Here is a 144,179-nt window from a genome sequence, read left to right as displayed (position 1 = left end):
CTGACCCATTCCCACTCTCTTGTCTGGGGACAGAGCTTCGTCCTCCATCATCTACCAACCAGACAGGTACTTTGATTTCTGTGTTAAACCTTCCTCCCAGAGACCCCATCTAGATGAGTTTTACTGCCCAGTAGGGACTGCAGTGGGTCTGAGAATGAAGGTCAACTGCATTTACCTGAGGTCACTTGAGGGCCAATCCAGCCTAGCCCAGAGCTGAGAGTTTGCTGTGGTTGTTTCCTGGCTTGATTAAGGAATTTATTGGTCGATTCATTTATATATTTATGATGCTAAAAATAGAAGTGCACATGGAACTCCGAAATGTAAGGTTCAGTATTAGCTAGTAAACCATAAGAAGGGAAACCCAATCTCATGAAGGGTGAGATTGTAAAAGTAGAACATGAGACCAAGGATCTTTACAATCAGCCAGAGTAGGAAAGTCAAGTATTAGCTGCTAGGATATAAAATGAAGTGAGAACACAGCTTTTCACATTTCAGATGGGACATGTTAGACTACACTTCTGTACTAAGGAGAAAATCCAGACAAAGAATTCTTGCAGGTGCATCTATGCAAGAGCCGTCCATGAATATCATATACATATCACATACCCCTTCTCTCTTCACTATTCAAATGAATTTTTTTACATGGATTATGTGAAAAAGGATATGCTAATGAGCTTCCTTTACAATTACCTCATTACCTGTGAACCCGAACATGGGCTGGCAGAGCTCGCCACCCACTTTCTCCATTGAAAATGTCTGTGAGACTCTTAGTGTTTGCATAGTGAGGTCAGAGGGGTTTTATTCCTGTTTTTTATTGCATTCTTTCAAGCAAATTATTGCTGTTTATTTCATCAGTTTACCTACTTGCCATTTTGCTTTTTTATGTATGTGTAGATGTATTTGTGCAGAATGTGTGAGAGTGTATTAATTTTGTGTGGTAAAATCTTCACATTACTCGTAATATATTCCCTCCATTGACTTTCTAAATGTTTGTTTGTTTGTTTGTTTGTTTGTTTGTTTGTTTTCCTGGTCAAATTGATCTGTCACCTTAATATTCTTCACTTGTTGAAACCTTTTTTCCAAACACTGAAAGTGAATGTCCTGCTGCACACTTATGACTCACAAATCACCCTTTATACATACATCCCAAGTATCGTTCACATCTCTGTATGCACTACTGTTCCTTTTGGCCATTTATTAATGAATCGATTTCTAAAACAAAATGCCATCACTTAAAAGGCATTCTTCTTTCTGTTTGACCAAGAATCACCTTTACTTTCCATAAGCATATTGTCCCCTTCTCTTCATGTGAGATGAAACTACAACTTTAGATACTGCTTCTCTCCACATTAAAAAAGATTTTTTCAAATTCTTTTATTCTCGAGTCCTTGGTAATCTATTTAGATTTGGACCCATGGCAATTTCATTACAATATTACTCTTTTAAGTCTTTGTACTCAGAAGTTGAATTTGGGTCTTCCTTCAATTTCATTTCAGACAGTTCTTTTTTTTTAATGATTTTTATTATATTATGTTAGTCACCATACAGTACATCCCCGGTTTCCGATGTAAGGCTCGATGATTCATTAGTTGTGTATAACACCCAGTGCACCATGCAATACGTGCCCTCCTTACTACCCATCACCGGTCCACTCTGCTTAACGTAAGAGCATTTTTACTGTTGTTCTTTCTTTCAAAAGTTTTCATTTCTTCTAATACTAATCTGTGCTGTGCACACATACACATTCACACCCTTTCAGTTCGAATATATGAAAAGACACCTACGTATATTTTAAGTACCCTTAAGTTCTGGCACAGTCTTTTTTTTTTTTCTAGCTTTTGTCCCTCATCCTTCTGACTCAGGATTAGCTTATACACAACCCTCTAGTCACCAGTGTAATCCTGAGTCATTATTTCAATGCCTGCATGACATTTCATGGTGTGGCTGTGCCACTTACACTTTGGATGATCTTTTGTCTTTTTTCCAATTAAATTATTATTTAATGAGAAATATTATTGAATATATATGCCACAAAATACTTTTTAAGTAGTGAAAACCATCTTTCTCAACCAAAGGTGATTTTGTGCCCAGGGCGCATTGAACAATATTCAAAGTCATTTTGGGCTGTCACACTGGGAAGGGGTGTTTGGTGGCCAAGGACACTTTAAACAGCCTACAGTGCACAGGATACAGCCCACCACAGAGAAGAAACTAGCCCCAAATGCATGTAGTGCACAGACTGAGAAACCCTGGGTTAGAGCATATCTGCATTTTTTAAAAATATTTAATTTTTTAAGTAATCTCTACACCCAACATGGGGCTTGAACTTACAACCCCAAGCTCAAGAGTCCCACGCTCTACTAAATGACCCAGTCAGCCACCCCAAAGAACATCTGATTTTTAATATTTGTAATGTCTTCAGAGCTTCTCCAAGACGTTGAAACACTTCACAATTGTGACAGCAAAGTTAGATAATACAAATTTGCTACTTGATTAAAAATACCAGCTCCAACCAGTGTGACAGCTCTTTGAGTGTTTTCTCAGGGTTCTGGGTGTGAAAGAGATTTCTGTTGATTTTTTTAAGCTATTAGGGAGCCCCAGCAAAGATTCATGTGCTTGATCACCATGTTCATTTATCTATTATTATTATATGTCCACATATTACATGCCTATTTATAATTATCAGTATTCCAAATAATTGCTGTAAATCACAGTTTCTCTATTGACTTTTAATTAGATATCATTGGCCATAAAATAGTTTTAAATTTTATGTACTCAAATATATTTCTCTTCTTACTTCTGAGACTTTTGCCTTAATTATGATGTTTTGCCCACCTGTGAAATTTATATGTATTTCCTCGACGTGCATCTAAAATGGAACTGTTACTGTTCCACTGAGGGTTACTCCTTCTGACCGTTGTGAGATGTCTGGGATATGGATCTACCGAGATTCCTTCTTTGTAGAAAGCAGTTTGTGCCAACTGCCGTTCAACATTCCAATCTTTTCCATCTAAATCTAAACGAGCTTTGCCATGGGTTAAATGTCCATATCTAATGAGACAAAATTCCTGATTCATTCAACGTATGCTGAAAGAACATATTCTATGTTCCAAAATGTCTAAGAACTTCATATGTAATACGCTTTTATTTCAGGGTTGTGGGGAATTTTACTATTTATCCATGTTGATTTTGTGGAATTACTGCTCCTGTAAATTCTGTTTCAGTTAGTTCTCAGAAGTCCCTTCAATGTTGCTAAATACGGTTGTACATAAATTGCCACTGGGTGTGTAGGATTTCACAGAGGCTCGGGAACACTTTGGTGTTGGACAAGCAACAGCACCTTGAGCGGTTGTGCTCATCGGATTTGTCAAGATAGTGACTAAAACCCAGAGGCTAAGAATGGCAAATAAAAACAAAACGATGTCTCATAAGAAAAGTGATGAAGGGGCTCACCTCATCCGCTATTGACCCAACAAAAACCAATGGGTCAAATAACTATGGAATAGGCAGGGGGGAAAAAAGTCTTCTGCTGTCTGCTATCTGGTAAAAAAAATGCCTGGATTTTGTGAAATGTTGATTTTTTTTTTCCTCTTGTGATGTTCAATCTGTAATGTGATTCACACCATAAAGATGTCACCACTTTGTGTTGTGATCAAATGTGATTTTGCTCTTATTATTTTTGCTGGGTATAAATAGTGTGTATCCAAGGCTAGATGCCAGTAGCACCAAGGAAGCTTTCCTTCCTCACAGTCTATCAGAAGAGCTGAGCTTGTTAGATCACTTTATTCTTTATATCCATCCCATTTCACTTTCCTTATGTCTGTCTCTCACTATCTCTCTGCTTATTGAATGCAATTTTTTGCTGCTGTTATTTTTTTTATTTCTTTATTTAAATTCAATTTAATTAACATATGGTGTATTGTAGGTTACAGAGGTAGAATTTAGTGATTCATCAGTTGCATATGACACCCAGGGCTCATTCCATCCAATGCCCTCCTTAATGACCATCACCAAATTACCCCATTCCCCCACCCACTCCCCTCCAGCAAACCTCACTTTATGTCTATAATCATGGCTCTCATGGATTCCCTCCCTCTCTATTTTTATCTTATTTATTTTTCCTTCCCTTCCCCTATGTTAATAACTTTGTCTCTTAAATTCCATTTATGAATGAAATCATACAGTATTTGTCTATCTCTAACTTATTTTGTTTAGCATGATACATATTAGCTTCCTCCAGATCTTTGCAAATGGCAAGACTTGATTCGTCTATGGCCGAGTAATATTGCACTGTGTATATATACCACATCTTCTTTATCCCCTCATCTGTGGAGGGACATCTGGGCTCTTTCCATATGTTGCCAATAGTAGACATTGCTGCTATAAACATTGAGGTGCATGTGCCCCTTCGAATCACTGTGTTGTATCCTTTGGATAAATACCAACCAGTGCAATCTCTGCGTGGTACAGTAGCTCTTTTTTTCATTTTTGTTTAACCTCCATACTGTTTTCCAGAGTGTCTGCAAGTTTACATTCCCACCAACAGTGTGAGAGGATTCCCTTTTCTCTGCTTCTGGGCCAACATCTGATGTTTCCTGAGTTGATAATTTTAGCCATTCCGACTGCTGTGAGGTGGTATCTCGTTGTGGTTTTGATTTGTTTTTGCCTGATGATGAATGATGTAACCAGGTTTAATGTGTCTCTTAGCTGATTACAATTGTGCCAAAACACATAAGGTCTCTAGGAAGAAACTTAACCAAAGAGGTAAAAGATCTGTACTCTGAAATGTGTAGAACACTTATGAAAGAAACTGAGGAAGGCACAAAGAGATGAAAAAATGTTCCATGCTCATGGATTGGAAGAACAAATATTATTAAATGTATGTATGGTGACTGTATCGTGACTAGCATAATATAATAAAAAGTATTATTATTAAAAAAATAAAAATAAAAGAACAAAATGTCTATGCTTCCCAAAGCAATCTACATATTTAAATTAGTCCTTATCAAAATACCACCAGCACTCTACACAGAGCTGGAACGAATAATCTAAAATGTGTATGGAACCAGAAAAGACCCCAAATGTTGAACACAAATTTTTATGTTTCTTTACACACAGGTCAGAAAGTGGTCATTCCAAAATGGAGCTCCGAGATGATTTGTCCCTTGGAATCTATGAATAGGAATTTCTGGGTCTTATTTCTACATTCTTTATGGGAAAGGTAATAGGATGTGCTTGCATTCATATCCTAAACACTGTGTTAGAGGGTGTGGGGGAGAGGTGAGGACATAGAGTTAACATACACCAGGAGGACTTGGCGTGCACTGTTGTGTGGATGTGACACTATGTGTGGGGCGGGGCGCATGTGTGTGGGCATCTTGATGAGTGAGAGCAGTCCTTAGATCAGGGATACACAGAGTCCTCTACTTCAAGATGACCATTATAATACACAGGCCATACTCAATCAACAGAAGACACTAAGGAGGGATGTTCAATGGACAGGACACTGATTCAACCAAATCACAATGTGCAAGAACTAGTGTAGATAAGGAACTGCCTGGGTCTTGAATTTGAAGCAGCTATGAAGCCACAAGATCCTACAGAATTCACTGCTACCACCTCTTGTCACTCTTGTACATTTCCCTCAACACACACGTTTCCTTCTAAGACTTGATTTTCTGACAGGAGCACTTCCTCAGGGTCTTTGCTCCAGCCATCCCCTCTACTGGGAAGGCCTCCTCTCTTCCACCCACTCTGCCATGAGGTCTCCTTTCAAATGTCACCTTCTCATCCAAACTTGACTGAACACCCAACATAACACCTGACACATTCTCTCTTAAGCTGCTTCTGTTATGTTCATATCATCTGTCTCCATCTCATGATTATTTAATCTTTATATATATATACACCCTATCCCCATCATTGAATTGTAGGGACATTTGCCGTTCAGCACTCTATGACCAGAGTTTCCAAAACATGTTTGAGGCTCTACATATTCCTCAAATGCATGAAATAATTTCTTACTGACACTATAAAGTACCTGACCCTTTGGTGGGACATCTGATGTTGTGATAAAAATTCCTAATCAGAGATGGACTGGGGATCCACTCGAAGAGACTGAACCCATTCACAAAATATTGCAATTAGTTTCTTGAGTGGAAAATAGAAATTCTTGCATTTTGACAATGTGAGCAATGACAATTTGTGTGAAAACTATTTGTGCTATTTTCCCCTGTGCTGCTAGTCACCTCCAGCACATGGACCCAGGGAACTATACAGGAATTTCAGAGTTCCAGCTTCTGGGATTTTCAGAGAAACCAGAAATGCAGCCCCTCCTATTTGGGCTCTTCCTCTCCATGTATGTGATCACTGTGTTTGGAAACCTGCTCATCATTCTGGCCGTCAGCTCAGACTCCCACCTCCACACCCCCATGTAATTCTTCCTGGCCAACCTGTCCTTTGTAGACATCTGTTTCACCTCCACCACCGTCCCCAAGATGCTGTGGAACATCCAGACTCAGAGCAAAGTCATAACCTTTGCAGGCTGCAACACGCAGATGTATTTTTTCATACTGTTTACAGGATTAGACATGTTCCTCCTGGCTGTGTTGGCCTATGACTGCTTTGTAGCCATCTGTCACCCCCTGCACTACAAGGTCATCATGAACCCCTCGCTTTGTGGACTGATGGTTCTGATGTCCTGGATCTTGAATGTCTTGCATTCCTTGTTACACAATTCCATGGTGTTGTGGCTGTCCTGTACAGATGTGGAAATCCCCCACTTTTTCTGTGAACTCATTCAGATGATAAAACTTTCCTGTTCTGACACGTTTCCCAATATTATGATGATGTATTTTACAGCTATGTTGGTGGCTGTTGGTCCCTTCAGTGGGATCCTTTACTCTTACTCTAAGATAGTTTCCTCCATCCTTGGGATCTCATCAGCTCAGGGCAAGTATAAAGCATTTTCCACATGTACATCTCATCTCTCGGTTGTCTCTTTATTTTATTGTATGAGCCTAGGAGTATACATTAGTTCCTCGGCTCCCCAGAGCTCCCACGCAAGTGCAGTAGCCTCAGTGATGTACACGGTGGTCACGCCCATGCTGAACCCCTTCATCTACAGTCTGAGGAACAGAGACATAAAGGAGGCTCTGAGGAGATTTTATAGGATGGCAGCTCTGAAAGGGACAATCATCCTGGGGCTGAAGAAGTGCCCATAATTCCCGGGCCCAAAGCCTGATCCAAAAGTTGAGATACTTTGATCATTGTGGAAGTGGACATACCTCTTTTATTTTTTTCCAGGAATTTCTATTTTTTTTCCTTTCAGCCTAATTTTTGTAACTCACTTTATTAAGCTTTGTGGTAACTCTGACATCCAAGAGATTTTCCCTTTGTCATTTTCCTACTCTCTCAGTGTCATTCCTAATCTCAGGTGAGAACTATTTGGACATTGTCACTTACCCAAAGGACTATATGAATCTATTAACAAAAATTTCTTCTCGAATACAATATGTCATACTGACTATTTTTTCTTTTGAATGAATGGTACTTTTATGAAAACTCTACTCTTGGCCACCACAGCTATTTATACAAGTTTATAACAGAGAACAATCTGAGACCATGTGCTTCATTTTGTAAGCATCATTCCTTTGTGTATTGCTACCTTCCCTGCTCCTGCAGAGGATGCAGACTGACGTACTGATGGTCAGAGCTAATCATGGGGAATTTTCTACATATATGATATTGTCCTGTTACACAGCTTGTGTCCACCATGCCTATCATAGTCACTGGCAAAAAAAATAATAAAAAATAAAATTATATATACATATGATAAAATGCATGTCTCCAAGTAGAATCTACACAGAAAGACAAATATGGTTAAAATAGAGTAACAATATATGGCCTTAGAATCAACCTTGGCTTTATTGTGATAAAGCAAAATATTAAAGAATACATTGATTGCTATGCAAAATATTTCTTCTCAGGCACTCATCTGTTCATTGAATTATGGCATATCAAACTTCATTTGTAAAATGTATTCATTAGATGAAAAACTTGGCATGTTTGGGCATTTTATTAAATTACTTTTTGGATTCTGGTTGAAATTTTCCTGTACTACATTAAATATGATTCCTTCAATTTCTCTAATTGAACCTCCAAAACCTCTAAAGGGGCAGCAAATGAACTTATCAGTATCACCCATTATATATGATCCTCATAACCACAGGAGACCTCACCAGAAAGCTTGGATTCCTGTCCAGGTTGTGATCCATGGTCTCAAGTTCTGTGCACACATGCATGTCCTTCCAACCTTTCCATGTTACCTCAGAGGGGTTTCAATGGAGTCATTTTTATATACAGTTACCTGAGATAAACTTGAAGAACAGAGTCATCTTGAAAGCTAATTTCAAGTGTCAGAACAAATGCCTAATAAAATGAATCAGATTATTACAATGCCATGTGTTCTGCCTGATTCGATTACTATATCACTTAGTATTGCTGCATACAAAGCATCCTAAAATAAAATGGCTTAGGATGGGGGTGCCTGGGTGATTCAGCTGGTTAAGCATCTGCCTTCGACTCACATTATGATCCAGTTGTCCTGCGATCAAGCCCCCCAACAGGCTCCCTGCTCAACAGGGACTCTGCTTCTCCCTCTCCTACTCTCCCTCCCCCACACCCGCCACTCATGCTTTCTCTCTAGTTTGTTCTCTCTCTCATTCATGTAAATAAATAAAATCTTTTAAAAAATGGCTAATATACTGTGTTTATTATCAAAGTGGATCGTAGAGTAGGCAGCTGTTTTGATCTCTGCAGGGATTCCCATGAGTCTGAAGTCAGTTGTGACTCTCTACTATGTGTTTCTAAGGCTGATCCATGAGGTGTGTGGCTGCAGTGCTCTTCTGTCTTGATCCAATTCATGTCATTTTACTCCTTTCACATATGTACGTAATCTTCTAGTTACAAAATAAGTGAGTTTATCAAATGTGAATTGTCTTAATTTAATTCCACTATTTTAACATGCACACATGAACCAATGCTTTTCCACAGTTGGACCGAGAGCGCTCCCACCACGATAGGTGTGACCTAGCTACCTGTGCTCCAGATCTGACCCTGAGTCATGCACCCCTAGAATGTTTACATTCTAATTATATAACTGGAGCATTATTGCATGCGAGAAACCGTACATATTTAAAGTGTACAACTTTTGGAATCGAAAGAGCCATCGAAAAATCTTGGGTACGTGCTGCATAATTCCATTTCCATAGAACTCAAGAAGGTGCACAGTAAGCTCTCACTACTTCACTATGCAATTGTTAGTGTGTAATCCCTCCAGCCTTCGTTATCTTCTGAAGGCAAGGTGGAATCATAATCCTAACTTCCAGGGATGTTTTAACACAAGATGAAATGTGTCAAAGTACCTTGGTGGGTCCAAAGAATGTTCAAGACTAAGTGTTGTGTGAATGTAAATGTATGTATATTCATGTACATATTTATTTCAAGAAAACAAACTCTTTACAATTTAAAGGAACTTATGGGAATTATTTGAATTTCATCCCACTGTTCCTACTTCCATAATTGACACTTGCTTTCCTTCCTTCTTAGAAGAGTGATCTTGCAAACCTTCAATGGAGAGTCAGCTACCTGTGCTCTAGATCTTACCCTTATCCATGTGCTGTAGATATTTTCCCACATAATTCAATATTGGAATATAATGACCCACAATAAACTGCATATTTAAAGGGTAGAATTTGAAGAGTTAAAGGAGCTACCCCAAAATGAAGAGCACATAGTGCAGGTTTCCATTTATGTATAATTAAGACTGTTGCATAAACTTGAACTGCTTTGTTAGGTAATTGTTTAAAATTTCAAATCCTGAGCCCCTTTTCTTATTCATGAAGGCAATGTGCAATGCTAAACATAACACCATATGAATGTTGTAAGAAAAGAATGAAATATGTGGAAATCAATTTTTTACTCCAAAGAAAACAGTCAAGTGTGGTGATTGTGGGAAGAATGAATGTTGAATCAACATGAAAGAAAAGGATGCAGAAATATACACGCAAAATTGTAAATGACAATGGATGACTTTAATTCAGACCATGAGTTTCTTTCTGATGTCGCTGTCTCAAAGGCCTCGTAATCAGACCACATGCACATTTAAACCAGGAGGTATTTATTGTACCAGCTGATGGGACAGAATATCTTCAAATAGATTTAGGTTTTTATCTACTTAATGTGGGTTCTGTATTGCAAATTGCCCTTATCCAAGGGAAGCTATGAGTGAATTGGAAGACATAAAATCAGTTTCCTCAAATAATTTTATTGACTATTTCCATATGAGATTCCTCTTGCTGCTGTAAAATACCCCACACTAATTGCTTAAAAAAATACATACTCTTACTGTTCTGGAGAAGAAGCTTGGAAGAAGTCTCATCATGCTAATAGCAAGATGTCTGCAGGGCTCAGTTCCAATTCCAGTGTCTCTTGCTGGCTGCTTGCATTCCTTGCTCATTGATTTTCCTCAAACTTCTGAGCCAGTAGGCCAGTATTTGTCTTTCTCTAACACCAACTATTTTATCCCCTTCCTGAACATTTAGAGAACTGTAGTGATTACTTTCATCGACCTGGACACTCACTCTCGTTATCGTAATGACAGTTGATTACCAACCCTGTACTATCTGCTACCTTAATTCTTCTTTGCTGTAACAAATAAGACATTAAAGGCACTGGATATTAGGACCCAGACATATTTGCAAGACCCTTATCATGCAAACTACAAAGTCTTTTTCTTATGTGCATTGTTTTAGTCAATTATAAATGCAATCAACACAGATTTTACACAGTTTGAAGAATGAGTGAATACAGGTTTCCATCATAATTTCGTGCAATGACCATGTCTGGTGCAAAAGACTTTAAACTGCCTACACCTATCTCTATCCCAGGCTCACAGCCTTGCTAATAAAGAGTGATCCACATACCAAGATCTACACATCAACATCTCCCGGAGCTTGTTGGAAATACAGACTCTCTGGTCCACTCTGGACCTATGATAAGATCCTGTATTTATAGTTGGATCCCACACAGTGGGATCTGTGTGGATATGCAGGCACACTAAAGTTGGAGAGATACTGGTCTAGATGGGTTCCCCAAGTTTTATTGTCAACATAGTTGCAAGTTTTGGTAGGATAATAATATTTTGGGGTGCTTTCCTTTGGATTGAAAATGTTCAGCAGCTTCCCTTCAGACATTGCCAGACATCCCCAGGGGCATGGTTGAGAAGCACTAGCCCAGAGCTTGAGAGCTGGAAGTGTCCTGATAGAATGACACTCAAGGCCCACAACATATGCATATATTCAATGTGGACAGATCACTACACACCACCAAGCACCATGTCTACAGCGCGAAGATTGGAGTTCATAAATGTACTTCACTTACTTGTGGACAAGATTTTTATAAAAATTAAATCAAACTATCCCTGTGAGATACAAGCTCACGTTCTAGTACATAAAATGACCTAAGCACGTCTCTTGTAATTACAACCATTTTATGACAAAGGGCTAAGTGACTGCTCTTTACTTGTATAAAGCGAGAAATTCCTAACTGTAATGGCGAATGTATCTTGAAGCCGATGTCTGTAGTGGCCAAGATTTATTATCAGAAGACCTCACTCCTCTGCCTTATTGAAAAGAAGAATAGACCCTGTCTAGGGACAGCCAGGCAGGGTCTCCACCACATGTCAATGCTTTGAAGATAAAGAGACCTAATCCAGGTAGCTACTGGGTCATTGACTAGGAGAAAATTATAACCTGGAGCTAGGTAAGATGCTAGGAGATTCACATGTCAGGAAGGGGACAAATTCAGGGAAAAGGAGATTAAAAAAAAAGAAAAAGAAAACCCAATTTCACTTGACCTCTAACCTAGTCTTTTCGTTACTAAGATTCATTAGAAAAATATCGTTTCTGTCCAGAGGACTTTCGACTTGGGAATCATGTACTTAGAGCCTGGAGTCACAGGGGGGAAATGTGCTAATGAGCAGACACAGGAAGCTCTAAATACCTCCTCATCCCCAGTCCATCAGCCTGTGCAACCTTGGACGGGAAGTGCCATGCATTTTGCCTGGTTATTCCGAGTCCTAATTCTGGCTGGAGGCCGATGCTTCACTCCATCCTGCTGTCTTGGCTGAGGTCAGAGCTTTAGTTTCTATCATCTGCTGTCCGGGGAGGAATTCAGACTTCCACAGACACCTCCCTGTCACACACCCAGCCAGGTGAGGCCAATACCCCAGTGGCCCATGGGTGACAGGGTCAGAGAGCATGGAAGCCAAGAATATTGACCCATAATCATGTGAGAGGCGATTAAACTTAGCCCAAAGCAAGTGTTCCCTCTGTTTGCTTGTTTGCTTTATTAAATAATTAATGTAATATTAGTGCTAATGTCAATTTCACTGAGTGACCACTCCTCACACTTTTGGTGGTCTTTCATTTTCTTTATTATTAAACTGTTATTATAGCGATGCTAGAAAAAGTATGTTGAGATTGTTACACTCAATGTGTGGTTCTGATTGGGTGTGATTTTGTCCCCTGGGGATCATTGATCACTGTCTGAAGCCAGCTTTGCCTGTCATATTGGAGAGGGGTGCATGGAGATAGGAATGTCTAAACATCCTACGTGCACAGGACACCCCACACCCCAGGGCAGGCTCTGGCCAGAATGTCCATGGCGCAGAGACAGAGAAGCCCTGGGGTGAAGATCATCAGTATTTGGAACACAGCTGCCTTCAGCTTCTGCCTTCACCCTTGTAACACTTACTTCCTGCAGCAAATTCACAGTAACCCTTTGGCTACCTGTTTAAAAGTTTTAACCACAGTGGTACCTGGGTGGCAAAGGTGGTTAAGGATCTGCCTTCAGCTCAGGTCATGATCTCTTGGTGCTGGGATCAAGCCCCACAGAGGGCTTTTAGCTCAGCGGGGATTCTGCGTCTCCGTTTCCCTCTGCCTCTCCGCCTGCCTGTTCTCACTCTGTCTCTCTCTCTCTCTCAAGTGAATAAATGAGATCTTGAAAATAAAATAAGTTTCAACCACAAATAATAGAACAGCTCTGTGAGCCCCCCCCCCCAGGCTGATGGTGATGGAGATGTTTCTTGTTTTCTTAAAGCGTCCTGTGGTTCAACCAACCTCATATATTTGATGGCCGTAATGATTAGCCTTTATCATTATATGACTATATGTTATTTTCTCTCTCTCTCTCTCTCTCTCTCTCTCTCTCTTGAACCATGAGAGACTATGGACTCTGGGAAACAAACTTCGGGCTTCAGAGAGGAGGGGGTGGGGGAATGGGATAGGTGGTGATGGGTAGTAAGGAGGGCACGTATTGCATGGTGCTCTGGTATTACATGCAAGTAATGAATCATGGAACTTTACATAAAAAACTAGGGATATACTGTACGGTGACTAACATAATATAATAAAAAAATTATTAAAATAATAAATAAATATAATAAAAAATAAAAAGAAAAAATAAAATAAAGCATTATCAGTATTTCAAATTATTTCCTCCGATCATTGTTTTTTAATTAACATTTGGAACATATTTAGACCATATAAACTTTATATTTTATGTAAATATATCTACCTTCTTCTGAGTTTCTTGCTTTCTTCAGTGGTTTTGCCCACCTGTAATTTTTATATGTAGTTTTATTGATGTTCTACTGTATTGTTTGGTTACTCTTACCCTGAGGTCATAAGCCCTCTGGGTTCTTTGTAAGGTCTGAGGGAGGGGACAGGTTTCATATTCTTGCAGACAGATATCCCTTTATGCCAGCATTTATTGAGAAATTCAACCTTTTCCAGAAAACTGAAATACAACCTTCCCATGTGTCCTTATACATTGAAACCTATTTTCTAACTCATTTAACAAATAAATACTGAGTATGCAAGGGACATTATATATTATATTTTTTGTGTCTAGGACTTTGACAGTTGAATTATTGATCCATGCTGATATCATTAATGATTGCTATTTTATATCTTATTTTAGTTCATTTTGGTTTTTCATGCAATTTTGCCTGTAGCAGGTGTTTTGAAACCACTCAATTTACATTCTAACCTGGTTTTGTAATCCCTTCATTCTGTTCATTCTTTTTTCTTTAACAACACTCTTTCTTGCTTGCATTATGCCAAATTATTATCACATTAATGTTTCTCATTCTGTTCATTCTATACCTACCCATATTCATAGGGATTTTTATATTAAACACATATATTCACAAAACTTGGTGGAAAAAAACAAAAAAGAACAAAGAAGGTGAAGTCCCTGCAATTTTAAATCATGAATCATAAGAGTGAGGACAGAGCACAATGAAATAAGTGTGTGTATGAAACAATATCCACAGACAGAATGATATGAAGCTAATTATTGAGTACAAAATGATAGAATTGTCATGGTGCAGGCAGGATTATAGAGCATGGTCTGTTGACCCTTTGCACACCGGGTGAAATCCAGAATGAGAATTAGAGTGTGCCCACTGGGTTTGTAAAAGAGATCAATACCCCAAGCTCAAGAATATCAATAAAAGATGCCACATGGAGAAGGGAGAAAGGGACTAACCTCATCCCCTATCAGACCACACAGAATGAATTGGCCAAAAATGATGCAGGACTTACAGGAACAATAAGTCTTCCGTGCTTGATATAAAAATGCCCAACTTTTGTTGTTTGTGGACACTTCTTTTTGTGAAGTGTTTCTTCAACCCATTGGTCAATTTTCGGGATATCTATATCTATACCTATATCTATATATATATCGTAATATTTAAATATATTATTTGTCCATGGGAGGCTTAAGAATTGCCAATTCTGCATTTTGCAAGGGAAAGCTCATATATCTGACCTACGTGGGTTGGATCCATTCCTGGCACAATCAAGATGCTGGGGAGAGAAAGACAGGGGAATAACACAACCCAGGAGAGGATGGTGTCTTGCAAGTGGGTGACTGTGGAGTGTGAGCTGTCCCCACAACAGGGTGCCAGGACTCATAAACCAAAAGGTGACACAACACAGGGGCCAGAACTCAATCAAGAGAGGCCACTAAGAAGGAGATATGGTTCGATTCATGGGATGCCTTTGCAACACAATGAACACCTAGGGAGAGGCAGTGTGGACAAGGAAGTCCCTGTGCCTTGAGGGTTCAGAGGTAGCAGAGAGGCCACTTCCCTCCTCAGCATGTCTGACACTGTCTCTCCTCAGTCTGCCTCCTGCTCATTCCCCTTGCAGCACTGACTTTGCTTCTTTGACTTGAACATTGGAAGTAAGTACCTTCCTCCGGGCCTTTGCACTCGTCATTCCCTCTACAGGGCACACATTTCCGCCATAATCCTTGATCTGTTTCCATCTCTTACTTGAGATTTGTGTTCCAATGTGACCTTGTTCACAGAATTGGCCTAAATACCCATGAAAATAGCATGCCCTATTCACTCTCTGCTTTATCCCTATTTTCCTTTTCTCATACCACCTACCACGATCTGAAATGCTATTGATTTTCTTATCTGTTAATGTATTTTTTCTCCATCATTGAATGTTAGGAACTTTTTTTCTCCAGCACCCTATACTCTCCTTGCCTAGAAGATGGCAGGACTTGGCCAGATCTTAAATTATATTCCTGGAATTTGATATAATTTTTATATAAAAGTCTAGAATACATGGTCTTTTGAAAAATAAGTGATTGGAACAAAAATTCCATAACGATGTTGGTGCAGGTGATCCCCTGAAATGGACCATATCCATGCACAAAATAGTACAATGATAGGACTACAAAATTGAAAAGGTAGCATTTTAAATCTGTGAGTAATACAAGTGCATGAAATTTAATCATGTTGTTTGCCTCTGTCCTTGAAGTCACCTCCACCACATGGAACCAGGCAATGATACACGAATTTCAGAGTTTCTTCTGGGACTATCAGAGGAACCAGAACAGCAGCTCTATTTTTCCCTGTGCTGCTAGTCACCCCCAACACATGGACCCAGGGAACTATACAGGAATTTCAGAGTTCCAGCTTCTGGGATTTTCAGAGAAACCAGAACTGCAGCCCCTCCTATTTGGGCTTTTCCTCTCCATGTACCTGATCACTGCGTTTGGAAACCTGCTCATTATCCTGGCCGTCGGCTCAGACTCCCACCTCCACACCCCCATGTACTTCTTCCTCTCCAACCTGTCCCTTGTAGACATTTGTTCCACCTCCACCACCGTCCCTAAGATGCTGATAAATATAAAGACAGAGAGCAAAGTTATAACCTATGCTGGGTGCGTTACTCAGATTAATTTTTTCATACTCTTTGCCGTGTTAGATGTCTTTCTCCTGGCTGTAATGGCCTATGACCGCCTTGTGGCCATCTGTCACCCCCTGCACTACACAGTCATCATGAACCCCCGGCTCTGTGGACTGCTGGTTCTGGTGTCCTGGGTCATCTGTACCCTGCATTCCTTATTACAAACCTTAATGGTGTTGCGGCTGTCCTTCTGTACAGAGGTGGAACTCCCCCACTTTTTCTGTGAACTCAATCAGATCATCCAACTTGCCTGTTCTGATACCTTTCTTAATGACATGATGATGAATTTTGGAATTGTACTGCTGGGTGTTGCTCCCCTGGCTGGAATCCTTTATTCCTACTCCAAGATTGTTTCCTCCATACTTAGGATCTCATCAGCTCAGGGCAAGTATAAAGCATTTTCCACCTGTGCATCTCACCTCTCCGTTGTCTCCTTATTTTATTGTACGAGCCTAGGAGTTTATTTTAGCTCTGCTGCTACCCAGAGCTCCCATGCAAGTGCAGTGGCCTCGGTGATGTACACGGTGGTCACCCCCATGCTGAACCCCTTCATCTACAGCCTGAGGAACAGAGACATAAAGAGGGCTCTAAAAGCATTCTTTGTGAAGGAGACTCTACATGGCCAATTGTCATAGGACAGAACAAGTTCAGAAGATTGCTGAATCTCAGTTTCCTGAGCAAAATTTTATTGGATCAATGTTTGTATTCAATTCCTAATGCTAATGCAGGATGACTACGTTAGTGCTTAAAACACATTCATGCTCTGACAAATCAGGGGCTCACGAGTCTGAAATCGTTCTCATTGGGCTAAAAAGACATTTGCAAGTCTTGGTTCATTCTGGAAGCTACAGGGAAGAATCTATTTACTTTTTTAATTCCAAGATTATAAAATAGTGCAAAAAATTCTAAATACATTTCTTGCAATTAACTATTGCTTCAAAATAAGGGACTAAATGATGGCTCTTAATTCACAAGTATGAAATTTCTAATCTTTTGGCAAATCTGTCATGAAGCTAAGGTATGTCTTGCTCAAGGTGTTTTGTTTGTTTGCTTATTTTCTAAGATTTCATTTATTTATTTGTCAGAGAGAAAGAGAGAGAGCACTACAAGCAGGAGGAGTGGTAGGCAGAGGGAAAAGCAGACTCCGTCCTGAGCAAGAATCCCAATATGAGACTTGATCCCAGGATCCTGGGATCATGACCAGAGTTGAAGGCAGACGATTAAGTTACTGAGCCACCCAGGGGTCCCTCCCTTGCTCACTCTTTATATATATATATATATAATAGGTATCCTTGTTGAAAAGGAAAACAGCAATGTTTTGTAGAGGGCACAGCTGTGTGTCCACTACAAGCCAACATCTTGGAGATCCAAGGGATCTAATCCAGATGGATTGCTCAGTCCTAGACTTTAGGGAAAAGTTGAAGTCAGGATTGGAGTAGGGATTGGAAGGTCCGAACTCTAGGAGCAGCAGAGCTCCTGAGGAAGGGGTAATTAACTCTGGATTCACTTGGTTATAAGCTGGCCTGTTGGGAACACACAATCGCCAGGAAAGGTTTCCTTTGTCCACACCAGTATCCCGCAGGGAAATCATGTGCTTACAGGTTGGAGAAGCAGGAGGGAAACACGCCTCATGAATAGACAGAGGAAGCTCTAAATATCCCCTGTGTGGCAGTCCCTCTGCCTGTGCCACCTTGGGCTGGGTGGGACCTGGTTGTTGCCCCTGGAGTCCTAAGTTTGGCTGGGAGACTGACAGCAGCCTCCTTCCTGCCGTCTTGTGTGGGGACAGAGTTTGGTCACCAACAGCCCCACCCAGGAGGAATTCAGACTGCCACACAGAGACCCCTCCTTCAGAGTTCCCATGAAGGTGACTCCCAGAGCCCAGCAGGTCCTGCAGGAAAGGGTCAGACACAATATAAGCCAAGGGCATTGACCTGAGGTCACCTGACAGCCAACAGCTTAGCCCAGAACCTAGAGATCTCTATGATTATTAGCTTGCCTTATGAGCTCATTAATGGAGTCATTGATGATGTTAAAGAAAGAAGTGAACTTTGAGGTCAGCAGTACATGGGTGATTGCTGACAATGAAGTGAAGGGATGGGAGGCATAAAGTACTTCCAGTAAAAGTAGAACAAACCAGTGAGTTTTGGATTTAAACAGAGTAGGAATATTTGGGCTGGGGGAATGTACAGTGAAGTCAGGGCATTTCTTTTTTGTCTTTAAAATGGGGCATATTGGACTCTGTTTCCATACTGATGAGAAAAACCTTGACTGATTTATTGCTTGGAGATAGGACCTTGCAACACTAATTCATGAGACATACATTTGCACAGGGTCCCCTGTTACTCTGGGTATTCACATGAAAACAATGATCTGACAATGAAAATTATATGAAGGAGCTTTGCTTTGCTATGATTTCATTACCGGGGGAGCTGAATGTATTTGTGGATCAGTTATTCATTGGTTTTCTGTATTGTACACTGTCTCTGCCAGGTCTTTCCATTTGTACAGTGGAGTCAGGGGGGATTTTATTCCTGTTGTGGATTGCATTCAAACAAGGAATTCGAGGAGGATTTTGTGTCTGTTTTACCAACGTTGCTGTTTGCATTGAGTTCTAGTGTGTATGTGTTGCCGTGTATGTGGGGAATTGTGCTCATTAGTAGTGTGGGCTCAAATCTGTCACTCGGTTGTTAGTATAACAATTCTACAAAAATATTCAGAGATCCACAATGAAACGTGGAACACTACATCAAAAACTAATGATGTACTGTATGGTGATAACATAACGTCACAAAAAATTCAAAAAAATATTCAGAGATCAGTATGTTAAAAATCAGGTTCTCCACTGGAGGAAATATTGTTCCCAAGTGTGGTCCTGAGGAATTTGGAGTCACATGGGATATGTCAGGAGAGGCCAGGGACACGCTAAACACCCTACAAAGCCCAGGACAGAAGACACCACAGAAAACAGTCTGGACCAGAATGGCTGTAGTGTCAATTTTGAGAATTTCTAAGCTGAAAAATAATGTGTATTTTCATATTAATATCTGTCTTTAGATTGTTTTCCCAACATTGTAACAGTTCACATTTCTGCAAGCAAAATTAGAGGAACTTCTTTTGCTACGTGTTTAAAAATTCCAACCAAATCAGTGCTGGAGAGCTTTACATTGTCTCACAGGCTGATGAGTGTGCAATAGATTTCCTATTGTTTTCTTAAACCATTACTAAATTTCAGCAAATATTTATGTACCTGACCCCCAGGTTCATTGTTAACTTCCTATTATTACTATATGTCCATACACTCTATGCCTATTCTTCAGCTAGTGCTATTTCAATGCAGTTGACAGACTATTGTTTATTGCCTTTTGGTTGGATATATTGTCCATAAAATTTTTAAATTTTATATAGGTACATATGTCTGTCCATGTGAAGCTTGCTGATTGGAATGTCAGGTAGCATTTTACATGGTTTAGGGGAATGGTCAGTGATCTGGACAGCCTGAGTTACTGCCACTCCAGGTTCATCCTTGGGCCAGGGGTGGGGAGTCATGGTAAGAATACAGCCCCGGGAGCAATGATGTGGGGTGTGTGCAAGTGTGTGTGTCTGTCTGTGTCTGTGTGTGTCTGTGTGTGTGCGTCTGTGTGTGTGTGCTTTGTGGAATGAGAACAGTCTTCAGAGCAAGGGCACATAGTGTAATATATTTCTAGGTGACTCATATAATACAGAGGCCAGAACTCCATCGCCAGACGGTACTCAGGAGGGGCTCTATTTCCATTTACAGGATACCTTCGCAAGTAGATTGTAAAATACAAGAAGTATATAGCGTGGGTGAGTGACTCCTTTCTTCTTGAAGTTGAATCAGCAGAGAGGCCACTACTTCTTTGAAATTGCCTGACACTATCTCTCATCACTCTCCTGCTTATTCCCCTTCCCACGCTTGCTTCCTTTTCTGGACTCAACAGCTCAAAGTAGTCAAATCCTCAGGGCCTCTGCAGACGCCATTCCCTCTGCCAGCACACACTTCCCCAGACATGACTGCAGATCCTTCCCTGTCTTCCCTGGGGCCTCTTTTCAGATGCCACCTTGTTTGCTGGTCTTGTCTGAAAACCAATTATAAAATAACACTCATATCCGCTCTCTCCTTGATACATACCCTTGCTCTCCGCATAGCACTTGTCAACGGCTAATTGTTTCTGTTATCTCTCCATTTTTGGATTACAGTGGTTTTCAGTTTTCAGGATCCTGTACTCATTGCCTAGACATTGCCTGGACATGTTTGACACTCAGTACATATTCCTCAAATGCACAAAAGATATTCTTAATAAAACAGTAGAATGCAGGACCTGTGTGGGGGATGGCGGGGAATGAGACCCAATGCCTAATCAGAGTTGGAGTTGGGGGGAATCTCTTCAAGGCAGACAATCCCTGCACAAAATACTGAAATTAAATGTCTTGACTGTAAAATATAGATTGCTGTATTTGAACCATGTGATCAATGCTCTGCATGAAAAATTAATGATGTCTTTTTCTCTTTGCTGATACTCGTACAACCACGTCCAATCAGGCAATGATACACGGAAGTCAGAATTCCTATTTCTTGGATTTTCAGAGGGACCAGAGGGCAGCCCCTCAGATTTGGGATTTTTCTCTCCATGTACCTGATCACTGTGTTTGGAAACCTGCTCCTCATTCTGTCCATCGGCTCAGGCTCCCACCTCCACACCCCCATGTACTTCTTCCGTACAAACTTGTCCGTTGCTGACATATTTTTCACCTCCGCCACCATCCCCAAGATGCTGTGGAACATCCAGACTCAGAGCCAAGTCATAATCTATGCAGGCTGTATCACCCAGATGTATATTTACATAATATTTTCAGGGTTGGACAACTTTCTCCTGGATGTGATGGCTTATGACAGTTTTGTGGCCATCTGTCATTCCCTGCACAACACGGTCATCATGAACCTCTGGCTCTGTGAACTGTTGGTTCTGATGCCCTGGATCATAAGACTCCTGCATTCCTTCTTATAAACCTTAATGGTGTTGTGGCTGTCCTTCTGTACAGAGGTGGAAAGCCCCCACTTTTTACGTGAACTCAATCAGAAGATCCAACTTGCCTGCTCTGATACCTTTCTTAATAACAATTACCATATGGTTTCACTCATTTATGGAACATAAGAAATAGCAGGAAGATCGGTAGGAGAAGGAAGGGAAGAATGAAGGTGGGGTAAAGAGAAGGGGGAATGAACCACAAGAGGCTATGGACTCTGGGAAACAAACTGAGGGCTTCAGAGGGGAGGGGGATGGGGGATTGGGATAGGTCGGTGATGGGTATTAAGGAGGACACATATTGCATGGAGCACTGGGTGTTATATGCAAATAATGAATCATGGAACACTACATCAAGAACTGAGGATGCACTGTATGGCGACTAACATAACATAATAAAAATTATTATTTAAAAAAGTTCAACAGAAAAAAATAAAATAAAAAATAAAAGTAGAGTGAGTGACATAATGTAAAAGAAATTTTAGGGTAAGACATCTAAATGGTGCCATCAGTCAAGCACCAGACTTCTGGTTTCTGCTCAGGTCAAGATAAGGGTCTTGGGATCTAGCCCCACAACAGTCTCCATGCTCAGAAGGAGTCTGCTTGTGTGCTCTTCTCTCTCCCTCTACCTCTCTCTCTCTCTCTCTCTCTTCTTCTATCTATCCCCCCCTCTCAAATAAATAAATAAATCTTTGAAAATAATTTAAGGGTGACTTATATTTAATCATGACTTACTTTTATCTGAATGCCTCAAAGGCCTCAAAATCAGAACCATATTTACACCTATGTAATGGGAAATTCTCTGTACCATCGAATGGGGCCAAATCTCTCCAAATTAACTCCGGTTTCTCTATTTAATGTGTGATGTCAACACAAAATGCCTTGGACCAAGGGAACGATTTGAGAGGCTCAGACTCAGTTCCTATGAACAATATCTTATTGGATAAATATGGGATAGATTCCTTCCACTGTTGTAACAAATATCCACACCAGTGTCTCAAAACAAATAATTCTCTGAAAGTTCCAGTGATCAGAAGCATGAAAGGGGTTTCATGGGCTACAATAATGATGTCTGTGGGCCTTGATCCTTCTGAATGCTCTGGGGAAAACATCCCCTTTCCTGCTCCAGTGTCCAGTGCCCCCCACATTCTTTGGCTCATGGCCTTTCCTCCACCTGTGAAACCAGCACAATAGTAGTTTCAAATGTCTCTCTGACTCCATTCTCTTCCTCACTCTTCCTAGTACTAGTCCAACATGGATAATCCAGGCTTATCTTCCTATTGTAGGATAATGACTAGTAGTTTTAGTCCATCTGCTATCTCAATTACCCTACTGAGTAAGCTAACATTTTCAAATGTTCTCCAGGATGACATCTTTTGGAGGCCCTTCTTGTGCCTACCATAAAATTTACTCAGTATATATAATTTGATATCCCCTGAGAGCCCTTCTACTTAAAAAATTGAGCACAGATTTTTTTCCCCTCCCAAAGAGTGAGTGAAAAACATTTCTTTCAAAAATATATGCAAGGAGGATTCCTGGTGGAGAAGACCTAAAACTACTTACACGTGACTCTAACATAGGACCACAGCATTGCTCTCAAACTGTCTCCAATCCAGGACCTGAAGAATCAACACCACCTGGGAGCTGATTAGAAATGCAGAGTCTCTAGTGGTACCTGGGGGGTGGTGCTCAGTCAGATAAGTGTCCCCCCCTGTGGATTTGGCTCAGGTCATGATCTTAGAATCATCAGATTGAGCCTCATGTCACACTCTATGCTCAGCTCAGAGTCTGCTTGACATTCTCTCTCTCCCTCTTCCTCTGCCCCTTCTAGATAGATAGATGATAGATAGATAGATAGATAGATAGATAGATAGATAGATAGATAGATAATAGAGATAAATAAATAAAATCTTGTTAAAAATGCAGAGTCTCTGGGCCCACTGGAGACCTGATGAGCCAGATTTCACATTTTAACTGCAAAGTTTGGTGATTTCTATGCACCTTGAAGGTAGAGAACACCTGGTCTAGAATCCTATTTCTCACAATCTCACTGTTGGCACTGGGGCTGGACAATTCCTTTTGCTGGGTGCTGGCCTGTGGGTTATAGGTGTTTGGCAGCATCCCTTTAGACACACCCAAATATCCGCAGTTCAGAACCACCATACCATTGGATGTTCTTTCCTGCTTTGTCAAAGCTTGGTTGTCCTTAGAGTTGAGGGTCCATTTTGGGGGCCTCTATTCTGTCGTATTGATCTATGTGTCTGTTTATTTGCCAGTAGCCTTGCTGTCTTGATGATCACAGTTTTGTAATATGGCTTGAACTCAGGCATTGTGATGCCCCAAACTTTGGTCTTTTTCAACATTCCCCTGGCAATTTGGGATCTTTTCCTGTTCCATACAAATTTCAGGATTGTTTCTTCCAGCTCTGTGAAAAATTTCTATGGTATTTTGATAGGGATTGTATTGCAAGTGTAAATAACTCCAGGCAGCATAGACATTTTAATGATGTTAATCTTGCAATCCATGAACATGGAATGTGTTTTCATCCTTCTGTGCCTTCCTCCATTTCATTCATAAGTGTTCTATAGTTCCTAGAATAGAGATCCTTTACCTCTTTGGTTAGCTTTATTCCTAGGTATATTATGGGTTTTAGTGCTAATGTAAATGGGATCGATTCTTTAATTTCTCTTTCTTCAGTCACATTGTTAATGTACAGAAAAGCAACTGATTTTTGTGCATTAATTTTGTATCTTGCCACGTTGCTGAACTGCTATATGAGTTCTAATAACGTGGCATTGAGTCTTTGGGGTTTTCCACATAAAGTATCATGGCATCTGCGGACAGAGAGTTTGACTTCTTTGACGGTCTGAATGCCTTTTATTTCCTTTTGTTGTCTGATTGCTGAGGCTAGGACCTCTAGTATTATGGTGAGCAATAATGGTGAGAATGTTCATCTCTGTCTTGTTTCTCACGTTACAGGAAAAGCTCTCAGTTTTTCCCCATGGAGAATGATTTTCGCTCTGGGATTTTCATATATGGTTTTTATGATATTGAGGTAGGTTCCCTCTATGCTTATACTTTGAAGTGTTTTAATCAGGGAATGATGCCGTATTTTGTCAAATGGTTTATCTGCATTGATTGAAAAAATAGTCTATTCAATAAATGGTGTAGGGAAAACTGGACAACCACATGCAGAAGAATGAAATTAGTCCATTCTCTTACACCATCCACAAAGATAAACTCAAAATGGATGAAAGGCCTCATTGTGAGACAGGAATCCATCAAAATCCTAGAGAACATAAGCAGTAACCTCTTTGACAACGGCCACAGCAGCTTCCTCCAAAACACAAGGCAAGGGGAACAAAAGCAAAAATGATCTATTGAGACTTCATCAAGATAAAAAGCTTTAGCATAGCAAAGGAAACAGTCAACATAACCAAGAGACAATCCACAGGATGTGAGAAGATATTTGCAAATGACCTTTCAGATAAAGGGCTTGTATCCAAGATCTATAAAGAAGTTACCAAACTCAATACGGAAAAAAAAAAAAAAAAAAAAAAAAAAAACCACGAAAGAATCCAGTCAAGAAATGGGCAAAAGACATGAACAGACACTTCTCCACAGAAGACATACAAATGGCTCGCAGCACATGAAAAAAAATGTACAAAGTCAATAGCCATCAGGGAAATACAAATCAAAACCACAATGAGATACCACCTTACACCAGTTAGAATGGCAAAAATTAACAAGACAGGAAACAACAGTATTGGCCAGGATGTGGAGAAAGGGGAACACTCTGACTCTGTTGGGCAGAAGGCAACTGCTACAGCCACTCTAGAAAACAGTATGGAGGTTCCTCAAGATAGAGCTACCTATAACCCAGCAATTGCACTGCTAGGTATTTACCCCAAAGATACAGATGTAGTGAAAAGAAGGGGCACATGCACTACAAAGTTCATAGCAGCAATGTCCACAATAGCCAAACTGTGGAAGGAGTCTAGATGCCCTTCAACAGATGAATGGAAAAAGAAGATGTGGTTCATATATATGATGGAATACTATTCAGCCATCAGAAAGAATGAATACCTACCATTAGCATCGACATGAATGGAACAGGAGTGGATTATGTTAAGTGAAATAAGTCAAGCAGAGAAAGACAATTATCTTATGGTTTCACTCATATGCAGAACAAAAGAAATAGAGGAGAGGACCACAAGGGAAGGGAGGGAAAACTGAAGGGGGAAATCAGAACAGGAAATGAAGCATGAGCAACTACGGTCTCTGGGAAACAAACTGAGGGTTTCAGAGGGGAGGGGGGTGGTGGGAAGGGGTCGCCGGGTGATGGGTATTAAGGCGGCCAGGGGTTGTGATGAGCACTGGGTGTTACACACAATTAATGAATCATTGAACACTACATCAAAAACTAATGATGTCCTATACAGTGGAAATTGAACATAATAAAAAATAAATACATAAATACACAAATAAGTACATAAATACAAATAAATAAACAGCTCCTTGTTTTGTTGATCTGTTCTACTGTTGTTGTTTTTTTAAGTTCTATATCATTGATTTCTGCTCTAATCTTTTTATTTCTCTTCTGGTGGATTTAGGCTTTTTTGATGTTCTTTTTCCAGCTCTTTCATGTCTAAGGTTAACTGAGGTCTTCAGAGGGGAGGGGGATGAGGGAATGGGATTGGCTGGTAATGCGTATTAAGGAGGGCACATATTGCTTGGTGCACTGGGTGTTACACGCAAGTAATGAACCATGGAACTTTACATCAAAATCTAGACTAACATAATATAATAAAAAACATATTTTTAAAAATATTGTGTCATGGATTGGAAGAACAAATAGTGTTAAAATATCTATGCTACCCAAAGCAATCTACACATTCAGTGCAATCCCTATAATGAAAGTAAGAAAGAAGAAAAAGAAAGAAAGAAAGAGAAAGAAAGAAAGAAAGAAAGAAAGAAAGAAAGAAAGAAAGAAAGAAGAAAGAGAAAGAAAGAAAGAAAGAAAGAAAGAAAGAAAGAAAGAAAGAAAGAAAGAAAGATTCATTTTAGAGAAATATTCATTTTTTTGCATTCCATTTCAACAATGGATCAGAAGCTCCAGAGAGACTTTAATACTATTATTACACTTACTATTGTATTTCAACACAAAATGCCTTAACCCACAAGTAATTAGTTAATTGAGAGGCTAAAATTCACTTCCCCCCCCAAAAAAATTTATTGGATAAATGTTTATATTATATTCCTATCTCTGCTGTAACAAATTACCAACTACAGGCATCAAAGAAACAAATTTATGCTCTTACTGTTTTCGAGGTCAGAAGCCTGAAATAAGACTCAGGGCTAAAATCAAGATGTCTGCGGAGCCTGGATCCTTCTGGATGCTCCAGGAGAGTCTCTTTTCTTTCCTATCGCAGTTTCTAATGATAAGCATACTTTGGCTCACTGCCCTTTCTCCATCTTCAAAGCCAGCAATGTGGCATCTTCACATCTCTCCCTGATCCAACTATTCTGCCCTCCTGAGCCACATTCAGAGGACAAGGGTGATTACGTTAGTTCCACGTGCATGAGCTTGGCCTGTCTTGGTTTAAGGTCAGCTGATTAGCAGCCTTATTTCATTTGCCACCTTAAACTCCCTCTTGCCATACAAAATAACATATCCCAAGTTTCCATGAACTACAACTTGGACCAGTTAAAGAGGTTCTTATTCTGCCTACTAGAAAGTCTTTTCTAAAAGTATTTTATTTGGTTCCCATCAAGGATTTGTATATAAAAGAAATAAACACAGAATTTATCACAGCCCCTAGAATGACTGGATAATTTGTTATTCAAGGTTTTATGCAAATATGATATGTGTGTGTGTGTGTGTGTGTGTGTGTGTGTGTGTGTGTGTGTGAAGAAGACCTGCCCTTTACTCTTTCCCAGGCCGACAGCCTTGCTACTCAAAGAGTGGTCCACAGACCACAAACTGCAGCATCAACATCACTCAGGATCATGTCAGAAACGCTGAACTCCGGGCCCACCAGCACCTGCTGAAGTTGGAAAAGTGCCGTTCTAGCTTGTTTCCTCGCATTCTCAATTTGACCTTTGAAGCAGGGTCATTATCTGTGTAGGGAGCTGTCCTGCTCATTGGAAGTGTTTAGAGCATCCCTCAGATATTGCCAGATATGCCCTGGGAAAAGACCACCTCTGGTTGGGACCACTGGCACAGAGGTTGAAAACTGGGACCATCCTGAGAGAATGCAATCAGCACCCATTTCTTTTTACAATGATAATGTTGAGAGCTCACTAAATACTTCAAGCCCCATTTCTCCATGGGGCAAGAAGTCCACACTAGTGTTTCCTCACAGAATGGACTTGTATAAAAATTAAATCAGGCAATTCTTATAAGGTGCTAAACTTGGATTATACTCCATAAAACATCTCAACATATATCTTACAATTAACAAGAGATTTATAATTACATTTTCATAGCTCTGAACCTGTGATAGAATTGTGAAAGTTCTAACTGTTTGGGCAAAATCGTCATGAAGCCAAAGTGTGTAGTGCCCAGGGGTTTATATGAAAAGAACAAACTTATCTTCTTTGTTGAAAAGGAGAAAAGTAACATTCTAGAGATATCAGCGGTTGTGTCTCCACTACGAGTAAGTCACTGCTTTGAAGAACCTAAGGAACTTAGTCATGATCTATTCCTTAGTATTAAACAGAAGAAAATGGTCACTCAAGAGTGGGTTAAGGTGCTGGTAATTTAAATCTCTGAAAGGCAGAAGAAGTCATAGAAATAGAGTAAAAACAAAAAGAAAGAAAGAAAAAAGAAAGAAAGAAAGAAAGAAAGAAAGAAAGAAAGAAAGAAAGAAAGAAAGAAAGAAAGAGAAAGAAGAGAAAATCAACAACAACAGAAAAAAAAAAATAACACCCTAACTACATCTGGCTTCTCACCAGTCTCCTAGGAACAGAAATTCAACAGGATAAATGTCCTTTCTGTCCACACTAGTGTCCCACGGGGAAATCATGTACCTACAGGTGGGAGGAACAGGAGGGAAATGATCCTAATGAGCAGACTGAACCAGCTGTAAATATTTCCTCTGCTGCAGTCCCTCAGCACAGGCAACCTTGGGCTGGACAAGACCTGGTCATTTCTTCTGCAGTCCTGAGTCTGGATGGGGCACTGGAGTCTGACCCATTCCTGCTCTCTTGTCTGGAGACAGAGCTCCGTCCTCCATCATCTACCAACCAGACAGGTATTTTAATGTCCATGTAGAGACCTTCCTCTCTGAGACCCCATCTAGATGAGTTTTACTGCCCAGTAGGGACTGCAGGAGAAGGTCAAGAGAATGAAAGTCAAGAGCATTTACCTGAGGTCACTGGAGGGCCAATCCAGCCTAGCCCAGAGCTGAGAGTTCGCTGTGGTTGTTTGTTAGCTTGATTAAGAGATTTATTCATTGATTCATTTATATATTTATGACACTTAAAATAGAAGTGCACATGAAACTCCGAAATGCAAGATTCAGTATTAGCTAGTAAGTCATAATCAGAGAAACCCAATCTAATGAGGGGTGGGATTCTAAAAGTGGAACATGAGACCAAGGATCTTTACAATCAGCCAGAGTAGGAAAGCCAAGTATTAGCTGCTAAGGATATAAAATGAAGTGAGGACACAACTTTTCACATTTCAGATGGGAAATGTTAGACTACACTTCTGTACTAAGGAGAAAATCCAGACAAAGAATTCTTGCAGGTGCTTCTATGCAAGAGCGGTCCATGAATCCTACATATCACATACCTCCTCTTTCTCCAGTTTTCAAATGAAATTTTTTACCTGGATTATGTGACAAAGAGTATGCTAATGAGCTTCCTTTACAATTACCTCGTTACCTTTGAACCTGAACATGGGCTGGCAGAGCTCGCCACCCACTTTCTCCACTGAAAATTGTCTGTAGGTGTCTTAGTGTTTGCATAGTGGGGTCAGAGGGGTTTTATTCCTGTTTTTTATTGCATTCTTTTGAGCAAATTATTGCTGTTTATTTCATCAATTTAGCTACTCGCCATTTTTCTTTTTTATGCATGTGTAGATGTGTTTGTGCAGCATGTGTGAAAGTGTATGAACTTTGTGTGGGAAAGTCTACATGCTGCTCATATTCCCTCAACTGATGTTCTAAATGTTTGTTTGTTTGTTTGTTTGTTTGTTTGTTTGTTTGTTTGTTTGTTTTCCTGGTCAAATTGATCTGTCACCTTAATATTCTTCACTTGTTGAAACCATTTTTCCAAACACTGAAAGTGAATGTCCTGCTGCACACTTATGACTCACAAATCACCCTTTATACATACATCCCAAGTATCGTTCACATCTCTGTATGCACTACTGTTCCTTTTGGCCATTTATTAATGAATCGATTTCTAAAACAAAATGCCATCACTTAAAAGGCATTCTTCTTTCTGTTTGACCAAGAATCACCTTTACTTTCCATAAGCATATTGTCCCCTTCTCTTCATGTGAGATGAAACTACAAATTTAGATACTGCTTCTCTCCACATTAAAAAAGATTTTTTCAAATTCTTTTATTCTCGAGTCCTTGGTAATCTATTTAGATTTGGACCCATGGCAATTTCATTATATTATTACTCTTTTAAGTCTTTGTACTCAGAAGTTGAATTTGGGTCTTCCTTCAATTTCATTTCAGACAGTTCTTTTGAGCCACACTGCTTAAAATAAGTACATTTTTACTGTTCTTTCTTTCAAAAGTTTTCATTTCTTCTAACACTAATCTGTGCTGTGCTCACATACACATTCACACCCTTTCAGTTCGAATATATGAAAAGACACTTATGTATATTTTAAGTACCCTTATGTTCTGGCACAATCTTTTTTTTTCTAGCTTTTGTCCTTCATCCTTCTGACTCAGGATTAGCTTTTACACAACCCTCTAGTCACCAGTGTAATCCTGAGTCATTATTTCAATGCCTGCATGACATTTCATGGGGTTGCTGTGCCACTTACACTTTGGATGATCTTTTATCTTTTTTCCCATTAAATTATTATTCAATGAGAAATATTATTGAATATATATGCCACAAAATACTTTTTAAGTAATGAAAACTATCTTTCTCAACCAAAGGTGATTTTGTGCCCAGGGCGCATTGAAAAATATTCAAAGTCATTTTGGGCTGCAACACTGGGAAGGGGTGTTTGGTGGCCAGGGACCCTCTAAACAGCCTACAGTGCACAGGATACAGCCCACCACAGAGAAGAAACCAGACCCAAATGCACATAGTGCACAGACTGAGAAACCCTGGGTTAAAACATATCTGTATTTCTTAAAAATATTTAATTTTTTAAGTAATCTCTACACCCAACATGGGACTTGAACTTACAACCCCAAGATCAAGAGTCCCACGCTCTACTGAATGACCCAGCCAGCCACCCCAAAGAACATCTGATTTTTAATATTTGTAATGTCTTCAGAGCTTCTCCAAGACGTTGAAACACTTCACAATTGTGACAGCAAAGTTAGATAATACGAATTTGCTACTTGATTAAAAATACCAGCTCCAACCAGTGTGACAGCTCTTTGAGTGTTTTCTCAGGGTTCTGGGTGTGAAAGAGATTTCTGTTGATTTTTTTAAGCTATTAGGGAGCCCCAGCAAAGATTCATGTGCTTGATCACCATGTTCATTTATCTATTATTATTATATGTCCACATATGATATGCCTATTTATAATTATCAGTATTCCAAATAATTGTTGTAAATCACAGTTTCTCTATTGACTTTTAATTAGATATCATTGGCCATAAAATAGTTTTAAATTTTATGTACTCAAATATATTTCTCTTCTTACTTCTGAGACTTTTGCCTTAATTATGATGTTTTGCCCACCTGTGAAATTTATATGTATTTCCTCGACGTGCATCTAAAATGGAACGGTTACTGTTCCACTGAGGGTTACTCCTCCTGATCGTTGTGAGATGTGTGGGATATGGATCTACCGAGATTCCTTCTTTGTAGGAAGCAGTTTGTGCCAACTGCCGTTCAACATTCCAATCTTTTCCATCTAAATCTAAACGAGCTTTGCCATGGGTTAAATGTCCATATCTAATGAGACCAAATTCCTGATTCATTCAATGGATGCTGAAAGAACATATGCTATGTTCCAAAATGTCTAAGAACTTTATATGTAATACACTTTTATTTCAGGGTTGTGGGGAATTTTAGTATTTTCCATGTTGATTTTGTGGAATTACTGCTCCTGTAAATTCTGTTTCAGTTAGTTCTCAGAAGTCCCTTCAATGTTGCTAAATACGGTTGTACATAAATTGCCACTGGGTGTGTAGGATTTCACAGAGGCTCGGGAACACTTTGGTGTTGGACAAGCAACAGCACCTTGAGCGGTTGTGCTCATCGAACTTGTCAAGATAGTGACTAAAACCCAGAGGCTAAGAATGGCAAATAAAAACAAAACGATGTCTCATAAGAAGAGTGATGAAGGGGCTCACCTCATCCCCTATTGACCCAACAAAAACCAAGGGTCAAATAACTATGGAATAGGCAGGGGGGGGAAAAAGTATTCTGCTGTCTGCTATCTGGTAAAAAAATGCCTGGATTTTGTGAAATGTTGATTTTTTTTTCCTCTTGTGATGTTCAATCTGTAATGTGATTCACACCATAAAATGTCACCACTTCGTGTTGTGAACAAATGTGATTTTGCTCTTATTATCTTTGCTGGGTATAAATAGTGTGTAACCAAGGCTGGATGCCTCTAGCACCGAGGAAGCTTTCCTTCCTCACAGTCTATCAGAAGAGCTGAGTTTATTAGATCGTTTTACTCTTTATGTCTATCTCGTTTCTCCTTCCCTCTGTCTCTCACTATCTCTGTTTATTGAATGCAATTTTTTGCTGCTGTTATTTTTTTATTTAAATTCAAGTTAATTAACATATAGTGTGTTGTTAGTTTCAGAGGTAGAATTTAGTGATTCATCAGTTGCATATGACACCCAGGGCTCATCCCATCAAGTGCCCTCCTTAATGACCTTCACCCAATTACCCCATTCCCCCACCCACTCCCCTCCAGCAACCCTCGCTTTATGTCTATAATCATGGCTCTTATGGATTCCCTCCCTTTCTATTTTTATCTTATTTATTTTTCCTTCCCTTCCCCTATGTTAATCAGTTTTGTTTCTTAAATTCCCATTATGAATGAAATCATATAGTATTTGTCTTTCTCTGACTTATTTTGTTTAGCGTAATACAGACTAGCTCCCTCCGAATTTTGCAAATGGCAAGATTTGATTCTTTTATGGCCAAGTAATATTGCACTCTGTATATAGACCACATCTTTATCCAGTCATCTATGGATGAACATCTGGGTTCTTTAAATATGTTGCCTATTGTGGACATTGCTGCTATAAACATTGAGGTGCATGTGCCCTTCGAATCACTGTGTTGGTATCCTTTGGATAAATACCGACCAGTGCAATCTCTGCGTGGTACAGTAGCTCTTTTTTCATTTTTTTTAACCTCCATACTGTTTTCCAGAGTGTTTGCAAGTTTACATTCCCACCAACGGTGTGAGAGGGTTCCCTTTTCTCTGCTTCTGGGCCAACATCTGATGTTTCCTGAGTTGATAATTTTAGCCATTCTGACTGCTGTGAGGTGGTATCTCTTTGTGGTTTTGATTTGTTTTTGCCTGATGATGAATGATGTAACCAGGTTTAATGTGTCTCTTAGCTGATTACAATTGTGCCAAAACACATACGGTCTCTAGGAAGAAACTTAACCAAGGAGGTAAAAGATCCGTACTCTGAAATGTGTAGAACACTTATGAAAGAAACTGAGGAAGGCGCAAAGAGATGAAAAAGCGTTCCATGTTCATGGATTGGAAGAACAAATATTATTAAATGTCTGTATGGTGACTGTATCGTGACTAGCATAATATAATAAAAAATATTATTATTAAAAAATAAAAATAAAAAGAACAAAATGTCTATGCTTCCCAAAGCAATCTACATATTCAAATTAGTCCTTATCAAAATACCACCAGCACTCTACACAGAGCTGGAACGAATAATCTAAAATGTGTATGGAACCAGAAAAGACCCCAAATATTGAACACAAATTTTTATGTTTCTTTACACACAGGTCAGAAAGTGGCCATTCCAAAATGGAGCCCTGAGATGATTTGTCCCTTGGAACCTATGACTAAGAATTTCTGGGTCTTAATTTTACATTCTTTACAGGAAAGGTAATAGTATGTGCCTGCATTCATATCCTAAACACTGTGTTAGAGGGTGTGGGGGAGAGGTGAGGACATAGAGTTAACATACACCAGGAGGACTTGGCGTGCACTGTTGTGTGGATGTGACACTATGTGGGGGGGCATGTGTGTGTGGACATCTTGATGAGTGAGAGCAGTCCTTAGGTCAGGGATACACAGAGTCCTCTACTTCAAGATGACCATTATAATGCACAGGCCATAATCAACAGAAGATACTAAGAAGGGATGTTCAATGGACAGGACACTGATTCAACCAAATCACAATGTGCAAGAAGTAGTGTAGATAAGGAACTGCCTGGGTCTTGAATTTGAAGCAGCTATGAAGCCACATGATCCTACAGAATTCACTGCTACCACCTCTCCTCACTCTTGTACATTTCCCTCAACACACACGTTTCCTTCAAAGACTTGATTTTCTGACAGGAGCACTTCCTCAGGGTCTTTGCTCCAGCCATTACCTCTACTGGGAAGGCCTCCTCTCTTCCACCCACTCTGCCATGAGGTCTCCTTTCAAATGTCACCTTCTCATTCAAACTTGACTTAACACCCAACATAACACCTGACACATTCTCTCCCCTAAGCTGCTTCTGTTCTGTTCATATCATCTGTCTCCACCTCATGATTATTTAATCTTTATATATGCATCTACCCTATCCCCATCACTGAATTATAGGGATATTTGCCTTTCAGCACTCTATGACCAGGGTTTCCAAAACATGTTTGAGGCTCTACATATTCCTCAAATGCATGAAATAACTTCTTACTGACACTGTAATGTACCTGACCCTTTGGGGGGACATCTGATGTTGTGATAAAAATTCCGAATCAGAGACGGACTGGGGATCCACTCGAGGAGATTGAATCCATTCACAAAATATTGCCATTAGTTTCTTGACTGGAAAATAGAAATTGTTGCATTTCGACAATGTGAGCAATGACAATTTGTGTGAAAATTAGTTTTGCTATTTTTCCCCTGTACTGCTAGTCACCTCCAAGCACATGGACCCAGGGAACTATACAGGAATTTCAGAGTTCCAGCTTCTGGGATTTTCAGAGAAACCAGAACTGCAGCCCCTCCTATTTGGGCTCTTCCTCTCCATGTATGTGATCACTGTGTTTGGAAACCTGCTCATCATCCTGGCCGTCAGCTCAGACTCCCACCTCCACACGCCCATGTACTTCTTACTGGCCAACCTGTCCTTTACAGACATCTGTGTCACCCCTACCATCATCCCTAAGATGCTGTAGAACATCCAGATACAGAGTAAAGTCATAACCTACACAGGCTGCATCACACAGATGTATTTTTTCATACTGTTTACAGGATTAGACATGTTCCTCCTGGCTGTGATGGCCTACGACCGCTTTGTGGCCATCTGTCACCCCTTGCACTACACGGTCATCATGAACCCCTGGCTTTGTGGACTGATGGTTCTGGTGTCCTGGATCGTGAATGACTTGCATTCCTTGTTACACACTTCCATGGTGTTGCAGCTGTCCTTCTGTACAGAGGTGGAAATCCCCCACTTTTTCTGTGAACTCAATCAGATGATAAAACTTTCCTGTTCTGACACGTTTCTCAATAATATGATGATGTATTTTACAGCTATGTTGGTGGCTGTTTGTCCCTTCATTGGGATCCTTTACTCTTACTCTAAGATAGTTTCCTCCATACATGGAATCTCATCAGCTCAGGGCAAGTATAAAGCATTTTCCACCTGTACATCTCACCTCTCGGTTGTCTCTTTATTTTATTGTACGAGCCTAGGAGTGTACCTTAGCTCTGCTGCTCCCCAGAGCTCCCAATCAAATGCAGTAGCCTCGGTGATGTACACAGTGGTCACACCCATGCTGAACCCCTTCATCTACAGCTTGAGGAACAGAGACATAAAGAGGGCTCTGATGAGATTTTATAGGATGGCAGCTCTGAAAGGGACAATCATCCTGGGGCTGAAGAAGTGCCCATAATTCCCGGGCCCAAAGCCTGATCCAAAAGTTGAGATACTTTGATCATTGTGGAAGTGGACATACCTCTTTTATTTTTTTCCAGGAATTTCTATTTTTTTTCCTTTCAGCCTAATTTTTGTAACTCACTTTATTAAGCTTTGTGGTAACTCTGACATCCAAGAGATTTTCCCTTTGTCATTTTCCTACTCTCTCAGTGTCATTCCTAGTCTCAGGTGAGAACTATTTGGACATTGTCACTTACCCAAAGGTCTATATGAATCTATTAACAAAAATTTCTTCTCGAATACAATATGTCATACTGACTATTTTTTCTTTTGAATGAATGGTACTTTTATGAAAACTCTACTCTTGGCCACCACAGCTATTTATACAAGTTTATAACAGAGAACAATCTGAGACCATGTGCTTCATTTTGTAAGCATCATTCCTTTGTGTATTGCTACCTTCCCTGCTCCTGCAGAGGATGCAGACTGACGTACTGATGGTCAGAGCTAATCGTGGGGAATTTTCTACATATACGATATTGTCCTGTTACACAGCTTGTGTCCACCATGCCTACCATAGTCACTGGCAAAAAAATAATAAAAAATAAAATTATATATACATATGATAAAATGCATGTCTCCAAGTAGAATCTACACAGAAAGACAAATATGGTTACAATAGAGTAACAATATATGGCCTGAGAATCAACCTTGGCTTTATTGTGATAAAGTAAATTATTAAAAAAATATTTTGATAGCTATGCAAAATATTTCTCCTCAGGCACTCATCTGTTCATTGAATTATGGCATATCAAACTTCATTTGTAAAATGTATTCATTAGATGAAAAACTTGGCATGTTTGGGCATTTTATTAAATTACTTTTTGGATTCTGGTTGAAATTTTCCTGTACTACATTAAATATGAATCCTTCCATTTCTCTAAATGAACCTCCAAAACCTCTAAAGGGGCAGCGAATGAACTTATCAGTATCACCCATTATATATGATCCTCATAACCACAGGAGACCTCACCAGAAAGCTTGGATTCCTGTCCAGGTTGTGATCCATGGTCTCAAGTTCTGCACACACATGCATGTCCTTCCAATCTTTCCATGTTACGTCAGAGGGGTTTCAATGGAGTCGTTTTTATATACAGTTACCTGAGATAAACTTGAAGAACAGTCATCTTGAAAGCTAATTTCAAGTGTCAGAACAAATGCCTAATAAAAAGAATCAGATTATTACAATGCCATGTGTTCTGCCTGATTCGATTACTATATCACTTAGTATTGCTGCATACAAAGCATCCTAAAATAAAATGGCTTAGGATGGGGGTGCCTGGGTGATTCAGCTGGTTAAGCATCTGCCTTCGACTCACATTATGATCCAGTTGTCCTGCGATCAAGCCCCCCAACAGGCTCCCTGCTCAACAGGGACTCTGCTTCTCCCTCTCCTTCTGTCAATCCCCCATACCCGCCACTCATGCCTTCTCTCTAGGTTGCTCTTTCTCTTGACTTGTAAATAAATAAAATCTTTAAAAAAATGGCTAATATACTGTCTTTATTATCAAAGTAGATCGTAGAGTAGGCAGCTGTTTTGATCTCTGCAGGGATTCCCATGAGTCTGAAGTCAGTTGTGACTTCTAAGGCTGATCCATGAGGTGTGTGGCTGCAGTGCTCTTCTGTCTTGATCCAATTCATGTCATTTTACTCCTTTCACATATGTACGTAATCTTCTAGTTACAAAATAAGTGAGTTTATCATATGTGAATTGTCTTAATTTAATTCCACTATTTTAACATCCACACATGAACCAATGCTTTTCCACAGTTGGACGAGAGTGCTCCCACCACGATAGGTGTGCCAAAGCTACCTGTGCTCCAGATCTGACCCTGAGTCATGCACCCCTAGAATGTTTAAATTCTAATTATATTACTAGAGCATTATTGCATGTGAGAAACCGTACATATTTAAAATGTACAACATTGGAAATTGAAAGAGTCATTGAGAAATCATGGGTACATACTGCATGATTACACTTCCATAAAACTCGTGAGGTGCACAATAAGCTCTCACTACTTCATTATGCAATTGTTACTGTGTAATCCCTCCAGCCTTCTTTATCTTTTGAAGGCAAGGTGGAATCATAATCCTAATTTCCAGGGATGATTTAGCGCAAGATGAAATGTGTCAAAATATCTTGGTCGGTCCAAAGAATGTTCAAGGCTAAGTGTTGTGTGTATGTAAATGTATGTATATTCATGTACATATTTATTTCAAGAAAGCAAACTCTTTACAATTTAAATGAACTTATGGGAATTATTTGAATTTCATCACACTGTTCCTACTTCCATAATTGACACTTGCTTTCCTTCCTTCTTAGAGAGCAATCTTGCAAACCGTCAATGGAGAGTCAGCTACCTGTGCTCTAGATCCTACCCTTATCGATGCGCCGTAGATATTTTCCCACCTAATTCAATATTGGAATATAATGACACACAATAAACTGCATATTTAAAGGGTAGAATTTGATGAGTTAAAGGAGCTACCCCAATAATGAAGAGCACATAGTGCAGGTTTCCATTTATGTATAATTAAGACTGTTGCATAAACTTGAACTGCTTTGTTAGGTAATTGTTTAAAACTTCAAATCCTGAGCCTCTTTTCTTATTCATGAAGGCAATGTGCAATGCTAAACATAACATCATATGAATGTTGTAAGAAAAGAATGAAATATGTGGAAATCAATTTTTTTACTCCAAAGAAAACAGTCAAGTGTGGTGATTGTGGGAAGAATGAATGTTGAATCAACATGAAAGAAAAGGATGCAGAAATATACATGCAAAATTGTAAATGACAATGGATGACTTTAATTCAGACCATGAGTTTCTTTCCGATGTCGCTGTCTCAAAGGCCTCGTAATCAGACCACATGCACATTTAAACCAGGAGGTATTTATTGTACCAGCTGATGGGATAGAATATCTTCAAATAGATTTAGGTTTTTATCTACTTAATGTGGGTTCTGTATTGCAAATTGCCCTTATCCAAGGGAAGTTATGAGTGAATTGGAAGACATAAAATCAGTTTCCTCAAATAATTTTATTGACTATTTCCATATGAGATTCCTCTTGCTGCTGTAAAATACCCCACACTAATTGCTTAAAAAAAGAAATACATACTCTTACTGTTCTGGAGAAGAAGCTTGGAAGAAGTCTCATCAGGCTAATAGCAAGATGTCTGCAGGGCTCAGTTCCTTCCAATTCCAGTGTCTCTTGCTGGCTGCTTGCATTCCTTGCTCATGGCTTTTCCTCAAACTTCTGAGCCAGTAGGCCAACATTTATCTTTCTCCAACACCAACTCTTTTATCCCCTTCCTGAACATTCAGAGAACTGTAGTGATTACTTTCATCTACCTGGATGCTCATGGCTAATTTCTTTATCGTAATGACAGTTGATTACCAACCCTGTACAATCTGCTACCTTAATTCTTCTTTGCTATAACAAATAAGACATTAAAGGCACTGGATATTAGAACCCAGACATATTTGTGAGGGCCTTGTCGTGCATATTATGAAGTTTTTTTCATATGTGCATTGTTTTAGTCAATTATAAACGCAATAAACACAGATTTTACACAGCTTGAAGAATGAGTGAATACAGGTTTCCATCATAATTTCGTGCAATGACCATGTCTGGTGCAATAGACTTTAAACTCCCTACACCTATCTCTATCCCAGGCTCACAGCCTTGCTAATGAAGAGTGATCCACATACCAAGATCTACACATCAACATCTCTCAGGAGCTTGCTGGAAATACAGACTCTCTGGGCCACCCTGGACCTATGATAAGATCCTGTATTTATAGTGGGATACCACACAGTAGGATCTGTGTGGATACGCAGGCACACTAAAGTTGGAGAGATACTGGTCTAGACGGATTCCCCAATTTTATTGTCAACAAAAGTTGCAATTTGTGGTAGGATAATAATCTTTTGGGGTGCTTTCCTTTGGATTGGAAGTGTTCAGCAGCTTCCCTTCAGACGTTGCCTGACATCCCCAGGGCTCTGGCTGAGAAGCACTAGCCCAGAGCTTGAGAGCTGGAAGTGTCCTGACAGAATGACACTCAAGGCCCACAACATACACATATATTCAATGTGGACAGAGCACTACACACCACCAAGCACCACTTCTACAATGAAGATTGGAGTTCATAAATGTACTTCACTTACTTGTGGACAAGATTTTTATAAAAATTAAATCAAACTATCCCTGTGAGATACAAGCTCACGTTCTAGTACATAAAATGACCTAAGCACGTCTCTTGTAATTACAACCATTTTATGACAAAGGGCTAAGTGACAGCTCTTTACTTGTATAAAGTGAGAAATTCCTAACTGTAATGGCAAATGTATCTTGAAGCCGATGTGTGTAGTGGCCAAGATTTATTATCAGAAGACCTCACTCCTCTGCCTTATTGAAAAGAAGAATAGACCCTGTCTAGAGATAGCATGGCTGAGTCCCCATCACATGTTGATGCTCTGAAGATAAAGGGACCTAATCCAGGTAGCTACTGGGTCATAGATTAGGAGAAAATTATAACCTGGAGCTAGGTAAGATGCTAGGAGATTCACAGGTCAGGAAGGGGACAATTTCAGGGAAAAAGACATTAAAAAAAAAAGAAAAAGAAAACTCGATTTCACTTGACCTCTAACCTAGTCTTTTGGGAACTAAGATTTATTAGGAAAATATCCTTTCTGTCCAGAGGACTTCTCCACTTGGGAATCATGTACTTAGAGCCTGGTTTCACAAGGGGGAAATGTGCTAATGAGCAGACACAGGAGCTCTAAATACTTCCTTGTTGCCAGTCCATCAGCCTGTGCAGCCTTGGACGGGAAGGGTCATGCTTTGCCTGTTTATTCCAAGTCCTAATTCTGGCTGGAGGCCGATGCTTCACTCCATCCTGCTGTCTTGGCTGAGGTCAGAGCTTTAGTCTCTATCATCTGCTGTCCAGGGAGGAATTCAGACTTCCACAGACACCTCCCTGTCACACACCCAGCCAGGTGAGTCCAACACCACTGTGAACCATGGATGACAGGGTCAGAGAGAATGGAAACCAGTAACTTTGACCCATCACCACTTGAGAGCCAATTCAACTTAGCCCAGAGTGAGTGATCACTGTGTTTGCTGGTTTACTTTATTAAATAATTAATGTATTATTAGTGCTAATGTTGATTTCACTGAGTGACCGCTACTCACACTTTTGGTGGTCTTTCATTTTCTTCATTATTAAACTGCTATTATAGGGATGCTAGAAAAAGTATGTTGAGATTGTTACACTCAATGTGTGGTTCTGATTGGGTGTGATTTTGTCCCCTGGAGGGTCACTGATCACTGTCTGGAGCCAGCTTTGCCTCTCATATTGGAGAGGGATGACTGGAGACAGGAATGTCTAAACATCCTACAATGCACAGGACACCCCCTTCCCCAGGGCAGGCTCTGGCCAGAATGTCCATGGCACAGAGACAGAGAAGCCCTGGGGTGAAGATCATCAGTATTTGGAACACAGCTGCCTTCAGCTTCTGCCTTCACCCTTGTAACACTTTCTTCCTGCAGAAAATTGACAGTAACCCTTTGGCTACCTGTTTAAAAGTTTTAACCACAGTGGTACCTGGGTGGCAAAGGTGGTTAAGGATCTGCCTTCAGCTCAGGTCATGATCTTTAGGTCCTGAGATCAAGCCCCACAGAGGGCTTTCAGCTCAGCGGGGAGTCCGCTTCTCCCTTTCCCTCTGTCTCTCAGAATGCTTGTGTTCTCTCTGTCTCTCTATCTCAAATGAATAAATGAGATCTTTAAAATAAAATAAGTTTCAACCAAAAACAATATTAACACCTCTGTAAGGTTCCCCCCCCCCAGGCTGCTGGTGATCGAGATGTTTTATTTAGTGGTGTTCCCCACCTGTAACACATCTATGTCGTTTTATTGATGTTCTACTGTATTGTTTGGTTACCCTTACCCCAAGGTCATAAGCCATCTGGGTTTTTGTAAGGTCTGAGGGAGGGGACAGGTTTCATATTCTTCCAGACAGATATCCCTTTATGCCAGCATTTATTGAGAAATTTAACCTTTTCCAACAAAATTGAAATACAACCTTGCCATGTGATAAATGTCCTTATACATTGAGACCTAATTTATAACTCTAACAAGTAAATACTGAGCATTCTAAGAACATTATGTATTATGTTTTTATGTGTCTAGGACTTTGGCAATTGAATTATTAATCCATATTGATATCATTACTGATTGCTATTTTATATTCTATTTTAGTTCATTTCGGTTTTTCATGCAATTTTGACTGCAACAGGTGTTTTGAAACTACTCAATTTACATTTTAACCTGGTTCTGCAATCACTTCATTCTGTTCATTCTATACCTATCCATATTCTTAGGGCTTTTTATATTAAACACATATATTCACAAAACTTGGTGGAAAAAACAAAAATGAACAAAGAAGGTGAAGTCCCTGCACTTTTGAAACATGAATCCTAACAGTGAGGACAGAGCACAATGAAATAAATGTGTGTATGAAACAATATCCACAGACAGAATGATACAAAGCTAATTATTGAGTACAAAATGATAGAATTGCCATGGTGTGGGCAAGATTATAGAACATGGTCTGTGGACCCCTTTGCACACCGGGTGAAACCGGAATGAGAATTAGAGTGTGCCCACTGGGTTTGTAAAAGAGACCAATACCCCAAGCTCAAGAATATCAATAAAAGATGCCACATAGAGAAGGGAGAAAGGACTAACCTCATCCCCTATCAGACCACACAGAATGAATTGGCCAAAAATGATGCAGGACATACAGGAACAATGTCTTCTATGCTTGATATAAAAATGCCCAACTTTTGTTGTCTGTGGACACTTCCTTTTGTGAAGTGTTTGTTTAATCTATTGCTCAATTTTGAGGATATCTATATCTATATTTATTTCTAGATATATGTTAATATTTAAACATATTATTTGTCCATGGGAGGCTTAGGAATTGGCAATTCTGCATTTTGCAGGGGAAAGCTCACTGATCTCACCTACGTGGGTTGGATCCATTCCTGGCACAATCAAGATGCCGGGGACAGAAAGACAGGGGAATAACACAACCCAGGAGAGGATGGTGTCTTGCATGTGGGTGACTGTAGAGTGGGAGCAGTCACCACAACAGGGTGCCAGGACTCATAAACCAAAAGGTGACACAACACAGGGACCAGAACTCAATCAAGAGAGGCCACTAAGAATAGAATCTGGTTCAATTCCTGGGATGCCTTTGCAACACAATGAACACAGAGGGAGAGGCAGTGTGGATAAGGAAGTCCCTGTGCCTTGAGGGTTCAGAGGTAGCAAATCGGCCACTTCCCTCCTCAGCATGTCTGACAGTGTCTCTCCTCAGTCTGCCTCCTGCTCATTCCCCTTGCAGCACTGGCTTTGCTTCTTTGACTTGAACCTTGGAAACAAGTACCTTCCTCGGGGCCTTTGCACTGGCCATTCCCTCTGCCAGGCACACATTTCCCCCACAATCCTTGATCTGTTTCCATCTCTTACTTGAGATTTCTGTTCCAGTGTCACCTTGTTCACAAAATTGGCCTAAATATCCATGAAAATAGCATGCCCTTTTCACTCTCTGCTTTATCCCTATTTTCCTTTTCTTCATAACACTTGGCACCTTCTGAAATGCTACTTATTTTCTTATTGGTTAATGTATTCTTTCTCCATCATTCAATGTTAGGAAATTTTTTTCTCTAGCATCCTATACTCCTTCCCTAGATGATGGCAGGACTTAACCAGGACTTAATTTGCATTTCTGGAATTTGGAATAATTTTTATTTAAAAGTGTGGAATACATGGCTTTTTACAAAATAAGTGATTGGAACAAAAATTCCATAACTATGTTGGTGTAGGTGATCCCCTGAAATGGACCAAAATCATGCACAAAATATTAAAAATAATACTCAGACTACAAAATTTAAAAAGTAGCATTTTAAATCTGTGAGTAATACAAGTGAATGAAAATTAATCATGCTATTTGACTCTGTCCTTGAAGTCACCTCTACCACATGAAACCGGGCAATGATACACGAATTTCAGAGTTTCGTCTTCTAGGATTTTCAGAAGAACCATAATTGCAGCCCCTCATATTCGGGCTTTTCCTCTCCATGTACCTGATCACTGTGTTTGGAAACCTGCTCCTCATCCTGGCCATCAGCTCTGACTCCCACCTCCACACCCCCATGTACTTCTTCCTGGCCAACCTGTCCTTTATAGACATCTGTTCCACCTCCACCACCATCCCCAAGATGCTGATGAATATACAGACAGAGCAAAGTCATAACCTATGATGAGTGCGTTACTCAGATTTATTTTTTCATACTATTTGCTGTGTTGGACGTCTTTCTCCTGAGTGTGATGGCCTATGACCGGTTTGTGGCCATCTGTCACCCCCTGCACTACACAGTCATCATGAATCCCCAGCTCTGTGGACTGCTGGTTCTGATGTCCTGGATCACGTGTATCCTGAATTCCTTATTACAGAGTTTAATGATGCTGCGGCTGTCCTTCTGCACAAAGGTGGAAATCCCCCACTTTTTTTGTGAACTCAATAATATGGTCCAACTTGCCTGTTCTGACACCTTTCTTAACAACTTGGTGATGTATTTTGCAGCTGTCCTGCTGTATGGGGGTCCTTTTGCTGGGATACTTTATTCTTATTCTAAGATTGTTTCCTCCATACGTGGAATATCCTCAGCTCAGGGCAAGTATAAAACATTTTCTACCTGTGTGTCTCACCTCTCAGTTGTCTCCTTATTTTTTTGTACGGTGCTCGGTGTGTACCTGAGCTCTGCTGCTACCCAGAGCTCCCACTCAAGTGCAGTGGCCTCGGTGATGTACACAGTGTTCACCCCCATGCTGAACCCCTTCATCTACAGCCTGAGGAACAAAGACATAAAGAGGGCTCTGAAAGCGTTCTTTGTGAAGGAGACTTTACATGGCCAATTGTCATAAGACAGAACAAATTCTGAAGATTGCTTAATCTCAGTTTCCTGAGCAAAATTTTATTGAATAAATGTTTGCATTCGATTCCTAATGCTAATGTAAAATGACTACATTAGTGTTTAAAACACATTTATGTTCTGACATATCAGGGCGTCAGAAGTCTGAAATGGTTCTCATTGGGCTAAAAAGATGTTTGCAACACTTGCTTCATTCTGGAAGCTACAGAGAAGAATCTATTTACTTTTCTATTCCAAGATCATAAAATAGTGCAAAGAAAATCTAAATATATATTTTTTTCTTCTTCTCTTTTTTAATAATAATATTTTTTATTGTATTATGTTAGTCACCATACAGTACATCCCTAGTTTTTGATGTAAGGTTCCATGATTCATTACTTGCATATAACACCCGGTGCACCATGCAATACGTGCCCTCCTTAATACCCATCACCAGCCTATCCCATCCCCCCCCGAAAACCTCAGTTTATTTCCCAGAGTCAATAGTCTCTCATGGTTCATTCCCCCTTCTGTTTAACCCCCCTTTCTTCTTCCCTTTCTACTCCTATCGATCTTCCTACTTCTTATGTTCCATAAATGAGTGAAACCATATGATAATTGTCTTTCTCTGCTTGACTTAAATATATTTCTTATATTTAAAAAATGCTTTACAAACTGAGAGCTTCATAGGGGAGGAGGGTAGGGGAATGGGATAGGCTGGTGATGGGTAGTAAGGAGGGCACGTATTGCATGGTGCACTGGGTGTTATATGCAAGTAATGAATCATGGAACTTTACATCGAAAAATGGGGATGTACTGTATGGTGACTAAAAATAAAATAAAAATATTATTATTAAAAATTAAATAAAATTAATTAATTAATTAATTAAAATGTTTTACAATAAGGGACCAAATGACAGCTCTTAATTTACAAGTATGAAATTCCTTATCATTTGGCAAATCTTTCATGAAGCTGAGGTATGTCTTGCTCAAAGTTTTTTGTTTGCTTCTTTTTAAGATTTGTTTTATTTGTCAGAAAGAGAGAGAACACTCACAAGTAAGGCTAGCGGCAAGAAGAGGGAGAGGCAGACTCCTCCCTGAGCAAGGAGCCTGATGTGGGACTTGATCCCAGAATCCTGGGAGCATGACCTGAGCTGAAGGCAGACTCTTAACCAACTGAGCCACCCAGGCATCCCTTGCTCAAGGTTTATATCAAAAAACTTAGTTATCCTTGTTCAAAAGGACAACGGTGATATTCTGTAGATGGCAGGGCTGTGTGTCCACTGCAAGCCAACATTTTGGAGATCCAAGGGATCTAATCCAGACAGATTGCTCAGTCCTAGACTTTGGGAAAAAGTTGAAGTCAGGGTTGGATAAGGTGCTGGAAGGTCCTACCTCTGGTAGCAGCAGAGCTCCTGAGGACAGGGTAATTGACTCTGGATTCACTTGGTTATAAGCTGGTCTGTTGGGAACACGGACTCTCCAGGAAACATTTCCTTTGTCCACACCAGTGTCCCACAGGGAAATCATGTGCTTAGAGGTTGGGGGAGCAGGAGGGAAACATTCCTAATTAACAGACAGAGGAAGCTCTAAATATCTCCTGTTTGGCAGTCCCTCTGCCTGTGCCACCTTGGGCTGGATGGGACCTGGGTGTTGCTTCTGGAGTCCTAAGCTTGGCTGGGAGACTGACGGTAGCCTCCTTCCTGCAGTCTTGTGTGGGGACAGACTTTAGTCACCAATATCTCCACCCAGGAGGAATTCAGACTGCCAGATGGAGACCCCATCCCCTGGGTTCCCATGAAGGTGATTCCCAGAGCCCAGCAGGTCCTGCAAGAAAGGGTCAGACACAATTCAAACCAGGCACACTGACCTGAGGTCACCAGGCAGCCAACAACCTAGCCCAGAACCTAGAGATCTCTATGGTCATTTCCTTGCCTGGTGAGCTCATTAATGGAGTCACTGATGATGTTAAAGAAAGAAGTGAACTTTGAGCTCAGCAGCACATGGGTAATTGCTGACAATGAAGCGAAGGGATGGGAGGCACAAACTACTGCCAGTAAAAGTAGAACAAACCAGTGAGTTTTGCAATTAAACGAAGTAGGAATATTGGGGATGGAAGGATGTCCAGTGAAGTCAGGGCATTTCTTTTTTGTCTTTAAATTGGGGCATATTGGACTCTGTTTCCATACTGATGAGAAAGACCTAGACCGATTTGTTGCTTGGAGATAAGACCTTGCAACAGTAATTCATGAGACATACATTTGCACAGGGTCCCATGTACTCTGGGTATTCACATGAAAACAATGATCTGAGAATGAAAACTATATGAAGGAGCTTTTCTTTGCAATGATTTCATTACCCGGGGAGCTGAATATATTTATGGATTAGTTATTCCTTGGTTTTCTGTATTGTACACTGTCTCTACCAGGTCTTTCCATTTGTACAGTGGAGTCAGGGTTTTTTTTTTTTTATTCCTGTTGTGGATTGCGTTCTTTCAAACAAGGAATTAGAGGAGGGTTTTGTGTCTGTTTTACCAACATTGCTGTTTGCATTGAGTTCCAGTGTGTATGTATAGACGTGCATGTGGGGAATTGTGCTCATTAGTAGTGTGGGCTCAAATCTGTCCCTCGGTTGTATGGTGTTCTCTATATTGCTTTTTTATATTATCCGTCCGGAAACATTGAGCTGTCTCTAATATTCTTCATTTGTCAGTCCTTGCAATAAACAAAAATGAAAATAAATGGCATTTGTACATTGAGTGCTAATAAATGACCTCAATACATATTTCCCACTTGTTTCTGCATCTCTGTCATTCCCCAGGGGTCCTTTTGTCTCTGTGTGATGAGATCCATTTCTAACAGTCCCATCATCTTTGACCATCCTCTCTTCTTTCCATTTGACTCAAGATTGCCTTTACCTTCATAAGTATATTTGATTCCATATTTCTTTATGTAAGATGAAATTACCACTTACAGAGTGCCTGCTCCCCGGTTGTAAAGGTCATTCTCTCATATTCTTTTTATTCCAAGTCTTTGGACATTTAATCCGGAATTAGTGACCCATCTTGATAGTACTGAATTGCTATTTTATGTCTTTATATATATTAGTTTTAGATTCTCATTTAATTTTCTTTCACACAGTTGTTTTGTAAACACTACACTTGACCTAATTTCATTCCTCCTGACCATCTTTATTCCTTATGTTCTTAGGGTCTTTAAAACTTCTCTTCCTAGATGATGCACAAATACACATTCTACACCATACAAATGGATGAGTGGTATCCTGTGCTCATCATAAATGCTCTTTAAGGTTCGGGGCAGTCTTCTTTCCTACCTGTGTACTTTCTTCCTTCTTTCTCGATAATATCTCATGGACTTGCCTCCACTCTACTAGAGAAGTGCTGATTCTTTATTTCAGGTTCTGCATAGTATTTCCCTGTGTGGCTGTCCTAACCACATTTGAAACCTTTTTCCATTTTTCTCAATACATTGATATTATAACAATTCTACAAAAATATCCGGAGATCATTATGTTAAAAATCTGGTTCTCCACTGGAGGAAATATCATTCCCCAGGGTGGTCCTGAGGTATTTGGAGTCACATGGGAGGTGTCAGGGGAGGCCAGGGACACTCTAAACATCCTACAAAGCCCAGGACACAGGACACCACAGAGAACAGTATGGACCAGAATGTCAATACTATCACTTTTGAGAATTGCTAAGATGAAAAAAATGTGTATTTTCATATTAATAGCTGTCTTTAGGTTGTTTTCCCAACAATGTAACAGTTCGCATTTCTGCAAGCAAAATTAGAGGAACTTCTTTTGCTACCTGTTTAAAAATTCCAACCAAATCAGTGCTGGAGATCTTTACATTGTCTCACAGGCTGATGAGTGTGCAATAGATTTCTTGTTGTTTTCTTAAACCATTACTAAATTTGAGCAAATATTTATATACTTGACCCCCAGGTTCATTGTTAGCTGCCTATTATTACTATATGTCCATGAACTCTATGCCTATTCTTCCTCTAGTGGTATTTCAAATGCAGTTAACATTATTTATTTATTGACTTTTGGTTGGATATATTGTCCATAAAAAGTTTTAAATTTTATATAGGTAACATATGTCTGTCCATGCGAAGCTTGCTGATCGGAATGTCAGGTAGCATTTTACATTGTTTAGGGGAATGATCAGTGATCTGGACAGCCTGAGTTACTGCCACTCCAGGTTCATCCTTGGACCATGGGTGGGGACTCATGGTAAGAATACAGTCCAGGGAGCAATGATGTGGGGTGTGTGCAAGTGTATGTGTCTGTGTGTGTGTGTGTGTGTGTGTGTGTGTGTGTCTATGTGTGTCTGTGTATATATGTCTGTGTGTGTGTGCCTCGTGGAATGAGAACAGTCTTCAGAACAAGGGCACATAGTGTAATATATTTCTAGGTGATTCGTATAATACAGAGGCCAGAACTCCATCGCCAGACGGTACTCAGGAGGGGCTCTATTTCCATTTACAGGATACCTTTGCAAGTAGATTACAAAATACAAGAAGTATATAGCATGGGTGAGTGACTCCTTTGTTCTTGAAGTTGAATCAGCAGAGAGGCCACTACTTCTTTGAAATTGCCTGACACTATCTCTCATCACTCTCCTGCTTATTCCCCTTCCCACACTTGCTTCCTTTTCTGGACTCAACAGCTCAAAGTAGTCAAATCCTCAGGGCCTCTGCAGATGCCATTCCCTCTGCCAGCACACACTTCCCCAGACATGACTGCAGATCTTGCCCTCACTTCCCTGGGGCCTCTGTTCAAATGCCACCCTGTTTCCTGGTCTTGTCTGAAATACAATTACAAAATAACACTCATATCTGCTCTCTCCTTGATATATACTCTTGTTTTCTTCATAGCACTTGTCAACTGCTAATGTATTATTATTATTTTGTTTGTTACTGCTCTCTCTCCACTATTGGATTACATTGGGTTTTGGTTTTCAGGATCCTGTACTCATTGCCTAGACTTTGCCTGGACATGTTTGACACTCAGTCATATTCCTCAAATGCACAAAAGATATTTTTAATAAAACAGTAGAATGCAGGACCTGTGTGGGGGAAGGCGGGGAATGAGACCCAATGCCTAATCAGAGATGGGATGGGAGGGAATCTCTTCAAGGGGAACAATCCCTACACAAAATACTGAAATTAATTTATTGACTATGAAATATAAATTGTTGTATTTGAACCATGTGAGCAATGCTTTTCATGAAAAATTAATGATGTCTTTTTCTCTTTGCTGATAGTCAATGCAACCACGTGCGATCAGACAATGATACATGGATGTCATAATTCCTACTTATGGGATTTTCAGAGGGACCAGAAGGACATCAGATTTGGGCTTTTCCTCTCCATGTACCTGATCACTGTGTTTGGAAACCTGCTCCTCATTCTGTCCATCGGCTCAGACTCCCACCTCCACACCCCATGTACTTCTTCCTTGCCAACCTGTCCTTTGCAGATAGCTGTTTCACCTCTACCACTGTCCCCAAGATGCTGTGGAACATCCAGACTCAGAGCAAAGTCATAACCAATGCAGACTGCATCACCCAGATGTACATTTTCATAACATTTTCAGGGCTGGACAACTTTCTCCTGTCCAAGATGGCCTATGACAGGTTTGTGGCCATCTGTCATTCCCTGCACTACACAGTCATCATGAACCACCAGTTCTGTGCACTGTTGGTTCTGGTGTCCTGGATCATGAGTGTCTCACATTTCTTGTTACAGACCTTAATGCTGTTGGGGCTGTCCTGTACAGTGGCAGAAATATGGGATAGATTCCTTTCACTATTGTAACAAATATTCACACCAGTGTCTCAAAACAAGTAATTCTCTGAAAGTTCTGGGATCAGAAGCATGAAAGGGGTTTCATGGGCTACAATAATGATGTCTGTGGGCCTTGATCCTTCTGAATGCTCTGGGGAGAACATCCCCTTTCCTGCTCCAGTGTTCAGTGGCCCCCACATTCCTTGGCTCATGGCCTTTCCTCCACCTGCAAAACCAGTACAATAGTAGTTTCAAATGTCTCTCTGACTCCATTCTTCTTCCTCACTCTTCTTAGTACTAGTCCAACATGGATAATCCAGGCTTATCTTCTTATTGTAGGATAATGACTAGTAGCTTTAGTCCATCTACTATCTTAATTACCCTGCTAAGTAAGCTAACATTTTCAAGTGTTCTCCAGGATGACATCTTGTGGAGGCCCTTCCTGTGCCTACCATAAAATATCCTCAGTATGTATTATTTGATATCCCCCAAGAGCCCTTCTACTTAAAAAATTGAGCACAGACTTTTTTCCCCACCCAAAGAGTGAGTGAAAAACATTTCTTTCAAAATTATGTGCAAGGAAGATTCCTGGTGGAAAAAACCTAAAACTACTTACAAGTGACTCTAACACAGGACCACAGCGTTGTTCTCAAACTGTGCTCCAAGACCAGGACCTGAAGAATCAACACCACCTGGGAGCTGACTAAAAATGCAGAGTCTCTATTGGTGCCTGGGGTGGTGGTGCTCAGTCAGGTAAGTGTCCACTCTTGGATTTGTCTCAGATCATGATCTCAGGATCATGAGATTGAGCCCCATGTCAAGTTCCATGCTCAACTCAGAGTCTGCTTGACATTCTCTCTTTCCCTCTTCCTCTGCCCCTTCCCCAATTCTCAATAGATAGATGATAGATATAGATGATAGATATATAGATAGATAAAATCTTGTTTAAAATGCAGAGTCTCTGGGCCTACTGGAGACCTGAAGAGTCAGAATTTGCATTTTAACTGCAAACTTTGGTGATTTGTATGCACAATGGAGGCAGAGAAGACCTGGTCTAGAATCCTGTTTCTCACCTTCTCACTTTTTGCACTGGGGCTAGATAATTCCTTTTGCTGGGTGCTGGCCTGTGAATTACAGGTGTTTGGCAGCAGCCCTTTAGACATGGCAAAATATCCTCCGTTCAGAGCCACCATACCATTGGTTGTTCTTTCCCACTTTGTCAAAGATTAGTTGACCCTAGAGTTGAGGAACCATTTCTGGGGCCTCTATTCTGTCCCATTGGTCTATGTGCCTGTTTCTGTGCCAGTACCTTGCTGTCTTGATGATCATAGCTTTGTAATAGACCTTGAAGCCAGGCATTGGGATGCCTTGGATTGGTTTTCTTTTTCAACATTCCCCTGGCAATTTGGGTCTTTTCTGGTTCCATGCAAATGTTAGGATTGTTCCTTCCAGCTCTGTGAAAAATTTCCTTGGTATTTTCATAAGGATTGCATTGAAAGAGTAAATTGCTCTGGGCAGCATAGACATTTTTTTAATTAAATATTTTATTTTATTTTATTAATTTTTCCTAATAATTTTTATTATGTTATGTTAGTCACCATACTGTCATCCTTAGTTTTTTTGATGTAGTATTCCATGATTCATTATTTGCATATAATACCCAGTGCTCCATGCAATATGTGCCTTCCTTAATACCCACCACCAGCCTATCCCAATCGTCCACCTCCCTCCCCTCTGAAGCCCTCAGTTTGTTTCCCAGAGTCCATAGTCTCTCGTGGTCCATTCCTCCTTCTGTTTACCCACCTTCATTCTTCCCTTCCTTCTCCTACCAATCTTCCTGCTATTTCTTATGTTCCATAAATGAGTGAAACTATATGATAATTGTCTTTCCTGCTTGATTTATTTCACTTAGTATAATCTCCTCCAGTCCTGTTCCTGTTGCTGCAAATGTTGGGTAATGGTTCTTTCTGATGACTGAGTAATATTCCATTGTATATATGGACCACATCTTCTTAATCCATTCATCTGTTGAAGGTCATCTCAGCTCTTTCCACAACTTAGCTCTTGTGGACAATGCTGCTATGTCCATTGGGGTGCATATGGTCCTTCTCTTTCACTACGTCTGTATCTTTGGGGTAAATAGCCAGTAGTGCAATTGCTGGATCATAAGGTACCTCTATTTTTAACTTTCTAAGGGTACATAGACATTTTAACAATGTTTATTATTGCAATCCATAAGCATGGAATGTGTTTTCATCCCTTTGTGTCTTCCTCCATTTCTTTCATCAGTGTTCTGTAGTTTCTAGAGTAGAGACCCTTTACCTCTTTTGTTAGGTTTATTCCTAGGTATTTTATGGTTTTTGGTGTCATTGTAAATGGGATCAATTCCTTAATTTCTTTTTCTTTGGTAACATTGTTAGTGTATAGAAAAGCAACTTCTTTCTGTGTATTGATTTTGTATCCTGCCACATTGCTGAATTCTTGTATGAGTTGTAATAACTTGGGCTTGAGTCTTTCAGGTTTTCCACATAAAGTATCATGGCATCTGTGAACAGAGAGAATTTGACTTCTTCTTTGACAGTCTGAATGCCTTTTATTTCCTTTTATTGTCTGATTGTGGTAGCTAGGACCTCTAGTACTATGATGAGCAATAATGATGGGAATGTTCATCTATGTCTTGTTCCTGATGTTACGGGAAAAGTTTTTCCCCATTGAGAATGATATTCATTCTGGGCTTTTCGTACATGATTTTTATGATATGAGGTATGGTACCTCTATGCCCATACTTTGAAGTGTTTTAATCAGGAACTGATGCTGTATTTTGTCAAATGCTTTATTTGCATCAATTGAAAAAAAAAAGACAGTCTCCTCAATAAATGGTGCTGGGAAAACTGGACGACCACATGCAGAAGAATGAAACTAGACCATTCTCTTACACCATACACAAAGATAAACTCAAAATGGATGAAAGACCTCATTGTGAGACAGGAATCTATCAAAATCCTAGAGAACATAGGCAGTAACCTATTTGACAATGGCCACAGCAACTTCTTCCAAAATACATCTCTGAAGACAAGGGGAATAAAAGCAAAAATGAACTATTGAGACGTCATCAAGATAAAAAGCTTTAGCGTAGCAAAGGAAAGAGTCAACAAAACTAAGGGGCAATCCACAGGATGTGAGAAGATATTTGCAAATGACATTTCAGATAAAGGGCTTGTATCCAAGATCTGTAAAGAACTTATCAAACTCAATACCCCAAAAAAACCCAAAGAATCCAGTCAAGAAATGGGCAAAAGATGTGAACAGACACTTCTCCACAGACGACATACAAATGGCTAACAGGCACATGAAAAAAAAAATTTACAACATCACTAGCCATCAGGGAAATACAAATCAAAACCACAGTGAGATACCACCTTACACCAGTATAAATGGCTAAAATTAACAAGACAGGAAACAAGTGTTTGTGAGGACGTGGAAAAGGGGAATCCTCTGACACTCTTGGTGGGAATGCAAGCTGGTACAGCCACTTTGGAAAACAGTATGGAGGTTCCTCAAGAAGTTAAAAATAGAGCTACCCTATGACCCAGCAATTGAACTACTAGGAATTACCCCATAGATACAGAGGTAGTGAAAAGAAGGGGAACTTGGACCCCAGTGTTCATAACAGCAATGTCCACAATAGCCAAATTATGAAAGTAGCTTAGATGTCCCTCAACATATGAATGGATAAAGAAGATGTGGTTCAAGGAGTTAAGATGGCAGAGGAGTAGGAGACACATTTTTCAGCCGGTCCCCCGAGTCGAGCTGGATAGGTACCAGATCAGCCTAAACAACCACAGAACCAGCCTGAGACGCAGGAAGATGCATCTGGATCTCTACAAATGAACATCTCCAACGCTGAGTATTGAGGTATGAAGCGGGGAGCCATGAAACAGCGCACAGATATCGGAAGATAAACATAAGGGGCAGGGAGCTGCCGTGTTCGGGTGCTGGGAAGCGGTAGCCACTTGCATGGGAGAGCGGGTGGGGCTCGCGGACGGCACCCGCACAACAGCAGACTGAGACTGTGAGCCGGGTGCGCGCGCCACCAGGCATCTCGCGGAACACCTGAATCCCGGTGTGCTCACCGGATCCAGACTGAGAATGGGAGCTTCCAGAGTGCGTGCAGGGCGGCTGGCAGCTGGCAGTGTTAGAAACACAAAAGACAGAGACACACCGGCCCTGGAAGTGAGGGCTGGGATGCCGGGTGTGGGGCACACATCCCGGGACGCTCCAGGGTTGAGCAGCACCAACAGTAACAGAGTTAAAGTGGCCAGAACATTAGTACAGAACGGGCCTCAACCCTCTGTTCTGTGACAGAGGCTGAAATTCGCCCTTGCTGCTCTGACTCTCAGAAGAGGCACAGCAAAACTCCAGGGAAAGCCGCAAGAGAACAAAAGCCTGGAAATACCGGCTCAGAGCGTGCCCATCCCCATTCCCCCTTGCAGGGGACATGGAAACTCTACCCAAACACGGTGGCCTGAGTATCGGCGCGGCAGGCCCCTCCCCCAGAACACAGAAGGCAGGCTGAAAAATCAAGAAGCCCACAACCCGGGCGCCTGGGTGGCGCAGTCATTGAGCGCCTGTCTTCGGCTTAGGGCTTGATCCCGGTGTCCGGAAAGGAGTCCCTCAGCGGGCTCCTCCACTGGGAGCCTGCTTCTTCCTCTCGCACTCCCCTGCTTCTGTTCCCTCTCTCGCTGGTTGGCTGCCACATAAATAAATAAATAAAATCTTTAAAGAAGAAGCCCACATCTCTAAGATCCCTATAAAACAAGGGGCACGGCCTGGGACCCAGTCAATAATCTGGGCTCTGGACAACCCCGCAACCTCTCCTCATCAGAATGACAAGAAGGAGAAGCCCCCCCCCCCCAGCAAAGAAAAGACAGTGAGTCTGTGGCTTCTGCCACAGAAATAATGGATATGGATGTAACCAAAGTATCAGAAATGGAATTCTGAGTAATGGTGGTCAAAATGATGAGTAGAATTGAAAAAACTATTAACGAAAAGGTTACTGAGAATATAGAATCCCTAAGGAAAGAAATGAGAGTGAATCTGACAGAAATTAAAAATTCTATGAGCCAAATGCAGGCAAAACTAGAGGCTCTGAAGGCCAGGGTCACAGAAGCAGAGGAACGGGTTAGTGAATTGGAGGATGGGTTAATAGAGGAAAAAATGAAAATAGAAGCTGCTCTTAAAAAAAATCCACGCCCACGAATGTAGGTTACGGGAGATTACTGACTCATTGAACCAATCAAATGTTAGAATCATCAGCATCCCCGAGGGGGTGGAGAAAAACAGAGGTCTAGGAGAGATATTTGAACAAATTGTAGCTGAAAACTTCCCTAATCTAGAGAGGGAAACAAACATCCATGTCCAAGAGGCAGAGAGGACCCCTCCCAATCTCAACCACGACAAAGCTACACCACGTCACGTCATAATGCAATTCGCAAATATTAGATCCAAGGATACAGTATTGAAAGTGGCCAGGGCAAAGACATTTCTCACGAGCCAAGGCAAAGACATCAGAATTACGTCAGACCTGTCTACACAGACCTGGAATGAGAGAAAGGGTTGGGGGAGCATATTTAAAGCTCTTTCAGAGAAAAACATGCAGCCAAGGATCCTTTATCCAGCAAGGCTGTCATTCAGAATTGATGGAGAAATAAAGACATTTCAGAATCGCCAGTCACTAACCAATTTTGTAACCATGAAACCAGCCCTACAGGAGATATTACGGGGAGTTCTATAAAAGTAAAAGGCCCCAAGAGTGATACAGAACAGAAAGTCACAGCCAATACAAACAAAGACTTTACTGACAACATGGCATCATTAAAATCATATCTCTCAGTACTCAGTCTTAATGTGAATGGCATAAATGCTCCCATAAAGCGCCACAGGGTTGCAGATTGGATAAAAAGAAATGAGCCATCCATTTGCTGTCTACAAGAGACTCATTTTGAACCCAAAGATGCATTCAGACTGAGAGTAAGGGGATGGAGTACCATCTTTCACGCAAATGGACCTCAAAAGAAAGCTGGGGTAACAATTCTCATACCAGATAAATTGGATTTTAAACTACAGACTATAGTTAGAGATGCAGAAGGGCACTATATTATTCTTAAGGGAAGTATTCAACAAGTGGATATGACAATTATAAATATATATGCCCCCAAAAGGGGAGCAGCAAGATACACAAGCCAACTCTTAACCAGAATAAAGAGATATACAAATAAAAATACATTAATAGTAGGGGACCTCAACACTCCACTCTCAGAAATAGACAGAACACCCTGGCAAAAACTAAGCAAGGAATCAAAGGCTTTGAATGCCATACTCAACGAGTTGGACCTCATAGATATATATAGAACACTACACCCCAGAACCAAAGAATACTCATTCTATATTAATGCCCATGGAACATTCTCAAGAATAGACCATGTTCTGGGACACAAAACAGGTCTAAACCAATACCAAAAGATTGAAATTATCCCCTGCATATTCTCAGACCACAACGCTCTGAAATTGGAACTCAACCACAAGGAAAAATTTGGAAGAAACTCAAACACTTGGAGACTAAGAACTACCCTGCTCAGGAATGACTTGATAAACCAGGAAATCAAAAATCAAATTAAACAATTTAGGGAGACCAATGAGAATGAAAATGCAACAGTCCAAAACCTATGGGATACTGCAAAGGCAGTCCTAAGTGGGAAATACACAGCCATCCAAGCCGCACTCAAAAGAATAGAAAAATCTAAAATGCAGCTTTATATTCTCACCTCAAGAAGCTGGAACAGCAACACGCAGTTGACCAAAATTAGAGCTGAAATCACTCAGGCAGAAACCAGAAGTACAGTAGAGCAGATCAACAGAACTAGAAGCTGGTTCTTTGAGTGAATCAATAAAATTGACAGACCACGGGCAACACTTATCCAAAAGAAAAGAGGAAGGACCCAGTTATTAAAATTATGAATGAAAAAGGAGAGTTCATGACGAACACCATTGAAATTGGAAGGATTATTAGAAATTTTTATCAACAGCTATATGCCAATAAACTAAGCAATCTGGAAGAGATGGAATCCTTCCTGGAAACCTATAAACTACCAAGATTGAAACAGGAAGAAATTGATTTCTTAAACAGGCCAATTAATTATGAAGAAATTGAGTCAGTGATAAACAACCTTCCAAATAACAAAACTCCAGGCCCGGACGGTTTTCCTGGGGAATTCTACCAAACATTCAAAGAAGAAATAATACCTATTCTCCTAAAGCTATTTCAAAAAATAGAAACAGAAGGAAAGCTAACAAACTCATTCTATGAGGCCAATATTACCTTGATCCCTAAACCAGGCAAAGACCCCCTCTAAAAGGAGAATTACAGACCGATTTCCCCAATGAATATGGACGCCAAAATCCTCAACAAGATACTTGCTAATAGAATCCAACAGTACATTAAAAGGATTATCGATCAATGTCAAGTGGAATTCATACCTGGGATACAAGCGTGGTTCAATATTCACAAATCAGTCAGCGTAATACATCATATCAACAAGAAAAGACTCAGGAACCATATGATCCTCTCAATCAATGCCGAAAAAGCATTTGACAAAATACAGCATCGTTTCCTGATTAAAACCCTTCAGAGTGTAGGAATAGAAGGTACATTTCTCAATCTCATAAAAGCCATCTATGAAAAGCCTACTGCAAATATTATTCTCAGTGGGGAAAAGCTGGAAGCCTTTCCCTTAAGATCAGGAACTCCACAAGGATGCCCAATCTCGCCACTATTATTCAACATAGTACTAGAATTCCTTGCAACAGCAATCAGAGGACAAAAAGGGATCAGAGGTATTCAGATTGGCAAAGAGAAGGCAAAATGTCTCTCTTCGCAGATAACATGATACTCTATATGGAAAACCCAAAAGAAGCCACTCCAAAACTATTAGAAGTTATAGAGCAATTCAGTAACGTGGTGGGATACAAAATCAATGCTCAGAAATTAGTTGCATTTCTGTACACAAATAACGAGACCGAAGAAAGAGAAATTAGGGAATCCATCCCATTTACAATAGCAACAAAAACCATACGTTACCTTGGAATTAACCAGAGACGTAAAGGACCTATATTCTAGAAACTATAAATCACTCTTGAAAGACATTGAGGAAGACATAAAAAGATGGAAAGATATTCCGTGCTCATGGATCGGAAGAATTAACATAGTTAAAATGTCCATGCTACCCAGAGCAATCTACACTTTCAATGCTATCCCAATCAAAATACTGAGGACATTTTTCAAAGAACTGGAACAAATAGTCCTTAAATTTGTATGGAAACAGAAAAGGCCCCGAATCTCCAAGGAACTGTTGAAAAGGAAAAACGAAGCTGGGGGCATCACAATGCCAGATTTCGAGCTGTACTACAAAGCTGTGATCACAAAGACAGCATGGTACTGGCACAAAAACAGACACATAGACCAATGGAACAGAATAGAGAGCTCAGAAATGGACCCTCGGCTCTTTGGGCAACTAATATTGGATAAAGCAGGAAAAAACATCCGGTGGGAAAAAGACAGTCTCTTCAATAAATGGTGCTGGGAAAATTGGACAGCTACATGCAAAAGAATGAAACTTGACCACTCTCTCACACCATACACAAAATAAACTCCAAATGGATGAAAGACCTCGATGTGAGACAGGAATCCATCAAAATTCTAGAGGAGAACATAGGCAACAACCTCTACGACATCGGCCAAAGCAACCGTTTTCATGACACATCCCCAAACGCAAGAGAAACAAAAGATAAAATGAATTTATGGGACTTCATCAAGATTAAAAGTTTCTGCAGAGCCAAGGACACAGTCAGAAAAACTAAGAGGCAGCCCACGGAATGAGAGAATATATTTGCAAATGACACTACAGATAAAGGACTGGTATCCAAGATCTACAAAGAACTTCTCAAACTCAATACACGAGAAACAAATAAACAAATCAAAAAATGGGCAGAAGATATGAACAGACACCTTTCCAATGAAGACACAATGGCTAACAGACACATGAAAAAATGTTCAAAATCATTAGCCATCAAGGAAATTCAAATCAAAACCACACTGAGATACCACCTTACACCAGTTAGAATGGCAAAAATAGACAAGGCAAGAAGCAACAATTGTTGGAGAGGATGTGGAGAAAGGGGATCCCTCCTCCATTGTTGGTGGGAGTGCAAGTTGGTACAGCCACTCTGGAAAACAGTGTGGAGGTCCCTTCAAAAGTTAAAAATTGAGCTACCCTATGATCCAGCCATTGCACTACTGGGTGTTTACCCCAAAGATACAGACGTAGTGAAGAGAAGGGCCATATGCACCCCAATGTTCATAGCAGCAATGTCCACAATAGCTAAATCGTGGAAGGAGCCGAGATGCCCTTCAACAGACGAATGGATTAAGAAGTTGTGGTCCATATATACAATGGAATATTACTCAGCTATCAGAAAGAATGAGTTCTCAACATTTGCTACAACATGGACGGCACTGGAGGAGATAATGCTAAGTGAAATAAGTCAAGCAGAGAAAGACAACTATCATATGATTTCTCTCATCTATGGAACATAAGAACTAGGATGATCAGTAGGGGAAGAAAGGGATAAATAAAGGGGGGGTAATCAGAAGGGGGAATGAAACATGAGAGACTATGGACTAGGAGAAACAAACTGAGGACCTCAGAGGGGAGGGGGGTGGGGGAATGGGATAGACCGGTGATGGGTAGTAAGGAGGGCACGTATTGCATGGTGCACTGGGTGTTATACAGAACTAATGAATCATCGAACCTTACATCGGAAACTGGGGATGTACTGTATGGTGACTAACATAATATAATAAAAAAATCATTAAAAAGAAAATAAAAAGAAGATGTGGTTCATGTATACAATGGAATATTACTCAGCCATCAAAAAGGATGAATACCCACCCTTTGCATCATCATGGATAGAACTGGAGGGGCTTATGCAAAGTGAAATAAGTGAAGCAGAGAACGAAAATTATCATATAGTTTCACTCATATGTCGAACATAAGAAATAGAGCAGAGGACCACAGGGGAAGGGAGGGAAAACTGAATGGGAAGAAATCAGAGAGGAAGACAAACTGTGAAAGACTCTGGACTCCAGGCAACAAACTGAGGGTTATGGAGAGGAGGAGGTGGGGGATAGGGTAACCAGGTGATACCTGTTAAGGAAATCACGTGTTGTGATGAGAACTGGGTGTTATACACAACTAATTAATCATTGAACACTATATCAAAAACTAATGACATACTACATGCTGGCTGACTGATCATAATAAAAAATAAATATAAAGAAAATACATAATTAATCTTTGTATGTAAAAAAATGAGAGAGAGAACCTCCATACCAGAATTTCAAAATTAAAGGCATCCTGACATAATTCTAATCAAACCTCCACGCCTTACAGGCTTTATACGTTAGAGCAAAACATAAATCCCTCTGAGCCCAATTCTACAATAGAGATTGGAGTTCATAAAAACCGCGTCACAGAGTGAACATTTGTCAAAAATAAATGTGACACTGCCTATGTTGTGCTAAGCTAGGTAGTGGTGCATGAAATGTAAATATACCTCTTATAATTAATAAACACTTCATAATGAGGGACTGAATGCCAATTCTTAACTTGTGATCTAACTGTGAAATTTCTAATTGTTTGGGCTTAACTATCAGGAAGCCAAGGAGTGCAGTAACCAGGATTTTATTGTAAAGGAACAAATGTCTCCTCGTTCTTGAAGAAGGAAATAGTAATTTTCTAGAGATATCAGGGGTTGTGTCCCCACCACAATTGAATGCTTTGAAGACCTAAAGGAATGAGTCAGATGAATTCCTCAGTGTTAGACTTTGGAGAAAACTTTAACTCAGAGTTATGATCAAGTGCTGGGAAGTTTAGAGCTCTAGAAACAGGAAAATTAATGGATAAAAAGTAATAAAAACTGAATTCACCTGACATACAATGTAGTCTCCTAGGAACAGAGATTCACCCAGAAATATTTCCATTCTTTCCAGATCCCAGGAGAAATCATGCACTTAAAGGTTGGAGCACCAAGACAGAAATGTGCCCAATGAGAGGTGGGGAGCTGTAAATCCCTTTTCCGATGTAAAACCTCAGCATGTGCGTTTTGGTTGGACAGATCACGTTGTTGATTTCGGAGTCCTACGTCTGGCTGGAGACCAATGCTTGATGCCCTCCTACTCTTTTATCAGCAGATAGAGTTTGATCTCCATCATCAACTATCCAAGGAGGAATTGTGACTTGCAAAGGGAAAATTTGCTCTCTGAGCTCCCATGCAGGTGAGTTCAAGAGCCCAACACACACAGCCAGAGAGGATCAGAGGGAATAGAATCTAAGAACTTGTACCTGAGGTCACTGAGAATCCATCCAGCATAGCTTGGATGCCAGAGATCACTGTAATTGTTTGCTAGCTTTACCAGTAAATTAATGTATTTATGTAGGATGCTCAAAAGCAAAGTAATCATTGCAATCAGAAATACAAGTATCAATGTTGACAACTAAATGGTATTAATGCAAGCTCAGTTAGAAGGAATGGGGAGAGATAAAGTGCTTCCAGTAAAAGTAGAACTGAAGTGGAAGGATCCACAAATAGGGTATTAGCCGTGGAGAGATATACAGTGAAGTGAGGGCATGTCCTTTTATTTTAAGATGGGGGCATCTTAGACTATGTTTCCACATGGATGAGAAAGATCCAGACCAAGGGATTATTGCAAATACATCCTTGCAATAGTGGTGCATGAAACATGCACACATTATCTTCTCTCATTCTGGGAATTCACACTAGAAAAAGCATGTATAACACCCAGTGCTCATCACAACATGTGCCCTCCTCAATACCCATCACCTGATTTACAGTGAATAATTGAACACTACATCAAAAACTAATGATGACTTTCTGAACATTAAAAAAAGTATGTAACAGATGAAAATGGGTATGCTAATGAACTTTACTTTGCATTATTTTAGAACCTGTGAGGCTGACTGTATTTGGGGGTTTGTTGGTCATTTGGTAGATTCCTTGTTAAAAATTGTCTATGCAAGTCCTTTGCTTTTGGATAGTGCTATAAGACTGTTTTTATTCCTTTTTAAAAATTTGATCTTAGAGTTTTCTAGCTGGCTCAGTCAGTGGAGCATGTGACTCTAGATATTGGGGTTGTTAGTTCGAGCCCCATGTTGGGTATAGAGATTGCTTGAAAATAAAATCTTGAAAAATAAAATAAAATAAAATAAAAAATAAAATAAAATAAAATAAAATAAAATAAAATAATAAAATAAAGTAAAATAAAATAAAATAAAATAAAAATTTGATTCTTCCTATCAAAGAAGTGGAGTTTTGATACAAACTGGCTGTTGGCCATTGAGTTTTTTTATGGATGTATGAATGTATTTCTGGGGAATGTATGAAAGTTTATGAAGTCATATTGGGCTCTCTCAATTGCCTTAAAAATTTTTATTGAGGTACAATTGACATGTAACATACATTAGCTTCAGGTGTACAACATAATGATTCCATATTTGCATATATTCCAAAATGATCACCACACCTGTCACCATGCATCATCACAAAGTTTTCTCTTGTGATGAGGGCTTTTAAACTCTACTCTTCTGTCAGCTTTCTGATCTATGACTCGCTGTCATTAACCGTAATCACCACCCTGTACATTCTATCTCAAGCATTGCTTTTTTTCTTTTTCTTTTTCTTACTGAAAGATTAGAGCAGGCACTTCAATATTCTGCATGTGTTGGTCCCTGCTTTACATGAAAAAGAAAGCTTTTCATCCTTAGTGGGGATAAATCATCCTTTATGCATGTTTCTGACTTGTTTTCATATCTCTGTTATTCCTTAGCGCACTTTTTAGCCTTTTGTGATTAGGCCTGTTTCTGAAGGTTGCAGCACCTTTGGCCAACATCTGGAAGGCATTTTTCTTTGCCATTTGACTAAAGATCACCTTTTCATTCTATAGGCCTATTTGAATCTCTAGATCTTTATGTAAGATGAAATTACACCTTAGTTACCTCTTCCTCCCCACGTCATAAATGCCCTTCTGATACGTCCTTTTATTTCCGAGTCTTTGGCAACTTCATCTTGAATCAGAATTAGTGACCCCTATTGGTGTCATTAAGTTATTGCTCTTGTAAGTCTTCATATAAGTCAGTTGCACATTTTCATTCCATTTTGTTGTTTTCATTTAATACAGTTGTTCAGAAACAATAGACTTAACCTTATGTTATTCTCACTGACATTGTTTGTTCCATAAGTTCTTTTCTTTTACAACTTCTCTTCCATTTTATGCATGTGTATATATACATAATTTTCATACAAATGCTTCAATAAGATCCTATTCACGTCGTAAGTGCTCTTTATGTTTTAGTACAGTCTTTGTTTTCTTGCTCTCCTGAGGTGATTCCCAAATATTTTGGACAAAATATTGAAAATTCCCATGTATCCCATGAGATTCCATAGATTTGTTAAGAATAATTTCTTCTGAATGGAAATATATCATACCGAGGAGCTTTTCTTTTGCTTTCCCCCAAAATACTCATCAGTTGTACTACACTTACGAAAAAAAAAAAAAAAAACATTTGACAAGCAAAGCTATTTCTAATTTCATAAGAGAGGAAAGTCTGAGACTGCAGGTCACTACTTTTGTGTCCATCATTCCCTTAAGTATCTGTTCTTCTTGAAATGTAGCCTTTAACATATAGAGTGTTTTATAAGAAGTCACTGGGTTTTATTCTCCTCATTAGGATCCTGTTCTCTTATTCAGCTCAGTGTCCACATTGCCTACCATAGTCACCTGCAAAACCGATAATCACATAGGTGTCTCCAGTTGTAGTTCACATAGAAACACAAATTTCAGTAAAAAGCTTGACATAATATGGTCGTAGAGTTAGAGATGAAGCAAAATTTAAGTCAGACATTTATTAACGTGCAAACTAATGTTTTCATGCTGCCCATCTGCCTATTGATGATGTGAGGGTGGCATCCGTGTGTAAGGGGGTCTATCACTGGGATGAAGAGTTTGCATAATTATGTTTTCTGTTTCATCTTTCTGCTACTGCCTTGAAACTTCCATATCTCCCTACAAATATGATTCCTTGGAGTATAATTGCATAAAATAAGCTGCACACACTTAAATATAATTTGATGTGGCACCTGGCTGAGTCGGTTGAGCATCTGACTCTTAATTTTGCTCAGGTCATGATCGCAGGGTCCTGAGACAGAGCTCTCTGTGGGGGCTTGAGCTGAGTGGGGAGTCAGCTTGCAGATTACTCTCTCTCCCTATTCCTCTGTCCCTCCTCCTGTTCCTGTATGCGCACTCTCTCTCTCTCTGTCTCAAATAAATTAATTTTTAAAAAATATGTAAAGTATACAATTTGCTGAATTATGGGAGACATGCAAAAATTAAGATTCTAGGGGGGTGCACAAGACTCTCGTCTCCAGTGTGAGGGGCGCACCTCCCACAGCCCAGGGTGCAGAAGGGGCTTGTCCTGGTCTTGGCCACTGCTCTGGCTTTGTCCTTGAGGCAGACACCCTCCTGGGAGGCGTCCTGTGACCCCCACAGTGAGTGCCAAGTAGGATCAGGAGATGGAACTGGTAATATGACCTTTTGTTAATGCAGAAGATAAAAGATTCTGGGAGTTAAGTCCAGTTGCATTTCAATACAGGAAAGGTGAAAATGGCGGTCCCAGAGCCTTCTTAATAGAATTTCCTTGACAGAAGCAAATCCCCAAACACTTCCAATTATATCTGTGTATGCTTTCTTTTATTATTTTTTTAATTTTATATTTTGGGGGGAGACAATGTCACATGATTTCATTGTCTTTATTTTAGTTTTCTTTTATAATAATTTTTTATTATATTATGTTATTCACCATACTGTACATCCCTGGTTTTTTATGTAAAGTTCGATGATTCATTAGTTGCATATAACACCCAGTGCACCATGCAATACATGCCCTCCTTAATACCCATCACCAGCCTATCCCATTCCCCCACCCCCCTCCCCTCTGAAGCGCTCAGTTTGTTTCTCAGAGTTCATAGTCTCTCAGGCTTCGTTTTCCCTTCTGATTATCCCCCTTTCTTTATCCCTTTCTTCTCCTACCAATCTTCCTAGTTCTTATGTTCCATAGATGAGAGAAATCATATGATAATTGTCTTTCTCTGCTCGACTTACTTCACTTCGCATTATCTCCTCCAGTGCAGTCCATGTTGCAGCAAATGTTGAGAAATCATTCTTTTTGATGGCTGAGTAATATTCCATTGTATACATGGACCACATCTTCTTAATGCAGTCATCTGTTGAAGGGCATCTCGGCTCCTTCCATGATTTAGCTAATGTGGACAATGCTGCTATGAACATTGGGGTGCATAAGGCCCTTCTCTTCACTACGTCTGTATCTCTGGTGTAAATACCCAATAGCCCAATTGCTGGATCATAGGGTAGCTCAATTTTTAACTTTTTAAGGGTCCTCCACACTGTTTTCCAGAGTGGCTGTACCAAATTGCATTCCCACCAACAATGTAAGTGGGATCCCCTTTCTCTGCATCCTCTCCAACAATTGTTGTTTCCTGCCTTGTCAATTTTTGCCATTCTAACTGGTGTATGGTGGTATCTCAGTGTGATTTTGATTTGAATTTCCCTGATGGCTAATGATTTTGAACATTTTTTCATGTGTCTGTTAGCCATTTGTATGTCTTCATTAGAAAAGTGTCTGTCCATATCTTCTGCCCATTTTATGATTTGTTTATTTGCTTTTCATGTATTGAGCTTGAGAAGTTCTTTGTAGATCTTGGATACCAGTCTTTATCTGTAGTGTCATTCACAAATGTCTTCTCTCATTCCGTGGGTTGCCTCTTAGTTTTGTTGACTGTTTCCTTGGCTGTGCAGAAGTTTTTTTTTTTTTTTTTTTTTTTTTTTTTTTTTTTTGATAAAGTCCCACAAGTTCATTTTTTCTTTTTTTTTTCTCTTGACTTTAGAGATGTGTCATGAAAAAAGTTGCTGTGGCCAATGTCAAAGAGGTTGCTGCCTATGTTCCCCTCTAGGATTTTGATGGATTCCTGTCTCACGTCTAGGTCTTTCATCCATTTGGAGTTTATCTTTGTGTATGGTGTGAGAGAGTGGTCAAGATTCGTTCTTTTGCATATAACTGTCCAATATGTTTATAACAAATTAACATACCCCTCTCTCCTGTTGAAGAGGGAAATAGCAATTTTCTAGAGATATGAAGAGATCTTCTCTGCCATAAGACAGTATTTTGGAGGGGCGCCTGGGTAGTGCAGTCGTTAAGCATCTGCCTTCGGCTCAGGGCGTGATCCCGGCGTTCCAGGATTAAGTCCCACATCGGGCTCCTCTGCTGGGAGCCTGCTTCTTCCTCTCCCACGCCCCCTGCTGTGTTGTCTCTCTCGCTGGCTGTCTCTCTGTCACATAAATAAATAAAAAATCTTACAAAAAGACAATATTTTGGAGGTCCATGAGATGTAGTTAAGCAGGTTCTTCAGCCTTAGATTTGGAGAAAATTGGGATAAGATGCAAGTAGGTTAGAGCTCTGGAAGGTAGGCAAGATCATGGAGAAGTAATAATAACTAGATTCACCTGACTTCTAATCTGGTCTCCTGGGAACAGAGAATTGGCAGGAAAAAACTTTTCTGTCCAGATCAATGGCCCTCAGGGAAATAATATGCTCAGAGGTGGGGGTAACAATGGAAACACTGCTTAATGACCAGACACAGGAGCTGTAAATATCTCTTCTGCTACAGTCCCTTACCATAGTGCATCCGTGTGTGGGAAAGGACATGGTTGTTGCTTTGGGGTTCCTATGTTTGGGTGGGGGACCCATGCTTCACTGCTTCCTGCTGTCCTGTCTGGGAACAGAGCTTTGGTTTCTGGCATTGACCATCCAGGGATGAATCCAGACCTCCACATGGAGACTTTCATCTTAGAGACCCAACCCATGTGAGTCTCAGAGCTCAGCAGGTATTTTGGGAAAGGATCAGAGAGAATAGATCCTGAGAATCTTTACCTGAGGTCAACTGAGATCCCAACCAGCCTATTCCAGAGCCAAGAGATCACATTTTTGTTTGCTGGGTTGACCACTAAGTTTAAAAATAACTTATTTAAGATATTCTATTTTTTTTTCTTTAAGAATACAGATCTTCAAGTTATTTATTATTTTTCTTATTTCGGTTAAAAGATTTTGTTTAGTTATTTGAGAGCAAGCAAGAGAGAGAGAGCACAAGCAGGGGGGAGGGAGAAATAAACTCCCCCCTAAGTAGGGAGCCCCATGTGGGACTCGATCCCAGGACCCTGTGATCATGACCTGAGCCAAGGGCAGATGCTTAACCGACTGAGCCACCCAAATGCCCTATTTAATATATTTTTGAAAGAAGTGTTCATTGGAATCAGCATTACAAGATCGTTGTTGACAATACATGGTGGGAAGGGAAGTCCAGTTGATTGAGACAGTAGAAGGACTAGGGGGCATAAAGTGGTTCCAGTGAAATTAGAACATATTCAAGGAGTTTTGTAGCTAAGGGAGTAGAAAAACAATTTTAGGCTTGGAGGTGTGAGCAAGGAGAAAGAAAATTTTTTTTTTAATTTTTAGTTGGAGTATATTTAGCCTGTTCTGTATTTATGAGAAGGATCCAGTCCAATGGAAGGTAAAACTACCTTGGGACAGCAGTTTTTGGGACATACATTTCACAGTATCATCTCTCCCATTGGTATTCCCCGAGCGGGAAAAAAAAAAAAAAAAACATACCTAATATGCATGAAGGGGTATGCCAAGGAGCATCACTTTGCCACTATTTTATTACCAAGAAGGCTGAATATATTTTTTACTTTGTTAGCCATTTACTTCCTACATGCAAATTGTTTTTGCAAGTACGTTGCTTTCATGAACTAGGATCTGATGTTTTTGTTGTGTTTTGATTCTTTCAAAAAAAAAAAAAAAGAATGGTAATTTTTTCACCAAGTTTGCTGTTTGCCACTTACTCCTTGTATTGTGTACAGATGTATTGATTGGGTCCAGTGAGAGCCTACATATTTCGTGTGGTCAAATCTATCAGTTGGTCACATCATGTTCCCCTCATTGTTTTAAAGTATTGAAGTTCTTCCGCATCCTTAATAGTAATAATTACTTTTTATACATACTGTCATCTTATTGCACATCTAATTGTTCCTAATTCTACCTTTTCATATTTTGGAATTAATTTTTTTTTAAGTAACAATCCCCTCCTGTCATTATGTGAAACATGCTCTTTTGTATTCAACTGAAGATCTCCTGCATCTTTTTCATAAGCATAATTGAGTCCATTTATGGTCACTTATGATCAAATTACAACTTAAGCTACACCTTCCTACAATGTGTATTAAAAAGAATGTTTTCCTATTCTATTATTTCCAAGCTTTTAGCCATTTCATCCTGAATTAGAGACTCATGTTGATGTGATTGTCGCTATTGTATATCTTGTCTGTAAAATGTTAGTATTAGATTACTGTTCGGTTTTCTTGAAGATAGTTATTTGAATCCATCATGTTTAACCTTATTTGTTCTCCCTACCATTCTAGTTAATGAATTCTCATTTTTTAAAACTTGTTTCTATACAAACGTGCACCTTTGTGAACATGAACAGTCAAACAAAGCAGGGGAAGCCCTGTTCCTTTGGATCATAGGTTATAGTGGAGAACAGGGAGCTAAGTGCTTGTATGACATTGGGTCTTCAAGGATAAATTGTATACAGAAAGGGAATAGATTGTCATGGAACATGCCAGATTTTGCAGAGTATGGTCTGGGAAGGTTTATGCATGGCAGACAAGGAATAGAGAACGAGGACAGGTGTGGACCCATTGGATTGTGTATAAATACAGATCAAAACCCAAAGCCCAAGATGACAAAGGAACGAATGATGCCAAGGAAAGTAAGACGAGCCAGCCTCATCCACTCTCCGGCCACATAAAAACAAGTGTGGTCAAATAAACATGACATGGGGACAGGAATGACAATTAGATCAGGGGTCTGAGGTGGACCCCATGATGAGGCCAGTGGAGCAGTTAGCACGGGCTCCCTGGAGTCTTATGTACATCAGCACCCCACTCACTGCCTTTTTCCTCTGCAACCTCGTCCTTTGATGGACTCTTCATTCATATTCTTTTCCCAAATTAGCAGCCACTGGACTTTTACTGAAACCATTTTTCCTTACAGCAACGGATTATTATTTTTTTTTTTTTTGGCTGTCCACAGTAAGCATGTCTTTTACATTAAGATTAAGCATGTGTGCACATGCAAACACACAAATCCACATGTATGTACACACACATACAAGCATGAGTGGACAGAGAATAACCATTCATATACTAAGAGGAAGGAACTATGCTCAAGTTTTTACATATACGGACGCAATCTGTCGACCACCTTAGGAGGCTGGGTACCACTATCCCCAGTATTCCGGTGAGAATATTATCCAGGATTCAAAACTCATTCACTGATGGCAAAATTTTGCATTTAATATAATTTAGAAAAATCTTTTACCATTTCATCTTGATGAATTCCCTTTTTTTTTGTACCTTGCATATTTCCTTTGGTCAATGGATTTTTCCTTTTACTCATATTTCTACTGGGTGTTCATATATTAAGGTGTCTTGACACCATAAATATATCACTCTTTTCTCTTTTGGACAAGTGAGTTTTTGGTGCTTTGTTAGTTATTCTGGGCATCAAGGGGATACCCCTGGGGTTGGAATGCAGCCAGACTCAGGGAAGTTTTCTCATCATCATGATCTCTCAGGGACCACCTGGGCTTATTAGACCTTTCCCCCCTTCTTCCTTTTCTCTGTCTCCTTTTAGTTTGTTATACTTCTCAAAATACAGAACAAAATGGTCGTATTGAAATAGAGCACCAAATTACATGTTCATGGGAGACTTACCACCTGAAATTTGGGTACTTTTCTATATTCTTTAGGGTAATGATAATTTGATGTTGAGAGTTTAACTAGTATCAATTTTTTTCCCCTAAATATTGTAGCTCGAGTGTGAGAAGAACCTGGTAGTCATATGGCTCCAGGAGTCTATAGTGTGCCAATTTGGGAACCCCCCCTTAAAGTACAGACTGCAGGATATTGACCAACACCTGAAAATAAGAAAGGGATCCATTTTTTTGACAGTTTTTCTTGGACATTCTTGAACAAATTAATGAAGTGCAAGGAACACTATGTGAATGAAGGATTCCTTGTGTCTTGAAGTCTCAGCTGCAGCAGGGAGGCCACCTCATTCCTCAACCTTCCCTGACATCACCTCTCATCACTCTCCCTCTTGCTGGTCTCCTGACCACACTGGCTCCATTTTTCATTCGGGATACCCATTAAATTCAAGTGCCTTCCTCAGGGACTTTTCACTGACTCTTTCTCCTGCAGGACACACGTCCCCAGATAAACTCTTGTCTCCCATGCAGACATACCTGAGGTCTCTCTTCAAATGTCACCTTCTCTTTAGGTCTTCCTGAACTCCCAGTAAAGATAACACTTCATCCAATTTGTTTATTGCCTGCATTTTTTCCCACATGTCATTGTAATTAGAGCATTTCTGTCATGTTACTAATGCCCATTTGTATTAAAATAAATATTTTTTCCCCTAATTTCTAGTCATTACAACCACAACACAGGACTTGGCAATGATACCCAATTTTCAGGATTTCTTCTTCTGGGATTATCAAACAAACCAGAACTGCAGCCCCTCCTATTTGGGCTTTTCCTCTCCATGTACCTGATCACTGTGTTTGGAAACCTGCTCATCATCCTGGCCGTCAGCTCAGACTCCCACCTCCACACCCCCATGTACTTCTTCCTGGCCAACCTGTCCTTTGTAGACATCTGTTTCACCTCCACAACCATCCCAAAGATGTTGGTAAATATACAGACACATAGCAAAGTTATAACATATACAGGATGCATCAGCCAGATCTGCTTTTCCTTACTCTTTGCGGGCTGGGATGACTTACTCCTGGCTGTGATGGCCTATGACCGCTTCGTGGCCATCTGCAACCCCCTACACTACACAGTCATCATGAACTCCCGGCTCTGTGGACTCCTGGCTCTGCTATCCTGCATCATTAGTGTGCTGAACTCCTTATTACAGAGCTTAATGTTGTTACAGCTTTCCTTCTGCTCAGAGGTGGAAATCCCCCACTTTTTCTGTGAACTCAATCAAATGATCCAACTTGCCTGTTCTGATACCTTTCTTAATGACACAGTGATATATGTTTCAGCTGTGCTGCTGGCTGGTGCTCCCCTTGCTGGGATCCTTTGTTCATACTCTAAGATTATATCCTCCATACGTAGAATCTCATCAGCTGAGGGCAAGTACAAAGCATTTTCCACCTGTGCATCTCACCTCTCTGTTGTCTCCTTATTTTATTGTACAGTCCTGGGAGTGTACCTGAGCTCCACTGTTACCCAGAGCTCCCAGGCAAGTGCAGTAGCCTCAGTGATGTACATGGTGGTCTCACCCATGCTGAACCCTTTCATCTACACCCTGAGGAACAGAGATATAAAAGAGGCTCTGATAAGATTCTTCAGGAGGGCAACTATAAAAGGGACAATTGTCCTGGTGGTGAGGAAGTGGCTTGATTGCAGGGATCAAAGCCATGATTTTTTATCATTGTGAAATAGAATTTGCTCCTATGTATTTCCAGAAATTTCATTTTCATAGAATCCAACTTCTCTATACAGTTTCAGAATACTCCATTTACTAAGCTTTTGCTCTATCTGATGTACATATGGTGTTTCCCTTGGTCTATTTTCATATGTTCCCACAGTTCTTCCCAAGCTTGGATCAGAAATATTTGAAAACTTCCATGTCTTTTACTGGACCACTTTAATTTCTTAAAAATGATTTCTTTTCAAATGACATATCATGCCAAGTAAAATTTCCCTAGACTTCATGAAGGAATAACCATGAGTTGTATTACTCAGATGGATAAATCTACACTTGACATCTAACATCTTTTATATAATTTCATCATAGAGGAAAATACAAAATCACAGTTTCCACATTGGGTCTGTTGTCATTCCTTTTTACTCCTTAACTGCTCTTCTGATGACACAGACTTTATCATCGTCTCCCTTAAGTCTCAGCCTATGGATAGTGACGCTACAGGCTAAGAATGCCTGCGACACTCACCTGGACCCAAGATACTTGTCACTCAGAATTGAGCCAATGTTATGGATGAACTCTTTCTCTTCATTATTATTATTATTGTTGTTGATGTTGTTAAGATATAATTGATATCATGTTGCATTAATTACACGTGTACAATGCAATAATTCAGTATTTGTGTATATTGCAAAGTGATCAGAATAAGTCCAGCTAACATGCATCATCATATACAGTTACAAACTTTCTTTCATGATGACAGTTGCCAGGATCCCCTTTCCTAGCTTCTTTCAAATGTACAATACAGTTTTTTTCGCTAGAGTTGCCATGCTAGACTTGACATCCCCATGACTTACTCATTTTATAACTGGAAATTTGTACATTTTGACACTTTCGCCCATTTCACCCATTCCCCACCCCCTAGCTCAGGCTACTACCAATCTGTTCTGCATATCCACAAGCTTGGTTTGCTTTTGTCTTGTTTTTAAGATTCCACATTTACGTGAGATCATAGTATTTATCTTCCTCTGTCTGACTTATTTCATTGAGCATAATGCCCTCAGTGTCCACCATATGGAGATACATATGTTTTATATTTGCATTTCCCTGGTGAATAGTGATGTTGAGCATCTTTACACGGACCTGTTGGCCAGCTATATGTCTTCATTGGAGAAATGTCTATTCACGATCTTCTGCCCATTGTTTAATCAGACTGTTTGTTGATACTGTTGAGTTGTATGAGTTCTTCATGTATTTGAGATATTTACCCCTTAGATACATTATTTGAAAATATTGTTTGTCATTCAGAAGGCTGCCTTTTCATTTTTTTGATGGTTTCTTTTGCTGTGCAGAAATACTTACTTTGAGGTAGACATTGTTTAGTTTTGCTTTTGTTCCCTTGCTTTTGGTGTCAAATCCTAAAAATCATTGCCAAAACCTATATGTTTTCTTCTGGAAGTTTTATGGCTTTGGGTCTTACATTCAATTCTTTAATCCATTTTGAGTTAATTTTTGCCTGTGGTGTAAGATAGTGACCCAGCTGCATTTTTTTGCATGTGGCTGTCCAGTTTACCCAACACCATTTATTGTAGAGACTGTTCCTTCCTTATTATATATTCTTGTCTCCTTTGCTGTAAACTAGTTAACCACTAATCTGTGGCTTTATTTCTGGACTCTCTATTGAGTTCCATTGACCTGTGGGCTTTTCATGCCAATAGCATGCTGTTTTGGTTACCATAGCTTTCTAATATGGTTTGAATTCAGGGAGGATGATGGTCCAGTTTTTTCTCTTTTTCTCAAGATTGCTTTGGCTATTTGGGGTGTTTGTGATTCCATACAAATTGAAAGAGTGTTTGTTCTATTTCTGTAAAATATGTCATTGTATTTTTGACAGGGATTACACTGAATCCACAGATTGCTTTCAATAGCGTGGACATTTTAACAGTGTTAATTCTTCCAATCAATGAACATGGAATATCTTTCCATTTCTTTGTGTCTTCAATTTCATTCAACAATGTCCTAAAGTTTTCAGTGTACATGTGTTTCACCTCTTGTTAAATTTATTCTTAGGTATTTTATTCTTGCTGTTGCAGCTGTAAATGGGATTGTTTTCTTGATTTCTCTTTCTGAGAGTTTCTTATTTGTGTATAGAGTTGCAATCAAATTTGTATATTGACTTTATATCCTGCTGAATTCATTAGTTATAACAGATTTTTTCTTTTAAACAATTCATTGAATTACAATGACATACAAGAAACTGAAAAGATTTAAAATACAAAATTTTCTGAATTCAAGTAATCATACAAAAATTAAGAGTGCATACTGCATGAGTCCATTATATATAATTAAAGAAGTGCATGAAAGCTTGAAAGATTTGTTATATATTGTTAAAAAAATGTAATCAACCTGAAAACTCTGTTTCCTTATATCTAATTTAGGTGGAGGTTGTTAGGAATAAATACAGGGTTTGGAAGTATTTGGTGAGTCCAAGAAGTCTTTCATGGGTAAGGAGCATAAGCACATACATGTATGTATGCATTTGTGCCTTACATCCTACAAATACACTCTTACACATGTATGTACAAAACAGACTCAATAATCCCATCTCTTATGTTGAAAGGAAATCTAAGAGAAATTTGGAGAGAATAGAAATCAAAAGAGTGAATGTTTGAATTAGCATGAAATTAAAAGAATATATTTAGATACGAAGACTATAAAGTAGAATGGGAAAACATTAATTTTGGTAATGAATTCCTTTTTTTAATCCTGATGCATAAACGGCTCAATGTCACAATTTATACCAAAAAAAAAAAAAAAAAGAATTTACATTTCAATGTAAAGTCACAGGGCACCAAGCTGTCTCAGTCAGTGGAGCAAGCAACTCCTTTTATTTTCTTTAAAGATTTTATTTTTAAGTGATCTCTACAGCAACATGGGGCTCAAACCCACAATCCTGAGTTCAAGAGTCCCGCGCTCCACCAACAGAGCCAGTCAGGCAGCCAGAGCATGCAACTCTTGATCTTGGGTCCTGAGACTAAGACACATGTTGGGCACAGAAATTATTTTAAAAATAAATAAAAGGGGCACTTGGGTGGCTCAGCCAGTTAATGATTTTGGCTCATGACATGATCTCAGGGCATGGATTCAAGCACCATGTCAGCTCCATGCTCAGTGGGGAGTCTGCTTAAGGATTCTCTCTCCCTCTCCCTTTGCCCTTCCCCTGGTTCACCCATGAGTGCACTCTCTCCCTCTTTCTTTCCAAAACCAATAAATATTTAACAAATAAATAAAGTAAGTAAGTCACATTTATATTTTAGTAAGGGGGAAGTCACCTTCTCCATTCCATTTCAGCAATGGAACAGAAGCTCCAAATTGACTTTATTCTTTTTTTTCTTCCAGTTAAGATTGGATTTTAACACAAAATGCCCTTACTCAAGAGGAGAGAAATAAATTAATTGAAAAACCAAAATTTGTTTTCCTTCAAAACAATAAATGTCTGTATTACATTCCTATTTCGCTGTAATAAATTACTACACTAGAGGCATCAAAGAAACAAATTTATGCTCTTACTGTTTTTGAGGTCAGAAGGCTGAAGTAAGACTCAGTGGGCTAAAATCAAGATGTCTGCAGGGCCTGCTTCCTTCTGGACACTCCAGGAGAGACTCTTTTCTTTCCTATCGCAGTTTCTATTGACAAGCATTCTTGGCTCATTGCCCTTTCTCCATCTTCAAAGCCAGAGACATGGCATCTTCATATCTCTCTCTGATCCAACTATTCTGCCTGCTTCTCCCACATTCAGAGGACCATGGTGATTACCTTAGCTCCACCTGCATAATCTTGGCCAATCTTAGCGTAAGGCCAGCTGCTAGCAGCCTTAGTCCATTTGCTACTTAATCTCCTTTTTCCTATAAAAACTAACATATTCAAAGTTTCTAGGTATTAGATTGTGGATGACTTAAAGAGGCTTTTATTATGCCTAGTAGAAAGTCTTTTCCAGAAGTATTTTATTCGGTGCCACTCAAGAGTCCTTCTATAAAAGGAACAGAGAATTTATCACAGTTCCTAGAAATGACTGGACATACTAGACATTTAAAATTTTATGCAAACGTGATTTCTTTCATTATTATTTTATTTTTTGTGAAAAAGACCTACAACCACCTGCACCGTACTCTATTATAGGGCCACAGCCTTGCTACTCAAAAAGTGGTCCACAGACCACGACCTGCAGCAACAACATCACTTAGGAGCTTGTTAGAAATGCTGAACTCATATAATTTAAAAATTAATTAATTAATTAATTAAAATTTAAAAAAAAATTAAAAAGAAACGCTGAACTCCTGGGCCCACTAGCACCTGCTAAAGCAAGATCTGCATTCAAACTACAATCCTGGTGATTTACAGGCACTTTGAGATTGGACAAGTGCTGGTCTAGAGTACATTTTCTCACATTCTTATTTGACCTTTGTGGCAGGGTCATTATTTGTGCTGGGAGCTGTCCTGCTCAGTGGAGGTGTTTAGCAGCATCCCTCAGACATTGCCAGATGTGCCCAGGGGAAAAGGACCACCTCTGGTTGGAACCACTGGCACAGAGATTGAAAACTGGGAGCAACCTGAGAGAATGTTATCAACAGCCATCCCTTTCTGCAATGATAACTTTGAGAAGTTCACTAAATTCTTCAAGCCCCATGCCTCCGTGGGGAATTGAGTTCACACTAGTCCTTCCTCACAGAATGGACTTCTATAAAATTAAATCAGGCAATTCCTATAAGGTGCTAAACTCAGATTATAGTGCAGAAAAAGATATAAATATATCTCTTACAATTAGCAAATATTTTATCCTGACATACTATGTCCTATCTCTCAACTTTTGGTAGAAGTATGAAATTCCTAATTGTTTTGGCAATATTGTCATGAAGTCAAGGAGTGTGGTGCCCAGGGTTTTATATTAAAAGAACAAACATCATCTTTGTTGAAAAAAGGAAAATTAACCTTATAGAGATAATGTATTATCCACCACAAGTCAATGTTTTGAAGGACGTAAACGACCTACTCAGGACCAATTCCTCAGTCTTGTTAAACAGGAGAAAATATTCATTCAGGAGTGAGATAAGGTGCTGGGAGTTTAGACATCTGAAAGGAGAAGAAGTGATAGAAAAAAGGGTAAGAAAAATTGCCTTTACTTGGCTTATCACCCGGTTTCCTAGGAATAGAAATTCAACAGAAAAAAATTTCCTTTCTGTCCACACTAGTGTCCCGCGTGGAAATCATGTGCCTGCAGGTGGGAGGAACAGGAGGTAAATGATGCTAATGAGCAGACCGAACCAGCTGTAAATACTCCTCTGTTGCAGTCCTGCAGCACAGGCAACCTCGGGCTGGACAAGACCTGGTCATCTCTTGTGCAGTCCTGAGTCTGGATGGGGCACTGGAGTCTGACCCATTCCTGCTCTCTTGTCTGGGGACAGAGCTCCGTCCTCCATCATCTACCAACCAGACAGGTATTCTTTTTTTTTTTTTTTTAAGATTTTATTTATTTATTTGACACAGAGAGAGACAGCCAGTGAGAGAGGGAACACAAGTAGGGGGAGTGGGAGAGGAAGAAGCAGGCTCCCAGTGGAGGAGCCTGATGTGGGGCTCTATCCCAGAACTCCGGGATCATGCCCCGAGCCAAACGCAGACGCTTAACGACTGCGCCACCCAGGCGCCCCCAGACAGGTATTCTGATTTCCACATATCAACTTTCTTCTCAGAGACCCCATCTAGATGACCTTTACCAGCCAGTAAGGACTGCAGGAGAAGGTCAAGAGAATGAAGGTCAAGAGGTTTTGGCTGTAGTCACCTTAAGGCCAATCCAGCCCAGCCCAGAGCTGAGAGTTTGCTATGGCTATTTGCTGGCTTGATTAAGAAATTTATGATCGATTCATTTATGTATATATGATGCTAAATATAGAAGTGAATATTCTATTCAGAAATGCAAATTTCAGTGTTAACAACTAAATCATAATAATGGAAACCCAATTATATGGGACATGGGAAGCATAAATATAGAAATGAGACCTAGGATCTTTGCAATTAACCAGAGTAGAAAAGTCAAGTATTAGCTGTGGAGGGATACACAGTGAAGTTAGGACATGCTTTTTCATATTTCATACTTAAGATGGGACATATTAGACGACATTTCTGTACTGAGGAGAAAATCCAGATGAAAGAATTCTCCAAGGTACTTCCTTGCAAGAGCAGTTCATGAAACATACATATCACAGTACCTCCTCTGTTGAGTATTCAAATGAAATTTTTTACATGGATTAATTGAAAAAGGGTATACCAGTGAGCTTCCTTTACAATTACCTCATTACCTATGAGCCTGAATATGTCCTGACTTACTTAGCCACCCACTTTCTCCGTTGAAAATTGTCTGTGGGAGTCCTTGGTGTTTGCATAGTGGGATCAGAGAGGTATATTCCTGTTTTTATTGCATTCTTTCAAGCAAAGATTTGCCGGTCATTTCACCGATTTAGCTTCCTGCCATTTTGCTTTTTTATGTATGTGTAGATGCATTTGTGCAGAATGTGTGAGAGTGTATAAATTTTGTGTGGTAAATTCTGTGAGTAGTCATATTCCACTGTTTTTTTTAAAGAATTTATTTGTCACCTTAATATTCTTCACTTGTGAATACCTGTTTTCCAAACCCTGAAAGTGAATGTCCTTCTGCACACTTATTGCTCACAAATTACCCTTTATACATATATTCCAACTAGTGTTCACGTCTCTGTAGTCCTTACTGTTCCTTTTAGCCTTTTATTATTGGATCTCTTTCTAAAATAGAAATGCCATCACTTGAAAAGCATTCGACCTTATGTTTGACCAAGAAGAACATTTACCTTCCATAAGCATACTTGTCTCATATCTGTTCATGTGACATGAAACTAAAACTTTAAATACTACTTTCTCTCCATATTAAAAGACTTTTTCATATTTTTTTTAGTCCTAAGTCCCTGGCTATCTAATGTAGATTTGGACCCATGTTGAGTTCATTTAATTATTACTCTTTAAAATCTCTGTGTTCTGATGTTGGTTTTGGGGGCACTTAGGTGGCTCAGTTGGTTAAGCGTCTGCCTTTGGCTCGGGTCCTGATCCCAGGATCCTGTGATCGAGTCCCACATTGGGCTCCCTGCTCAGTGGGGAGCCTACTTCTCCCTCTTCCCCCTGCTCATGCTCTATGTCTTGCTCTCTCTCCAAGTATTTTTTTTAATCTTAAAAAAAAAGAAGTTGGTTTTGGATCTTCCTTCAATTTCATTTCAGACAGTTGTTTTGAGCCACTCTGCTTCACCTAAGTGCAGTTTCATTGTCCTTTCTTTCAAAAGTTTAATTTCTTTTAAAACTATTCTGTGTTATGCACACTTACCCATTCACACATGTTCAATTTGAATGTATAAAGAGACAGCTGTGTGTATCGTAACTATTCTTTATGTCCGGCACAATCTTTTTCTAGCTTTTTCTCCCCCAGCCTTCTGACTCATCAGTACCTTATACTCATCCCTCTAGTCAACCAGTGTAATTCTGACTCATTATTTCAATGCCTGCATGATATTTCATGGTGTGGTTCTGCCCTTTACACTCTTGCGGGTCTTTCATATTTTTTCTCATTAAATTACTATTATATTAATGCCCCTAAATATTTTTATTTTTTATTATTATGTTTAATTAGCCAACACACATTACATCATTAGTTTTTGATGTAGTGTTCAACAATTCATTAGTTGCATATAACATCCAGTGCTCATCACAACACGTGCCCACCTTAATCCCCATCACCAGTTACCCCATCCCACCACAACCCTCTCTTCTGTAGCCCTCAGTTTGTTTCCCGGAGTCCAGAGTCTATTGTGGTTTGTCTCCCTCTCTGATTTCTTCTCATTCAGTTTTCCTTCCCTTCTGCTATGGTCCTCTGCACTCTTTCTTATGTTCCACATATGAGTGAAACCATATGATAATTGTCTTTCTCTGCTTGACTTATTTCACTTAGCATAATCCCCTCCAGTTTCATCCATGTCAATGCAAATGTTGGGTATTCATCCTTTCTGATGGCTGAATAATTTTCCATTGTATGTATGAACCACATCTTCTTTATCCATTCATCTGTTGAAGGGCATCTCGGCTCCTTCCACAGTTTGGCTATTGTGGACATTGCTGCAATGAACTTTGGGGTGCATGTACCAAATATTTTTAAACACTTAATACAATGTTTCTCGAAAAAAAGATGATTTTGTCCCCCAGCAGACACTGAGTAATGTTTGAAGACATTTTGGGCTGTCACACTGAAGAGGGGTGCTGGAGGCCAGGGACAGTCTAAACACCCTATAATGCACAGTACACACGCCACCACAGAGAACTCTCTGGCTCCAAATATCCGTAGTGCAGAGACTGAGAAAACCTAGGTTAAAGAGTATCTGTATTTTTAAAAATATTTTTAAAGTAATCTCTACACCCAACATGGGACTTGAATTTACAATGCCAAGCTCAAGAATACCATGCTATATAGACTGAGTCAGCCAAGTGCCCCAAAGAACATCTGTATTTTCAATATTTGTAACTGTCTTCAGATCCTCCCCAAGACATATAACACTTCACAATTCTGTCAGCAAAATTAGAAAGTACCTCTTTGCTAATTGTTCAAAAATTCCAGCCCAATCAATGTGACAGCCCTTTGAGTGTTTTCTCAGGGTGATGGGTGTGAAAGAGATTTCTTGTTGAATTTTTAAACTATTAGTGAGCGCGAGTGAAGATTCCTAGATTTGATCTACAAGTTCATTTGTCTACTGCTATTATTATGTGTCCACATATGATATGCCTATTATCTGTAATTATCAGCATTTCAAAAAATTGTTGTAAATCACAGCTTCTCTACTGACTTTTAGTTAGATATTTTTGGTCATAATATAGTTTTAAATTTTATTAAATATATCTATCTTCTTAATTCTGAGTTTTTTGCCTTAACCATAGTGGTTTGCCCTCCTGTGGTTTTTATATGTAATTTTCCAGATGTATATCTAAAATTGAACGGTTATTCCTAAACTGAAGTTTATACCTTTTGATTTTTTGTGAGATGTGTGAGATACGGAATCACTGAAATTTCTTCCATGTAGAAAGCTATTTGTGCCAGCTTCCATTCAGTAATCCAATCTTTGCCAACTAAATTGAAATGCAGCTTTGTCATGTATTAAATGCCCATATATAATGAGACCGAATTCCTGATTCATTCAACACATACTAAAAGAGTGTCAGCTATGTCCAGAAATTTCTTTCTTTTATAATTTTTATTTTGTTTTATTAGTCACCATACAGTATGTCCAGAAATTTCTAAGAACTTTACACATGATATCTTTTTATCTCAAGGTCTTGGGGAATTTTATTATTTGTCTATGTTGATTTTTGTGGGATTACTGCTCCTGCAGTTCATGTTTCAGTTAGTTCTCTAAACTCCCTTCAATGTTGTTGAATACAGTTGTACTGAAACTGCTCTTTTGTTTTGTTTTGATAATAATATTTTTATTATATTATGTTAGTCACCATACAGTACATCCCTGGTTTCTGATGTAAAGTTCGATGATTCATTAGTTGTGTATAACACCCAGTGCACCATGCTATACGTGCCCTCCTTACTACCCATCACCAGTCTATCCCATTCCCCCACCCCCCTCCCCTCTGAAGCCCTCAGTTTGTTTCTCATAGTCCATAATCTCTCATACTTCATTCCCCCTTCTGATTACCCTCCCTTTCTTTCTTTATCCCTTTCTTCCCCTACCGATCTTCCTAGTTCTTATGTTCCATAGATGAGAGAAATCATATGATAATTGTCTTTCTCTGCTTGACTTATTTCACTTATCTTAGTGTGGTTTTGATTTGACTTTCCCTGATGGCTAATGATTTTGAACATTTTTTCATGTGTCTGTTAGCCATTTGTATGTCTTCATTGGAAAAGTGTCTGTTCATATCTTCTGCCCATTTTATGATTCAGCTAAATGCAAAAGAATGAAACTTGACCACTCTCTCACACCATACACAAAGATAAACTCTAAATGAATGAAAGACCTTGATGTGAGACAGGAATCCATCAAAATCCTAGAGGAGAGCATAGGCAGTAACCTCTATGACATCGGCCAAAGCAACCTTTTTCATGACACATCTCCAAAGGCAAGAGAAACAAATGAACTTGTGGGACTTCATCCAGATAAAAAGCTTCTTCACAGCCAAGGAAACAGTCAAAAAAACTAAGAGGCAGCCCACAGAATGGGAGAATATATTTGCAAATGAAACTGTTCTTTTTAATCTCGTTTTATTTCCTCTGTCATTCTCTGTGTTTCATAATGTCTCATTTTCTTGAATTTGTTTCAATGTAAGTGCATATACACCCAAACCCATTAAGAAAAAGTTGAACAGAGCGGGTGAAGTCCCTGCTGCTTTGTCAGAGTGACAGACAAGAGTGCAGTGAGATAATGTGAGTCCAAGATAATGTCTTCAGATATGTCACATGAAGAGTATTCAGAGTAAGAGGATGGATTTCCATGGGGTGTGTAGGATTTTACAGAGTCCGGGGAGGGCTTTGCATGTTGGACAAGGAACAAAACTTTGAGTAGTTGTACTCATCAGACTTGTCAAGAAAGTGACAAAAACCCAAAGGATAAGAACGACAAACACAGAAAGATGTCACATAAACAAAGTGATAAAGGGGCTGACCTCATCCTATATTGGACCAAATAAAAACCAGATGGTGAAATAAATATGAAATAAGTCAAGCAGAGAAAGACAATTATCATATGGTTTCACTCATTTATGGAACATAAGAAATAGCAGGAAGATCGGTAGGAGAAGGAAGGGAAGAATGAAGGGGGAGTAAACAGAAGGGGAATGAACCACGAGAGACTATGGACTCTTGGAAACAAACTGAGGGCTTCAGAGGGGAGGGGGTTGGGGGAATGGTATTAAGGAGGGCACATATTGCATGGAGCACTGGGTGTTATATGCAAATAATGAATCATGGAACACTACATCAAAAACTAAGGATGTACTTTATGGTGACTAACATAATATAATACAAAATTATTATTATAAAAAAAAGAAATAGGCAGAGGAAAAACAAGTCTTCTGTTATCAGCTATCTGCTAAAAACCACCAACTTTATTCTTTTTACTCATTTTTCTCTTATGATGTTCAATCTCTATGGTGTTTCACATCATAAAGATGTCACTACTTTGTCTTTTGGACAATTTATTTTTGTTCTTTTATTTCTTTGCAGTGTATAAATGGGATAAATCCATGATTGCGTGCCACCAGCACCAAGGAAGCTTTCCTTCCTCACATTCTCTTAGAACAACTGATCTTAATAAACCATTTTACTCTTTATGTCCATCTTATTTCTCCTTTCTTTCTTCCCTCGCTCTTTCTCTCTGTTTGTTGAACACAATTTTTTATGTTTCTTTATATACAGGTCAGAATGTAGCCATTTCAAAATGGAGACTGAAGATGATTTGTCCCTGGGAAGCTACAAATAGGAATTTCTGGTTACTATTTTTACATTCATTATGGGAAAGGTAATATTATGTGTTTGCATTCATATCCTAACCAATGTGTTGGGGCAGGCAGTGAGAAGGACATAGAAGTAACTCACACCAGGAGAATGCGGTGTGCTGTGTTGTGTGTATGTGAAGTGGGTGTGTGTGTGTACATGTGCACATGCACACGGGCTCCTTGATGGCGGAGAGCAGTCCTCAGAGCAGGGATATGTGGGCTTCTCTATTATGAGTCCTTCTATATACTTGTATAACTTTATAATACACAGGACAAACTCAACCAACAGATGATACTAGGAAGGCATGTTCAACTGACGGGACGCTAATGCAACCACATCATAAAGTGGAAGAAGTACATAGTGTGAGCCAGGAACTCCCTGTGTCTTGAACTTTAAGCAGCTATGAGGCCACATAGTTCTACAAAATTCACTGTCACCACCTCTCATCACTCTCCTTCTTGACCATTCCCCTCAACACACTGTCTTCCTTCTGAGCCTTGATTTATTGACAGAAGCTGATCCTCAGGGCCTGTGCACCAGCCATTCCCTCTGCCAGGAAGACCTCCCATCTTCCATCCTCTTTTCCTTAAGGTCTCTGTTCAAATGTCACATTCTTAGCTAACCTTGACTGAAGACCCAACTTAAAACCCCATGAACACTCTCTCTAACCTTTTTCTGTTTTGTTCATAGTATCTGTCCCCATCACATGATTATTTAATCTTTATATCTGCTCCTTCCCTATCAGCATCATTGAACTGTAGAGACTTTTGCTTTTCAACACCCTTTACTTTATGACTAGGAATTTCTGAACATCGTCAACACTCTATATATTCCTAAAGTGCACTAAATAATTTCTTATTCAAACTGTACAATAACTGACCTTTTGGGGAACATCTGATGTTGCAATGAAAATTCCTAATCAGAGAGGAAATAGGGATACCCTCAGAGGGGTGCCGATCCATTCATAAAATATTAAAATTTGTATTTGACTGGACTATATAAATTTTATCATTTCCCAATGTGAGCAATGACTTTTTGTGTGAAAATTTGTTGTTATTTTTCACCTGTATTGCTAGTCACCTCCACCACATGGACCCAGGAAACAATACAGGAATTTCAGAGTTTCTTCTTCTGGGATTTTCAGAGGACCCAGAATGCAGCCCCTTCTATTTGGGCTTTTCCTCTCCATGTACCTGATCACTGTGTTTGGAAACCTGCTCATCGTCCTGGCTGTCAGCTCTGACTCCCACCTCCACACCCCCATGTACTTCTTCCTGGCCAACCTGTCCTTTGTAGACATCTGTTTCACCTCCACCACTGTCCCCAAGATGCTGTGGAACATCCAGACTCAGAGCAAAATGATCACTTATGAGGGCTGCCTTAGCCAGATGTATTTCTTCATACTCTTTGCAGGATTAGACATCTTTCTCCTGACTGTGATGGCCTAAGACCGCTTTGTGGCCATCTGTCACCCCCTGCACTACATGGCCCTCATGAAACCCTGGTTCTGTGGCCTATTGGTTCTGGTGTCCTGGATCCTGAGTTTCGTGCATTCCTTGTTAGAAAGATTAATGGTCTTGCAACTGTCCTTCTGTAGAAAGGTAGAAATTCCCCACTTCTTCTGTGAACTCAATAATTGATGCAACTTCCCTGCTCTGACAACTTTATAACACAGTGATGTACTTTGCAGCTGTGCTGCTGGGGGGTGCTCCCCTGGCTGGAATCCTTTCCTCTTATTTTAAGATAGTATCCTCCATTCGTGGGATCTCATCAACTCAGGGAAAGTACAAAGCATTTTCCACCTGTGCATCTCACCTCTCTGTTGTCTCCTTATTTTATTGTACAAGCCTAGGATTGTACCTTAGCTCTGCTGTTACCCAGAGCTCCCATGCAAGTGCAGTGGCCTCGGTGATGTACACGGTGGTCACCCCCATGCTGAACCCCTTCATCTACAGCCTGAGGAACAGAGACATAAAGGAGGCTCTGATGAGATTCTCTGGGATGGAAGCTCTGAAAGGGTCAATGGTCCTGAGCTGAGGAAGTGCCCATGGTTGCAAGGCCTGAGGACTTAGACAGAAGTTGTGATTTCTTTATGCAGATTGTGGAAGTAGTACTTGCTTCCCTAATTTATTTCCTAGAACTTCTGCCTTTTGCTTTTGACCTCTCTGTACAATGTATGTAATTCTTGTTTGTAAGCTTTGTGATATCTCTGACACACAACAGATTTTCCCTTTGTCATTTTCCTACTCTCTCAATGTTATTCCTAACCTCAGATGTGAAATATTTGGAAATTTTTGCTTATTTCAAAGGACTAGATGGATGTGCTAAGGATAATTTCTTCTAAAATAGAATATATCATAATGAGTATTTTTCTTTCCTTTGACTGAATACTACTCCTATGGAAAATCTACTTTTGGCCACCACAGCTATTTATGTATGTTTATAACAGAGAAAAACCTGAGACCACAGTCCTTCCCTCTTGTGAGCATCATTCCTTTGTATCTCACTACCTTCACTGCTCTTCCAAGAATGCAGACTTTGACATACTGGTGGTTCTAGCTGCTCATGGGGACTTTTCTACACATTAGGATCCTGTTATTATACAGCTTGTGTCCACCATGCCTCCCATAGTCACTGGCAAAAAAAATGAAAATAAAATACGTGTGTCCAAGTGGAATCTACACAGAGAGATAACTACGGAAAAAAATAGGTTGACATAATATGGCCTTAGAGTCAAAATTGGCTTTAAGGATGATGAAGGAAAATATTAAAGCATACATTTATTTACATGGAAAATATTTCCATCTTAGGCATTTCTTCTACCTATTGAATTATGGAATATCAGGGTTCATTGGTAAGGAGTGTTTATTAATATGAAAGAGTGGTGGCGTGATTGGGGTTTTATTAAATTTTCTTTTGGTTTCTTGTTGCAAATTTCCAGTGCTACATACAAATATGTTTCCTTCTCTAAATGAAATATCTCCTACTATGTGAAATTTTGTTATAACTTCTAAAGGGGCAGTGAAAGAACAATATCAGTATCACCCATTATATATGATCCTCATAACCACAGGATGACTTACCAGGAAGCTTGGATTCCAGTCCACGATCTGATTCAGAGTCACGAGTTTTATGCACACATGCATGACCTTCCCAATCTTGCTGTTAGCTCAAAGAGGTCTCAATGGACTCACTTTTAGTAGTTACATGACATAAACTTGAAGAATACAGTAATCATGAGCACTACCTTCAATTATCAGAATAAACACCAGAATAAAGAGGATCAGATATCTTCTGCCCCTTTATTTATTTCATTATTTGTTTCTTGGGTATTGAGTTTGAGAAGTTATTTATAAATCTTGGATACCAGCTTTTTTTTTTAAGATTTTATTTATTTATCTGACAGAGAGCCAGCGAGAGAGGGAACACAAGCAGGAGGAGTGGGAGAGGAAGAAGCAGGCTTCCAGCAGAGGAGCCTGATGCGGGGCTCAATCCCAGAACGCCGGGATCACGCCCTGAGCCAAAAGCAGATGCTTAATGACTGAGCCACCCAGGCGCTCCTGGATACCAGCTTTTTATCTGTACTGTCATTTGCAAATATCTTCTCCCATTCCGAGGGTTGCCTCTTTGTTTTGCTGACTGTTTCCTTTGCTGTGCAGAAGATTTTTGTCTTGATGAAGTCCCTAAAGTTCATGTTTGCTTTTGTTTCCCTTGCCTTTGGAGACATGTCATGAAAGAGGTTTCTGTGGCCCATGTCAAAGAGGTTACTGCCCATGTTCTCCTCTAGGATTTTGTTGCATTCCTGTATCATATCAAGGTCTTTCATCAATTTAGAGTTTATCCTTGTGTATGGTGTGAGAGAATGGTCAAGTTTCATTCTTCTGTACAGTCCAGTTTTTCTAGCACCATTTATTGAAGAGACTTTTTTCCTTTGAATGCTTTTTTCCTGCTTTGTCGAAGATTAGTTGACCACAGAGTTGAGGGTCCATTTCGAAAGTCTCTATTCTGTTCCATTGGTCTATGTGTCTGTTTTTGTGCCAGTACCATGCTGTCTTGATGATCACAGCTTTGTAGTACAGCTTGAAATCAGGCAACGTGATGCTCCCAGCTTTGTTTCTCTTTTTTACATTTCCTTGGTGATTCGGGGTCTTTTCTGGTTCGACATGAATTTTAGGATTGTTTGTTCCAGCCCTTTGAAAAATGCCATTGGTATTTTGATCGGGATGGTGTTGAAAGTATACATTGCTCTGGGTAGCCCAGTAATGGGTATTAAGGAGGGGACGTATTGCATGGAGCACTGGGTGCTATACAGAAACAATGAATCATGGAACACTACATCAAAAACTAATGATGTGCTGTATGGTGACTAACATAGCATAATAAGAAAAGAAGGAAAAAATAAAAAATGAAAAAATATTATTCTATAACTCCTAAAAAATATTTTTTAAATAAAGTATACAGTTTGATGCATTAAAGGAGTCATACAAAATTTAGTAGCACATTCTGAATGGTTCAGTTTGTAAGTAATTGGAGAAAGTGCACAATAAGCTTTAAATATTTTGTTCTGTAACTTATTAAAATTTACTGTCCCTGTGCCCTAGTTCTTGTTTCTAAAGATAACACGGGATGAAAAAACTAATTTAATAGGAATATTGTGGGGAATAATAAATGTGTGGTCATATTTTGTACATTCCTATGAAAATGTTCAATGGTGAGGGGAATGATGAGTGAGTGTGTGTGTGTGTGTGTGTGTGTGTGTGTGTGTGTGTTTGTAGGCATTTTTCCTTCAAGTAAACATGGGTGCTCATATGCACACACAGACTCATTATTAGGTGAACTTTCATGTCACAAGTAAATTTGAGAGAAAGTGTGAAAGCATAAGAATGAAAAGAATAAACATTTGGATTAAGACTTGTGTCTGGGGGCACCTGGGTGGCACAGCGGTTAAGCATCTGCCTTGGGCTCAGGGCGTGATCCCGGCGTTCTGGGATTGAGCCCCTGCATCAGGCTCCTCCGCTGGAAGCCTGCTTCTTCCTCTCCCACTCCTCCTGCTTGTGTTCCCTCTCTCGCTGGCTGTCTCTATCTCTGTCGAATAAATAAATAAAATTAAAAATAAAAAAAAGACTTGTGTCTGGGAAACAAACTGAGGGCTTCAGAGGGGAGGGGGGGTGGGGGAATGGGATAGACTGGTGATGGGTAGTAAGGAGGGCACGTATTGCATGGTGCACTGGGTGTTATATGCAACTAATGAATCATGGAACTTTAAATCAAAAACCAGGGATGTACTGTACGGTGACTAACATAATATAATAAAAAATATTATTATTAAAAAAGGATTTGTTAAAAGGTAAAATTATGTAAAAATTTGAGCCCGAACTTTAAGATAGAACAAGTGGCCTTAATGATTCGATATTTCTACCTTCGTGCCTGCACGGTCAGTATGGCACATGGTATGGGAGATTTTCTGTACAGCTTTTGGGGTTGAACAACTCCAAAGTGACTTCAGATTTCAACACCAAATATCTTTATTCAAGAGAATATAAATGAATAAGATCCAAGGCTGAATTTCATTTGCCTTGAGCAAAGTGCTATCGGATAAATGTCTTATTCAGATTTTTATTGTGGTTGTGACATATGACCAGGCTGCTGCTTTAAAACAAATCAATTTATTTTCTGATAGTTCTGGAAGAGAGAAGACTGAAATAGGTCTCTCTGGGCTAAAAACAGTGTCTACAGAAAAGAGTTCATTCTGGAGGTCTGGGGTGAATACATTTTTCTTGCCTATTCCAGTTTTAGAGCCACCTGGACTCCCTGCTCATGTCCCCTCCCTTTATCTTCAAAGTCAGCAACATAGCATCTCAAAATCTCTCTGACTCCAAGTCTTCTGCCTCCTTCTGCCACAGTTGGAGGACCCTTGTGTTCTATTGAGCCCACCTGGATAATCAGAATAACTTTAACCTAGGGTCAGCTGACCAGTAATGTTAATACCATTTATAACTTTAGTTCTCCCTTGTCATGACACATGACATATCCAAAGATTCCGTAGGTTAATATGAGGAAATATTTTGGGGATATTATTCTGTGTCTAAAAATATTTTTCAAAGGTGTATTTGATGTTAACCCAGGGACCCTCACTTTGAAGAATCAAACAGAAATTTATTTCAGACTCCAGGGTGAGTACTTCAAATATTCATTCAAAACCACACACAAAAAGGATCATGTGGCTTATTTATTAACATCACCCCAAAGCCATAAATGGTAAAGTAAACCCTCAACTAAAACAATTCAATATCATCTCAAGGTTAAGGGACAGTGCATGGGGCACCTGGGTGAGTGTCTGCCTTCGGCTCAGGGCGTGATCCCAGAGTCCTGGGATCGAGCCCCGCAACGGGCTCCATGCACTGCTAGAAGCCTACTTCTTCCTCTACCTGCTGCTCTGCTTGTGTTCCCTCTCTCGCTGGCTCTCTCTCTCTCTCTCTGTCAAATAAATAAATAAATAAAATCTTTAAAAAAATAAGGGACAGTGCAAGGAGGTTAGACCTCTGGAAGGCAGGCAAGTTCATGAGAATGAGGAATACAAAACTGGATTCACCTGACTTCTACTCTGGCCTCCCAGGAGCAGAGTCTCAGCAGGAAAAGTTTCCTTTCTGTCCAGACCAGTGGCCCACAGGGAATGAAGTGCTCCGAGGTGGGAGTAACAATGGAAACAGCGCCTAGTGAGCAGACACAGGGAGCTGTAAATATCTCCTCTGCTGTAGAACGTCAGCATGTGAATCCTTGGACTGGCTGGGACATGGTTGCTATTGTTGGGTTCCTAAGTCTGGCTGGGGGACCCATGCTTCACTGCTTCCTGCTGCCCTGTCTGTGAACAGAGCTTCGGTCTCCATCATCAACCATCCAGGGAGGAATCAGCACCTCCACACAGAGACCTTCATCTTATAGACCCCACCCAGGTGAGTCTGAGAGTACAGCAGGTATTTCAGGAAAGGATCGGAGAGAATGGAACCTGAGAATATTTCCTGAGGTCACCTGAGACTAGATAGACTCATTTATAATTAATTTATGTAATGTATTCAAAAGAGAAGTGTCCGTTGGCCTCAGTAATACAGGCATTATTGTTGATGATACGTGGTGTGAATGGAAGTCCAGTTGGATGAGACGGGGAACGAATGAGGGACATAAAGTGATTTCAGTGAAATTAGAACATATCCAAGGAGTTTGCAGCGAAAGGGAGCAGGAAAACAGAGTATTTGGCTTGGAGGCATGTGTGGTGAGCTTTTTAAGATGTGGTGTTTTCGAGTATGCTGTGTTTATGGAAAACCCCAGACACACAGGTAGCTGTTCCCTTGCAACAGCAGTTCCTGAGACATACAGTTCTCAGAATCTTCTCTCACACTGAGTATTTATATAAAAAACTGTGTTTATAATGCAAAGAGAGGTATGCTAACTACATTTACTTTGTAATACTTCATTACCAAGAGGTGTGGAAACCACTGAGACATTTGTGAGATAGAAGAAAAAACCCAGCCAAATCTCTTCAGTGATAATCACTGATTTACTCACAGGAAGGAACTGTATTGTAAGTGTTTACTTATCCTGATGACCGGTGTCTGCCACCCCAGGAGGATGGGTACTGCTATCCCCACTATCTGAGCGAGGATAGTCACATTTGGAATGGATTGCTTGTCTCTCCCAAGTTCAAACAGCTTATTTGTGGTAGATCTGACATTGAAAACTTGGTTTTCTGATTCCAAAAACATTGCATTTAAAATCATTCGAAAAAGTCTTTTATTATTTTATCTTTAAAAATCCCTTTCTGTTGTCATACATTATATATTCTTTTGTAAATTGCAATTTATTCCCTTTGCACATTTTTTTCCAGAGGGATATTCAATCAGTAAAATGGCTTGACATCATAAAGATACCACTGCTTTCTTGTTTACATACACTGGTATTTTCCTTCTTTGTTAATTATCCTGGGCATCAGGGGATGTGAACTGGGGCTGGAATGCTGCCGGAACCAGGGAAGATTTCTGCTCATCTGTTCTCAGCGAAAAGCTGAGCTTATTAGATCTCTTTTAACTCCTGTGTCCATTTTTTTCTTCTCTGTGTTTTTGGACCTATTTTTTCTAAGTGTTTTAAAATGCAAGATGATCACATTAAAATGGAGCCCTCTGTTTCCATGTCCCTGGGAGGCTTACTAACTAGAATTTAAGTACTATTTACAGACACTTCAGGGTAAAGGTAATCTGATGTTGACTGCTTGCCTAGTACCATTTCTTTCAACACTATTGTGGCTGCAGGTGAGAAAAACATGGTAGTAATGCAGTGCCAGGGGTTCATAGTGCACGGTGTGTGTGTGTGTGTGTGTGTGTGTGTGTGTGTGTGTGTGTGTGTGTTGTGGGGCATGAGCAGTCCTCACGCAATGGTACTGGAGTTCATGCAATAATATGTGACCCGTAGATACAGAATGTTCACCAACAGATGGAAATAGGGAAGGAATCCATCTCTATTCACAGAATACCTTGGAAGAAAATTAGTAAGATGCAAAGAACACCATGTGAAGGAAGGATTCTCTGTGTCTTGAAGTCCCATCAGTGGCAGGAAAGCCCCCTCGGTCCTCAACATTCTCTGCCACCACCTCTCCTCTCTCCCTCTTACTCATTCCCTCACCGCACTGACTGCATGTTGAGATCTGCAGATCTGCAGTAAGTGTCTTCTGTGGGGCCTTTGCTCTGCTTTCCCTGCAGGGCACAGCCCTCCCCCAGATATCCTCCTGTCTCTTGCTTAGTCTTTCTGGAAGCCTGTGTTAAAATGTCACCTTCTTTGCAGCTTTCCCTGAACTACTATTACTTATCACCCTCCCCACCCACTCCTTTTTATACCGACTTTTTTTTTTTTTCCTTCATGGCACCTGTTGCTAATCTGACATGGTATATGATATTTATTTTTTTTAACGTATCTTCTTTCTCTATCCTTGGATCCTATAGACCTTTCTCTTTTTTCTCCAAGTCTTTATTTAAATTTCAGTTAGTAAACATACAGAGAAATATTAGTTTCCGGGGTAGAATATAGTGATTCAACACTTCCATGCAACACCTGCTGCTCATCACCACAACTGCCCTCCTTCATCCCCATCAATTTTTTTACCCATCCCCCACCCACCTCCCTCCATTAACCCTCAATTTATTTCTCTATAGATAAGAGTCTGTCTCCTGATTTGCCTCTCTTATTTTCCTCCCACTATGTTCTTTGTTTTCTTTCTTAAATTCCACACATGAGTGAAATCATATGGTATTTGTCTTTCTCTGACTTATATCACTTAGAATTATACACTCTAGCACCATCCACATCATTGCAGTTGGCAAGAATCATTCCTTTTGGTGCCTGAGGATTATTCCTGTGTGTGTATGTATATATACCAAACTCCTTTATCCATTCATCACTCAGTGCACATTTGGGCCCTCTGCGTACTTTGGCTATTGTAGACATTGCTACTATAATATTTAGGGTACATGTATCCCTTTGAATTAGTATTTTTGTATCCTTTGGGTAAATACCTAATAGTGCAACCTATGGAATGGGAAAAGATATTCGCAAATGACATATTTGATAAAGGGTTAGTATCCAAAGTGACAAAGCACTTATCAAACTCACCACCCAAAAAACAAATAATCCAGTTAAGAAATGGACAAAGGACATGAACAGACCCTTTTCCAAAGAAGACATACAGATGGACAACAGATACATGAAAAGAAGCTCAACATCGCTCATCCTCAGGGAGATACACATCAAAACTACAGTGAGATACCACCTCATGGCAGTCAAAATGGCTAAAATTAACACAGGAAACAGGTGTTGGCATGGATGTGGAGAAAGGGTAACCCTTGCGGAGTGTTGGTGGGAATGCAAACTGGTGAAGGCATTCTGGAAAACAGTATGGCGGTTCCTCAAATAGTTAAAAATAGAGCTACCCTATGATCCAGCAATTGCACTGCTAGGTGTTTACCCAAAGGATGAGCTTTCTAACTCAGCACCCTATGCTCTTTGTCTTGAAGATTTTGTGCTCAACATTATTCCTCAAATGCGGGAAAGCATTTCTCACTGAAACTATAACACATGCCCTCTTAGGGAAAAGGCTGAATGCACAGGAATTCCTTTTTTTAAATAATATTTTTTATTATATTATCTTAATCACCATACAGTACATCCCTAGTTTTTGATGTAAAGTTCCATGATTCATTACTTGCATATCACACCCAGTGCACCATGCAATATGTGTCCTCCTTATAGGGGAGGGGGGTGGGGGAATGGGATAGGCTGGTGATGGGTATTAAGAAGTGCACAGGAATTCCTAATCAGGGATGCCAGGTAACATCCCTTAAATGGGATCAGATCTATACAAAAAATATATAGCTTGTTCTTGATTGCAAAATATAAATTGCAATGTGTCACTCTGTTAATAATCCCCATTTGCTACAAATCAAAACTAAAATGAGATGTCACCTCACACCTGTCAGAGTAGGTAAAATCAACAAGGCAAGAAACAACAGATGTTGGCGAGGATGTGGAGAAAGAAGAACCCTCTTGCCCTGTTGGTGGGAATGAAAACTGGTGCAGGTGCTCTGGAAACCAGTATGGAGGTTCCTCAAACAGTTAAAAATAGAATAACCCTACAATCCAGCAATTACACGACTATGTATTTACCCAGAGAATACAAAAATACCAATCCAGAGGGACACATGCCCTCCAAAGTTTATAACAGCATTATCTACAATACCCAAACTGTGAAAACTACCCAAGTGTCTATACACTGATGAATGGATAAATAATTGGTATGTATATACAATGGAATATTATTCAGCCATCAAAAAGAATGAACTCTTGTTTTTTATAATGACGTAGATGGAGCTAGAGAATACTGTGCTATGCGAAGTAAGTTGATTAGAGAAAGACAAATACCATATGATGTCACACATATGTGAAAATTAAGAAACAAAACAAAAGAACCTATTGGGGAAAAAGAGAGAGAGAGACAAACCAAGAAACAGATTCTTAATTACACAGAACAAACTAATGTTTGCCAGAAGGGAGGTGGGTGAGTGGATGGAGGAAGCAGGCAATGGAGATGAAGGAGGGCATTTGTCCTGATGAGCACTGGATGCTGTACGGGTGTGTTGAATCACTGTATTGTCGACCAGAAACTATTATCACACTGCAGGTTAACTAACTGGTTTTTAAATAAAAAACTTTAAACATGAATAAAGAAAAAATTAATAAATAAATAGCCCATCTGCTTGAAAATTTATCATGTTATTTTTTTCTTTCCTACTGGTCATCTCCAACACATGGTACTGCCCAACAATACACGAATTTCAGTGTTTCTTCTTCAGCAATTTCCAGAGGACCCACAACTGCAGCCCCTCATAGTTGGGCTTTTCCTCTCCATGTACATGAACATGCTGTTTGGGAATCTGCTCATACCCCTGTCCAGCAGCTCTATTCCCACCTCCAGATGACAATGTACTTCCTCCTCACCAACCTGTCCTTTGTAGACATCTGTTTCACCTCCACCACCATCCTGAAGAAGCTGTGGAACAACAGGGCCCAGTGCAAGGTTATTAACTCTGCAGGCTCAGCCAGATGTATTTTTTCCTACTGTGTGCAGAGTTAGATGACTTTATCCTGTCCACAATGGCCTATGACTGCTTCATGGCCATCTCTCACCCCCTGAACTACACAGTCATCATGAACCCCCGGCTCTGTGGACTGCTGATTCTGGTGTCCTGGGTCATCAGTGGTCTCAATTCTTTGTTACAGAGCTTAATGGAGTTGCAGCTGTCCTTCTGTACAGGCATGGAAATCCCCCATTTTTTCTGTGAATTCAATCAGGTAGTGGGCATCTCGTTCTGGCACCATTCTTAATGACATGGTGATGAATTTTGTAACTATGTTGCTGGGTGATGCTCCCCTGACTGGGGTCCTTATTCTTACTCTAGGGTAGTTTCCTCCATATGTGAGATCTCATCAGCTCAGGACAAGTATAAAGCACTTTCCACCTGTGCATCTCATCTCTCTGTTGTCTCCTTATTTTATTGTACAGGCCTAGGAGTGTACCTTAGCTCTGCTGCTCCCCAGGGCTCTCACGCAAGTGCAGAAGCCTCAGTGATGTACACGGTGGTCACCCCCATGCTGAAACCCTTCATCTACAGCCTAAGGAATAGAGACCTAAAGAGGGCTCCAAAAAGAATCATTGGGGTTCAGCATGGGGGTGATGTAAAAGCCATCATCCTGGTGCTGCAGAATTCTCCATGTTTGAAGGGTTCACAGCCTCAGAGCCAAGAACAGTTCCTTCTATTTATTTCCTAGAATTTCCATTTGCTTGAATTCAATTTCTCCATGCATTTAAGTTACTCACTTTCTTGAGCTTCTGCTCTGTCTGATATGCAGACAGTTTTTCCCTTTGTCCATTTCCTACCTTTTCAAAGTTTTCCCTAGCATTGATCAAATATATTTGGAAATTCCTATTTATGTCATAGAGTACCATGGATTTCTTAAGGATACTTTCTACTCAAACAACACATATCATTCCAAGTAATTTTTCTCATTTTACTAAAAGGATAGTCATGAGTCTTATTATTTACATAGAAAAACTACTTTTGGTAATCAAGGCCATTTATATAATATAACAATAAAGGAAAGTATGAGCCCCCATTTATTCACTTACAGAAGTTCATCAATACTTCATACCTCACTGCCTTCACTGCTTATCCTGACAATGTAGACTAACTTAAGATTTATCCTATAGGTAGTCACTGAGTTCCACTCTCCTTATTATGATCATGTTCCCCTGTGAAGCTGTGTCCACTGTACCCACCACACTAATTGGCAAAATGATTACCAGTACAGATCTCCACGTGGAGTCTACACGGATACATTTTTTAGAATAAATACATTAACTTCATATGGCCTTTGAACCAGGAAAGATCTTAATATGATGAAGAAAAATTGAAAGTAATACTTTGTATTACTGAGCAAAATATTTCTTTTTTTTTTTAAAGATTTTATTTATTTATTTAACAGAGATAGAGACAGCCAGTGAGAGAGGGAACACAAGCAGGGGGAGTGGGAGAGGAAGAAGCAGGCTCACAGTGGTGGAGCCTGATGTGGGGCTCGGTCCCACAACGCCAGGATCACGCCCTGAGCCGAAGGCAGACACTTAACCGCTGTGCCATCCAGGCGCCCCTGAGCAAAATATTTCATTTTATGCTGTCCATATACTCACTTCACTCAGTGAAGAATTGGATGGCATGTTTATGGTGTGTTTATTCAATCATCTACCTCTTTCTGCTATATGCAAATAGGACTCTTTGCTCTAAATGAAATATCTCCTTTTCTAAATTTTGTCATAGCCATGAAATAGGCAATGATTGAACAATATCAATATCATTCATCGTATATCATCCATATATATCCTCAAGGTCAGAGGATGACTCATTAAGGAGGTTGAGTTCCTGCCCAGTCAAGTGCTCAGGTCACGTCTTTTGTGCAAAGAGGCATGTCCTTCGGGCCTCTCTTGATTACCTAATGAAGTCTGTCTTTCTTACAGTCATCAGAAATAAACATGGAGAAGCACATTGTTGAGTCCAAAGGAAACGTTCAAGATTAGGAGTGTGAGTACGTTTACGTGTGTGTACATTTGTATACATCTTGCTCTCAAATAAACACATTCACACACATTTATGTAGACACGCAGAGACGTATTTAAATCCCATCTGTTGTGTTGAAAGAAAACCTGAACATTGGAAGGGATACAAATGACAAGAAGAAACATTTGAATCAACATAAAAGAGAAAGAATGTAGAATTTTGACACAAAGATTTTCTTAATTTTAATAAGGAATTGTATTTTATCTCAAATCTTCGAGAGTCTCAGAGTCAAAACCACATTTACATTTATGCAGCAGGAAATCACTGTCCAGCTAACAGGGCAGAATATGTCCAAACTAAAATTAATTATCTCCTTTCAGTTAAGGAGGGATTTCAATACCAAATGCCTTAACCTAAGGAAAGTTCACTGAATGAACTGAAAGGCTCAAACTCCATTCCTACAAACAATATTTTTTTGAACAAATGTCTGTATTTCATTCCTATTCCTGCTGTAACAAATGACCACATGAGTGGCTTAAAACATGGACTCTGGGAAACAGACTGAGGGCTTTGGGGGGGATGGGATAGACTGGTGATGGGTAGTAAGGAGGGCACGTATTGCATGGTGTTATATGCAAGCAATGAATCATAGAACATTACATCAAAAACTGGGATGTATTGTACGGTGACTAACATAATATAATAAAAAATATTATTAAAAAATAAAAATAAAACAAAAATTTATCCTGAGTTTCTAGAAGGTAAGAAGCCTGAAATGGGTCTCTTTGGGCTACAATTAAGAGGTCTGCAGGGCTGCAATCCTTCTGAACACTCTAGAGGATAATTCACTCCCTTTCCTATTTCACCTTTCAGTGGCTACCTGCCTTTCTAATCTCCTGGCCCTTCTTTCATCTTCAAGCCCTCACCACAGAATCTGAAAATGTCTCTCTTAGATTCCAATTTTTAGTCCTCCCTTTTCCACGTTTAGAGCACCATTGTGATTACACTGGTCCCATTTGGATAATCCAGGCTAAATTTCTTATAGCAAGATCAGTGATTAGCAGCCTTATTCCGTCTACTAGCTGCATTTCTCCTTGCTTTGTAAACAAAGATGTTCAAAAGTTCTTTGCATCAGGATGTGGACATCTTTTGGAAGCCCTTGTTCTGCCTACTACAAAGTCTTCTTAAAATATAAATTATTTGATGTCACCCAAGAGCCCTTATATAAAAGACTTGAACAGAGAATTTACCAACACCTAGAGTTATGTGGAAACTTTTTCTTCCAAAATTACAAACACAGGAGTTTCCTGATGGAGACGACCAAAAACTACTTACATGTGACTCTAACACAGGAGCACAGCCTTGCTCTCAAACTGTGCCCCTTAGACCAGGACCTGCAGCATTACCACCACCTGGGAGCTTGTTAGAAATGCAGAGTCCCTGGGCCCCTAGGAGACCTGATGAATCAGAATTTGCATTTTAAATACAATCTTTTGTGATTTGTATTCACACTGAAGGTAGAGAAATGCTGGTCTAGAATCATATTTCTCACCATCTCACTGTTGATATTTGGGACTGGATAAATATTTCTGTTGGGTGCTGCTCAAGGATTATAAATGTTCAGCAGCATCCCTCAGAAATGGGCAAATATTTCCAGGGGCAAATCATGTCTGGTTGAAAACCCCTGTGCCAGAGTTTGAGACCAGGATGCATTGTGACAGAATTCCAATCAAGGCTTCTTCCAATACTACAGGTATAAATAAGATATTGTGATTTATAGTGAAAAAATACACATTTGGTCTTCATCCCCGTTTCTGGCACAGAGATTCTAAACTTCAAATTTCCAAAGTGATGAGAGCCATAAAGATGCCTTTTCTAGGTTAATGAAGTGACTTTGGGAGAGTATCTCCGGGGAGGGGCTGCTACCAGGAGTACCAACCTTGTAATTACAGAACCAAAACTTTAGTTTCAGGAAGTCTATTTGTAGACCTCTTGGATGGGAGAGGGGCTGGAGGTGGAGTCTAATCAGCAATGGCCAATAATTCAACCAATCGTGTCTATATCATGAAACTTCCATGAAACCCAAAAGGATGGTTCAGAGAGATTTTAGTTTGGTGAACACATGGAGACAGGTAGAGTGGCATACCTGGAGAAGGCATGGAAGCTCCACACCCTTTCCCCATACCTTGTCCTATGCATCTCTTCCATCTGGCATCATCCCTCCCCTGATGCAGCACAGCTCAGTAGGGAAATACTCAAGAAGCAGCCATAAACTTAAGTATGCACAAGCTTGCCTACTGAGTCCATTATGTTACCTCCTAAGGTCAGACCTGAGGGGAGCATGAGGATTCTTGGTTGAAAAGGTCTAGAAACAACTACCCCTGACTCAAACACTGAACCACAATCTCAATACTCAAAGACTTGTCCACAGACCAGGGCTGATGGCATCAGTATCAACTGAGAAAGTTACAATTATAAGATCTCTGAACCTTACCCACATCCTGCCAAATCAGATCTGAATTCGAACAGGATCCCCAACGATTCAAACACATGTTAATGTTGGAGACGTTCTGGCCTAGAATAGTGTTTTTCAAACTCTCCACCTTCGATTTTGTGCTAGATACTTCTTTGTGTTGGGGATCATCCTGTGCATTCTAGGATATAGGGCAGCATCCCTGGCCTCAACCCACTAGGTACCAGTAGCACATCCCTACTTATGACAGCTAGAGATTTCTCTGTAATTGTCAAGTGTTGTCTGGAGGCAAAATCGTCCCTAGTTATGACAGCTAGTGATTTCTCCATAATTTCAAGTGTCATCTGGAGGCAAAATTGTCCCTGGTGGAGACCTAGAGCATGAAAACTGGAAATATCTTGGTGGAATGCCAGTCAAATTCATCCCTCCCTCAGCTCATAACTCGGGATAGCTCACTCCAAACTTCTGAGCCCCACTTTTCTAAGTGTAGATTAAGGTTCATTATAGCACAGACCTTACAGAGTGGACTCTTGCAAAAATGAAATAAAACAGTCCATATAGGATCTTATAATCAACAAATGTTTGAAAATGGAGCACTAAATGGCAGCTCTGAATTTGTATTATCAGCATGAATCACCTGATTGATTAGTCAAAAGTATCACAAACCCAAGGCACAGTACCAACATGTTTATGCGAAAGTAACCTACCTGTCTCTCATGTTGAAGAGGGGACTAGCAATTTCCTAGAGGGACCAGGAGATCTTCTCTACCATAAGATAGTACTTTGGAGGTCCATGAGATCTGGTTAAGCAAGTTCCTCAGTCTTAGATTTGGAGAAAACGTTAACTCAAAATTGGGATATAATGCATGGAGGTTAGAGCTATGGAAGGCAGGCAAGATCATGGAGAAGAAGTAATAATAACTGGATTCACCTGACTTGTAATCTGGTCTCCTGGGAACAGAGAATTGGCAGGAAAGAACTTCCTTCCTGTCCAGACCCATGGGCAAAGTAATCTGCTCATAGGTGGGAATAACAATAGAAACAGTGCCTAATGAGCAGACACAGGGAGCTGTAAATATCTCCTCCACCGCAATCCCTTATCATGGTGCATCCTTGTGCAGGAAAGGGCACGGTTGTTCCTTTTGAGCTCCCAAGTCTGGCTGGGGGCTCATGCTTCACTCTTTCCTCCTGTCCTGCCTGGGAACAGAGCTCTCGGTCTTCATCATCAACTGTTCTGAGAGGAATTCGGACCTCCATACAGAGACTTTCATCTTATAGACCCCACCCAGGAGAGTTTCAGAAATCAGCAGGTATTTCAGGAAAGGATCAGAGAAAGTGGAACCTCAGAGCCCAAACAGCCTATCCTAGAGCCAAGAGATTACATATTTGTTGACTGGGTTGGCTACTAAGTTTAAAAATAATTTACTTAAAATATTGTAAAAACAAGTGTTTGTAATGAATCATCGAGCCTTACATCGGAAACCGGGGATGTACTGTATGGTGACTAACATGATACAATAAAAAATCATTATAAAAAAAAATAAAAACAAGTGTTTGTTGGACACGGCAATACAGGGACCATTGCTGATGATACGTGATCTGAATGGAAGTCCAGCTGGATGAGACAGAGGAAGGAATGAGGGGCATAAAGTGGTTCCAGTGAAACTGAAGCATATTCAAGGAGTTAGCAGCTAAGGGGAGTAGGAAAACAGAGTATTAGGCTTGGAGGTGTGAGCAGTGGAGGGAAAGCATTATTTAAAAATTTTTCACATGGTGTATATTTAGCTTGTTCTGTATTTCTTAGTAGGATCCAGACCCATGGAGGTAAATACTACCTTGTGATGGCGGTTTTTAAGTCATGCATTTCACAGTATCGTCATTCCCATTGATATTCACTGGAAAAAAAAATTACCTAATATGCATGAAGGGATATGCCAAGGAGCATCATTTTGCAACTATTTTATTACCAAGGAGGCTGAATATATGTTTACTTTGTTAGCCATTGTCTTCAATATGCAAATTGTATTTGCAAGGACATTGCTTTTTTTTATAATAATATTTTTTATTATATCATGTTAGTCACCATACAGTACATCCCTGGTTTTTGATGTAAAGTTCCATGATTCATTACTTGCGTATAACACCCAGTGCACCATGCAATACGTGCCCTCCTTACTACCCAGCACCAGCCTATCCCATTCCCCACTCCCCCTGAAGCCCTCAGTTTGTTTCCCAGAGTCCATAGTCTCTCATGGTTCATTCCTTTTATGTACTGGGATCTGTGTGGTTTTATTGTGTTTGGATCCCATTCTTTCAAGAAAAGAATGATAATTTCTTCACCAAGCTTTCTCTTTGGCACTTAATGCTGTATTGTGTAGAGATATATTTATGGGATCAAGTGAGAGCCTGCATATTTTGTGTGGTCAAGTCTGTCAGTTGGTCACATCGTGTTCCCCTCATTGGTTTAAAACACTGAAACTCTTCTGCATCCTTAGTAGTAAGAATTGCTTTTTACACATATTGTCATCTCATTGCACATCTAATTGTCTTTATTTCTACTATTTTATATTATGGAATTAGATCTGTTTTTTAAAATAACTATCGCCTCCTGTCTTTATGTGAAACATGTTCTTTCGTATTCCACTAAGTATCCCCTGCATCCTTCTCATAAGCATGATTGAGTCCGTTTAGGTTACACACAACATAATTATAATTTTAGCTACTGGTGCCTGTACTATGTTTTAATAGAATGTTTTCCGATTCTTTTATTTCCAAGCTTTAATTTTTTAAAAAATATTTTATTTATTTATTTGACACAGAGAGAGAGCACAAGCAGGGGGAGTGGTAGAGGGAGAGGGAAAAGCAGACTCCCTGCTGAACAGGGAGCCAGAAGCAGGGCTCCATCCCAGGACCCTGAGATCATAACCTGCCATAACATCACAGATGCTTAACCGACTGAACCACACAAGTGCCTCTATTTCCAAGCTTTAAGCATTTCATCCTGAATTAGCGACCCATGTTGATGTGAAGGTTGGTATTGTGTATCTTTTCTGTAAGATGTTAGTATACAATTATTGTTTACTTTTGTTGGAGACAGTAATTGGAATCTACCATATATAACATGATTTTATTTTCCCTACCATTCTTTCTATTTAATGAATTCTCATTTTCTTAAAACTTGTTTCTATACAAACGCACACCTTTGTGGACAAATAGATGTGAACAAACCAGGTGAGGCCCTGCTCCTTTGGATCATAGGTTTTAATGGAGAACATTGGGTCTTCAAGGATAAATCACATACACAAAGTGAGTAGATTGTCATGGAACATGCCAAATTTTGCAGAGTATGGTCTGGAAAGCTTTTTGCATTGTATACAAGGAACAGGGAAGCAGGACTGGTGTATATCCATTGGATTTTGTGCCAAACAAAGATCAAACCCAAAAGCCCAAGATAACAAAGGAATGAATGCCACCAACGAAAGTAAGAGAAGAGCCAACCTCATCCTCTCTTGGGTCACATAAAAACAAGTGTGGTCAAATAAACAGGGCATAGGGACAGGAATGACTCTTAGATCAGGGGCCTGAGGTGGACCCCATGATGAGGCCAGTGGAGACATCAGCATGGGCTCCCTGGAGTCTGATGTAACATCAGCACCCACTCACTGCCTTTTCCCTCTGCAACCTGGTTCTGATGGACTCTTCATTCATACTGTTTTTCCCATATTAGCAGCCACTAGCCTTCTATTAAAATCATGTTTTTCCTTTTCTGCAGCAGATTCCTTTTTTTTTTTTTTTTTTACTGTCCCAGCAAGCATGGCTTTTAAATGATGATCAAACGTGTGTATTTGCAAACACACAAACGCACTTGTATGTACACACACACACACAAGCAGGACTGAACAAAGAGAATAACAATTCCAATAGTAACTATGCTCAATTTTTTACATATATGAAATAAATCCATGGACCACATTAGGAAGATGGATACCACTATCCCCCCTATTCTGGTAAGAATATTATCATTTTAGAAAGAATTGTTTGTCTTCCCAATTTCAAACAGCTACTGTGTGGTAGATCCAAGATGAAACTCATACACTGATTCCAAAATTTTGCATTTAATATCATTTAGAAAGTGTTTCATCATTTCTTCTTGATAAATCACCACTATTTTCATATATTGTGGATTTCCTTTGGTCAATTGCAGGTTACTTTTTTACTCATATTTCTAGCAGATGTTCATACATTATGGTGTTTTGGCAGCATAAATATATTATTCTTTTCTCTTTTGGAGAAATTGGATTTCGCAGCTCTATTATTCTGGGCATCAAGGGGATACCGCTAGGGTTGGAATGCAGCCAGAACCAGGGAAACATTCTCATCATCAAGATCTCTCAGGGACCACCTGGGCTTATTAGACCTTTCTCCCCCTTCTTCCTTTTCTCTGTCTCCTTTTAGTTTGTTACATCTCTCAAAATACAGAACAAAATGGTCATATTAAAATAGAGCACCAAATTACATGTTCATGGAAATATTACCACCTGGAATTTGGGGACTTTTCTATATTCATTAGGGTAATGATAATTTGATGTTGGGAGCTTAACTAGTACATTTCTTTCCTAAATATTGTAGCTGGAGGTGAGAGGAGACTGGTAGTCACATGGTCCCAGGACTCTGTACTGTGCCAGTACGGGAACCTTAAAATACAGACTCCAGGATGTTAACCAACACCTGGGAATAAGGAATGGATCCATTGTTATAGACAGGTTTCCATGGAAACAAATTAACGAAGTGCAAGGAACACCATGTGAGTGAAAGATTCTGTGTGTCTTGAAGTCTCACCTGCAGTGGGGAGGCCACCTCATTCCTCAACATCGCCTGACACCACCACTCATCACTCTCCCTCTTGCTCTTCTCCTGACCACACTGGCTCCATTTTGAGTCCTGGGTATCCATTCTAAACAGGTGCCTTCCTCAAGGACTTTGCCCTGGCTCTTTCTCCTACAGGGCACACATGTCCACAGTGTTACCTGTACAGATTTCCCTAAGGTCTCTCCTCAAATGTCACCCTGTTTTAGGTCTTCCTGAACTCCCAGTAAAGATAACACCCTATCCACTTTCTTTTATGCCTGCTTATTCTCATCTCATTGTAATTATAACACTTCTACCATGTTACTAATGCCCACTTGTATTAAAATTAACCATGTTTTTCTAATTTTAGTCATCAAACCACCACATGGGACGAGGCAATGATACCCACATTTCAGGATTCCTTCTTCTGGGATTATCAGAGGACCCAGAAGTGCAGCTCCCCATATTTGGGCTTTTCCTCTCCATGTATCTAATCACTGTGTTTGGAAACCTGCTCATCATCCTGGCCATCAGCTCTGACTCCCACCTCCACACCTTCATGTACTTCTTCCTCACCAACCTGTCCTTTGTAGACATCTGTGTCACCTCTACCATCATCCCAAAGATGCTGGTGAATATACAGACACAGAGCAAAGTTATAACATATACAGGATGCATCGGCCAGATCTGCTTTTCCTTACTCTTTGCGGGCTGGGACGATTTTCTCCTGGCTGTGATGGCCTATGATCGCTTCATGGCCATCTGTCACCCCCTGCACTACACGGTCATCATGAACCCCCGGCTCTGTGGACTCCTGGCTCTGCTGTCCTGGATCATGAGTGTCCTGAATTCCTCATTACAGAGCTTAATGTTGTTGCAGCTTTCCTTCTGTTCAGAGGTGGAAATCCCCCACTTTTTCTGTGAACTCCATCAGATGATCCAACTTGCCTGCTCTGATACCTTTCTTAATAACACAGTGATATACATTTCAGTTATGGTCCTGGCTGGAGGTCCCCTTGCTGGGATCCTTTATTCATACTCTAAGATTATTTCCTCCATAATTAGAATCTCATCAGCTGAGGGCAAGTATAAAGCATTTTCCACCTGTGCGTCTCACCTCTTGGTTGTCTCCTTATTTTATTGTACAGTCCTGGGAGTATACCTGAGCTCTGCTGTTACCCAGAGCTCCTACGGAAGTACAATAGCCTCGGTGATGTACATGGTGGTCACGCCCATGCTGAACCCCTTCATCTACAGCCTCAGGAACAAAGACATAAAGGAGGCTCTGATAAGATTCTTCAGGAGGGCAACTATTAAAGGGACAATTGTCCTGATGGTGAAGAAGTGCCTTGGTTGTAGGGCTCAAAGCCATGATTTTTGATCATTGTGAAATAGAATTTGCTCCTATGTATTTCCTGAAATATCCATTTCTTAGAATCCACCTTCTCTGTGCAATTTCAGAATACTCCATTTACTAAGTTTTCTGCTCTATCTGATGTACATACAGTTTTCCCCTTGGTCCATTTTCATGTGTTCCCACAATTTCTACCAACCTTGTAACAGAAATATTTGAAAACTTCCGTATCTTTTAATAGAACACCTTGATTTCTTAAAAATGACTTCTTTTCAAATGACACATATCATGCTAAGTAAAATTTCCCTAGAATTCCTGAAGGAATAACCATGAGTTGTATTACTCATATGGATAAAACCATACTTGGAACCTAACACCTTTTATATAATTTCATCATAGAGGAAAACATGAAATCACAGTTTTCACTTTGAATCTGTTGTCTTTCCTTTTCACTCCTTAATTGCTCTTCCCAATGACATAGACTTTATCATCATTTCCTTTAAGCCTAAGCCTATGGATAGTGATGGTATAGGCTAAGAATGCCTGCGACACTCACCTGGACCCAAGATACTTGTGACTCAGACCTGAGCCAATGTTATGGATGAAATGTTTCTTTTCATTATTATTGTTGTTGTTGATGATGTTGTAAAAATATAATTGACGTCATCTTGCATTAGTTTCAGGTGTAGAATGGAATGATTCAATATCTGTATGTATTGCAAAGTGAGCAGAATAAGTTCCATACACAGTTACAAAATTTCCTTCAGGATGACAATTGTCAAGATCCCCTCTGCTAGCTACTTTCAAACCTACGACACAGTTTCTTAGTTAGAGTCACCATGCTGGACATGACATCCCCATGACTTCCTCATTTTATAACTGGAAATTTGTACCTTTTCACACTTTTGCCCATTTCACCCACTCCTCATGCCCTAGCTCGGGCTCCTACTAATCTGTTCTGTTTACCCACAAGTTTGGTTTGGTTTTGTCTCGTTTTTAAGATTCCACCTATAACTGGGATCATACGGTATTTGTCCCTCTGCCTGATTTATTTCCTTGAGCACAGTGCCCTCAGGGTCTATCCATGTTGTCACAAATGCCAATATTTCATTCATTTTTATGGCTAAATTGTGTGTGTGTGTATATATATATATATGTATATATATATATATATATATATATATACATATATATAATTTTACATAAATTTATATACTTATATAAATATTGTATAATATATTATTTATAAAATATATAAATATTTTATATAAATATTTTATGTATATAATATACCTATAATTTAATAGATGTGGCACAATTATTTTATTTTAATTCCAGTATAGTTAACATACAGTGTCACATTAGTTTCAGGCATACAATATAGTGATTCAACCTTCCATACATCACCCAGTGCAGCACACTTACTTTATCCTTTCATCCACTGATGAACATCTAGGTGGTTTCCACGTCTTGGCTATTGGAATTATGTTGCCATGAAATGGAAGTGTACATGTGTTTTTGAATTTCAGTTTTTGTTTTCTTCAGATAAATGCTCAGAAGTGGAATTGCTGGATTAGTATTTCTAATTTTAATTTTTCAAGGAAACTCCATACTGTTTGCCACAGTGGCTGCCCCAATTTACATCCCCACAAAGAGTGCACAAGGTTCCCTTTTCTCCACATCCCACCAACACTTGTTGTTTCTTGTCTTTTGGATACTGACCACTCCAAGAGGCATGAGGTGATATCTCACTGTGGTTCTGATTTGCATTTCCCTGGTGAGTAGCGATGTTGAGCATCTTTTCGTGAACCTGTTGGCCATCTGTGTGCCTTCATTGGAAAAATGTCTATTCAGACCCTCTGTCCATTGTTTAGTCATTGTTTATTTGTTTGTTGATATTAAATTGTATGAGTCCTTCATATATTTGGGATATTTACCACTTATCAGATATATAACTATCAAATATTCTTTGCCATTCAGGAGGTTGCTTTCTTATTTCATTGATGGATTCCTTTACCATGCAGAAGTTTTTAGTTTGAAGTAGACCCTGTTTTTTCTTTGCTTTTGTTCCCTTGCTTTTGGTGTCAAATCCTAAAAATCATTGCCAAGACCATCATGTTTTCTTGTAGGAGTTTTATGGCTCTGGGTCTTACATTCAGGTCTTTTATCCATTTTGAGTTCAAGCCCTATATTGGGAATAGAGACTACTATAAAAATAAATAAAAGGGGCATATGGGTGGCTCAGTCAGTTAAGGGTCAGACACTTGTTTTTGGCTCATGACATGATCTCAGGGCATGGATTCAAGCACCATGTCAGCTCCATGCTCAGTGGGGAGTCTGCTTAAGGATTCTCTCTCCCTCTCCCTCTGCCCTTCTCCTGGCTCACCCATGAGTGCACTCTCTCTGTCTCTTCCAATCAATAAATCAATCTTTAACAAAAAATAAATAAAGTAAGTAAGTCACATTTATATTTTAGCAATGGCAAAGTCAACTTTTCCATTCCATTTCAGCAATGGAGCAGAAGCTCCAAATTGACTTTATTCCTTTTTTCTTCCAGTTAAGGTTAGATTTTAACACAAAATGCCCTTACTCAGGAGGAGAGAAATGAATTAATTCAGAAACCAAAATTTGCTTTCCTCCAAAACAATAAATGTCTATATTACACGCCTATTTCTGCTTTAACAAATTACCACACAAGAGGCATCAAAGAAACAAATTTATGCTGTTACTGTTTTGAGGGTCAGAAGCCTGAAATAAGACTCTGTGGGCTAAAATCAAGATGTCTGCAGTGCCTGGTTCCTGCCGGATGCTCCAGGAGAGTCTCTTTTCTTTCCTATTAACATTTCTAGTGAAAACAAGTGTTCTTTGGCTCATTGCTCTTTCTCCATCTTCAAAGCCAGAGACATGGCATCTTCCCATCTCTCCCTGATCCAAGTATCCTGCTTTCCTCTCCCACATTCAGAGGACCATAGAGATTACCCTAGTTCCACCTGCATAATCCTGGCCAACCTTAGATTAAGATCAGCTGCTTAGCAGCCTTATTCCATTTGCTACCTTAATCTCCCTCTTCCTATGAAAACTTAACATAATCAAAGCTTTTAGGTACTAGAATGTGGATGAGTTGAAGAGGCTCTTGTTCTGCCTACTAGAAAGACTTTTCCAAAAGTATTTTACTTGGTGCCACTCAAGGGTCCTTATATAAAAGAAACAAACACAGAATTTATCACAGCCCCTGGAATGACTGCATACACTAGTCAGTCAAAATTTTATGCAAACACAATTTTTTTTTGTCTTGCAAAAACCTACAACCACCTGCACCTTACTCTACACAGGTCCACAGCCTTGATATTCAAAGAGTGGTCCAGTGACCACGACCTGCAGCATCAACATTACTCAGGCACTTGTTAGAATCGTTGAACTCCTGGGCCCACCAGCACCTGCTAAAGCAGAATCTGCATTTAATCTAGAATCCTAGGTAATTTGCAGGCACTTTGAAGTTGGAGAAGTGCCGGTCTAGACTGTTTTCATACATTCTCAATCTATCTTTGAGGAAGGGTCATTATCTGTGTTGGGAGCTCTCCTGCTCAGTGGAGGGGTTCAGCAGCATCCCTCAGACATTGCCAGATGTGCCCAGGGGAAAAAGACCACCTCTGGTTGGGACCACTGGCACAGAGATTGAAACCTGGGAGCAACCTGACAGAATGCAAGCAAAGCCCATCCTTTTTCCAATGAAAACTTTGAGGAGATCATTAAATTCTTCAAGCCCCATGTCTCCATGGGGAATGGAGTTCATTCTACTACTTCCTCATAGAATGGACTTCTACAAAAATGAAATCAGCCAACACCTATATGGTGCTAAACTCGCATTATAGTGCAGAAAATATCTAAATATATCTGTTACAATTAACAATCATTTTATAAGGATATTTAAGTCATATCCTGAACTTGCAATAGAAGTGTGAAATTCTTAATTGTTTTGGCAAAACTGTCACAAAGCCAAGGAGTGAAGAGTCCAGGGTTTTATATTAAAGGAACAAACTTAGCATCTTTGTTGAAAGAGAAAAGAAACATTCTAGAGATATCAGGGGTTGTGTTACTACTACAATTCAGTGCTTTGAAGGACCAAGGGACCAAGTCAGGACCAATTCCTCAGTCTTAAACAGGAGAAAATGTTCACTCAGGAGTGAGATAAGGTGCTGGGAGTTTAGATCTCTGAAAGGCAGAAGAAGTCATATAAAAAGGGTAAAAAAAAATGACTTCACCTGCCTTGTCACCCAGCCTCCTAGGAACAGAAATTCAACAGGAAAAGTTTCCTTTCTGTCCACACTAGTGTCCCACAGGGAAATCATGTGCTTAAAGATGGGAGAAACAAGAGGGAAATGTGCCTAATGAGCAGACCGAACCAGCTGTAAATACTCCTCTGTTGCAGTCCCGCAGCACAGGCAACCTCAGACTGGACAAGACCCAGTCGTTTCTTGTGCAGTCCTAAGTGTGGATGGGTTTGACCCATTCCTGCTCTCTTGTCTGGGGACAGAACTTCATCCTCCATCATCTACCAACCACACAGGTATTTGGATGTCCATATAGAGACCTTCCTTGCAGAGACCCCATCATGATGAGTTTTACCACCCAGTAGGGACTGCAGGAGAAGGTCAAGAGAATGAAAGTTCAGAGCATTTACCTGAGTCACCTGAGGGCCAATACAGCCTAGCCCAGAGCTGAGAGTTTGCTGTGGCTGTTTGCTGACTTGATTAAGAGATTTATTGATTGATTCATTTATGTATTTATAATGTTAAAAATGGAAGTGAATACTGAACTCAGAAATGCAAGGTTCAGTGTTAACCATTAAATCATTTTAATCGGAACCCAGTCATTAGAGGGATGGGAAACATGTAATTAGAACATAAGTCCAAGGATCTTTGCAGTTAACCAGAGTAGAGAAGTCAAGTATTAGCTGTGGAGGGATATACAGTGAAAGTGAAATGAGGACATGTCTTTTCTTGTCTAAGATGGGACATATTGGACTACATTTCTGTACTAAGGAGAAAAATCCAGATGAAAGAATTCTGGCAGGTACATCTATGCAAGAGCAGTCCATGAAACATACATATCACAGTACCTCCTCTTTCTTCAGTATTCAAATGAAATTTTTTATATAGATTATGTGGAAAAGACTATGCTAATGAGCTTCCTTTACAAGTACCTCATTACCTGTGAGCCTGAACACGGTCTGGCTTAGCTCGCCACCCACCTTCTCTGTTGAAAATTGTCTGTGGGAGTCTTGGTGTTTGCATAGTGGGGTCGGAGGGGTTTTATTCCTGTTTTTTATTGTGTTCTTTCAAGCAAAGATTTGCTGGTTATTTCACCAATTTAGCTACTTTCCATTTTGCTTTTTTGTATATGTGTAGATGTATTTGTGCAGAATGTCTGAGTGTATATATTTTGGGTTTTAAAGTCCATGATTTAGTCATAGTATGTTCCATACACTGATTTTTTACTTTTTTGTTTGTCTGTTTGTTTGTTTGTTTTCCAAGAAGAATTGACCTGTCACCTTAGTATTCTTCATGTTCATACTTGTTTCCCAAACTCTGAAAGTGCATGTCCTTCTGCATACTTATTACTCACAAATCACCCTTTATAGATATATTCCAACTAGTGTTCACATCTTTGTATTCCTAATTGTTCCTTTTGTCTTTTCATTATTGGATCTCTTTCAAAATAGAAATGCCATCACTTGAAAGGGATTCTATTTTATGTTTGACCTAGAAAAAACGTTACCTTCCATAGACATGCTTGTCCCATATCTCTTATTGTGACATGAAATAAAACTTTAAATACCACTTTCTCTCCACATTAAAAGACTTTTTCATACTCTTTTATTCCCAAGTCTTTGGCAATCTAATGTAGATTTGGACTCATGTAGAGTTCATTTAATTATTACTCTTTTAAATGTCTTTGTTCAACAGTTGGTTTTGGACCTTCCTTCAGTTTCATTTCAGACTTCGTTTTGAGCCACTGTGCTTCACCTAAGTGCTGTTTCACTGCTCTCCTTTCTTTCACAAGAATTCATTTCTTTTAAAACTATTCTATGTTATGCACACTTACACATTCACACCCTTTCAATTAGAATGTATAAAAAGACACCTTTGTGTGTCATAAGTATTCTTTATGTTCCGGGACAGCCTTTCTTTCGAGCTTCTCTCCGCAGTCCTTCTGACTCAGGAGTACCTTCTACATGTCCTTCTGGTCAACCAGTGTAATGCTGATTCATTATTTCAACACTCACATGATATTTCGTGGTGTGGCTGTGCCATTTACACTCTTGGTGGTCTTTCATATTTGTTTCTCATTAAATTACTACTATATCAATGCTACTAAATATTTTTAAACACTTAAAACTATGTTTCTCAAACAAAAGTGATTTGTCCCCCAGCAGACATTGAGTAATGTTTGAAGACATTTTGGGCTGTCACACTGGGGAGGGGTGCTGGAGGCCAGGGATGCTCTAAACATCCTAAAATGCACAGGACACATGCCATCACAGAGAAGGCTCTGCCTCCAAATGCCCATAGTGCAGATATTGAGAAACCGTGGGGTAAAAAAATCTGTACTTTAAAAAATATTTAAAAAGTAATCTCTACACCCACCATGGGGCTTGAACCTACAACCCCAAGCTCAAGAGTCCTATGTAATACAGACTGAGCCAGACAGGTACCCCAAAGAACATCTGTATTTTTAACATTTTTAACTGTCTTCAGAGCCTCCCCAAGATGCTGTGACACCTCACAATTCTGACAGCAAACGTAGAATGTACCCCTTTGTTAATTGTTCAAACGTTCCAATCCCAATCAATGTGACAACCCTGAGTGTTTTCTCAGGGGAATGGGTATGAAAGACATTTCTGTGGATTTTTTAAGCTATTAGTGAGCTTGAGCAATGATTCCTATATTTGATTACCATGTTAATTTATCTATTATTACTATGCGTCCACATATTATATGCCTAATTGTCTATATTTTCAGCATTTCAAATAATTGTTGTAAATCATAGTTTTTCTATTGACTTTTAGATAGATATATTTGGCCATAGTATAGTTTTAAATGTTTTAAAAATATATCTACCTTCTAATTCTGAGTTTCTTGCCTTAATTATAATGGTTTCCCTCCTGTGATTTTTATATGTAATTTCTAGATGCATATCTAAAATGAAATGATTACTCCTAAACTAAGGTTTACTCCTTCTGGTTTTTGTGAGATGTGTGAGATAAGGAACCACTGCACTTCCTTTCCGTGGAAAGCTCTTTGTGCCAACTTCCATTCATCCATCCAATCTTTGCCAACTAAATCCAAATGCAGCTATGTCATATATTAAATGGCCATACATAATGAGACCTAATTCCTGATTCATTCAACATATACTAAAAGAGCACCTGTTATGTGCCTAAAATTTCTAAGAACTTTATGTGTAATACCCTTCTATTTCAAGGTTTGGAAGAATTTTAGTATTCATCCATGTTGATTTGATGGGATTATTGCTCCTATAGATCCTACCTCAGTTAGTTCTCAAAACTCCCTTCAATACTGTTGAATACAGACCTCTTCCATGAGGTCTCTGTTCAAATGTCAACTTCTTAGCTGAACCTCGATTCACAATGTAACTCCCCATCCACTCTCTCCCTTAAATAGCTTCTGTTTTTTCATAACTTCTGCCCCCATCTCATGATTATTTAATCTTTATATATGCTTCTATCCTATCACCATCATTGAATTGTAGGGATTATTGCTTTTCAGCACCCTCTACTTTATGACTAGATATTTCTGAAATATGGTTGACACTCTATACATTCCTAAAGTACATTAAATAATTTCTTATTCAAATTGTACAAAAACTGACCTTTTGGGGAACATCTGATGTGGTGCTGGAAATTCCTAATAAGAGAGGAAATAGAGATCCCATCAAGGGGCCCAGATCCAACCACAAAATATTGATATTACGTACCTTGACTGAACAATATAAATTTTATCATTTCTTCATTATGAGAAATGTCCATTTGTGGTAAAATTAGTCATGTTAGTATCCCCTTTACTGCTAGTCACCTCCACCACATGGAACCAGGAAATGATACAGGAATTTCAGAATTTCTTCTTCTAGGATTTTCAGAGGAACCAGAACTTCAGCCCCTCCTATTTGGGCTTTTCCTCTCCATGCACCTGATCACTGTGTTTGGAAACCTGCTCATCATCCTGGCCGTCAGCTCAGACTCCCACCTCCACACCCCCATGTACTTCTTCCTGGCCAACCTGTCCTTTGTAGACATCTGTTTCATCTCCACCACCGTCCCCAAGATGCTGTGGAACATCCAGGTTCAGAGCAAAGTCATAACCTATTCAGGCTGCATCACCCAGATGTATTTTTTCGTACTGTTTACAGGATTAGATGTCCTTCTCCTGACTGTGATGGCTTATGACCGCTTTGTGGCCATCTGTCACCCCCTGCACTACGCGGTCATCATGAAGCCCTGGCTCTGTGGACTGTTGGTTCTGCTGTCCTGGATCCTGAGTTTCTTGCATTCCTTGTTAGAAAGCTTAATGGTCTTGCAACTGTCCTTCTGTAGAAAGGTGGAAATTCCCCACTTCTTCTGTGAACTCAGTCAGATGATCCAACTTGCCTGCTCTGACACTTTTCTTAGTAACATGGTGATGTATTTTTCAGCTATGCTGCTGGGGGGTGCTCCACTGGCTGGGGTCTTTTTTTCTTATTCTAAGATAGTTTCCTCCATACTTGGGATCTCATCAGCTCAGGGCAAGTATAAAGCATTTTCCACCTGCACATCACACTTGTCAGTTGTCTCCTTATTTTCCTGTACGAGCCTAGGAGTGTACCTTAGCTCTGCTGCTACCCAGAGCTCCCACGCAAGTGCTGTAGCCTCTGTGATGTACACAGTGGTCACACCCATGTTGAACCCCTTCATCTACAGCCTGAGAAACAAAGACATAAAGAGGGCTCTGATGAGATTCCCTGGGATGGCAGCTCTAAAAGGGTCAATAGTACTGGACTGAAGAAGTACCCATATTGGCAGGGCCTGAGGCCTTAGACAAAAGTTGTGAGATTGTGGAAGTAGAACTTGCTTTGCTAATTTATTTCCTATAATTCTGTCTTTTTGGTTTTGACCTCTCTGTTACAATGTATGTAACTCAACTTTATTAAGGTTTGTGATATCTCTGATACCCAAGAGATTTTCCCTTTGTCATTTCTGTACTGTCTCAATGTTATTCCTAACTTTGGATGTAAAATATTTGGAAATTCTCACCTATTTCAAAGGACTACATAGATCTGCTAAGAATAATTTCTTCTCAAATGAAATATATCTTGGTGAGTATTTTTCTTTTGTTTGATGAATACTGCTTCTATGGAAAATCTACTCTTGGCAACCACAGTTATTTATATGTTTATAACAGAGAAAAATCTGAGACCATGTGCTTCACTTTTGTGAATATCATTTCTTTGTGTATCACTACGTTCACTGCTGTGCCAGAGAATGCAGACTCTGACGTACTGGTGGTTCTAGCTGCTCATGGGGATTTTTCTACACATTAGGATCCTGTCGTTACACAGCTTGTGTCCACCATGCTTATCAGTCACTGGCAAAAAAAAAATGATAATAAAATATGTGTCTCCATGTGTAATCTACACAGAGAGACAAATGTGGAAAAAATAGATTGACATAATATGGCCTTAGAGTCAAACTTGCTTTAAGGATGATGAAGTAAAATATTAAATCATACACTTATTGGATGCAAAATATTTCTTTCTTAAGAACTTTACCTACCTATTGAATTATGGAATATCAGGGTCCATCTGTAAGGTGTATTTATTAACATGAAAGATGGGTGGCATGTTTAGGGTCTTATTAAATTACGTTCTGGTTTCTGGTTGAACATTTCCAGTGCTACATACAAATATGATTCCTTCCATTTCTCTAAACAAAATATCCCCCACTATTTGAAATTTTGCCCTAATCTCTAAAGGTGCAGCAAATGAACAATATCATTATCATCCATTATATATCATCCTCATAATAACAGAATGACTCACTAGCAAGCTTGGATTCCTGTCCAATATGTGATTCAGAGTCACAAGTTTTATGCATCATGCATGTCCTTCCTACCTTTCCATGTTACCTTGAAAGGGCCTCAGTGGACTCATTTTTAATACAGTTACATGAAATAAACTTGAAGAACACAGTAATCATGAATGCATCACCTTTTAGCAGTTCTCCAAAATAAACTTAAATATCAGAATGATCATGAATGTTGCTGCAAGCAAACCACCCTGAAGGCAAATGGCTTGTAATGTCTTTAGCATCAAATGGAATTGTATGGTAATGAGTGGTTCTAATCTCTGTTGATGTCTCAAAAGTCTTGAGTCACCTGTGTGTCAGCTGGGGGTGTGATGCTGATCTCGCCAGGGCATTCTAATATAATTGTGGTTTGGCTAGCTACCTGTGGCTGATCCAGAGTGGCCTTGGCTTGGACAGCTGGGCTCTGCTCCACATGTCCTCACTTCCTCTGGCACACCACCTGGCTTAATTCACTTTTTGGAGGCAGAGATCCAAGACAAAGCAGCAGAAATGCACCAAGGCTCTAAGGTCAACTGTCACTCCCAGCATATCCTGCTGGCCACAGCACATAAAATACCCTAATCCAGCCCAGATCAATTGTGGAGGAAGAGTGTCCCCCACCCGATGGAAGGTGCTGCACACACTGTCAAAGACACGGCTACAGAGGAAGATGGGAATGTGGGACCATCTCTGCAAACAGTTTACCACTGGTGTAAATTTCAATTTGAAAGTTTTCATTTCCACTTTCACCTTCAGCAGTGGAATGATCTCAGAGGAGACAATGAGACTAAATTATGTGTCCACTGGGCAGTTATGGAAATTTGACTCCAGAGGGTCAGGCTTTCCTCCAATGGTAAATATTTCCTCCCACCCCTTGCCTGTAGATCACCATTCCTAGTAAGAAAAGAGCAAAGAAATAAAAGTTTTTCTTTCCAGATGTCTCAGAGAGACCAGGATCTCCTATCTAACTCACTGATTGATAGAGCTAAGGACTGTTGTATCACTGATGATATATCCATGGCATCCTTATGTAGATACTGTTTTCCTATTGACTAACCTTCCCATTGATATATTCGTAATGGTTTTCATCCTGGTATATTTTTTATGGGGAGGGTTCTGCTGGGCAGAGGTGACATTTGAAATGCAAATAGAAGACAGAGACATAGGAATAGTTTTCCTTCATTTTTCTAGTTTTACGCATAATTGACATATAAAATTGTGAAAGTTTAAGCATTCAACCTGGTGATTTCATATACATACATGTTGGGAAATGATCACCACGATAGGTTATTGAATACATCCATCACTTCACAAAGTTGTCTTTTTTTTTTTTTTGCTTTGAGAACATTTGTGATGTACTCTGTTAACAAAATTCAAGTATACAACACAATACAGTTAACCATAATGACCATATTGTACATTAAGTTTCCAGAATTTATTCATCTCACAACTGAAGGTTTGTAAGCTTTCACAAGCATCTTCTCATTTCCCCAAACCCCAGCCACAGGCAAAAATCAACCTACTCTCTGTTTCTATGAGTTCATATTTTTGTATTTCACATATAAGTGAGATCATACAGTATTTGTCTTTCTCTTTCTATTTCACTTAGCATAATGTCCTCAGGGTCCATCCATGTTTTAGCAAAAGACAGGATGTCTTCCTTTTTTACTGGTGAACCCCATTGTATAGATATGCCATCTAAAAATCATCTGTCAATGGATACTAGGCTGTTTCCATGTCTTGACTATTGTGAATAATGCTGCACTGAACATGTGGGCACAGATATCTGAGATATCCTCAATGATGTGGGAATTAAGCCATGGCATCCATAAACAGCCAATGATGAAGGAAGAAATCAACTTAAAAATCTTGAACCAAATGAAAATGGAAACATAATCTATCAAAACTTATGAGATGTTACAAAACCAGCTCTAGAGGGGATTTATAGCAAAGAATACCTACATTGAGAAAAATAAAAGACCTTAACTAAATATCCTCACTTTTTCCTTGCCATTTTTTATTATATTCAATCAGCCAGCATATAGTACATCATAAGTTTTTGATGTAGTGTTTAATGATTCATTAGTTCCTCACTTTATGGTACAAGACCTAGAAAAGGAACAAAATAAGTCCCAAGCAGCAGAGGAAAAAGAAATAACAAATATTAGAGCAAACATAAATGATATATAGACCAGAAAATAATAGAAAAGATTAACAAAGCTAGGAGCCAATTTTTTTGAAAAGCTAAACAAAATTGGAAAAACTTTAGTTAGAGCAAAGAACAGGATTGGGGAGAAGACACAAATAAATAAAATCAGCAGAAAAAGATGATACCTGGCAAACAATAACATAGAAATACAAAGAATCATAGGAGACCACTATGGACAATTTCTCTCGAAAAAAATGGACAACCTAGAAAAAATGGGTAAATCCCTAGAAACATACAACCTACCATGACTATATCAGGAAGAAACAGGAAATATGAACAAACCAATAATGAATAAGCCTGTTATATCAATAATCAAAAATCTCCCAGTAAAGGAAAGCCCAGGACGTGAAAGCTCCACAGGTGAATTCTATTAATCATTTAAAGAAGAATAAACGACAATCCTTCTCAAACCCTTCCAGAAACTTAAAGAGGAGGGCACATTCTCAACCTCATTTTACAAGGCCAGCATCACCCTGATACCAAAGACAGAAAAATTCAGTACAAAAAATAAATAAATAATAATAATAATACAAGAAAGAAAGAAAGAAAGAAAGAAAGAAAGAAAGAAAGAAAATCATAGACCAATATTCCTGATGAACAAAGACACAAAATTTTTCAAATAATATTAGCAAACTAAATTAAAGAGCACATTAAGGGGATTATATGCCGTGATCAAGTGGCATTTATCCCTGGGATACAAGGATGGTTTAGCACAAGCAAATCAATAAAAGTGATACATCACATTAAAAGAATGAAATATAACAATCATATGATCCTCCCAATATATGCAGAAAAAGCTGTTGACAAAATGCAACATATTTTCATGATTAAAAAAAAAAAACCTTCAAAAAGATAGATATAGGAAGAACATACCTCATCGTAAAAGAAGACCATATAGGATAAACCTACAATAACATCATTCTCAGGGGTGAACAGTTCGAAAAATTTTTCTCTGAGAACAGGAGCAAGACAAGGGTGTCCACTCTCATCACTCTTATTCAACGTAATACTGTGGGTCCTAGCTACAGCAGTTCTGATGGGTGTTGCTGAGGCCTGTCTTGCCATCACAATAAGAACCCAAGGGCTGGTGCAGCCACTACAGAGGCTCTGGCCAGGGAAGCATCTTTGAGAATGCCCACAAACACAGGGGTGCAGGGGGTGCCCAGGATTTCCTAGCCTGAGCATCCTTGTCGGTAGCCTGAGACATAGACAGAACAGCCTTAGAGTCCACATTACCAGAAAGAGGAATGAAGGTAGTGATGTAAAGAGATTGACAGACTCGAGGTGAAAACTGTGATTTTGTATTTTCATCTACAATAAAGTTATATAAGGGCTTAGTGGCCAAGTGTAGTTTCTTCCTTATGAAGAATACCATTAATTTTTCCACAGAACTGGAACAAATAATCCTAAAATTTATATGGAACCAGAAAAGACCCTTAAGAGCCAAAGGAATGTTGAAAAAGAAAACCAAAACTAGTGGCATCACAATGCCTGACTTTAAGCTATATTACAAAGCTGTAATCATCAGGAGAGTATGGTACTGGCACAAAAACAGACACATAGGTCGATGGAACAGAATACAGAACCCAGATATGGACCCTCAACACCATGGTCAACTAATCTTTGACAAAGCAGAAAAGACTATCCAAGAGAAAAAAGAGTCTGTTCAACAAATGGTGCTGGGAGAATTGGACAGCCACATGCAGAAGAATGAAACTAAACCATCCTCTTACACCATACACAAAGATAAACTCAAAACAGATGACAGACCTAAATGTGATTATAGGAATCCATGAGAATCCTAGAGGAGAACACAGGCAATAACCTCTTAGACCTCAGCTGTGGAATGTCTTATTAGACTTGTAGCTGGAGGCAAGGGAAACAAAGTAAAAAAAAAAATGAATTATTGGAACTTCATCAAGATAAAAACCTTTTTTTTAAAAAAAAAGATTTTATATTTTTATTTGACAGAGAGATAACCAGAGAGAGAGGGAACACAAGCAGGGGGAGTGGGAGAGGAAGAAGCAGGCTCTCAGCAGAGGAGCCTGACGTGGGGCTCAATCCCAGAACACTGGGATCATGCCCTGAGCCGAAGGCAGACGCCTAACACCTGAGCCACCCAGGTGCCCCAAGATAAAAAGCTTTTGCACAGCAAAGGAAACAGTCAACAAAACCAAAAGAAAACCGACAGAATGGGAGAAGATATTTGCAAATGACATATCAGATAAAGGCCTAGTATCCAAAGTCTATCTATAAAGAGCAGATCAAACTCAACACCCAAAGAATGAATAATCCAGTCAAGAAATGGGCAGGAGACAAGGACAGACATTTCTCCAAAGAAGACATACAAATGGCCAACAGACACATGAAAAAATGCTCTGCATCACTTGGTATCAGGGAAATGCAAATCAAAACCACAATGAAATACCACCCCACATGGGTCACAATGGCTAAACTTAACAAGTCAGGAAACAGCAGATGTTTGCAAGGATGTGGAGAACAGGGAACCCTGTTACACTGTTAGTGAGAATGCAAGCTGGTGCAGCCACTCGGGAAAACAACACGGGGTTCCTTGAACAATTGAAAATAGGGCTACCCCACAACCCAGCAATTGCACTACTGGGTATATACCCCAAAGATACAAATGTAGTGATCTGAAGGGTTACATGCATCACAATGTTAACAGCAGCATTGTCCACAACAGCCAAACTATGGGGAGAGCCCAGGTGTCCATTGACAGTTAAATGGATAAAGAAGATGTGACATATATATATACACACAATGAAATACTACTCAGCCATCAAAAGAGGAAATCTTGCCATTTGCAACAACGTGGATGGAACTAGATGGTATTACGCTAAGTGAAGTAAGTCAATCAGAGGAAGGCAATTATCATAGGATCTCACTGATATGTGGAATTTAAGAAACAAAACAGAGGATCATAGGAGAAGAAAGGAAAAAATAAAACAAGACAAAACCAGAGAGGGAGACAAACCATAAGAGAGTCTTAATCATAGGAAACAAACTGAGGGTTCTTGGAGGGGAGGGAGGTGGGGGAAGGGGGTAACTAGGTGATGGACATTGGGGAGGTTATGTGTTGTAATGAGCACTGGGTATTACATAAGACTGATGAATCACTGACCTCTACCTCTGAAACCAATAATATAAGTTAATTAATTGAATTTACATATTTGGGGGGCACCTGGGTGGCTCAGTCGTTAAGCACCTGCCTTCGGCTCAGGGCGTGATCCCGGCCTTCTGGAATCGAGCCCCACATCAGGATCCTCTGCTGGAAGCCTGCTTCTTCCTCTCCCACTCCCCCTGCTTATGTTCCCTCTCTCCCTGGCTGTCTCTCTCTGTCGAATAAATAAATAAAATCTTTAAAAACAAAAGAATTTATATTTTTTATTATTATGCTATGTCACCATACAGTACATCATTAGTTTTTGATGTAGTGTTCTGAATAAATAAGTAAATTAAAAGACTGAAAAAAGACGGGTTTTTTTTTTAATAACTTTTACAGTTTGAGTGTGGCTAACACACAATGTGACATTACTTTTGGGTGTACAACACAGTGATTCAACAAGTTTAAACGTTACATCATACTCACAACCTGCGGAGCTGCCATCTGTTACCACCACACAATGCTGTGACAATATCACTGACTATATTCCCCACGCTGTGCCTTTTATTCCTGTGACTCATTCATTCCTTAAATGGAAGCCTGTATCCCCCGCTGCCCTTCACCATCCTGCTTTTCATTTGTTCATTTATTGTTTTAAAAATCACCACCAAGATGGTCTTACTTCCAACCAAACTAATTACACAGACAGTGATACAAGGCAAGCTGTTGAGATCAGATTGTCTTTCCCCTAAAAATGTAAAACTGCATGCAAGTTCCGGAAGTTAAGTCTCCTATGAGCATGTAATGATGGGTCTCCATTTTAACAGGATCATTTTGTGTACAGTTTGTAAAGAAACAAAAATCAGTTCCAAACCTTTGAAGGAAAACGTGGGGAGAAAGATCTAATAAGCTACTTTTGTAAATGATATAAAATGCAAAACTTTTATAATAAGAAAGTCATGTTTCACATTTTGGACCTAAGCATGTTTTTTATTTGTACTTGGAGCACCAACCAAATTTTCTAAATGTTAAAATACTCTCCCAAATCATAGGGCTCAAGCTGTCCATCCTCCTCAGGTGGTTGACAGATTTAGTGAATAGATGGAAAGATCTTAGCAGAGTTTCCTCCCCTTGATAATGAGTGGTTATTACTGGTGATGAGATTTGGCTGAGTGTTTTCTTCTCCCCAATGTCCCCATCGCTTCCCCACCTTTGGGTCCCCAAGCCCACAGCCTTATTTCTGTTCCTTCTTGGCTCTCCACCTACCAAAGACTGGCGCCCCCTAGCCAATATTCACATTTACTCAGAGAGATCTTTCTACTTTGCAGTTAAGTCCAATTCCCTATCATAAACCCTTCCCAGTGGCTCCCTGCTGGAGACTGAAACCCAAATTCCACAGCTTCCAACACTTGGCTTGCCCCCCCGGACCACCCACCAGGTTCCCACTCATGCCACCTTGCCCACATCGATGCCACAAACACTGAACTCGAGTTGTAGCTTCACCTGAATAGGAAGGCTCCAGGCTCAGAACTTCCATACACCTGCTGCCTTCTGCTTGGAGTCATCACTGGTCTAGTTGGGATTATTCACCTGTCTATCTTCAAAATCCCATCGCATCTTTCAGACTGCAAGGAGTGATTGACTTCACCAATCTTTGGTTTTCTTTGTCTGTTTTTTTAACATTCCGGCAGAAAAAGGACACTTTCTCTTGCAACAAGATAGATGTAGGGGTTACCACTGTGTAACTTTTCTTCATTCTAGGTATGTTTCCTTGCTATACTGTGAGTGCATGTGACTGCCCTTTACCCGCAGACACAGTTTCATTGGGAATACTATGAATAAGTACATTGAGTCATATATTTAAACAAATTAACTCACTCCAACTGAGAAAAATACCTTATGATTTCACTCAGAGGTGGAATTAAAGAAACAAAACAGATGAACATGGGGAAGGGAAGAAAAAATAAAACAAGATGAAAATTCTTTCTGCTCAGTGGGGAACCTGCTCTTCCTTCTCCCTCTGCCTGCCTCTCTGCCTACTTATGTTCTCTCTGTGTGTGTGTGTGTGTCAAATAAATAAATAAATAAATAAATAAATAAATAAATAAATAAATCAAAATTGACAGAAAGGCAAAACATAAGAGGTGCTGAACTCTAAGAAACAAACTGAGGGTTGCTGGAGGGGAGGTAGGCGGGGGGAAGGGATAATTGGGTGTTGGGCATTAAGGAGGGCACTTGATACAATGAGCAGTGGGTGTTATATGCAACTGATGAGTCACTACATTCTACATCTGAAACTAATTTTATAAAATTGTGTAATTGGCTTAAGCTTAAACTGGCATCAAGACAGAAGAATGGTAAAACACAAATCCTATAAAATAAAAATCTGTTATATTATAAAAGAGGAAACAAAACCAATAGAAAGGGGTGCCTGTGGGACTCAGTGAGCTAAGCAACCAATTCTTTTTTTTTTAGTGTTTTTTTATTATATTATTTTAGTCACCATACAGTACATCCTGGTTTTTTATGTAAAGTTCGATGATTCATTAGTTGCGTATAACACCCAGTGCACCATGCAATACGTGCCCTCCTTACTACCCAGCACCAGCCTATCCTATTCCCCCACCCCCCTCCCCTCTGAAGCCCTCAGTTTGTTTCTCAGAGTCCATAGTCTCTCATACTTCATTCCTCCTTCTGATTACCCCCCCTTTCTTTATCCCTTTCTTCCCCTACCGATCATCCTAATTCTTATGTTCCATAGATGAGAGAAACCATATGATAATTGTCTTTCTCTGCTTGACATATTTCACTTAGCATTATCTCCTCCAGTGCCATCCATGTTGCAGCAAATGTTGAGAACTCATTCTTTCTGATAGCTGAGTAATAGTCCCTTGTATATATGGACCACAACTTCTTAATCCAGTCATCTGTTGAAGGGCATCTCGGTTCCTTCCACGATTTAGCTATTGTGGACAATGCTGCTATGAACATTGGGGTGCATATGGCCCTTCTCTTCACTACATCTGTATCTTTGGGGTAAATACCCAGTAGTGCAATGGCTGGGTCATAGGGTAGCTCAACTTTTAACTTTTTAGGGACCTCCACACTGTTTTCCAGAGTGGCTGTACCAACTTTAAGCAACCAACTCTTGATCTCAGCTCAGGTCTTAATCTCAGGGTTGTGAGTTCAATCCCTGCCTTAGGATCCACACTGGGCATGGAGGCTACTAAAAACTAACAAAGAAAAAAACTTGCCAAATTTCTTTTCTAACTCAAAAGCTTTCATTAAATCAATACACTTTTATTTTCTGGTCCTGATGTATTTAACCACCCACCCATAGGTTTTTCACTCAACAAATATTCACTGAGCATAAACTCCATCCTGAGAACTGTACTAGGCACTGCAGTCTCAAAGACAGGGAAAAGACAGTTCTGAAGTTCAAGGAGTCTATATTGTGGGTGATCAGAGAAATTTAGTAAAGTCAACGTCACTGGAAGGAAAGTGAATCAGATAAGGATAAAAAGGGAGGGGAATCAAATCTTTGAGTTGGTTTTATCCAGGTGACTTGAGAAAACATCTCTGTAAATGAGTTTTGGGGACATTTCCAAGCTAGGTACACATCCATCATTCTGAGGATAGATATTAAATACATGAGATTTGACTTATTTTTTTAAGAAATCCAAACCATTACCAAAGATTACTGAGAAATACCAGCTTGTATACATACCAAGTGAAAGCAACTGGTTATAAAGTGAAAAAGGTAACCCAAGATATACCCTGAAGGAAAATAGAGAAGACACGGAAGACCCAAGAATAGACCTGACTTAAAATGTGTACACCTGGGGAAAAAAATTAAAATAGTGGATGAAGGAAGCCAGGATCTCTGGGCCTCCATATTGTGTGCCCAGCTACTCAGGAGAGTCCGGTGATGGTCCTGACGCTGAGAGGCACCACCCTGCCGAGGAGCCTGCTCAGGGCCCCCTTCATGTCCCTGTTCCTCAAGCTGTAGATGAAGGGGTTCAGCATGGGGGTGACAATGGTGTACATCACCGAGGCCACCAGACTCGTCCTGGAGGATGAAGTTGCTATAGAACTGAGGTATTCCCTGAGGCCTGTGCCATAGAACAAGGAGACCACCGAGAGGTGAGACCCACACGTGGAAAAGGCTTTGTACTTGCCCCTGGCTGATGAAATTCTCAGGATGGAGGAGAAAATCTGAGGATAAGAAAAGAGGATCCCAGAGAGAGGAAGAACACCAAGGACAATAGTCACAAAATACACCACGACGTTATTGATGAAGGTGTCAGAACAGGCGAGCTTCAGGACTTGAGGAAGATTGCAAAAAAAGTGTGGGATTTCCATGTTTGTGCAGAAGGACAGCCTCAAAAGGGTCAAGGTCTCAAGCAGGGAGCCCATGACACTGATGCACCAGGACCCCAAGGCCAGCAGCCCACAGAGCTGGGGGTTCATGATGACTGAGTAGTGCAGGGGGTGACAGATGGCCACAAAGCGGTCATAGGCCATCACGGTCAGGAGTAAATTGTCCAGGCATCCAAACACAAAGAAAAAAAATGTCTGGCTGAGGCATCCTGCATATGTGATAACTTTACTCTGAGTCTGGATGTTCAGCAGCATCTTGGGGACAGTGGTGGAGGTGAAACAGATGTCAGCAGAGGACAGGTTGGCCAGAAAGAAGTACATGGGGGTGTGGAGGCGGGAGTCTGAGCAGATGACCAGGATGATGAGCACATTCCCAGTGAACATGACCAAGTATACGCACAGGAACAGCCCGAAGAGCATGAACTGAGTCTCCGACTTTGCTGAAAATCCCAGAAGGAGAAATTCTTCAGCATGTGTTTGATTTCCTGATTCCATGTGGGTAAAATAGCTAGAAAAAAAGGGGAAAAAAACAGCATTCAATGACCATCACAGTGACAGCACAGAAATGTGATTGCCTTTAATTTCCAGCGAATGGATTAACAAAGTACTTCCCGATTACAATTGCCTCAGTTGGGGAATTTGAGATGCTTCATTCCTTCCCTCTGCTGCCACTACCATCTGGAAATGTAGTCCTAGTTCCAAAGCAGTCATGCCCTTTATACCCGGCTACTCAGAGTGCGGTCCATGGACCAGCAGGAGCAGCACTGCTCAGAGCTTTTTTGAATGCAGAATCCCAGGCCACATTCAGACTTGCTGAATCACAATCCACATGGTGACAAGATCACGGGGGATTCCGCTGCTCATTCATGACTGAGTTGTGCTGGTCTACATCATCTGTGGCTTCCAGTCCTTCACCTTTTATCTTCTAACATTTATTTTCCTCTATGCCTTCCCTCAAACCTTACTTCATATGTATGTAAAAATTAGGCGCTTGATAATTAGGGCATTTTTATGCCATGTATGTGGAGTTTACAATTTTCATACATTGGTATTAATTATTCTAAACACTGTGTATGAATCCTGTATTTACTTTTTCAATGCAAATACCGATAATTTTTACATTCTTTGCATTGTTTACATGACCAGATTACATTATTTTGCATGTTCCTTTTCTGATACTCTGTTCTTTGTCATTGGAAGATCTGCCAGCCACTGTGCCTTCTTTCTTTCATCTTTGAGTAGAATTTCTTTAAATATCACTTCTAGAAGTAAAAAAGCACCACATAATATGTTGATGGTATACTTGGGCATGTTTTGTTTTTAAGAGCAGGATTCCAAATGCTGCTTATTTCATGACTCCAAGTCAAGGCTCTTCTCACTCTGCAGGGCTGCCCCAGCCAGTGCTTAACAAATAAGAGGAAAAGCTAATGTTGGAATAAAGCACAACCCAAGAGGTGAGCAGACATAGGGGAGGGTTGTTGGTTCCTGCTGCAGGAGGCGAGAGTCCCTGCGATGATGCTCTGAGAAGAGAAAAAAGAAAAGCTGAGAAGGAGTGAGGAGCAAGAATCCTCAATTGTCATGAAATGTGCAGGAATTGAAATCAATCCTATTGCACTGTCTCATCAACCTGTTTACCCAGAACACATGGTTAATTAAAGCTTTCCTTCCCTCAACACCATTTTCCCAGAGTACTTACTGGACTGTTCTAGCTTTCCCTGATGCCTCACTCAATGGCTCTACAGGTCCTTCCTTCCAAGGACAATTGATGCAGAAAGGACAGGAAATGGGGGACTGGCAATTGTTCTTTGGAATAATTGGACATCTCAGAGAAGCATGGAGATGATGCCTTTAGCCTGTGGCTGATGAGAAGAAGGTGAGCCCTGCCAGGGGTTTCAGAGGCTAAATGCTCGGAGCCTCTTATTAAATAAATTCCCTTCATGTTGCTCAATTCTCTAAGCAATTCAGCTCTCCTGAAGCCAAGGGACCATAAATAAAGGAAAATTTTCTGCCACATCAGTCCCCGTGTGTCCACCCTTTCTACCAATGACTCTGTCTCCCCTGCTAATGGACATCTCTCCAATGTATATAACCACTCATGCAGGCACATCAGAAAGACCACCCTGTGGGCCGCTGAGCTGCAGCAAGTGACAGTCTCCAGTGTCGGACTCAGAGATATAGCTATGTCAAATGACCGCATCGATCCCAACTAGGATCCTCCCTGGAACTTCATCCTGACTTCTATTTTGAAAACTTCAGGCAGATTCTGAAAAAAAAAAAAAAATGCATGTATCATTGCATTTGGTAGATGGTAAATTTTTTGGATACAGAGCTAGAGTTTTCTTTATACATGTTCCCCAAATCTGGTTATTCAGGTTTTTCATCTGGAGTAAAGGCATTCACATCTTTAAACACAGATAGGTACATTTTTCTTGCTATATACCCAGCTAGGCTACTCAGAGCATTCATTTCCAACGGGAAAGAGTACTTTGTGGGGTTTTTGTGGGTTTTTTGTTTGTTTGTTTGTTTATTTGAGCATAGTTGACACACAATGTTACATAAATTTCAGGTGTACGGCATAGTGACTTGACAAGTTTATTCACTACGCTATGTTCACCCCAAGTGCAGCTACCATCAGTCCCAATACATCGCTATTACAATATCGTTGCCTGTATTCCTTACACTGTGCCTTTTATCCTCATGACTTATTCATTCCATAACTGGAACTCTGTACGTCCCTCTCCCCTTCACCCACTCTACCCATCCCCCACACTCCTCCTGTCTAAAAATCATTTGTTTCTTCTCTGTATTTTTATAATTTTTTATTATATTAAGTTAGTCACTGTATAGTACATCCCTAGTTTTTGATGTAAACTTCCATGATTCATTACTTGCGTATAACACCCAGGGCACCATGCAACACGTGCCCTCCTTAATACCCATTTATAGGTCTGATTCTGCTTTTTGCTCACTCATTTTTTAGATTCTACTTATGAGTGCAATCATAGGTAATTGTATTTCTCAGTCCGATGTAAGTCACTTACCATAATATCTTCTAGGTCCATAAATTTTGTCTCAGATGGCAGGATCTCATCTTTTTTATGGCTGAGAAATATTCGTGTGTGTGTGTGTGTGTGTGTGTGTACCACATTTTCCTTATCCATTTGTTATGATAGATACTTAGGTTGCTTCCGTATCTTAGCTATTGTAAACAATGCAGCAGTAAACATAGGGGTGCATGTTTTTTGTCAAATTCGTGTTTTGTTTTCTTTGATAATAGTAGTGGAATTATTGGATCTTATGGTAGTTTCTATTTTTAAGTTTTTGAGGAACCTTCATACTGTTTTACACAGTGGCTCTACCAGTTTGCATTCCTTCCAACAGAGTGTAAGGGCTCTTTTTCCTCCACATCCTCACCAATAATTGTTGATTCTTCTGTTTTTGATTTTAGCCTTTCTGACAGGTGTGAGGTGGTATCTAATTGCGGTTTCCATTCGCATTTCCCTGATGATGTTGAGCACCTTTTCATGTGTCTGCTGGCTATCTCTATGTCTTCTTTAAAGAAATGTCTACTCAGATTCTCTGCTCATTTTTAATTAGATTACTTGTTTTTTGTTGTTGTTGTTGAGTTGTAGGAGTTCTTTATGTATACTAGATATTAACCCCTTATCAGATATATTATATCTGATCAAATGTCTTCTCCCATTCAGTAGGCTTTTCTTTTTGTGTTATTGATTGTTTCCTTTACTGTGTAAAATCTTTTAATTTTGATGTTGTCACAATAGTTTGTTTCTGCTTTTGTTTCCCTAACCTTAGGAGACTTATCTAGAAAAATGTTGCTACAGCTGAGGTCAGAGAAATTGCTGCCTATGTTCTCTCTAGGATTTTTATGGTTTCAGGTCTCACATTTAGGTCTTTAATCCATCTTGAGTTTATTTTTGTGTATGTAATTAAAGAAAGTTCCAGTTTCAACCTTTTACATGTAGCTATCCAGTTTTACCAGCACCATTTATTGAAAAGATTCTCTTTTCCCCCATATTCTTGCCTCTTTTTTCATAGATTAACTGACCATATAATCATGGATTTATTTCTGGGGTCTCTAGGCTACTCCATTGATGTACATGTCTATTTTTGTGCCAGTACCATACTGTTTTGATTATTAGAGCTTTGTACTATATCTTGAAAACTGGTATTGTGATAACTCCAGCTCTGTTTTTCTTTCTCAGGAGTGCTTGGCTATTCAGGATCTTCTGTAGTTTCATACAAGTCTTAGTATTATTTGCTCTTGTTTTGCAAAAACCACTCATGGTATTTTGATAGAGAGTACATTAAATCTATAGATTGCTTTGGGTAATATGGACATTTTCACAATATTAATTCTTCCAATCCATGAATATGTTTTTTCTTTCCATTAATTTGTGTCATCATCAATTCCTTTCATTGGTGTTTTATAGTTTTGGAGTACAGGTCTTTTTTACCTCTTTGGTTAAATTTATTCCTAAATACTTTACTCTTTTTGCTGCAATTGTAAATGTTTTTTTTTTTTAATTTTTACTCAAAACATGTTTTTCTTCTACTTCATTGTTAGTGCATAAAAATGTTACTGATGACTGGGTATTGATTTTGTATCTTGCACTTTACTGAATTTGTTTATGACTTCTAGTAGATTTTGGTGGAGTCTTTAGGATTTTCTATGTATAAAATCATGTCATCTGCTGGATTAAGAAGTTGTGGTCCATATATACAATGGAATATTACTCAGCTATCAGAAAGAACGAGTTCTCAACATTTGCTGCAACATGGACAGCACTGGACGAGATAATGCTAAGTGAAATAAGTCAAGCAGAGAAAGACAATTATCATATGTTTCTCTCATCTATGGAGCATAAGAACTAGGAAGATCGGTAGGGGAAGAAAGGGATAAAGAAAGGGGGAGGTAATCAGAAGGGGGAATGAAGCATGAGAGACTATGGACTCAGAGACAAACTGAGGGCTTCAGAGGGGAGGGGGAAGGGGGAATGGGGTAGACTGGTGATGGGTAGTAAGGAGGGCACATATAGCATGTTGCACTGGGTGTTATACGCAACTAATGAATCATCGAACTTTACATCAGAAACCAGGGATGTACTGTATGGTGATTAACATAATATAATAAAAACCATTAAAAATAAATAAATAAATAAATAAATAAATAAATAAATAAATAAATAAATAAAATAATGTCATTTGCAAATAGTGACAATTTAACTTATTTTTTCCCAATATAGATGTCCCATATTCCCTTTTCTTGTCTGATTGCTGTGGGTAGGACTTCGAGTACTATGTTGAATGAGAGTGGTGAGAGTGAGCATCTTTGTCTTGGTCCTGACAAGAGAGGAAAGGCTCTCAGTTTTACACCATTGAATATGATGTTAGCTGTGGGTTTTTCACATATGACCTTTATTATGTTGAGGTCTGTCCTATCTATCTCAACTTTGTTGAGAGAATTTGTCATGAATCAATGTTGATTCTTGTCAAATGCTTTTGCTGTATCTGTTGACATAATCATGAGTTTTAACCTTCATTTTGTGGATGTGATGTATGACATTGATTGCTTTGCAAATATTGAAACATCGTTGCATCCCTGAAATAAATCCCATCTGATTGTGGTGAATGATTTTGTCACTATATGGTTGTATGTGGTTTGCTAGTATTTTGTGGAGGATGTACATATCTATCTTCATCAGGGATATTGGTCTGTGCTTCTCTTTGTGATGCCTTTGTCTGGTTCTGGTATCAAGGTAAGGCTGACCTTACAATGTATTTGGAAGCTTTCCTTCCTTATCTGTCTTTTGGAATATTTTGAGGTTCTTTTTTTTTGTTTTTCTTTCAATGTCTGGTAGACCACTTGTGAATCCATCTGGTGCAGAACTTGTACTTTCGGGTGTTTTTTTGATTACCAATTCAATGTTGTTATTTATAATTGGTCTGTTCAGATTTTCTATTTCTTCCTGGTTCTGTTTTGAAAGATTGTATGTTTCTAGGACTTTATCCATTTCTTCTAGGTTGTCCATTTGTTGGTATATAATTTTTCATAATATTCTCTTATAATTCTTTGTGTTTCTGTGGCATCAGTTGTTATTTCTCCTTTCTTATTTCTTTTTTTTTTTTGGAATTTTTTTAGTATTTTACTACTAATGAAAAGTTTTATTATAGTATTGCTATTGAAAAAATGTTACTTATTCTTGTTTGCTTTTTGCAGGTTTATTGAAATTCTGATTTATGTATTTGTGTCCTTTCTCTTTTTGTTCTCTATGAGTGCAGCTAAAGCTTTGTCAGTTTTGTTTATATTTTCAAGGAACCAGCTCCTTATTTCATTGAATTTTTCCTTTGTTTTTTTTGTCTCTGTATCATTTATTTCTGCTCTGATCTGTTATTTCCTTTCTTTTACTCATGTTGTGTTTTGTTTGTTCTATGGGAAAGAGTGCTTTGAATATAAAATCAATACCTGGTAGTGAATTAGAACAGGCATATCAAATATGAATTGTCTTAATTTAATTTCATTGTTCCATATCCATATAGACACCCTGCTTTGTTTCTGGTTAGAAGAGATAGCTTCCATCCCTGCCCAATGTGAATCAGCTATGTCAGTGCTCTAGATACTACCCTAACCCATGTTCCGCTAGACGTTTTCCTTTCAACTCTATTGTTGAAGTATGATTACACATAATAAACTGCATCTAGTATATAGTTTGACTTTTGTGGTGAGCACAGCATAACATAAAGAGTTGAGGGTTGAATCACAATGTTGTACACATGAAGTTAATGCAACATTGTGTGTCAACTACACTTCAATAAAAATACTTTTTTAAATATAGTATACAGATTGCTATATTAAAGGAGTCATACAGGGGCACCTGGGTGGCTTTGTCAGTTAAGTGTCTGCCCTTGGCTCAGGTCATGATCCCAGGGTCCTGGGATCAAGCCCCACATCGGGCTCTCTGCTCAGCAGGAGCTTGCTTCTTCCTCCCTGCTGCTCCCCTTGCTTGTACTCTCTCTCTTCCTATCAAATAAATAAATAAAATCTTTAAAAAATAAAAAATAGGGGCACCTGGGTGGTTCAGTTGTTGGGAATCTGCCTTTGGCCCAGGGTGTGATCCCAGGGTCCTGAGATCGAGCCCCACATCAGGCTCCCGGCTCTGCTGGGAACCTGCTTCTTCCTCTCCCACTCCCCCTGCTTGTGTTCCCTCTCTCGCTGGCTGTCTCTCTCTCTCTCTGTCAAATAAATAAATAAAATCTTTATAAAATATAAATAAATAAATAAAAATAGAATTAATTAATTAATTAAAATAAAATAAAATAATTTGTAAAAGTCTTTTATTATTTCATTTTTAAAAGTCCCCTTACGGGGACACCTGCGTGTCTCAGTTGGTTAAGTGTTTGCCTTCAGCTCAGGTCATGATCCCAGAGTGCTGGGATCAAGCCTGCCACTTCCTCTCCTCCCCACACCTGTTGCTCATCTCCCTCATGCTCTCTGTTGTTATCTTTGTCTCTGTCTCTCAAATAAATAAATAAATAATCTTTTTAAAGAAATCCCCTGATGTTGTCATACACTGTATATTTTCTGTTGTGAATTGCAGGTTTATTCCCTTTGCACATTTTTCTAGAGGGATATTCAATCAGTAAAATGTCCTGATGCCTTAAAAATACCACTCCTTTCTTCTTTGGATGAATTGTGTTTTTTTCTGCCTTGTTATTTATTCTGGGCATCAAGGGAGGTGAACTGGGGCTGGAATGTTGCCAGAACCAGAGAAGCTTTCTTCTCATCAATCTCTCAGGGACTGCCTGAGCTTATTAGATCTCCTTTGTCCCTTGTGTCCATTTCCTTCCACTCTGTGTTTTTGGAATGGTGTTTTTTTTATGTTTCTTTAAATACAGGACACAAGATGATCATATTAAAATGGAGCCCCGTGTTTCCATGTCCTTAGAAGTCTTACTCACTAGAATTTAAGTACTATTTACACATTTTTCTAGGTAAAGGTAATCTGATGTTGACAGCTTGCCTTGTACCATTTCTTTCAGCATTACTGTGGCTGAGAGACAGAAAAGCATGATAGTAACACAGTGCCAGGAGGTCAGAGTGCACTATGTGTGTGTGTGTGTTGTGGGGCATGAGCAGTCCTCAGGGCAATGGTACCCGAGTTCATATACTCCAATATGTGACCTTTAAATACCAGAATGTTCACCAATAAAGGGAAATAAGGAAGGGATCTATACTCACAGAACACCTTGGAACAGAATTAATAAGATGCAAAGAACACCATGTGAAGGAAGGACTCCCTATGTCTTGAAGTCCCATCAGTGGCAGGAAAGCCACCTTGGTCCTCAACATTCTCTGCCACCACTTCTCCTCTCTCTACCTCTTGCTCATTCCCTCACCGCACTGACTGCATGTTGAGATCTGCAGATCTGCAGTAAGTGCCTTCTGCAGGGCCTTTGCTCTGCTTTCCATGCAAGGGAATATGGATATCCTTCTGTCTCATGCTTTGTCTTTTCCTGAAGCTTCTGTTAAAATGTCCCCTTCTTTGCAGGTTTTCCTGAACTACTTTGCACCCCCCTACTCCATTTTATACCCACTTTTCTTTCTTTTCCTTCATGGCACGTGTCACTAGCTGACATGAGCATGATTTTATATGTGTGTGTGTGTGTGTGTGTGTGTGTGTATGTATGTATATATATATATATATATGTATGTATATATGTGTATATATATATATATATGTATGTATATATATGTGTGTGTATATATATATATATATATATATATATATATATATCTTCTTTCTCCATCATTGGACCCTATAGACTTTTCTTTTTTTTCTCCAAGTTTTTAATTAAATTCCAGTTTGTTAACATACAGAGTAATATTAGCTTCAGAGTAGAATTTAGTGGTTCAACACTTCCATACAATACCTGGTGCTCATCACCACAAGTGCCCTCCTTCATTTCCATCATATTTTTTACCCATCCCCCCACCCAGCTCCCTCCAGCAACCCTCAGTTTGTTCTCCATTGATAAGAGTCTGTTTCCTGTTTTGCCTCTCTTATTTTTCTCCCACTGTGTTCTTTGTTTTCTTTCTTAAACTCCACACATGAGTGAAATCATATGGTATTCATCTTTCTCTGACTTATTTCACTTAGCATAATACACTCTAGCACCATCCACATCATTGCAAATGGCAAGAATCATTCCTTTTGATGGCTGAGGATTATTCCAGTGTGTGTATGTATATATACCAAACCCCTTTATCCATTCATCCTTTGATGGACATTTGGGCTCTCTCCATACTTTTTCTGTTATAGACATTGCTGCTATAATGCTTGGGGTACATGTATTCCTTTGAATTAGTATTTTTGTATCCTTTGGGTAAATACGTAATGCTGCAACCTATGGAATGGGAAAAGATATTCGCAAATGACATATCTGATAAATGGTTAGTATCCAAAATCTATAAAGAACGTATCAAACTCAACATCCAAAAAACAAATAATCCAGTTAAGAAATGAACAGAAGACATGAAAAGACACCTTTCCAAAGAAGACATACAGTTGGCCAACAGATGCATGAAAAGAAGCTCAACATCACTCATCCTCAAGGGAAATACAAATCAAAACTACAATGAGATACCACCTCACACCTGTCAGAATGGCTAAAATCAACAAGGCATGGCGAGGATGTGGAGAAAGAAGAACCTTCTTGCCCTGTTGGTGGGAATGAAAACTGGTGCAGGTGCTCTGGAAACCAGTATGGAGGTTCCTCAAACAGTTAAAAATAGAATAACCCTATAATCCAGCAATTACACTACTATGTATTTACCCAGAGAATACAAAAATACCAATCCAGAGGGACACATGCACTCCAAAGTTTATAACAGCATTATCTACAATACCCAAACTGTGAAAACTACCCAAGTGTCTATACACTGATGAATGGATAAGAAATTGGTATTTATATAGAACGGAATATTATTCAGTCATCAAAAAGAATTAAATCTTGTTCTTTACAATGACATGTATGGAGCTAGAGAGTATTGTGCTAAGTGAAATAACTTGATCAGAGAAAGACAAATACCATATGATTTCACATGTGTAAATTAAGAAACAAAACAAAGGAAGCTTTCAGGGAAAAAGAGAGAGAGAGAGACAAACCAAGAAACCAAGTCTTAATTACACAGAACAAAGTGACGGTTGCCAGAAGGAAGGAGGGTGAGAGGATGGGGGAAACAGGTGGTGGGGATAAAGGAGGGCACTTGTCCTGATGAGCACTGGGTGCTGTATGGAAATGTTGAATCACTATATTTTCCACCAGAAACTAATATTACACTGTAGGTTGACTAACTGGTTTTTAAATAAAAATTTTAAATGAAAAAAGAAAGAGTAAAATAAAAAATGATAAAAAAAAAATAAACACTGCATTTGCTTGAAAATTTATCATGTTATTTCTCTCATTCCTAGTGGTCATCTCCAACACATGGTACTACCAAATGACACATGAATTTCAGAGTGTCTTCTTCAGGGATTTTCAGAGGACCCAGAACTGCAGCCCCTCATATTTGGGCTTTTCCTCTCCATGTACCTGATCACTGTGTTTGGGAATCTGCTCATCATCCTGGCTGTCAGCTCTGACTCCCACCTCCACACCCCCATGTACTTCTTCCTCACCAACCTGTCCTTTGTAGACATCTCTTTTACCTCCACCACCGTCCTGAGGAAGCTGTGGAACTTCCAGACTCATAGCAAGATCATTAACTATGCAGACTACCTCATCCAGATGTATTTTTCCTACTCTGTGCAGAGTTGGATGACATTATCCTGTCATCAATGAGCTATGACTGCTTCGTGGCCATCTGTCACCCCTTGCAATACACAGTTAGCATGAATCCCCAGCTTTGTGGACTGCTGGCTCTAGTGTCCTGGTTCATAAGTGTTCCCAATTCCTTGTTACATAGCTTAATGCTGTTGCTGCTGTCCTTCTATATAGGGATGGAAATCCCTCAATTTTTTTTGCGATCTCAATCAGGTAGTTGGGCATGCAACTTTGCTGCTGGGTGGTGCTCCCCTGGCTGGGATACTCTACTCTTAATCTAAGGTAGTTTCCTCCACATGTGAGATCTTCGGAGCTTGGGGCAAGTATAAAGGACTTTCCGTCTGTGCATCTCACCTCTCTGTTGTCTCCTTATTTTATTGTACAATCCTAGGAGTGTACCTTAACTCTGCTGCTACCCAGAGCTCCCATTCAAGTGCAGAAGGCTTTGTGATGTGCACGGTAGTCACACCCATGCTCAACCACTTCATCTACAGCCTGAGGAACAGAGACATAAAGAGGGCTCTGAAAGGAATCATTGGGCTTCCAGTGATGTAAGGGCCCATCATCCTAGGACCAAAGAATTGCCCATGTTTGCAGGGCTCACAGCCTCAGAACCAGGAACTGTTATTCTTTGATGAGAGTATGGATATAGAATCTACTCCTTCTATTTATTTCCTGGAATTTCCATTTGTTTGAATTCAACTTCTTTATACATTTAAGTAACGCACTTTATTGAGCTTCTGCTCTGCCTGAAGTACAGACAGTTCTCCCCTTTGTCCATGTGCTACTTTTTCAAAGTTTTTCCCAGCTCTGATCAAATATATTTGGAAATTCCCATTTATGTCATGGGGCACCATGGATTTCATAAGATTACTTTCTACTCAAACAACATATATCATTCCAAGTAATTTTTCTCTTGTTTTGCTGAAAGGATAGTCATGAGTCATAATATTCATATAGAAAAACTACTTTTGGTAAGTGAAGGCATTTATGTAATTTTATAATAAAGGAAAGTATAAGACTCAAATTATTCACTTTTTTGTGCATGACTACTTTGTAGATCTCTGCCTTCACTGCTCATCCTGATGATGTAGACTAACTTATAGTTTGTCCTATAGGGAGTCACTGAGCTTCATTCTCCTTCTTATGATCATGTCCCTCTATGCAGCTGTGTCCACCACACTAATTGGCAATATGATTACCAAGTACATGTCTCCAAGTGGAGTATACACCGATACATGTATTAGAATAAATATATTATACTCAACTAGTGAATCATTGAACATCGTCTCAAAACCTAATGATGTACTATAACTTGGGTAATTGAACTTAAATATAAATAAATAAATAAATAAATAAATAAATAACAACAACAACAACAAAAACAAAGAATAAAGAGATTAGCTTCATATGGCCTTTGGGCCAGGAAAGATCTTAGTATGATGAAAAAGAATTGAAAGTATACTTCGCATTACTGAGCAAAATATTTCACTTTATGCTGCCCATCTATTCACTGAATATATAGTTTGATATCCATGGAGAAGAGTTGGGTTTTCCCCATTGGAGTGAAGAATTAGAGAGCACGTTTATGGTGTGTTTATTTCATCATCTATATCTTTCTGCTACACACAATAGGACTCTTTCCTCTGCTCTAAATGAAATATCTCCTTTTCTAAATTTTGTCATAGCCACGAAATAGGCAATGATTGAACAAGATCAATATCATTCATTGTATATCATCTATATATATGCTCAAGATCAGAGGATGACTCATTAAGGAGGTTGAATTCCTGTCCAGTCATGTACTTCAGGTCACATCTTTTGTGCAAAGAGGCATGTCCTTCTGGCCTCTCTTAGTTACCTGGAAGGAACTCTAATGAAGTCTGTCTTTCTTACAGTCATCAGAAATAAACATGGAGAAGCACATTGTTGAGTCCAAAGGAAACGTTCAAGATTAGGACTGTGAGTACGTTTATGTGTGTGTACATTTGTATACACCTTGCTCTCAAATAAACACATTCACACATTTATGTAGACACACAGAGACATATTTAAATCCCATCTGTTGTGTTGGAAGAAAACCTGAACATTGGAAGGGATACACATGACAAGAAGAAACATTTGAATCATCATAAAAGAGAAAGAATGTAGAATTTTGACACAAAGATTTTCTTAATTTTAATAAAGAATTGTATTTTACCTCAAATCTTCGAGAGCCTCAGAGTCAAAACCACGTTTACATTTATGCAGTGGGAAATCACTGTCCAGCTAACGGGGCAGAATATGACCAAACTAAAACTAATTATCTCCTTTCAGTTAAGGAGGGATTTCAATACCAAATGCCTTAACCTAAGGGAAGTTCATTGAATGAGTTGAAAGGCTCAAACTCCATTCCTACAAACAATTTTTTTCTGGACAAATGTCTGTATCCAATTCCTGCTGTAACAGATGACCACATGAGTGGCTTAAAACAAAGATTTATCCTAAGTTTCTAGAAAGTCAGAAGCATGAAATGGGTCTCACTGTGTTAAAATTAAAAGGTCTACAGAGCTGTGATCCTTCTGGACACTCCAGAGGGGAATTCACTCCCTTTCCTATTTCACTTTTCAGTGGCGACCTTTCTTGTCTCGTGGCTCTCCTTCAATCTTCAGATCTACAGCAGAGAATCTGAAAATGTCTCTCAGATTCCAATTCTTTGTCCTCCCTCTTTCACATTTAGGGTACTACTGTGATTACACTAGTCCCATCTAGATAATCCAGGCTAACCTTTTTATATGAAGATCAGGGATTAGCAGCCTCATTCCATCTACTAGCTGCATTTCTCCTTGCTTTGGATCAGGATGTGGACATCTTTTGGAAGCCCTTGTTCTGCCTACTACAAAGTCTTCTTCAAATATAAATTATCTGATGTCACTCAAGAGCCCTTATATAAAAGACTTGAACAGAGAATTTATCAACACCTATAGAGTTATGTGGAAACTTTTTCTTCCAAAATTACAAACACAGGAGATTCTTAGTGGAGACGACCAAAAACTACTTACATGTGACTCTAACACAGGAGCACAGTCTTGCTCTCAAACTGTGCCCCTTAGACCAGGACCTGCAACATCAATACCACCTGGGAGCTTGTTAGAAATGCAGAGTCCCTGGGCCCCTAAGAGACCTAATGAATCAGACTTTGCATTTTAACTACAAACTTTTGTGATTTGTATTCACAATGAAGGTAGAGAAATGCTGGTCTAGAATCATATTTCTCACCATCCCACTGTTGATATTTGGGGCTGGTTAAATATTTCTGTTGGGTGCTGTCTCAGGATTATAAATGTTCAGCAGCATCCCTCAGACATGGGCAAATATTGCCAGGGGCAAATCATGTCTGGTTGAGACTGGGAAGCATTTTGACAGAATTCCAATCAAGGCTTGTTCCAATACTACATTTATAAATGAGATATTGTGATTTATAGTAAATATATATGTATATATGTATATATGTATACACACACACACACACACACACTTGCTTCTTCATTGCTTAATTTATTGGCATATAGTTGTTGATAATAGTTTCTAATGATTGTTTCTATTTCCTTGGTGTTAGTCATGATCTCTCCCCTTTCATTCAAAATTTTATTAATTTGGGTCCTTATCTATTCTTTTGAATAAGACTTGCCAGTGGCTTATCAATCTTATTAATTCTTTCAAAGAACCAGCTTCTAGTTTTGTTGATCTGCTCTACTGTATTTCTGGTTTCTAATTCATTGATCTCTGCTCTAATCTTAATCAATTGTCTTTTTGTGTGTAGCTTAGGCCTGTTCTTCTGTTCCATCTCCAGCTTCTTAAGGTTTGAGCATAAGGACTGCATTTTAGATTTTTCTATTCTTTTGAGTGAGGCTTGAATGGCTTAGTATTTCCCCCTTACAACCGCCTTTGCTGTGTCCCATAGTTTTTGGACCGATGTGTTTTCATTCTCATTGGTTTCCATAAATTGCTTAAGTTCCACTTTAATGTCCTGGTTTACCCAATCATTCTTTTTTTTTTTTAAAGATTATTTATTTATTTATTTATTTATTTATTTATTTATTTGACAGAGACAGCCAGCGAGAGAGGGAACACAAGCAGGGGGAGTGGAAGAGGAAGAAGCAGGCTCCTAGCCGAGGAACCTGATGTGGGGCTCGATCCCAGAACGCCGGGATCACGCCCTGAGCCGAAGGCAGACACTTAACGACTGTGCCACCCAGGCGCCCCTACCCAATCATTCTTGAGCAGGATAGTTCTTAGTTTCCAAGTGTTTGAGTTTCTTCCAAATTTTTCCTTGTGATTGAGTTCCAGTTTCAAAGCATTGCGGTCTGAGAATATGCAGGGAATAATCTCAGCCTTTTGGTATCAGTTGAGACCTGTTTTGTGACCCAGTATATGGTCTATGATAGGTCCATGTGCATTCAAAAAGAATGAGTATTCTGTTGTTTTAGGGTGTAGTGTTCTGTATATATCTATGAGATCCATCGGGTTCAGTGTGTCATTCGAAGCTCTTGTTTCTTTGTTGATTTTCTGCTTAGATCATCTGTCTATTGCTGAGAGTGGAGAGTTGAGGTCCCCTACTATTAATGTATTGTTATCTATATGTCTCTTTATTCTGAATAAGTGTTGGCTTAGGTAGTTGGCTACTCCCCTGTTGGGGGCAGAGATATTTATAATTGTCATATCCACTTGTTGGATACACCCTTTAAGAATAATATAGTGTCCTTCTGTATCTCTAACTACAGTCTTCAGCTTAAAATCTAATCTGTCTGATATGAGAATTGCTACCCCAGCTTTCTTTTGAGGTCCGTTGGCATGAAAAATTGTTCTACATCCCTTCATTTTCAGTCTGGATGTATCTTTAGGTTGAAAATGAGTCTCTTGTAGATAGCATATGAATGGCTCATGTCTTTTTAACCAATCTGCAACCCTGTGGTATTCTATGGGAGCATTTAGGCCATTCACATTGAAAGTGATTATTGAGTGGTATGATTTTAATATTGTCATGTTGCCTGTGAAGTCCTTGTTTCTATAGATTGTCTTTGTAAATTTTTGCTCTGTATCACTCTTGGGGTCTTTTCCTTTTATAGAACCCCCCTTAATATTTCTTGCAGGGCTGGCTTGGTGGTCACATATTCTTTCAGTTTCTGCCGGTCTTGGAAGCTCCTTGTCTCTCCATCCATGCTGAATGACAGCCTTGCTGGATACAGTATCCTTGGCTATGTGTTCTTCTCATTTGGTACCCTGAATATGTCTTGCCAGCCCTTTCTGGCTTGCCAGGTCTCTGTGGATAGGTCTGATGTTATTCTGATGTTCCTCCCTCTGTATGTAAGAAATCTCTTCCTCCCTCACCACTTCAAGATTGTTTCATTGGATCTAAGATTTGCAAATTGTACTATTATATGTCGTGGTGTCAGTCTGTTCTCATTGATCTTGGGAGGGGTCCTCTCTGCCTCTTGGACATGAATGCTTCTTTTCTTCCCCAGATTAGGGAAGTTCTCAGCTATGATTTGCTCCAACATATCTTCTAGACCTCTCCCTTTCTCCTGATAATTCTGATATTGGAAAGTTTCATTGAGTCAGTAATCTCTCTCAGCTTAATTTCTTGAAATTAGATTTGTTTTTCCATCGCCACCTCATTTTCCTTCTTTTTTATCATCTTACCCTCGAAATCACTAATTTGTTCTTCTGCTTCATTTACCCTGCAGTCAAAGCATCCAGTTTATTTTTTTATTCATTTATTTATTTTTTTTATTATATTATGTTAGTCACCATACAGTACATCTCTGGTTTTTGATGTAAAGTTCCATGATTCATTAGTTGCGTATAACACCCAGTGCACCATGCAATACGTGCCCTCCTTACTACCCAGCACCAGCCTATCCCATTCCCCCACCCCCTCCCCTCTGAAGCCCTCAGTTTGTTTCTCAGAGTCCATAGTCTCTCATGCTTCATTCCCCCTTCTGTTTACCCCCCCCTTTCTTTATCCCTTTCTTCCCCTACCGATCTTCCTAGTTCATCCAGTTTAGACTCCATTTCATTCATAGCATCTCTAAGTTCGGCCTGATTAGATCTCATTTCTGCCCTTAGTGCTTCTATATTTTTGTTAATATTTTTCTCAATCCTAGATATCATCTTGATAATTGTTACTCTGAAATCCATTTCTGACATCTTGGTTATATCCATATCCATTAGTTCTGTGGCAGAGGCCACAGTCTCTGTTTCTTTCCTTTGTTGGGGGTTCCTCCTCTTTTTCATTCTGATGAGGTGTGGTTGAGGGAATGGACAGAGTCCAAATTATTGACCAAGACCCAAGTAGGTTGCACCTGTTTTCTAGGGATCTTAGGGATGTGGGCTTCTTGTTCTTCCAGGCTGCCTTCTGGGGGAGGGGCTTGCCGAGCTGATACTCAGGCAACCCTGCCTGCCCCCAGCGTGGGAAGGATGAGCTCAGTGAGAACTGGTTTTGGGGGCTTTTGTTCTCTTGCAGCTTGCCTGGTGCTTTCCACATCCATGTCTCTTCTGAGAGTCAGAGCAGCAGTCACCATATCCAAACCTCTGTCTCAGAACAGAGAGATCACAGTCTGCTCCTCACTGAGCTCTCCAGGCAACACTGACTCCATTTCTGCCAGTGCTGCTAAAACCCTGCAGCGTGCCGGGTTGTGCACCCCACAGCCACTCTCCCAGTCCTCGCTCCCAGGGCCAGCATGTCTCTGCCCTTTGTGCTTAAAACAGCCAGCCACCCCTGATTCATCTGCGTGCCCCCGAGCTCCAGGTTTCAGTCTGGGGGGCTGCCCTAAAGACCTTTCCCCACCACTACCGGCTTGTGAGTCCAGCCTGCTTCCCAGTACAGGCTTCTGCCTTCCCAGCACAAGACCATGGAGTCTCCCTCCCCTTTCCATTTATCTTCCGATATCTGTTACCAGACTCTTGGCTCCCCACTTCATACCTCGAGACCAACTGCCAATGATGTTTTGTTCGTAGAGATTCAGATGTAACTTCTTACATTTCAGTCTGATTTCATAGGTGTTCAGAGTGGTCTGGCAGATATCCAGCTCAATTCAGGGGCCCGTTTGAAATAGGTCCCCTACTTCTCCTCCATCTCCCCCCCTGCTTTGTGATTTTAAAACTACCAGTGGCGGCTAGCTCAAGGGGGCACCTGAAGCTCCTGGATCATATCTGAGCACTGCACTAAAACCTTTTCTGGACTGCTACCACCCTGTGAAGTTTTTGCCTGGATATGGATGCAGTTTCCAATTTTTTTTCAGGATGCCAAAGAAAAGAGTGGCCTGGCCACGATGAGGAGTGGCGGCCGGCAGCACACTGCAGGGACCACGGTCTCTGACTGCGACCTCTCTCTGGAAG

General features: G+C 39.7%; 6 protein-coding genes and 2 pseudogenes across 6 annotated transcripts; 7 read left to right on the top strand and 1 right to left on the bottom strand.

The window, feature by feature from the left end:
* Window positions 1-6,590: 6,590 nt before the first annotated feature.
* Window positions 6,591-7,121, top strand: LOC130543645 (olfactory receptor-like protein OLF4; the record flags this gene model as incomplete). The annotated part of the gene is made up of 1 exon (XM_057311999.1): window positions 6,591-7,121. A coding segment is annotated over exon 1 (531 nt), but the record flags the coding sequence as incomplete, so codon positions are not given.
* An 8,897-nt stretch (window positions 7,122-16,018) lies between these two features.
* Window positions 16,019-16,966, top strand: LOC125283783 (olfactory receptor 7A17-like). The gene has a single exon (XM_048227118.1). It carries the CDS (start codon window positions 16,019-16,021, stop codon window positions 16,964-16,966), a length of 948 nt encoding a protein of 315 aa, XP_048083075.1.
* Window positions 16,967-34,661: 17,695 nt separating this feature from the next.
* LOC113249132 (olfactory receptor-like protein OLF4) lies at window positions 34,662-35,630 on the top strand (annotated as a pseudogene).
* Window positions 35,631-43,724: 8,094 nt separating this feature from the next.
* LOC125283786 (olfactory receptor-like protein OLF4) lies at window positions 43,725-44,670 on the top strand (annotated as a pseudogene).
* A 5,458-nt stretch (window positions 44,671-50,128) lies between these two features.
* Window positions 50,129-95,474, top strand: LOC113249130 (olfactory receptor 7A17-like). The gene is made up of 3 exons (XM_057311998.1): window positions 50,129-50,382; window positions 71,226-72,192; window positions 95,316-95,474. Exons 1-3 carry the CDS (start codon window positions 50,129-50,131, stop codon window positions 95,472-95,474), a joined length of 1,380 nt encoding a protein of 459 aa, XP_057167981.1.
* A 20-nt stretch (window positions 95,475-95,494) lies between these two features.
* On the top strand, window positions 95,495-106,151 carry LOC113249127 (olfactory receptor 7A10-like). The gene is made up of 2 exons (XM_026490676.4): window positions 95,495-95,692; window positions 105,141-106,151. Exons 1-2 carry the CDS (start codon window positions 95,495-95,497, stop codon window positions 106,149-106,151), a joined length of 1,209 nt encoding a protein of 402 aa, XP_026346461.3.
* An 8,177-nt stretch (window positions 106,152-114,328) lies between these two features.
* On the top strand, window positions 114,329-115,183 carry LOC113249125 (olfactory receptor 7A17-like). Its single transcript, XM_026490675.2, has 2 exons — window positions 114,329-114,683; window positions 114,969-115,183. Exons 1-2 carry the CDS (start codon window positions 114,329-114,331, stop codon window positions 115,181-115,183), a joined length of 570 nt encoding a protein of 189 aa, XP_026346460.2.
* A 10,306-nt stretch (window positions 115,184-125,489) lies between these two features.
* Window positions 125,490-126,452, bottom strand: LOC125283789 (olfactory receptor 7C1-like). Its single transcript, XM_048227152.1, has one exon. The coding sequence runs from the start codon at window positions 126,450-126,452 to the stop codon at window positions 125,490-125,492; it is 963 nt and encodes a 320-aa protein (XP_048083109.1).
* Between the last annotated feature and the right edge of the window lie 17,727 nt (window positions 126,453-144,179).

Source organism: Ursus arctos, unplaced genomic scaffold (assembly GCF_023065955.2).
Source record: "Ursus arctos isolate Adak ecotype North America unplaced genomic scaffold, UrsArc2.0 scaffold_14, whole genome shotgun sequence".
In the NCBI taxonomy this organism is placed as follows: Eukaryota; Metazoa; Chordata; class Mammalia; order Carnivora; family Ursidae; genus Ursus; species Ursus arctos.
Note: the sequence above shows the minus strand (reverse complement) of the source record. Positions and strands in the feature narration are given on the sequence as shown.

Excerpts from the sequence above, each read along its gene's own strand:
- LOC125283783 (XM_048227118.1), top strand. The coding sequence starts at position 16,019 with ATGGACCCAGGGAACTATACAGGAATTTCAGAGTTCCAGCTTCTGGGA.
- LOC113249130 (XM_057311998.1), top strand. The coding sequence starts at position 50,129 with ATGTACTTCTTCCTTGCCAACCTGTCCTTTGCAGATAGCTGTTTCACC. Across the intron at positions 50,383-71,225 it reads AACCACCAGTTCTGTGCACT|TCATTACAACCACAACACAG; the intron begins GTTGGTTCTGGT and ends CCTAATTTCTAG. Across the intron at positions 72,193-95,315 it reads AAGGGACAATTGTCCTGGTG|ATGACAATGTACTTCCTCCT; the intron begins GTGAGGAAGTGG and ends TCCCACCTCCAG.
- LOC113249127 (XM_026490676.4), top strand. The coding sequence starts at position 95,495 with ATGGCCTATGACTGCTTCATGGCCATCTCTCACCCCCTGAACTACACA. Across the intron at positions 95,693-105,140 it reads TTTTCTGTGAATTCAATCAG|TCATCAAACCACCACATGGG; the intron begins GTAGTGGGCATC and ends TTCTAATTTTAG.
- LOC113249125 (XM_026490675.2), top strand. The coding sequence starts at position 114,329 with ATGCACCTGATCACTGTGTTTGGAAACCTGCTCATCATCCTGGCCGTC. Across the intron at positions 114,684-114,968 it reads TCTGCTGTCCTGGATCCTGA|TTGTCTCCTTATTTTCCTGT; the intron begins GTTTCTTGCATT and ends CACACTTGTCAG.
- LOC125283789 (XM_048227152.1), bottom strand. The coding sequence starts at position 126,452 with ATGGAATCAGGAAATCAAACACATGCTGAAGAATTTCTCCTTCTGGGA.